The sequence below is a fragment of the Stegodyphus dumicola genome, chromosome 3 (assembly GCF_044657685.1).
Source record: "Stegodyphus dumicola isolate Sdum_Otavi_A_Nest chromosome 3, ASM4465768v1".
NCBI lineage: Eukaryota > Metazoa > Arthropoda > Arachnida > Araneae > Eresidae > Stegodyphus > Stegodyphus dumicola.
In genome coordinates, this window is record NC_140770.1 from 107,460,127 (window position 1) to 107,594,730 (window position 134,604).

Sequence of the window (134,604 nt, forward strand, 5' to 3'; positions counted from 1 at the left end):
ATTTCAAAGACTGGAAAAAAATATATTATTACAGCTCTGTGTATGTCGTCCAAATATCCAGATGCTGTTGCGGTGACAGACATTTCTTCGCAATCTGTGATTGATACTTTCTTACAGGTTTTCAGTCGTATGGGTTTCCGAAAATGATCCAAACAGATCAGGGGACCTCTTTCGTCAGTGCTTTGACGGAGGAATTTTTGGAGCGTTTCGGCATTAAACATGTAAGAAGCTCTGTGTATCATCCGCAGAGTAATCCCGTTGAGCGATTCCATAGAACGCTAAAAAGGGTGTTAAGAGTCGTATGCATAAGAGCTACTTCTGATTGGGAGAATTATCTACCATCAGTTTTTCAGAACAGTCACACACGAAAGCACTGGTTTTACACCAGCAGAATTAGTTCATGGCAAAAACCTACGAACGCCAGTCACTTTACTTTATGAGCAGTGGCTAGAACCGATTGAAGAAAGTAATAATGTTGTCAGTTACGTTTTCGAACTTATTAATCGAATGAAGAAATGCCAAGAACTTGCCGTGGAAAACATGAAAGAAGCTCAACAACGGAGGAAAACATGGTACGATCGAAACGCAGTGAAAAGAGAATTTACTAGAGGAGATTTAGTTCTTGTTTTATCAACGAATCGTCAAAGTAAACTAGAAGTACAATGGAAAGGACCTGGAAAAATAGAGCAGAAAATTTCAAAAACCAATTATATTGTAAGTTTCGAGGAACAAAACGAGCCAAATCAAGTATATCACATTAACATGCTTAAACCATATTACAAAAGACCAGAAATGATTAATATGATAACTGAAGTGGAAGGAGACTTAGAAATGGACATTCCTCATTTACCTTCCAATCCAAGTATATTAAATTTCTCGGACATCATAGAGGAGAATGAACTCGATAAAAGGTTGAAACCCGAGCAAATAGAAGATTTACGAAAGATTCTTTGGAAATATTCTGGTTGTTTTTCAAATAATCCTGGACTAACAAACTTAGTTTGTGACGATATTGAACTATTAAATAACGAACCAATACAAATAAAGCCATACAGACTGTCACCTGGACAGACTGAAATTCTCAAAAAGGAAATCCAGAAAATGCTCGATCTTAAAATTATAGAGCTGGGAGAATCGGACTATACATCTCCCATGATTTTGATAGAATCCTCATCAAAGGATCCTAGGCCTTGTATTGATTATCGTAAACTCAATGCTGTTACTAAAACTGAATACTATCCTTTGCCTAATATTGAAGAACGTATCGAAACTGTAGCAAAAGCAAAATATATTACTCTATTAGATTTATCTAGAGGCTACTGGCAAATTCCGTTAACAGAAAGAGCCCAAAGATATGCAACATTTGTAACTAGTTTTGGAAGTTTCAGGCCTCTACGTTTACCCTTTCGATTAAAAAATGCCCCATATCTTTTTAGCAAAGTTATGACTAAAGTCCTGGCTGGATGCGAAGGATTCGCTGTACCATACCTGGATGACATTGCCATTTACTCAGAAAACTGGGAAGAGCACCTTTAAAACCTAACTTCTGTTCTAGAGAGAATACAGAAAGCAAACTTACGACTAAAACCATCAAAATGTAAATTTGCACAAGATCAAGTGAGATACCTAGGCCATGTCGTGGAACAAGGACAACGAACCCCGGATGAAGTAAAGATCCTGGCTGTGAAAGAGTATCCTACACCTAAAACCAAAACAGAAGTACGTGCTTTCTTAGGACTGGTAGGGTATTATCGCCAGTACATACCGAGATTTTCAGGAATTGCTTCACCCCTCACGGACGCTTTGAAGGGGGTAACAAAAAAAGGAAATATACAATGGTCTGAAGTATGTGACAAAGCTTTTAAAAATTTAAAAGAGTTGCTATGCAGGAAACCAATTCTGTATGCTCCCGACTTTGATAAAAGGTTTATTATACAAACCGATGCCTCAGACAATGGCATGGGTATAGTACTTTGTCAATTAGATGATGAACAACATGAACATCCTATCTTGTATATAAGCAAAAAATTTACTAAGTTTGAAAAGAATTATTGTACTACTGAAAAGGAGTGCGCTGCTATCATCTACGCTATCAAGAAATTACATTTTTATCTGGATGGTCAGCAAGAATTCTTGATTCAAACTGATCATAACCCTTTGGTCTGGCTACAATCCTACGCCAAATGTAACTCTAGATTGATGCGCTGGGCACTCTCATTACAACCTTATAATTTTAAGGTCATTCATCGCAAAGGAACTTTGCACAAGAACGTAGATGTTCTGAGCAGAATTAAGTAATATAAATATATAATAAGAGTATATACTAATATAATAAGAGTATGTAACCACGTTTAGAATTTATTTTATTATTTAATGTATGCTCAACTGATGTATTTGAACGATCTCCATTTCTTTTTATTTAAATGTGGTGTAAAAGTATTTATTTAAAACTTAAAATCTTTGGCCTGAAATTTGTAAATTTATAAGAGAAATTACCTTTACTCTTTAAGCAATTGAGCAAGCCGAGCTTATAAACTTTCGAATTTTTACAGAACTTTTCCCTTCAGAAAAAGTCTCTCCGTTGGGGGAGAGGTTGTAACAGCTTTAAATAGTATTAAAATCTTGTAGTTTAAATAATTTAAATAGATGAACATTAAGGTATTTGTGAATGGCAATATTTGAAACCAGACTCGAGTGCCACGTGCGACTCTCGCACGAAGAATGTAATTTATTTTAAAATGTGAGAATATGTTCTCTCTTTTTGTTTGTATGTCGCCATTTGAGTGTTAAATAAAGTTTTCTTCTGTGTTCCATCATTGGAGTTATTTCTTGGATATCGCCAAAGAAGCATCACAGTCCACGTTACGTGCCATAAAGGCAAAATTCCTGTTATTGAGCCGAGTATAGGAAGGCATTACCAGTTGACCTATGGTACATCGCTGGTGTCCCCCATACTTTTACCCTTACCTGTTATTGAGCCGGACACGTTGTGCTGCCGCGCAATATCTCGGCATAAAATGCTCGTATCGGATCGGATCGATATGACCACCCTGTTTATTGCAGTTCTATGATGATTACTGCTCTCTGCGATAACCCCCTCTATGTAATTTCGATAAATCTTGTTTTATTTGCTTTTTCAGTGTTTATTAAATTAGTAGAGTTTTACGTCTTTCCCTGTTTCGAGAATTTTTGCCATGAAACAGGCATATAAGCGTTAAAATCCATGATGTCACTGATGCCCAGATTTGAAACAACAGTTTGTACCTTAAATACAAAAATAACAACTATGATAACTTGCTTTTTGTACTTTTTGGCCACTTTTAGATCTGTTGCCATCTTTCCGATCAGAATCAGGTTTTATTGCGCAGTGATCTATTGTTATTACTATATTTATGGTTACAATGTTTTTGGTCATATTTGACTGAAAATATAATCATGCGACTGCTAACAATATTGGATTTTAAATTAAAACTATGAAAGAGAAATTTGCAAGAACTGAATTCAACTATTTGTATATACATATAACATTTCTGCGCTGCCGCTTCTACTGTTCCTAAATATTCTGTGAATGCCCCAATACAAGCTTTTATGGGCGTGAAATGGGTTTAATTTTAGTATTCTAAACTTTTTATTTTAGTCGCAATAGAAATGGTTTATGATATTTTAGAAAATAATATTTTTATTGTTAATTTTATTCATCGTTTTGTTCGAAAAAAGTGTGTTTTAAATTTCATTTCTTGGGAAATAAATATTTCCCTCCTTTTTTTTTAAACAATTTTTGTTGAATAAAAATATACGATAAGCGAAACAACAAAACTCCCTCATTTTCAAATAATACATACTTTTCTTTTGAAGAAGTGTAGAATTATCCGGAATTTTTTAATATCCAGATTATTGTCTCAATTAGTTCGGGCATTTGGAATTCTAATGTTATTATTATTATTATTATTATTATTATTATTATTATTATAGTACCCTTTTCTTCCTATCGATTAATCTGCTCTATTTTTGAGAACAGCATCCTGTACTCATTTAAATCAGTTTTTTTCCTTACTTTTCACTTCCCTGTATGAAGTAAAGGAAGTATTTTATATCAAAGAACCATAAGATATTACTGAATTAGCAAACTTTGATTACATTATAAACAATATTTTACCTGATTCTATTCCATTCTAACTAGAAACATGTACTAGTTTTGTATCGCACATTTCAGTGCGAAAATCTCATGCTTGTTTTCCTACAAAGTCAGATAATAAAAATTCATTCCATTCTTTTCAGAAATTAGATTTCGCCACCCTCTTAACAGCTGTTCTTTTTTTTTTTTTTTTGAGGATGAGGGTAACATCAGGTTACATATCATATCAAGAATTATTCTCGTTTTGATCTTTCTCGACATAAGTCATTGGTAACACAGAAATATTTAAATTAGTCCCATTAATAGCCACGTTATGCAATACAGTTGTGTTTGTGATGTCAAACTTTATGCCTTGTTCATGATACCGCAGAGCTGTTTGTACAATAGTTTTATAGCCATCGACGACTCGTTTCAAGGAATTATCGAAGGGCTCGATATTTAGGTGCTTCTTTGCGCGTCTGAAGATGCCGTCGCGATTGCGAATAACACATTGAAATGCATTCCAAGATACATTCGCCTCCAGAAACTTGAGGAGACGAACGAGTTCTCCGGGAAGATCAACTGTTATAGCTTCGTAACGTATAATGAGTAAAGGTCCTTCAAACTGCAGCCAGTCCAGAATACTTTCCATCCAGAGTTTGGAATGAGTCACCACAAAGTTCGGCCAAGCTGTAAGAAAAAAGTCACATAAATATATTAGCTAAAGATAGGGTATTTTTGTAGAAGTTTATTGGTAAGCAAGAGAAAAGTAGAATTGAATATCTTTTTGCCATTAATCACAAAGTTAACGACAGCTACCTACGATTTACCATCCATCTAGAAATTAACGTAACTCTTACTGCTCTTTAGATTTAAAAGTTCTAATAAGATATTAAATTTTCTAAAATGTCTTATCAGCCGCCATGATTTATTTTGTGAAGTAATTTTTTGAGGACTGTTCTGGAATTTCGAGGACATTTCGGAGTTCGAGCTCTTCAGAGGTTATGTATGGGTTGCCGTTTCTCTAGAGCAAACCTCGCATTCTATACACCCTACGGAGAGATGCATGATTTCCTCAAATAGAAGTTGCAAATTATTTTCTGAGACTTCGTACGAGATAGTAGCTTTCACGGTCAAGTCCGTTATAAATTTCTATCCTTATAACTCTTACGAGATGTCCCATACAAGCCAGAATCTTGTAGGTAGGATTACCGACTAATTTTTTGTTAAAGCTCAAACTATTGTGCTGTATGTGACTTATCGTTATCTCGAAAGAAGGACCATTCGTCATGAAGTGGTTCAGTTCTGCACCCCCCCCCCTTCGCCGATTGGCTGCCTAAAAATGAGCTCGCAAAACACTTGCATAATAATCTCCATTGATAATTGTTTCTCTGTAGGCCAATCACAGTGCAGTTTCAGAGATGTTTAAAAAATAGCAACATTAACCTCTTTGAGAAATTCGAAATTTTTTGGGATAAGTTAGTTGCTGTGTTTTCGTATACAAGGCTGCTGCTTTGACTCGGGGTCATAATATATGATCCAAGCCCTTTCGATGGTTATTTTCCTATTCAAGTAGACAAGATTATTTTTCATTCGTTAAAGAAATAACTTGTAGTAAATAATAAACGCTATAGAGCTTGTGTTTTTCTTACGGTAAACGTATCACCTATTTTGTACAAACGCAAGAAATTTTCAGGTGTTTCATAATAACATCATGAGATTTTACTACGTTAATATTACGTACAGCTGATAATTCTCGAAGAGCTTAACATTAACTTCTTTCAGTGGCATTTTCGCTTTCACAGTTTTCTTGTCTTTCATAGGTGTTGATAGCTTCTCTCTTCTCGGCTCATTCTTCAAGCTGCATTTGTCTTCTTTAACATGCAGCCATCCTTTGAATATGACCAATCTGTCCATTCTTTTTATCCAAAGACTAGTGATAATTGAGACTGTTTCTTGGCTTCTTTTGCTTTGACTTAGCACAAAGTTCATTACCGATCCTTTGATAACTAACTGTATATCATTCTAGTCCACCATTATAATGTACCCTGCAGTTCAACTTTATTTCTAGTAGAAAAAACAATATTTGCACTTTGACTTCACTCATATTAACAAAGTATGACGTAGCCTGTTTTCACAAGTGACAAGTTTGCTCTTCAAAATGAATTAGCCGAATTGCGTTTTAGAGTTTACTCTGTGACCGAATTTTGAAATTTACGGCCTTTCTCATGGGCTAACTTTTCTTAGCTATTTACAGCTATTTATTTCACTATGAGTTTTTGTAATCAAATCTCAATTTCTTCCTTTTTATCTGAAGTGATTATTTAAAGAAATAGCCACGAACTCGTATTTTGAAACAATATTCAGTAGTTAATGGAGGTTTTTTCATATGAATGAATTTCATAACGGCGCAATTTGTTATTAGTTCTTAGGAGTTTGAAGATGTATTAGTATAATCTCTATCACAAAATCCCACACTTGATACTTTAAAGAAATTGAATGTTGTCCTCACGAAGGGAAGATGCACATTTTTTTAAAGCTACTTTTTTATTGAAATTAAGGCTTAAATAGGCTAAATTAAACTATTTATTAAAAATTTCATTTTCATTTAATGTACACGTAGGGGAAAAATTACTGTTGGTGTGCAATTTTCAGGTATAGAAATTTAGTTCTGGCCTTTTGAATTGATTCCATTGTAGTCTTAAATTTTCAAAAGCTTGTTTCAAAACGGATAACTTTCCCATGCCTTTTAGTGTAACTAAGAAAAGAAAAAAATGTACACGTCTAAAATTGTAACAGTGAATAAAAATCTCTAATACTTATCAATTATTTACTACTATTGTTTATTTCAAATTGTACTACAGGTATATCTCGACGTATTGCGAGTATGGACACAGTAAATATTGCAATTAATAGTCTATACGTTAGATGTGTGAAATATATAATGAAACATAATAACAATTTGAAAAATGAGAGAATACATCAAACGGATAATTTTAAAAATGGATAAAATTAGTAGTCTTTTGGAAACCGTATTAATAATTAATATGTTATACTCAGAGACTGTCGTTATGATTGATTTCTTGCAAAATTTGAATATACGTAATGATAACAACAACAACAACAATAATAAATATGCATGAAATAATGTGATCATTAACTGAAAATTATTGTATAGAAACGGAGCAAGGAATTGCAAAGCAAGTGGTAAAATATTCAATCCAGAATAACTACAAACCTACTACTTGTTGAAAAAGAAAGGAAAAAAAAAAAAAAAAAAAAAAAATCCTCACAAAACATAAGAAAATGACATAAGTATGCCTCTTAGCTATTTATTATTATTTTTTGTTTTTGCCATGGCAATCATTTATATATTTTTTAATAAGTCTGAAACTGGGATCAAATCTAAATGGCAGTTACCCAAGTATAACTTGCTGGCTCATATTATCGAAACTGAAGTGAAATTGCAGAATTTTCATGCAATTTTCTTCATTCCTGGATACCTGTAAGTTGTATATAGCAAAACGCTGTCAATAAATCTATAAACATTATTTATTGTAATATTATTAAAGTATGTTAATAATAATAATAATAATATAATATATAGTTTAGATAAGTTCTGGCAACAGTGAATGTTGTCGTCATCAGAAGATCGTGCTTCGCGATACTGTCGTTCAAAAAAAAGCTATAGTTTGTAATTCCAATAAAAGCATCGTATTTTTGCTCTGCTATTTGTTTTTTCTCTCTATTTTTAGAAATACCTTTTTAGGTTATGTATTTTTAAGATAAACATTTAAAAAAAAATAAATGATTAAATTAACAATTAAATAATGATTTAAATTAATGCATTTATTTCCTTGGCAACTCCTTAATATAACGATGATGAAATATCGAAACGTTTTCCAATATAAGAAAGATATTTATACTTTTCGTTAGAAAATATCAGAAGTGAAATAGTTATTACAAATCGTTATCTTGAATGGTAAAATAAATATCTATAATAATACGTGAATGTGCTGCTTTCAAGCTGAAGTGAGCGAGATAGATATCTACTTTAGGAAAAATTTCGATCTTGAATTTTTATTGCAACGATTTTTAAAATTCACTTTTGCCACGAAATATTTTATTGAAGTCTAGGAATCATTTTCAATCACAGACAGATTTGGGATTTTAAACTAAAAAAAAAAAAAAAAAAAAAAAAACAAGTCTAATCGAGTTCAAAACACCGAGTCCTAGTTATGAAACATTCCTAACAACTGCTTTTTGCTTTTAAGTGCATCACAAACACTACTTTTATTAAATGATTTAGTAGAAAACTGATATCTTTCCTATATATATATTAGTAAATATTTTCATTTATATTTAAGTGTTTAGTCAAATGTTACTATAAAAATTAAGCATTTAACTCAAGTCATCTATTTAATAAAAGCACGATTTGACTAGAGAATAAATTTATTAAAATTTTAAAAAGCAAAATTATATTAACAGTATTTAGAAACTCAAATGTCATAAATAATTAAAAATTAATGAAATATAGAAGGCATTATTAAAAAATCAGCTTTTAAGGAGCTTAAGATATATCGGATAATTTAGAATGTAATTCAGTGCAATTCAGGTAGGCTGCAACAGCTAATGCAATCTACGTTATAAGCTGAATTATTAATACAGTATAACATGTTCATATTGCTTTTTCAATATTTATGAATAAGACATATTTTTCCTAATCTTTAAAATTTGTTTCTGAAGGTTGTGAAGATTTTTAAGGCTTCAAGTAGCTGTTCCTTAATTTCTCTTTCAGTGGCCCACCAGCGGCCGAGCGGTAAAGACGCTGAACACTGGTAGTTCGGTCCGAGGTTCGAATCCCGCGAAAGGGCTGGCTGCATGGGCGTTTTCGTGGTTTTCCCCATGTGTAACGTGTATACGAGCCAGTTTCCCTTAGAAAGTCCTCCACGAAAGGCATCCCTCCCCTTAGGCAGATAGCCCTAGTGTGCTTTGCCATAATTAAATACACCACACCACACCTCTTTCAGTGGACGTATTTATTAGAAAGGTTTAACTCCTCTTAAATAGAATAGTGTAAGAATAATGACAAAGAGCGTCTTAGATGGCCGATTTATGTGAAGCTTCGGATTTCTCTCAACCCAAAGAGTGAAAACAGCTATATTGTATTGCCTTAAGAGTTGTAGTAAATGAAAAGAAAGCGAAATATATTAGCTAAATTTGATTGTTTTGATTAAGGCAAAGCACGCATGAGCTCTGCCTAAGTATAAAGATGCCTTCATGGAAGACTTCCTAAAGAAAACTGAGTTATACTATGACGAATTTTGTACATATGTAAATAATTTTAGTGAAATTATATATGCAATTGCACTTTTTTTGGAAACTGCAAATAATATAAATGAAATATAAATAGTATGTTTGCAGAAATGTTTCTTTGTACAATGAAAATTTAAAGAATCGAAGTTTTACCGGAAAAGTAAGAGTACAGGTGCAAGTCTATTTAACACTGAGTAACTGGCCATGTTGCTAAACTGGCCTAAAACTAAATTATCGCTAAGCTGGCGATGATCTTTGCGACTAATTTTTGTCTACAAATTTGGCAAGAAGTCAACCGAAGTCGACAAACTTGGAGACATTTGGGTCAGATCCCTGTTTAACAGTAATGGGTATTGTAAGTGAATAACTGTAATTGATGTTGCATGTAGCTGTAACCGTATCCGGCCCTCATATGCCGTCAAGTAATTTCGAGAAGTGAAGGGTACTAGAAATCTCTCGGCGGCCGCGAGAAAACTATATAAGATCGCGGATAGCATCAGTTTCATAGTAGTATTTGTTAGTTCAGGGCTGAATTCGGAGTATTGAGATATCCGTGAGAGCTTCGCTTTTTACATGCGCTTTGTATTGCGTTGAGTTTAACGCTCTTGTTAGTTTGAGGTGTAATTACTGATTGTATCGAAGTATTGTGAAGAGCTGTACGATTATTTTCGTGAAACGTTCCAGAGCTGTGAAGTATTTCTTTTGGCAAGATAAATTTTATCAAGCAGTCATCTATTCTATGTGTATTCAATCTATTACGAACCCCTACGCCCGCAACAGTATATTTGTAGAAAAGAAAAGAGATTTATTTCATTAAAGACTGCGTGCACTTAAAAGCTTGTAAATAGTGCTATCAGAATAGCATGAATAACATAAACATAAATTTACGATATTTTACTTAAAAACTATATTTTACCTATTTTATTCAAATATTTTTACGTTGAGCTGCGTAACTGAAGCAGAGAAATGAAATTTATGTGACTATTTTGTCCGTATGAAAAATGAACTTAAGTTTCAAGAGTTACGTTGGCAGAATTCAAAAAGCATTCACAGAGATTGCATTCAGGGAGCTGTAATGTCTGCTGTATCTTGTAAGTTGAATTAGCAATTTTATTGGCTGTCGGAGATCGCAGTGTAGACGAAAATTTTTTTATTACTCAGTCTAAAACATATCGATCAGTTTTATCTTCATATATAAGGCAAACGAAATCTTAAAACTATAATGTGAACTCTATTGCACTGCATAGCATAAGTTAAGTCATCATACAAAAAACAGGATCTCTTCCATTACTGGTTAACACGCCCAGACAATTTTCTTCCGAAATTTATATACGTCAATGTTTCTATTAACCGCTAATCAGAGCTTAATTTCCAAATTTAGACGTGCTCTAGAACTATTAAAGACCGTCAGGAAAGAAGAAAAAATTAAATAAATAACATAATTAATAAAATAATTACTGATTAAAATGACAAAATAGATAATAATTAAAATATTGTCAAATAAAATTCAATAAAATGTAAAAAGATAATAAAAGTTTTGTAAATTATTTAATTAATGATACATATTTAAATAATGTGTGTGTGATTATGACAAAGCCTCGAGGCTATCTGCCTAAGGGGAGGGGTACCTTCGTGGAGAACTTTCTTAGGGAAACAGGCTCGTATACACGTTACACATGGGGAAAACCACGAAAACGCCCATGCAGCCAGCCCGTTCGCGGGATTCGAACCTCAGACCGAACTACCACTATTCAGCGACTTTACCGTTCGGCCGCTGGTGGGCCCCATCTTTAAATAATGAAATAAAATATCAGAGTTTGTCTTATTAGGGCTCGGGTTAGAATTAAAAGTTTCACTTAAAACTAAGAAATAACAGAGTTGGACTCTGGTTGTATATATGCCCTTAATTACAGATAATGTCCTTCAAGTAACGACGGGAAAACAGCTCATACTTTTTCTAACACCCTAGTTACAAAGGATAATGAGAATAGAGAGAATGCTCTAAATAGTAACTGAGTAAGGAGGTAATTTTAACTGAGAATGTGTAGGCATGAATAAGAAGATAGAAGAGTGAGGTCACTCATACATTCATTTTACATCCTGGACAATAAACATTTGACCTGTGAAAGGGGCTTTTGATTCCTTAAGAGTCTTAGCTTCCGCCCTAGGATTTGTTTCCCAGGAAAAAGAGAAGCATGCATTCAGAAGTTACATTTTAATTTTAATTTTATTAATAAAATAAAATTTTTGAGATAGAAATTTTCTGCTGAAACTAAGGTTCAGTTGCATGAAAGAAATGCCAGAGACCTCTTATTTAGGGTTGCGGCGCGCTCCGGCTAGAATTAGGATTTATTTAAAAAATTAAAGAAGTACCGGAGGCGGATTAATTTAAGCTCTGCCGCTGTTAAATTATTATCTCTTGTTTTAAACGTGAGTATTGTTAAAATTAAAAAAATAAGTTTTTAAAGTAGATGGTATACTTTCTTCTTTATTTAATGAAATACCTAACTTAAGAAGTATATTTATTATGTTTAGAAAACTTTTATTTAAATGAGCTGATAGCGAAATTCTATTTTTTTTTTTTTTTTTTTTTTTTTTTTTTTTTTTTTTTTTTTTGCTCTACGTATCAAGTTGACACACATATCCTTCTAGATAATATTATTTGGCGCATATTGTTCTCTAATAGAAAAAAAATCTAAAACATGGTTATTTTGTAGATAAAGTAATAAAATTTACCGTTTCCTTTATGGAATTTTTCTGGGGAAGCATGCCCTACGTGTCCTCCAGCACGTCTATTGAATTCTGCTACTAGGGCTCCGTATGGATCTCGAATCAGCAGAACAGCCTTCTGATATTTCATCCTTGTGGCCTCTCCCCATTCGTGGGTCTTGATGAGTAAGACAGATCCGTTAGCGATATTTTCGGCTGGGAAACCATTTCTTTTCAATGAATAATCTCGGTATACGCTGCCAGTCAGGTAGCCTATAAAGGATATATAAAGCTCTTAAATACTTCTTCTCATTAGTAAAGAGTTCTTGTGCAGAAAAAAAAAATATTAAAAATAATATAACATATCCTAACTTTTTTTTTCTTGATGGTGCAAAACTTGTATAGAATTTGTGAAAAATGCTATGTGATTAATTATCTTTAATGATTGGTCATAGAGACTTGTGATTCCAGTTTAGGAAGTGATTCTGAGATTATTATACAGTTTCTGTCATGTGACATCTCTCAACAAAAAACGTACAAACGTTTAGTTTTTTATATCGCATGTTATCAAATAGGCTCCAATTATTAGGAAAACTATCGGACATCTCGATTACAATGGGCACGAAGCTTTCAGGAGTGATCAAGCGTGTAGTAATACCGACTGATAACTGGGGCTTCTCTACGCTGCTGTACACTCCTCTCCAAAAGTTAAGGAACAGCATGTTTGTGTGTGTATGTATGTATGTGTGTGTGTCTAATTTGAGAATGAAGCAACATAAGAACAAGAAATTTACAGGACATGTTCACTAAACAGTTCTTTAATGAATGCGTTATAGAATGTTCCTAAAGTCCAACACAAACATAAATTAAAAAAAAAAAAAAATTGCACTCTTGGCAGAGAAATGCAGTTTTCGAAAAACAGCATATCACAGTTTTTTGAGGAAACATGGGGCGGTAATATTAAAAAAATGGGTTCTAATAAGGAATGTGTCCACCCCTAGCTGCAATATATTGGCGGCAGCGACGTCTATGCTGTCAATTAAGTTGTCGGGTAGTGAAATGGGAAGCAACGACCAGACACGGAGGAATCCTTGTTCAAGCTCATGTAATGACCTTGGAAGAGAACTTAAAGTAGTAATCTGTCTCCCAGGGTAGTTTCAAAGATGCTCTGTCTGACTCAGGTCTAGGGATTGAGATGACCATTCCATCCACTCCATACCGTCACCCTCAAGATATCCTTCAGTAACCCGAGCTCGGTGCGGTCCCAGACCAAACCATTATTCTACCACCTCTGTAACTGTGTCTTTCCACAATGTAGGATTGGTTGTATCTGGTGGATTGTTCCCTTCAGATCAGCTGACAACCTGAATCACTCTCCAGTGTAAACCTGGACTCGTCTGTGAAGAGAATAGACGCCCATTGTTAACTGGTCCAGGAGACGTGCTCTCTTGCTCAACATAAACGGGCACCTCTGTGTCCTCGGGGCAAGGGGACACAAACTACTGGTCGTGTGTGTGTATTTAATAATGACAAAGCACGCTAGGGCTATCTGCCTAAGGGGAGGGATGCCTTCATGAAGGACTTTCTAACGGAAACTGGCTCGTATACGTTACACATGGGGAAAACCACGAACACGCCCATGCAGCCAACCTGTTCGCGGGATTCGAACCTTAATCTACTAGTCGTATTGCATACAGACCTGTATTGTGCAGGCGTCTGCGCACTGTAGTAGCTGAGATTCTTCTTCCTGTTTTCCTTAAATGATCTGCCATGAGCTGAGGCACAATAATGTTACTCCTCCTTCGGGCCGAAAGAGCTGAATAACGCAGGTGTTGTAATTGTAGGTCTGCCTGGAACATGCCTTCTAGACGCAGAATCCTCGGATTCAAACTGATTCCATAATCGGTGGACCACACTTCGAGAGACACTGAGATGTCTAGCAGCGTCAGCTTGTGACATCTCCATTTCCATCCATTCGATCGCCCGCCACCTCAACGAATCGGGTAAACGACTTCTCCTGGACATTGATAGACGGGTATTGTCCACGAAACTGTAATAACAACTGAAGATCAACACTCGAGAACAAAAATTACAATTTTTGCATTTTTTCCCCAAACTCCTATATAAGTATTCATTTCTACAAAGTAAAAGTGGTAGCTATTGTTTTTGCATATATTTTCTTAAACTTTGTTACTGTCATGCATATAAACTGTGAATTTAAGCGTTACTGACATTTTTGTAATGGTAAGCTTTGAAAAACATGCTGTTCCTTAACGTTTGGAGGGCAGTGTAATTTAATGCAGTAGAAATTTCCCGGATGAAAAAATCTGACATGCTTGTCTTTTTAGAATTTTTTATTGAAGCATAACATTTAACTGAGCAACTGAACATCCTGAGAAAAATATTATATTTTGAACTTAATTCTCTATCAGCAGACGGGGATCGCGTGTGTATTGACAAAGCATCCGTACATAACCCAGATCCGGAATATAGTTCTCTGTTTCTTAGATTCTTTCTTCCTTGGCTCCCAGGAAAACAAAAACAACAACAACAACAACAAAAAAAGTATGAAAGCTTTCAGATTTTGTATTGATTTTATATTAAGGAGCGGTTTTTTTTCTATTTACAGACACATACATGTTTCGAGAGCATTTGGGCTAAAAATATTTGAAAACAGCATATCTTTAGAATTTCCGATAGATAGACTTACGGGCTGGAGATAAAAAAAAAATTATTCCATACAGTGTTGCCACTGCTCGCTTTGAAATCGTTGAGTTTTTAATCAAAAATTCGTTAAATATTTACGAAATAGGAAATAGATAATAAAACAAACTTGAAATTAAAAATTATGCTTCCAAGTGCCCATATTCCGTTGGAGGACTACGTCATTCAAAATTTGATGGCTAGCTTTGTTTTTTCACAATGCGTGAAACATGCATACATTCATACAGATTCTTCATTATTTAATTATTTTAAATATCATACAGGGCGATAATATTTGGTGGCAACAATTTGATTCAACGCTTATAGTGATTTTACGCAAAATGCTGTTTGGAGACTAATATTCCTTTAGCGCTAACGTCTTTTTGGTTTAGAAAAAAACATGGCTAGTCGAAATCTTCCACGTCTGATATCTCCTTTTCCAGGATTTAGATTTGAAAGTGAGCATAGCCCTTCCGGGGTTAGTCTTTTTTCGCGGGAATGGAAACCATTAATTAAAAGGAATTTTGTGCTGCTAATATTATAACAATTCAACCCCGTGGCCAAGAACTTTCAAAAAATTTCATAAATGGGAAAAAGAAAGGCAGAACAATAGATATACGATTACAAATAACTGGGTTGAGCATTGTGAGTTAAAGTAACAGTTTTACATTTAGGCTAGTGTAGTACACAGTAGAACATAAACAATTTATCAAATTGGTAAAACTAGAAATATCTTCTCAATTTAAAACAATTATTACTGCCATTCTTTAATTTAAATAGAGCAGATATTACTGATTCAAAATTAACTACGCAGAGTAAACATACAATTTGTCAGCATATGAATATGAAGCATATATGTAATATACATTCATCCTGACTTAAAAACTTTGCTAATATTTATTTAGTAATTTCATTAACTGATTTCTCTGTGGAGGTTCTAAACTTTCTTTTAAATTGCTATTAACTATCATAAATATTTGCTTTAGTATCAGTATAGGGAAAATCTGTTTTCATTATCCATCTTATTAAAATCATTTCCGATACAAGATAAGTAATTAATTGCTTGGGGTCGTTTCTTATAATAAGATTTTAACGTATTGATATGGTAAATTTGGGATTTTATTTATTTCCTAGTAAGATTACTATATAATATGTTTCGGACTATTAACTTTAGATTTTACAGGTCCTTTCCAATGAACCGAAAGTTTGAATTAGAAGTGCCGAAAATTAAAGCAAGGCAGTTTTCCTTGTCCTCCTGTTTAACAGCATATGTATCGTGTACTTATTTTTTCTTTGTCTTATAAGGTATTTCTCCCACTTTCTTAACGTGTCTTCGTGGTGTAGTGGTTCTGCACGCTGGGCTGATATTCCAGAGGTCTGTGGTCGAATCCCGGCGAAGGCGATTGCTTATTTTTCATCTCTCCGGCTTTTCCAAATTACCTAATGTCTCTATAGTCTTGATTTGATGGTGTTGCATTTTTGCAACAGTTAGTTCTTGATATTTTTTAAAGTGATTTATGAGTCTGAAAATGCACGCGATTACCCGTTGTTTTCCTTTCTTTCAGTACTATGTTCTTATAATATCGTATTTGGTGCATATAAATTTTTTCCATGGATTAATTTTGTGGGTGTAAAAGCCATGCTTTCGGGCGTCATGGGTTTTAGGGGTGAAAAAGCCGAAGTTAACACTTATTCAAAACCACGAAGCGGCCTTCAGGTATAAAACTTGTAGCATTCTTTATGATACGGTGAAATCTCTATATTAACTTGGACTGCAGCTGCTGTACTAATCTATGGGTAAATTTAATAACAAAACTTTCAACAAATTCCGCTGTCGAAGAGCGAAGTCTCGTTACACTGAGTTTCTTTAGATAACCCCATTCTGCTAAAAAGATTTGATAATCAACAAGAGTAATGCGTCCACAACAGTAACTGATCTCTTCTATCGGCACAGAGTGTGGACAGTTTATAAGTAAGTGTCTGGTTATTATGTAAATTTTTTCCACTGGACGTGTTTGGTAACTGTCCGCATGTAGCTATATTTATTTTCGAAAATATTCCGGGTATCACGCGGACAGTTTTGAGAGATGCTTTTTTTCTTGTCATTGGGTTTTCCATTTTTTGGCAAGGATCATATGCTCAAATATAAGTGTTCATTTCCTGGTAACAGTTCGGCTAAAAAAAAAAAAAAAAAAAAAAAAAAAAAAAAACTGCGCGAGAATATCTTTTGATTTAGTTGCACCCAAATGTTTAGAAATTTACTCATGACGGAGCTTTAATAATTTTGTTCGGCAAGTTTCAGTAATGACCAGTAATAAATGGTTTTGGCATTTGAATAGCAGGCCATTTTCTACTGTGTAATTGTTTTTTGAGACTTTGAGAATATAAAGTTGCTGAGTCAGAATGTATCTCTAAGTCATTACTTTCTGTTTGCAAGTGAGAAGAGTGAGCCTTTTCTGTTTGAAGAAGGATAATTCGGTAACTCCTGTGTCCGTCTGAGGCAACTGAATGTTTTCAGATTCTTCTATCGAATCAGTCAATACAATTTCACTCACTCATTCCGGAGAAATTGTGTTTCTACACTGAGGCGAGTTTTCCTCTTCTGTCGTCTTCCTTCCTTCCGTGACGTTGCTTTCTTTTTTCCTTCTTTATTCAGCACTGAAATATTCTCGTTGCTTTTTGGCTCAACTCTGCACCGTTTTACCAACAAAAGGAGTAGGGATCCCCACTACTATTCTCTTTAGTTTGGCAGCCATTCGTTTTCCCTAGTAAATAGAGACTGAGTAAATAGGGATTTCCTAGTAAATAGAGACTTCATAGTAAATAGAGACTTCATAGTAAATAGAGACTTTTCCAGTAATAAATAGCTCGATGAAGCAGATAACAACCAAGGCAAATCAAATTGACACTTCATCAGATGGTTGTTTTATTCAAATAGTTTCTTTCATTTACATCGATGGAATGAGGTATTTTTTTTTTTTTTTTTCGGATAGAGACTGTTGAGTCACGTAACATGAGTAAATCGAAGTCATTAACTTTAACCATTGTTGGTGATGGTGCTAAATAATCTTCCTCATTTTCATGAATTTTATTAAAAATAGCCAGGGATCTTAAATCTGTCTGTAACTTTGAGCATTGTGGTTTTTAGTGATCTGTTGAGTCACAAGAATAGTACCGCTTGTAACATCATTGCTGGACTAACGAGCCCACAAAAGTAATTAGACTATAAAAGTTCTAAAGCTTATAAAAGAAGTCCTACTGTTTTGGATGGCAACAAACAAAGAAAAGCTGATATAAGGAAAACCACGTATACGTGCTGTAAAAATTTGCGACTAAGTGAATTGTTGTATAAACTTCAACGATTAAAGATCTGTACCAGTAAACTTCAACGATTAAAGATCTGTAGCAGTGTATTTAATATGTTTATGTAATCTAACGACGCCATAAAATTTATATTTCTTTATATTGCAGTTAATTTTAATTGCTAAAGAATTCCAGCTTTTACGGAAAATATTCGGTTTCTTTCTCTTGATTGATTATAATTTTGCCAGGCTTTGGAACTTGGTTGATATTTATTTCCCTTTCGTATAAACTATGAATCAGAGTGACTTTTTTTTTCGGTCATCGCCATATGTTTCATATTCCTCTAACAGCTTCGCTAGCTTAGTGAAGAGATTTTTTCGTGGTTTCTCTATTGTACATACGTATGTACGTATGTATATGAGGGATGGCATCGTTCATTATAATCGGATGACGCGACAAGCTGTGAGAATAAATCTTTTACTTTTCCGATGATAGAAATCAGACGATTCCGCCATTAAGACGATGATGCGACTGAAAGATATTTGCATGTAAAAGAGGTCGATACTCTTCATCTGTAAATATCATCTATTTCCTTCTACACATGTAATCATTTTGTAGTTTGTAGCAACTATTCATGTTTCATTAAATTATCGAGTTTTCCATAAATAGGACTAGTTTATTAGCCCCTAACAGCCACCTAAGGAGTAAGTTTACAGACATCATATTCTTAGACAATAAGTACCGATCCTACAGATTTCCGCGCTCAGGCCGCGATGAGCCTAGGAAGAATCATGATGAATATTACAAAAGAAAAGAAATAAGTTTGTTTCGATTATTTCCACATTGCTACTTGAATAGTGTTCTACGATACTGTGAATTAAGATGACTAACTTAAATTCTATTCCTAGAATTTGAAATTCTTTAAAGACTGGGCCTACTAAGTCAATTAAACTGTTACATTAAATTGAGCTTGGAAAGTTAGGTGATCGAAAAATAGAGCGAGATTGCGTAAATTTTGTGGTTTTCCGTCTGATTTTAATATTGAAGAAAGAAAACAAAAATTACTTAAAACTCTTATTGCAAAAGATTTTATTTCTGTGTGTAATTTATTACATCTTAATTATGATTAAAATCCTGATAAAAACTGTTTTAATATTGTTACGAAATGTACAGACGCGGGAAGATGGCTTTCCCGCAAAGCAGTTTTAGGGTTACCATACAATGGCAAGGGAAAACAGGGTTGCCGCATTTGGCTAGAAATCGTCCATTTGGCGACAAAAAAGGCGATATACTATGGACGGATGGAGAACCTTCTGGAACGAATTCTTACCAGCTCAGAATGTTCTCGAACACAAGCTGGAAGCTATATAAACCCTGCTGGTCCGCAGTCAGTTAGTGTGTGTCTCTCATCGAGTGTGTGCTTCGTCTAGCGAGCTGATAGTCAGTCACTGAGCGAGTGTCTCGAAGTCTAGCGCCGAGTTGGTCGTCGAGTGCATCGAGAGAGTCTCTTAGCGTATCGCGAATTAGTGCATCGTCGAGTTTTGTCTTAGACTGTGCTGAGTCGACAGCTATACTCTTGTATATCGTCGAGTGCATCGCGAGTTGTAGCGTAGAGAGTCTCGAGAGTACATGGAGTCCCGAGAAAGACCAAGCATAATCGGAGGCTGTACTCTGGTGCTTTGCAGTGAAGATGTCTCCACCGTTATTGCCTGACAGTGTAAAGGCTGTGTCGCTGAACGTGTCAGCGTGTTTATAACAGTTCGACGACTGTAAAAGTGATTTTGGAGCTTTCTGATTAATATTGGTAAATAAGGTGTGTTTCGATACTTCATCAAGTGTCGTCGTTATTCACTCCAAATCTACGAACCCCGTACGAACGTGAAGGAAAAAAATAACGTTACAATATTGAATAGTCTTTGTGGTTTTAAGCTTCTAAAATCCGAAAGTGATGACGATGATGAGTTATCTGAAAACGAAAATGTTTATGATTCTGATAAAAATGATAATTTTAATTCCGTTCCGTCAGAATCACCTCCCATAAATAATTCAGTGGATGAAAACATTATAATGCCTAGAAATATTTCCCTACCTTTCGTGATATCTTAGAAACTGTTTCTGAATTTAATGGCACTAACGCATATCCAGTTGAATCCTTCATTGGTGAGTTAGAAGAATCTTATAAATTATTTAAGTTATCGGAATTACAGAGAATTGTGTTTGCTAAAAAATTGCTTACTGGTTCTGCTAAAGTATTTATTCGGTCTTTAAAAGGTATAATGTCATGGAACAAATTAAAAGGAAGTCTTTTATCTGAGTTTGGTTCTAAAATAAACAGTGCATAACTTCATAATTTATTACAGAAACGACGCTTAAAACCTGGTGAATCATTTTCCGAATATTTAATTGCCATGCGTGAAACAGCCAGTCGCGGTTCTGTTGATGATTCATAAATTCTTGATTATGTAATCAGTGGGATACCAGACCAGAGTAGTAACAAAATTATTTTGTATGGGTGTAAAACTATTTATGAATTCAAAGACAAATTGAAAATTCATGAAAAGAATTCGCGTTCCAGATACGAAGAATAAGGATCATTCAAGTACTAACACACAAAATAAAGCATGCGCCTAATATGAGTAAAAGAGCCAAGGTGTTATAATTGTGGAAGTTTAGGTCATAAATCTAACTTGTGTAAAAATAAGAGTAAAGGATTTAAGTGTTTTAAACGCAATTTGTTTGGACACAAAGCCGTAGATTGTTCCAAAACATCTTCTAAAAATATCCAAGAGGCCAAAGCTGTAACTCCAATAACTCAGACTTGTCAGAAAGAAATGCATAAAACTGTTAATTTGGGTGATTTGAAAATTGATGCTTTAATAGGTACTGGCAGTCATGTAACGCTAATCCGAGAAGATATACATAAGAAGATAGGTTCTCCTGAACTTAAGTCGGCAGATCTACAGATAACGGCGTTTGGTAGTGGGAAAATTAAGCTTATAAAAAAATTTGAAGGTGAATTCGAAATTGATGGTTCTTCATTTGGATCAAATATTTGTGCTATCGCAGAAAACAAAATGTTTTTACAAGCGATCATTAGTACTGATATTATAAGGCAAGAGAAATTAACTGTAAATGAAAAAGGAGTCGAAATTAGAAAATATCAAACAGAAAACTATTTGATGTGTATTCATGATATTTATAATGACGAGGAAATTGATTTAAATCATATCAAAGACAGAGTACATCGAGATAAAATACTACACTTAGTAAGGAATTATAAGCCCAATAAAAAAAAACCATCTGCCCTAAAGATGCGAATAGTGACAGATCAACTTCCAGTTCATTGCGCGCCGCGACGCTTTTTCCTCCGCAGAGCAGCGTGAAATTGATAAACAGATTTCGGAGTGGTTAAAGTAACAAATCATTAAACCAAGCTGTTTTGATTACGGAAGTAATATCGTGCTAAGTAGAAAAAATGTGGCTCATTTAGACTATGCCTAGAATTTCGGCGCCTGAATAAAAAATAATTCGCCACCGCTTTCCTCTGCCATTAATTGATGATATTATTGATAAATTACAAGCAGAGTATTTACAACATTAGATTTGAAGAACGGTTTTTTTTTCATGCTGAAGTAGACGAAGAAAGTAGAAAATACACATCTTTCGTAACACAAAACGGACAATATGAATTTTTGAAAGATCCGTTTGGTCTTGCTAACAGCCCAAGTATTTTCCAAAGATACGTCTAGGATATATTTCGTGATCTTCTAAAGGACAATACTGTTGTAATCTATATGGACGACATCATTATTCCTTCCGAAAATGAAGCTCAAGGAATTCAAAAATTGAAAAAGCATATTACATACAGACTGCATCGGAACATGAACTAGAACTAAACATTAAGAAATGTCAATTTTTGAAGAGCGAAATCGAATTCTTAGGACACAAAATTAAAGATGGGAAATTATATCCTTCTTCTAAAACGAAAGCAGTAATTAACTTTCCAGAACCTAAATGTGTAAAAGATGTTCAAAGTTATTTAGGTTTAACTGGTTACTTCAGAAAATTTATACCTAATTATTCATTGATTGAAAACCGCTTAGTGATTTACTGAAGAAAGATTCCAAATTTAAATTCGAAACTAAAGAACTGTATGCTTTTAACGAATTGAAACGCATCTTGACATCTGAACCTGTTTTGTATATTTATAATCCGAAATACACACTGATGCTAGTGCTGATGGTTATGGTGCGGTTCTGTTACAGAAATCCTTATTTGATAATCAGATGCACACGGTTTATTATATGAGTAGGAAGACGACAGACGTTGAACGTAAATATTCGAGCTACGAATTAAAGGTTAAAGCAGTCGTAGAAGCTCTTAAAAAATTCAGAGTGTACGTAGTATTAGGCATACCGTTTAAAATCGTGACAGATGGTAATGCATTCAAGCAAACTATGAGCAAGAAAGACATTTGTACTAAAATATCTGGATGGGCATTAATGTTACAAGATTATGATTACACAATCGAACACAGATCTGATACGCGTTAGAGACATGTGGATGCTCTTAGTCGAAATCCTGTATGTATGGTAATTCAAGATGGTATAACATTTAAGATAATTCAAGCTCAAGAAACTCGTGAAAATATAAAAGTTATAAAAGAAGTTTTGAAGTCTAAGCCATATGGAGATTTTTGTTTGCAAAATGACGTGCTGAGATGAGATTACTTGGGGTCACGTGATACGAACTGGCGAATCAGGATATTGAAGCATGAAAGCATAGTAAATTCTTAAACTAATGTTATTTTACAAATTTATTATTCTTATTTATTGGCTTTTTACAAAATTTTAAACGATATTAAAATGTTTATGCCTTCAAAATAAAAAATTCTTAGAACTAACATTTTTTATGCGTATATTGTATGCTGTCGCCAATAAAGTCTGCTTGGCGAGATTTGCGTCTGCGAAACAGAAAAGTACCATTTAAATAATTTAATTTAAAGTTTGATAAAAATATTAATTTATTTTTCGAAAAAATTTTAAAAATAAAAAAAAAAATTGAATTGAAACATTTTTTGGAAAATAATTTATTGAAGAAATTTTTTGAATTTAACTAAATTTATTAAAACTGAAGTTAACAATAGTCAAATCAAAACTAAATACTGCCCAAAGGTAAGGAAAATTAGAAAAAGATAAAAATCTTCACTCAATTCAGGCTATAATTGAGACCTTTGAAAAGAGCTGGCCCGTTATTAATAAAAGGAAAGGATCCAATATTGATTAAGAGAAATGTACATATTTACAAGAATTAATTAATTATTAAATATTTACAAGAATTAACTTTTTCATATCTCCCATTACCCTCCAATTAAGGTTTAAGGTAATGTTATCATACCGTAAAGAGTCAAAAAATTAAATTGGTAAGTTAATGCCTGCCTTTTTAATATAGAAATTAATAAATTGCTCTGGGACCTGGTTATTTACTTGAATATTAATTAACTTTATTATTTCTTTTTTTTTAAGTCTTCTATTTCAGTACATATACTTTTTATTCTAATTATTTGGCTATAAAATGTGTTACCTATTACTGTTTTAGAAATATTAGAGTTCCGATTAATTAGTTTGATAGTCTCAAATTGGAAATCCATCCTTTTATCATATAATTTAATTTTGCTGTGTTTAATTATTAGCAGGTCAAGGCATTCAATATTATCTTGATTCGTATTAGTTCTATTAAGTATTAAACTATCTGGGTAAATTTTGAATTGCTCAATAGCAGAATCATAGTTATGATTTCATCAGTGTATCTAAAAGTATTTGCAAATAAGTTTAATTCATTATTAATCAAATCTAGTAAATAATGCATAATGCAGGTATGTTTTCCATTCATCAATTCAGAGATGCGAAGCATGTCAGGAAAAAGTTGTGGTAGTTGCATTAAACTAGTAAAATTTTCATCCAATGGAAGAGAAGTATAAAGGTTTTATACTAGTAAAGTCATAGTAGTTAATGTTCTTGATTTCTAAGCTTTTAAATTTATTGAGGACTGGATCGTTATTATAAATAATCCAACAACAGTTGTGTTGCTTGTTGTAACTAGTTGATGAATTAAAATATAGATTTTTTTCAAGTTTAATTGCAAAGATGTAATCTATATTTTTTTATAATTATTTGTACCATTTGCAATAAATCTAAATTTGAGCGGTGATGATCTATTAATTTAGGTAGAGCATAAAGATTTGCTAATCTATTGTAGTTAGATGGTTGTATAATTTGTATTTATTTATGAATTGCTTTAAGTTTTTTTGCTCTGATATATTCTTGTGTTTTGGTATGTTTGTAAGTAATGGCATTATTCAGATAAGTTTCAATTAGTGAGACATAAAAAAATTTCAAATAATGCTGAAATTATTACTGGCTTTGCTAATTTTGGTGATTACGAATTTTTGTTTCAGGTTTTACATTAGAGAATTGAGAAAATTCCATGGTAAAGTGCTGTTAAATTCAATCTTTCAAATTCTTTGCTTCATTTCTTCTAGCACTTGAGCTTTCCAAGCCATAAAAGGCAGAATTTGGAATATTTAATTTGCAACTAGTTTTAACTATGAACTCGTCGAGATTTTTATCGAAACTTCTAAAACTGTGATTTTTGCCAATTTTCAGTACTGGTCTAAATTTTGTGCCTTTTTTCATTAAATTTCTTAAATGCAGATTTTGAACTATTGTTAAATTGCCAGTAATAATATGTTTATGAAATTCGTCTACGTAATCTTTATATTGAGGTTCCTTGCAGTATCAATGGGTAAGTAGAAGCTAGATTATGGTGGTTAATTAGTAAGTTGCTAAGAGTTATTTGATACTTAAAAGCTGCGTGACTTGTGCTTTAGTAGCAGGAAATTGTTGATGACATTTTCTGAATTTCAGAATTTAATTTAATATATTGGTTGAATGTATTTAGTCCATATGGATAAAGTATTTTGAATTTAAGCATGTAGAGTGACTCTTGAAATAATCTTTCTCAGTATTCAAGAACAATATCCAAAATCTGAATACTAATCTTGCTGAAATCATGTAATTGAAAACGTTCTAATTCTGCTGTATTAGTCGTGATAAAATTAGCAGTAGCGAATTTTTTAATATGTGCTCTGTGGTTGTTAATTCTAATATTAAGACTGCTTTTGGTTTGCCATACATGTTTAAGATTACAAGTGTTACATGTGATAAGATATATGCAATTAGTTCGCAGCAATAATTAATCTTTTATTCGTATACAATTGAATTTTTATAATTTAAAATTTAAATTTAAATTAGATTTATATGAATGAGAGAATATTTCTTAAATTTAAATATATATATCCACTCTTACTCGGTTCAGTAAGCTCAGTTTCTTTATTCTTATATATTTGTAAATTGTGCATTTTTTTGCTTTAAAAATGATTGAATTATGTTGTTCTTATCTTCCAGTTAAGGTTTTTATGTTTTTAGTTAACCTGCGTGTTATAGATGTAGAATTATCAACAATTTAAAAGTGGTTTAAGTGCGGCTAAGCCTAATTTGTTTGCTATAGCACCATATTTGCTCACATTTGAAACTTAACAGGATAGTGGATTTGTTGCCAAGCTAGAGAAACTAAGCTTCGCAACAAAAAAGTGACGTCTTCTTTTATTACCGCGAATTAAATTACGCTTAATTCATTCTGAAATTATCATTTAATTATTAAATCATCCCATATATTGACTCAGTATAGCGTCCACAACGAATTAAGGGAGTTTCTATGCCTTCAATGTCTTTTTGCCGAGTGAGACCAAAAGTAAACTTTCAGTTTTGTGCACCGAAAAATATGCCTTTTTGCCCGTTGGCCGAACTGCTCGTTTTTGCGTAGATGTAAAAAATTGTTTAAACTGTATCTTGTGTTTTATATTTTTCTATATCTTTCAGTTTTTAATATAGATATTTTGAGTTTTTATGTATTTTTGCCTTTTCGCGAAGGGAGAACTGAATTAATTGAATGAGAAATATATCTCTAATGAGATTCGAGGAAATAATTTTAAAGGAAAGGCTGGAAAAAATGCGCATAATTTAATATTCCGTACAAGCAAGTCATGTGGTGTACAGATCAGATTTTTTTAAATTATCTCTTATGAATCCAAACGAATTTTTTAATCACTCTTCCTTCACTTCCGGCCATTATTAGATAGTTTCTGTTAGCGGTCTCAATTTTTATTTGGTTATTTTGAATTATTTTTCTTCTTTTCTAATGTTATCCTATTTCTCTTCTTCTCTTCTGAGTTTATAAGCTATTTTTTACCCTCTTAAGTCTCATTTAAGTGATAGTTTCCGAGAGATTTTTACAAGTTCCTCTTTGTAGATTTTGTTACCCGTAATCAGATGTCTTAGATCCATTAGCCTAAACTCATGTTCGACATTTTCACTTAACGCTTCAGCCAAGGTTTGAAGAGTCTCTTTTTTGGTTTTTGCTAAGAATGCCATGATATACTAACTGCATTCAATCAAAATTCAACAACTTAAAAATAAAATAACAAATTCCAAACGGCAAGAATAAAAATTAACTATTCCCTAAAAATTTCACAGCAAATTTAAATTAATTTAAATCAAAATATGAGGACAATTTACACATAATAGTGTAAATTGTATATATACAATTGTAAATGATTTAAACTTGAAGATTTATGACAGTACAATAACACTTTACCTTTAAAGTATTTATCGTTTTTTATTTTTACTTCCTTGTACAAAGTAAAAAGGGAGTATTGTAATCGCGAAAAGTTTCAGGCAGCATATTTCAACGAAAATATCCATTTTGACCACTATCGAATGCAATTTAACGATGTTTTTGCGTGATATCTGTACGTAAGGACAGAATAAAAGACTCGTTTCCTCCAAAAAATTATAAAACTGCTTTAAAATGAATTCTGAAAGAATTTTTCGTGGCCTCGCATAACTCAAAACCGAGTAGCCTCAGAACGTTGAAATTTTGTATATAGGTCTGCTATAACATGTAGATCTGCACCTCGTATTTTGATTGCAATCGGCCTCACCAAACGTATATAAATATATTTATATATACTATATCCACTCTGTTACCCGGCTCAGTGATCTCAGTTTTTTTACTCTTATATGTTTGCAAATTGTACATTTTTTGCTTTAAAAATGATTGAAATATGTTGTTTTTATCTTCCGGTTAAGGTTTTTATGCTTTTAGTAAATCTGTATACAATATTTTTAGAATTATCAACAATTTTAAAGTTGTTTAAGTGCCGCTAAGCCATTTTTTTGATGGCGGCCATTGATTGTTTACATTTGAAACAGCAGACTAGTGGATTTGTTGCCAATCTAGAGAAACTTAGCTTCGCAACAACAAAGACAACGCCTTCATTTATTATTGCCAATTAAATCATGCTTAATCCTTTCTGGAATTTTTTCGAGGAAATAAGTGTTTAAGATTTACTTCGTAATTTTTAATATAGATATTTTGAGTTTTTATGTATTTTTGCCTTCTCGCGATGTGAGAACTGAATTAATTGAATGAGAAATACTCAATCGTCTGTGAAAAACTGTTTCTTTTTTGTTTTGTTTACTTAATTTCTTTTATACATCATTCTAGCTTATAGTATAGTATTTGAATAGAACATGTGGCAACGATTAGATAATCCTATTCTTTAAATGATATAAATTTTGTGCATTATGAGTTATAATATGAACGAAATATAATACTGTTAAGTGAATCTAGCGCCAGAGTGTCGCTATGGTAAACATACTAGAGTGAATTATAAAGAATGCATTTATTCTATTATGGTTTATGCGCTGTCGGCGAAGTAGATTTAATTCAATCCAATAAGGTTAAATGAAATGCAAGAAAAAATGCGTATAATTTAATATTCCGTACAAGGAAGTCATGTGGTGTGCACATCAAATTTTTTTAATGTTTGCATCGAAAGGTAAAATTTTTAAATCATCATAGATAATTACAAAAATAAAAACAATTTAAAAATAAAATACAGTTTAATCACATTTAACCGGCAGCAACGGGACCGCGCAGATTCCGTATAGGAGGGAATTTTTTCCCGGAAAATTGAGTATATATTTCTAGAACTTACGAACGAACGAATCTACAAACTACGCACACCTCGCTTTAATAAATTAACATAACAACAATAAATTTCAAAGAATACCATGTACACAGCATCCTGTTTAAACTTAAGAAAAATCTACCAATTGCACAATCTAGGCAACCAAGAAATCTACGAACTACGCACACCTCGCTTTAATAAATTAACATAACAACAATAAATTTCAAAGAATAACATGTACACAGTGTTCTGTTTCAACTTAAAAAAACATCTACGAATTGCACAATCTAGGCACTACGCACTAATCAACAAAATAAATTAAAATAAATTTCAAACAACTAAAAAAAAAACAATAACGACATAAATTCATACTAAAAGAGCAATGAACATAACGTTCTACAAAATAAGAACAAGGATAAAATAAAATGCACTTACCATGAATGAATGCTTTTTTGAACAGCAGAAATACCAATTTCATACCTCCTTTAACATGCCGCCACGTAATCACTATCCTATTCATATGATAGCCAGACACACTATCCAGAAAATTCATACTATGGTTCACAAAATAAATGTTCAAAACCTTCTTTTCCTAAATCCTTGTAAGATTACCATCCATCCGAAAAAGTAGTTGTACCAGGCTCAATTCACTCTTTAATACACTGCATCAGTGTTTCCCTACTTCTATCATACACAGCCACTAAAAATAATCTCCCAGACCCTCTTTCCACACCTCCAAATACCCCTTGCCCCTCAACAGGATGGACACGATGATATTTCCTTTTGCCGAACTTTGATTCATCAACTTCCACCACTTTATCTTTCCCCCTACTTTCTCAGATACAGAGCATTATGCAGAGCAGACTCGTTAACAACTCAAACATCGTACCTTTTAATACTAAATTTCCTTTGCACAATCTAAAATACGCGACTGAAATCTTCCCACCACGTCTCTCATTGCAACATAGGTCATTTCAAAACACGCACAATACAAACCAACGAGCAATTAAACTACTCCAGCAAAATATCTTTCAACGTCAACAGGGTTGCCATACAACACGCAATCGCGCCAAAAACCAGCGCAGAGCACATATCGCCACATTTGGTGATATTAGGGCGCATATAAGAGTAAAGCTCGAAATGTAGACAAAATATTTAGATAGTAATATAGCATCGTGGAGCTTCTCGCCAAATATTTTTGGCGAGAAATTTGTCACCAAGAGAGGGCGTATATAAGAGTAGTTCCGATCTTCTGAGGTACGATCTCCAATAGAGTCTCTGTTGTGGGTCTTTCACAGCGAAGAAAACAGTATTTATATCACTAGACATACATCTTTGTGGAAGAGAGAGGACAATGATAAAATTTAGAACCAGCTAGCTAATGAAAACCAGTGATCAATTAATGGCAGTTAAATTCTGATAATTTGCAATATGGTCAAAATTTAAAATACGGGATTTTAAGTGCGTGATACATGTACTACGAATCATGTAGACTCCGATCAGTAAACTAAGAAGATCCATTGAGATTAACCTTAAAAACTACATTGGAACTTAAAAAAAAAAAAAAAAAAAAAAAAAAAAAAAAATTGCCATAACAACTAGGGAAATAGAATCGATTTTGGGTTACTAGACAACTGGTTCTAACATCGATATTTGGCCCTAGTTCAAGAGACGCCCCGGTTTTACACTAAAACTTGTTAATTCTTAAAGCAAAAATGTATATATAAGAAATTTGGGTCATTTTTGTTATGGACTACTTGCATCAAACAATTTCTAATATTTTTCTGTTAATCGTGTTCTGTTTAATGTTAGACATAAACATTGATGCGTAATGTAACTACATAGGCTACTTACACACTTTTAGAACGATTTTCATGAAGAGTTTTGAAAATGTCTCTTGTAAACAAGCTATGAATTGAAGGTTGTGTTTTTGCATTTTCCAAAGAGAAATATTCCATAAAATTTCTGAGTGAAAAGTGAACAACTTTTTTGATTAAAAAAGCAAAAGCCGTTAGTCATTATGTCTACATGGAAGAAAGACTCCAAACGAATAACTGAAAAACATACTTTTTTTTTTCTTTTCTTCTAAAAGTTAAATTTTTGGTAACGAGAGAAAATCTGCCGATGCAAGAATCATAACTACATCTGTGACAAAAATAAATAATAAACCAAGATTAAAAACTTTAAAAAAGTAATCCATAACAAAAGCGATAGGTTACAAATTATTGTTACAAATTTTGCAAATTGCGTAAATTATTTTAGTGATTTTTTTTAAAAATAATGTAACAAATGTAACATGAAAATCGTAACATGCGAAGTTCATCGGTAGTGTTTTTGATCTATGGACCATAATTAAATAGATAATATCTAAAATCGTGCAGATTATTTGAAATTAAAACACATAAGATGATTTTATATTTCAGAAAAAAATTAAACAACATTTAAAATTAACATATTTATTATCGCATGAAAGATACGAATTCCTTAATATGATGGAATATAACTTCGAAAGTCTTCCTGCTTTCAGGATAGTCGCAGTAATTTTAGAAATTCGGTTTATATGCAATGAAGCTTTATTCGTCAGCTTTCTTCCACGTTACTTTCTTGCTCTAGGTAAAAAAATCACCTTTATTTTTCATTCTCCCCCTCCTCATCATCATTTTTCTCCTTTCCCAGTACATTGTGGGGATTTATTTAATTTACTCAACAGTTGATTTTATTTTGAAGCAACCTTTCCTATCTCTCTTGCTTTCGACTCACGCTTTCTTGCCAGAATATAAATGAATTGGCGCACGTGTATTCAAATGAGGTAGAAAGAAGTTGGTATTTAAGGGAAGGTTTTGGAAGGTGAATTTAGAGCGTGTTATGTCTGCCCATAAGCCATGTTGCTATATTTGATTTAATAGCGATTAAACCTCTGCAGCGTTGAGCGCTTCTTGTGATTAGGCTTGTTTACGCCGATTTTTACGAGTCAGAGGCAGGCTGTGCGTTAAGTAACTGTTAGGCTAAACTTAACTTCATTTAAATTTTATGCTACCTTTTTGAGTTAAGCCAAAAGTGTTGTCTTTTGTAAGCACGAGTCGGTGCCATTTGTGAATTTTAATTTGAGTAATAAAGGGCCCATTGTACTCTTCTCCGGACTTTATCGTACTTAAGATTTATGGATAATTCGCGACCCTTTCTTTCTAACATGTAGTTAGATTTTTTTGGTTATATATAAAGTATACGAGACGCTACACCCGAACAACAAAGAGAACTATGTTACAGAAAACTTCACAGTTTAGTCAAAGAATCTCTAAGGAGAAAAATGAAAGCTTCCATAGACGCAATGTAAACCTGTTTCGCCTCTGCGCCGCTGTACCGAAGAGCCACGGCTATGCAGTGAAACACCAGCGCAGGGTGGAATTTAAACAGCGCAGTTCGAGGAGATAGTAAATTTTTTACTTTGAAATAACTCATGTTTTATTTTCATACATTTCTGGAGTTTTATGAGCAAAAAGATGCTAGTTGGAATTTTGGGCGAATTATAGAAATCCTGTCCAATTTTTACTTTCAATTTAAACAGCGAGCCATACGAAGACAAAATTTAAATGAAATAAATTTCTTAATTCTTTTCTTCTGTAAACTTAAAAAGGGGGGAAACAAATGCCATACAAAACGTAATAAATTTTTATGAATCCATAGTTAAAATTTTACAGTGAAATTTTAAAAGCAAAATTTGCAATAACTAAATGAAACAGAAAAAATAATTAAAGACAATTAAAGGCACCCCTAAATAAATTGAAAACACTGAAATACATTATAATTATCCGACAACAACTTTAAAAACAAATTACCATGAAAACTTTTAGACACTTATTTGGAATGACCATTGTGAAAACTAAGAGCAAAGTTTTCACCCAATAGCCAAAACCATTTCATTTAACAGCATTACAATTAAAAAGTCTTTAAAAGAATTTCACATAACTAAAACCAAGTACCTCTGACTACAATAACGAAGAACCTTTTTGAACAACGTGGTAAAAGATTGCTAATATGGCCGACGGCATGCTGCTTTGTTGCCTCCTGATGTTATTTCGCACATGCGCAGTGAGGTACGGAGGGTGACTAGCTTTGGGATGGTTTGCCCCTTTAAAGTAAGCTTCGGGGATATACATAATGTGTCTCTTCGGTCTGACGGAGCCACATTTGCCTCGGGGAACCTTTACTTCTCCTTAGAGATTCTTTGGTTTAGTGTGCTCCTCCTCAACGTCAAGGTTCACCGACCGCAGTTAATCCCGTGCAGGGATTTTAAATCTATTGTCGAGACCTGAAGGGCTGCTATGAAACCAGCAGTAATTTTTGATGGGAAAACCTCAGTTCTAAATTTTATCGAATAGTTAAATTCCCATTTTTTACTGCATCTAGTGCCAGTGGAATAAAAAGTTACGACTGCTACGTCCGCAGAGGCCAAGCTTCTATGTGGTATCAGTCCATGGAAAATTCGTGTTTGATGGAGCCTGGGAGCGAAAACTACAGCTTCGAAAATTTAAAAATGCGCTCATTAAAGCGGTACCTATTGTCAAGGATAGGGCCAAATTCGAGTCAGAGCTATTTAGTAAATTCCAGTATAAAGTCGAGGACTTTATGGACTTCATTCTAAAGAAAGTACAAATTTTTAATCTATTATACGGATCAAGAAGTCGGATGAAGAAATAATTGAAATAATTTTGCCGCGACTACTACCCCGAGCGCAGGACTACTTTGAGCTCCGAAATCCAACAACGTAGGAAAGCTTATTCGAATTAGCCACTAAGTTCCAAAACAGATGCGTGGCAGAAGAAAACCGAATATAGTTCGGTGAGAGGTCAAAGGAGCCTCAACGAAAAAGGTAGTCTGTACTAACGAAAACTATTGTCTTAAACTAAAGCCTCAACGAAAACTGTAGTCTGGACCGAAGAAACAACTTGAAAAAAGAGAGAAAAATTTAATCGGGAGTAGCGGGGCCAAAAAGAGCTAATTCTTAAAAATGTTGTTTAATTAAAATAACGTGAAGAAAAAAACAAAACCTTCTCACTTCTGTTTACTATTTTTAATACTCGAACCTTGCTGATATTAGAAATTAGAATCTTCTCGGTTGTTGGATCATCACGTTACGTAAGCTATCAGTTTAAAATCCCCGTAACTATTCTAAGAAAAGCAAGTTCTTTAATTAAATAACCAACGCGACTTAGCAAGTGTTGAGTTCTCTAAGTGTTACCATTTTATAAAAACAGCATAATATCTTTGATTTTCAAATTAGTAATTGCTCATCAAAAAGATAAATTTAAAAACAAATGGCTTTTAAAATTTTATATTAAAATTATTGTGGAAATGATATAATATAATATAAGGTACATTTAACTGATATAATTATGATAATATCTAATTGATAGTTCTTAGAAATATTTTCATGATTATTGAAGTGAGTAGATAGAAAATACCACTTTGGGCCTATGTGGCGCTGTGGCGCTCACAGACGACGAACAGTGAGGGGGGAGGAAATTTACGGAGGAGTCAGGGTGGGTTGCTACGTCATCAACTACGGATGCGTTGCATCCTGTTCGTGACGTCATCACGCTTTATCAGCTCGGATTATCTTGCTACGTCAGCCACATGTTTCATCCTGTTTGTGTTTTCATGTCCTCACTTATCCATTGACGTAGAACTCCCCACTGCTTTGATGTCATACTAAATCCGCAACCTGATTGTAGCATGTTAGAATTTCTAGAACATTCATTTTAGTTCAGCAACGACCGCTAGAGGGCAGTAGTCGTATCCATAGCGCTTTCTGATTGGTTCTCGTGGATCCTGAACAAGTTATTAACCATTATTTTTAATTGATTATACTATTTGACTTAATAATAAATATATTTAATGAAAAAAGTTCATCTATTTACCTGTAAATGTCAATTATTTGTCCATCTGTGGCATGGTAAACCTGGACGATAACAAAAGCCGTGCTTTTATCTCATGAATCATATTATTTGATCTTATCTATCCGATCGTATCTATCCTCTTTGTTCATCTTTGTGCAGCGGAAACCAGCATGAGGCTGATGGATTGCACATAGGGAATTCTGTTCCATCTTGCTCAGACCTTTGACCATCCTCGATAATGAATGAATTCATAACTTTAAATTTATTTTGTTTCTATTTTAGGTTAAGATATTTTAAATTTCTCATTTCTTTATCTTACAAACATAATTTAAGTATTTTTCTTTTCTTCTCGCCGTTAAATTAAATGTACTAATTTTCACTCCATATGTTTTATATACAAACATAAGATTTTCTTTTTTTTCTCCCATTTTTAAGTTTTACATTCTTTTCCCCTGCGTTTAACTTGCAAAAGTAATAGATTTTATAAAAGTAATATGTTTTCAAAATTTTAATTTTTTTTCTCTTTTTATTTTACAAAAGGTTTTTCCTCTTCAGTTTAATCTTTCCTTTCCGTGTTTTACATTCTTCATTTTATTTGTTTTTCAAAAGCTGTACTTATTTTCATACGATTTGTTCTTTCTTTTTTACGAACTCGGTCTTTTTTCCTATATTTTACTTCAAGAAGTAATTTAAAATTTTTCTTTTATATAAAAGTATTTTTTTTTAATTCTTTGAAGAATTTTCTTCTCCCATTTCTTTTTTCTTTCTTTTATTTTCCTCTTAAGGTTTTTCTTAATGTTTTAAATACTTATTGATGTCAACACCTCCATTTCTCGAAGCGGAAAGTTACATATATATTTCTCTGTCTATGAAATTTAACCTGGAACTTACACGAATATAATTTCCTTCTAGAGGCTTTCATGGATAATAATTTCTGCAAATTTAAACCAATAAGTACGATGTTCCTTCCATATAGCTTACTTAGCATATTATATATTTTTTTATTTTTTTTACGCTACTAATACTTAAGATATACAAAACTTTCTCTTCTAACGTATTATACTAACTTTTTGAAACACTATACTAAAACGTCGCGAATTCTCTTTTACACATCTCATTCTTGTTCAAAGGATTCACGAAATGTGTCAAAAAATGTAAATTTTTAACTTTCTATTTTCCATTTAGACATTTTGCCTTACATTTAACCTTTATCATGTTTCTAAAACATATCCCTATTAATATTTCTGATTCTTTTTTTTCCTAAAAATAAATACAGACTTATACGGAATTTTTAAAGGTCTACTGACTTTGAATTAAACCTTATAATTCAGAAATAGTAAATTTTCACAACATAAAATCTAGTTGAACTAATATATGGACATCTCTAGCCAATTTAGTTCAAATACATACGAAACAATATGAAATTTCTTATTATTGTCTACCCAAGTTTAATACGTACCAACAGCATTTCATTTCTTATTATTTTACACTACAGACATTTACATGAATATATTCAGAACACTCCTTTTTATTGAGCAGTAGGTTTCAGATATATTACTTACACAGATTGACTCTTTGAAATATTTTACAAAAATATCTTGGATTTTCTTGTACACATTGTATTTAAATCACCGAACATACGTTAAATTTAGATTTCTATCACGTGAAAACTTCACTCGGATTCTTAATGTGATCCCACCATTTACCGCAGACCTTCATAAACACTGTTATATTTGAACTTAACACAGCCTTATTTTTTTAACAAGCTACAGAATTTTTAACTACAGAGAAGAATATCCACATTGTAATGTAATATTTTAAATTCACTATAGAGCCATATTTGTGTAAATCATCTAAAACGAAAGGATGTCTGGACATGGAATTAATGTTCAGTCACGGAAGTGAAAATTTGTCATCTTTTTCCCTACTTAAAATATAAAAATTTCTCAGCTCGGAATATTTTTTTTCAAAGAGTATGATCATTATTTTTACAAGTTTCAAAGCTCTTTAATATATTCCTTCTAACTTAAGATATGCATTTCAAATTGACAAACACTGAACTCTTATAGCTTTTTGAGGATGATTTTTAAGTTATGATACATAGCAAATAAAATCCTACATAACAGGGAATATTGAGATGAATTTCCAAATAATAATACAACGTAACTTCAATATATTCATTTTAACTGAAGATATACGCATTTCAAACTGACATTACTTTACTTAAGCTCTTTAAGTACATCCGATATTTAATTTTTCACAGATATGAGAAACATTTTTGAATAAATACCATACAAAACATATAATATTGACATAAACTCCATATTATGGTTAAACATTGGTAACTTAAATGAACCTTTAATACATTTTAGTGTGAATTAATCTTAAAAAAAATAAAGTGAAACTTTTTCCACCTAAAAAAATCTAAATGAATTTTTTTCGACTTTTCAAAATCAAAGTGTAAATTTTTCCCCTTACATTTTGAATTTTACAAGGGTTTTCCCATAGACAAAATAAAAGTGGAGATTTTTCTCCCTAAAAAAATTAAAGTGAAAATTTTTCGACCTAAAAAAATCTAAGCGAATTTTTTTCGACTTTTCAAAATCAAAGTGGAGATTTTTCTCCCTAAAAAAAATTAAAGTGAAAATTTTTCGACCTAAAAAAATCTAATTGTATTTTTTTCGACTTTTTAAAACCAAAGTGTAACTTTTCCCTCTTACATTTTGAATTTAACATGGGTTTTCCCATAGACAAAATAAAAGTGGAGATTTTTCCCCCTAAAAAAATTAAAGTGAAAATTTTTCGACCTAAAAAAATCTAAATGAACTTTTTTCGACTTTTTAAAATTAAAGTGTAACTTTTTCCTCCTTACATTTTAAAATGAACATGGGTTTTACCACAGGCGAAATAACAGTGGCGATGTTTCGTCTTAAAAATTTAAAGTGAAATTTTTCCAATTCAGAAAAGCAAACTGCTTCATTTGAGCCCTAACGGAAACTGCAGTGAACATTCTTCGCCTTAAAAAAACAAACACATTCAGATATTATCATCAAGATATTCTACTTAGATATATTTTTCTGCTTTTTATGCCATTACATTTCCAATGAAATTTCATTCATTGCCAGATAGTTAAATGGTTTTTTTTTTTTTTTTTTTTTTTTTTTTTTTTCCCGCATCCGAATGCATTTCGTGTCTCGCATATGCTCATTACAACCAAGTTAGAAGTTAAGTGAATACTTCCTGAAATACTGTACATTTCATTCCGGAAAGTATCTGCATTTTGAATCCTCTAATGTTTCTTTTTTCTTGCATTCCAAGTAAATTTTGTGCATAAAGTGTTCAGTTCGATGGAAATTATTTGAGGATGACTATGATGTTATCGTGTTTCCATAAACCTTTTGAAAACTTTGAGTATTACCAATTTTTAACGTTACGGCCACTGAAAATCATTAGATTTTCAAATATTTTCTTATTTATCGTTTACAATGCCTCCTAAAGTCTTGAAAACAAATTTTTATTAAATAGTTATATTATTTGATTTAATAACGTTTTGCACGTTTGGAAGATTTAACTTCAATAACACTACCACACCGAATCAGAAATTAAGAAAAGAACTAGAAATTTTATCTTAGTACACTATGGGAATAGAGACTGTTAACCCAGCTCATACTGAATATTTGCTCGAAGTTACCAAGAATCACTGACTTGCATTGTCATAGATTTTTCTCATGAAGTCCATTTCTTTCTTAAAAGAAGTTTATATAGTAATTTCATTAGAAACATGTCTAAGAAAATATCTGACATTCATGAGAAGCATCAGCGCTTTGATTTAGATTAGTATTAAAATAATAACCATCGTTTTGTAAATATGTTTCTCTTTGACTCAAAAGCTTCGAAATGAATAATTAATTGTACATAACTAATATATTGTATTGATGAACTAAAGTTATATTTTCACTTACTGCATTACATTTCAAGTGAACGTGTATATTGCATCTTTGAATAAAATCTCAAAGGCTGAAATGAGTGATTCATTACCAAATTTGTACTCTCCGACTTCATTCTACTGAAACGAAAATATTCATAAGTTATTGGGAAGAAACATTTGTACATGTTGTACTTTTTGATTAATTTTTATACCACTTGATTATCTTTGAAAATTTGTTTCCTAGTCTAGTGCTAATATATTGCTAATTTTTGCTTTTTCAGTGCCTTTCGTATGTGACAAAAAACTCAGTTTACAACCTTTTCTTACTTAACACCTTACATTGTATTGCTGAACCGGGGCCATGATTTCATTTTTATTACATATTATGCGAATGCTATAAAAAAGGCAAATTTTTTCCTTCTGTTAGCACAATTTGAACAAGCATTTTACTATTACAGAGACTTCTTGCGTAAAATCTCAACGTTAAACTGAACGTTTCATTACTAAATTTGAAGATTCTGGATATATCCTACTTAAACGTTCATAACTGGTTAGCAAAATAGTTTATACGTGTACTCCGTTGGTTAATTTTAATTTGCTTTTCATCTATAGCACTTGATTTCTAATGAAGTATCGAAATGATTATAAACTATCTGCTTTTTGCAAAGAATTTCGTAGACACATTTGTTGAATACAGAAAAATTTTCTAACTTATCAGTATTATTACCAAAATAGAATGCTAAATTTCCCTAAAAATGTATACATTTATTTATTTAAAAACACGTACAGAATACCCACATTTAATAATTTAATGAGTATTTTCCTGTATCAGAACGAAAATTTTTAAATAATGTCATGTTCCATAAAATTTATGAATTTGTGATGTTAATGCCTTTTTGCAAACGCTTTGAGAGAGTGTGCTTTCGGTACTCTTTTAAACACCTCGAAACTGTTTTCTCTTTGCTATTGGAAACTATTTTATCTTTGCTGTTGAAATATGCTAAGGAATTCTCGATACTTTTTCTCTTGGTTTATCTTCAGCTTAGGAGTTATTTAATTACTTAAAAATATATTTGTAGATCATTTAGGTTGATACTTGTGATAGATTTCTTGGATGTGTTTTTGGAAAATGTATTTATTTTATTCACGTGAATGAAACTGATGTTTTCTTAAAGTTTTATTGTTCAGAGTATTACTCAATTATGACAGAATGCCGGATTTGTTCCCAGTATTGAACATTCATATGAACTTTGGTATTCTAAATCTCTCACGTAACTTTAATTTTTCCTATCAATAATAAGAAGACGAATGGAATAAATGCAGGTTATGCAGACATAAGGTAAAAATCTGAAAGTAAAAGAAATTCTTCAGATCTAGGCAATTCAGTAGAATGTGCAAATATTCATCCTATTCGAAGCTTATTTTTGGAATTACATAGCATAAAAATGTCAATTTACTGAAAACAGATGTAATGAAGATCAAGTATTCTGCAAAATCTGGGCGATAATTATACAAAACTAGTTGTATGGAAAGTTTCCCATAAAAGTAGTTCCAGCGAAGAAAACATGCCAGCAATCTCCTGAAACTCTAAGTGGGCCTTTGATCTTCGCTCTTACGTAGAATCTACAATTCTACTTAACTTTTGTAAGAGCAAATATCAGGTGCTCACTTAAAGTTTTAGGAGACTGCTGGCGTGTTTCCTTCGCTGGAACTACTTTTATGGGAAACTTTCCATACAACTAGTTTTGTATAATTATCGCCCAGATTTTGCAGAATACTTGATCTTCATTACATCTGTTTTCAGTAAATTTACATTTTTATGCTATGTAATTCCAAAAATAAGCTTCGAATAGGATGAATCACTACAAATGTCCGTTTCACTTTTCAAACTGTTGCCACCAAATGTTAGAGTCCTGCATTATATTCGAAGAAATTAAATAATGAAAAATCTGCATAAATATATGCATATTTCTCGCATTGTGATAAAACAACGGTACATAGAGCCATCGAATTTTGAATGACGTAATCCTCCTGCGAATATGGGCATCTGGAAGCCCAAATTTGAAATTTGTTTTATTATCTATTTCATATTTTGTAAAACTTTAACGAATTTTTGATTAACAAACTCAACGATTTAAAAGCGAGGAATGGCAACACTATACGAAAAAAAAAAAAAAAAAAATTATCTCCAGCGCGCGGAACTGTGTATCGGAAATTCTTCTAAAGATATGCTGTTTTTAAAATTCTTTTGCGACATTGCTATTTAAATGAATTTTATGGTTTAAGTGCAAAGAACATAATAATAAAGGTAGCACACAAAACGTTAAAAAAAAAACGCCCTCTTTGGACGTAGTTTAAAACCTGAAACCTTTGTTTGTTATTAATTTTTTTTTTTTTTTTTTTTAAATATGAATGATGGTCCCTCAGCCGACTTCGACTTGACCAGAAGCAGTTGTCACTTTATTATGCAGTCACCTAATAGGTGGGCCACCTTTGCCTCCTATGAAAGGACGGACAATTAGAACTATGCATTCCCCTGGATTCGAACCCAAGCCGTTAGGTATCGCAGTTGGCGACCCTAACCACTACACCGTCTGGGCGGCATTTATCATTAGTTAGTTTATAGAATATTATATTCTATACTAATTAATATAGTTATTTTAAAATAATTAGCTAAACCGGCTTGGCTAGTTTTTCCCCCGCCAAATACTTACTTATTCGAGGAAATAACTTAATTATACGCTTTAACGGTAACATATATTTTACACTATATTTATTTTATATTAAAATTTTTCCTATATATAAATAGATACGGCCATACACGCAATCGAATCGGCTTAATGTACTTTCATTTATAGAATAATGCACTTCAGAATGTGAACAGTGAACTTTCTTCTGGTGATTATCTTCCTATGATGATCAGTATTTCTGAGAACTTGGACATCGGTGCTGAGAGCTATTTCTCTAATTCGCAAAAGCCCAAAATCTTATGAACCTGAGGTCATCTTAGAAAGGGTTTACTGTACTTTCTGTCCCTAACTGAGGCAATTTATAGGTATGAAAAAATTTCTTGTAGTAGAATATAATCCAATCATGCAAACCCTGTTATAAGAATAATTTAATAAAGAAGCAAAATTATCATTTTATTCAAAATTGCATTTTTCGAGCGAGGTAGTAAGGAGTTCTGACTTTCTTATCGGTTAAATGTTGCTATTTCCGATTTTTAACTTGCTAATTTAACATTTATTTATTTATTTATTTTAGCCCAAAGGGGCGTTAGCCCCAAAACGACATTTTGCGTGGTTTCACTTTCTGCGTTGATTCACTTTTCAAACTGTTGCTACAAAATATTATTGCCATGCATTATATTTAAAGAAACTAAATAATGAAGATTCTGCATAAATGCATGAATGTTTCCGCATTTTCAAAAAACAACAGTACCTAGAGTCATCCAATTTTGAATAACGTAGTACTCCAACCAAACATGAGCACTTAAAATTCCGAATTTGGAATTTGTTTTATTAGCTATTCCCAATTTTGTAAAACTTTAACGAATTTTTTAATTAACAAACTCATCGATTTAAAAGCGTGCTACGGGGACACTGTACAAAAAAAGAAATGTATCTCCAGCGCCCGAAACTGTGTATTGGAAGTTCTTAAATTTTGCGCTTTTTAAATATTTTGTGATATTGCTGTGGAATTGAATTTTATGGTAAAGTGCGAAGAACATTATATTTAATAAACAAAGGTACCACACAAAACGTTAAAAAAATCCTTTTGGGCGCAATATGAAATATGAAATATGAAAGCTTTCAGATTTTCCTTTAAATAATGAAAAATCTGCATAAATGTACGTATATTTCTCGCATTGTGATAAAACAACGGTACATAGAACCATCAAATTTTGAATGACGTAATCCTCCTACGAATATGGGCATGTGGAAGACCAAATTTGAAATTTAGGATTTGATTTATTATCGATTTTATATTTTGCAAAACTTTAACGAATTTTTGAGTAACAAACTCAGCGAATTAAAAGGGAGCAATGGCAACACTCTTACGGCTGGGAAAACACCTTTTTGTCTCCAGCGCGCGGAACTGTGTATCGGAAATTCTGAAGATATGCTACGGCATTGCTATTGAATTGAATTTTATGGTTTAAGTGCAATGAACATGATATTTAATAAATAAAGGTAACACACAAAACATTAAAAAAACGCCCTTTGGACGTAATTGAAAATCTGAAAACTCAGATATTTTTTTTTTCCCCCAGTGGCGTGGTAAAATGAATCATTAAAAACGAAGCTGAACTTCTTAATTACATTTTGAAGCTTTAGAAGGATATCGCTAATTTGATTATCCAGAACTCGAAATATTGAATAAATTTGAGTTAAATAAAATTCAAAATTAATGCGAAAGAATTTGTTTTAGCAAATTTCGTGAGATGGATTATGTTCTGCTGTTCTGTAATTTTTAATTAGGACCCTAAAAGAAATGTTTCTTGACGAAGAGGTGAAAACTGTTGAAAACAGTCAATTTCCTATTTATGAGAAAACTTTATTATGACTTTGGAGATTAAAAAGTACATATAAATATTATACTTCTAATTTTTCATGTTTAAATAATTAGTAAGAAATATGGGTTCTAATGCAGCAATTGTAGTGTAATTCTAAATGAACTATTTATAACATTTGTTATCAATGAAGCAACAATCGTATAATTAAAAAAAAATGAATGAAAAATTCTATTCTTATTGTTTTGAGCTCAAGTTCTATGTTTCAAGAGCTTTTGTTTCAAAATATTCTAAGATCTATAAATCGACATCAATCACTTTTAAAATGTAACTTTTAATATGTACAATATTTACAGATCATAGATCAAAACATGGTGGTTCAGTTGACAAATAAATCTATATGCTTTCATAATCGAAAATCGAAATCTTTTAAATAGGAACCGAAGTGTTCCTAATCAAATAGTGTGCGAACCATCAGACATCCATTTATCGAGCTGCCGGTGGAGCGTCTATGGAAATTCAGAAGGCACGTTGCGTCGCATTAACACGCAACGCTAGTGCCATCTATCAATTAAGCAAAATAATTTCCACACACTCCCCACCTGAACTCTGTCAAGAGTTCACATTAATCTAACAACAATCAAATTTATATCAATAAGTATTTTAACATATAATTTTAAAACAATTGATAAGTATACTAATGAATAGAAAATATATTCAAATTATAATCACTATACTAAATTCTAAAAAAAGATATGTTAATCATCAAATACAATTTGACACTACTTCAGTAAATCTAAACTATTCTTAATCTAAGCATATGAAATTAAACTAGTGAAATAAACAATTGCATAAAAACATATTCAATCTTATTCATATTATTAAACAATAAAAAAAATGTTTTTAAAGTTCCAAAGGATATAATAATTGAACTGGTCGTTTTATTATTGTTCCATCAGCAGTTTTTAGTTCACAAGAACGAACTTTGTTATCATGACCACGGAAAACGTTTACCACTCTACCACAATTCCACAAAAGTTTGCACTTATTGTTGCCTTCAATTAATACAAGATCATCAACTTTTAGATCATCATAAACGTTAGGATTTTTTTAATTGATGAGCTGTCCGAAGATCCATCAAATATTGTTTTTCCCATTTAGTCCACAATTGCTTAACCAATAAATCTTGATAAATCTTTCTTTTGGTCAGAGAGGACTTGGTAGAGCCATCTTTAACAATGGAATTAAAGTTGATAAGTAATGTAGAACCTTTGTTTTCAAAAATCAAAAAATTGACTGGCTTCAGTGGCAACGGTTCCTTGTGCTCACTGTATACATATGTTAAAGGACGAGAATTCAAAACAGCTTCCACTTGTGCTAAAACCGTTGACAATTCTTCAAACGTTAGTAAAGCTTTACCGAGAATTTTTCTTAAGCACTCTTTTACTGATTTTACTAATCTCTTGTAGAAGCCTCCCCACCAAGCCCCTCTTTCTATTATAAACTTCCAACTGATTCTTTCATTCGACAGAAAATCTTGGAATTTCTCATTCGACAATAGTTTAGAGAAATGTTCGAGTTCCTTTTTCCCCTTTTTAAAAGTTTTTGCATTGTCCGAATAAATTACTTGACAATTGCCTCTCCTAGATGTGAATCTTTTGAATGCCATCAAGAAAGAATCTGTAGAGGGATTCGGTACAAGTTCCAGATGTATGGCTCATAGCAAGTAGTGATAGCGCAAGTAAATAATGTTACATAGACTTTTTGACTTCCTTCGATGTTTTTTACGTAAATCGGTCCAGCAAAATCGATGCCAGACACGTAAAATGGTGGTGTCTCACTGATTCTGTCTTCTGGAAGTTGAGAAGTGGTCTGGTCAGCAGATTTCAATGAATATCTTTTACAAATAAGACAGTTGTTTATTATTTTCTTGATAAATTGACGTCTTTTTGGGATCCAAAAGCGACTTCGAATTTCAGCTAAGGTCGTTGCTACTCCTCCATGCATCATTTTAACATGTGCACTTTCTACTATCAAATTCGTTAGCCAGGAGTCTTTTGAAAGAATTGCCGGATGTTTTTCATCATGTGACAAACTAGAATGTTCTAATCTTCCACCTGCTCTCAGTATCCCGTTCTGGTCTAAAAATGGGTTAAAAAGATATAAGGATGATTTCTTTTCGACTTTATTCGCTTTCTTCAGAGACTCAATTTCTTTGGTATAAAAATGTTCTTGTTCAGATCGAATCCAATAGTTTTCGGCATCTTCTATTTCTTCAGTTGTTAATGGACCTGTCAAATGGTTTATTTTCCTAATTTTAGCGATGAATCTCTTTATCCAACCAGTTATTCTGAAAAATTTTCTTAAATTACTATATTTTGAGATGTCTATAAGCCTTTCTTCAACTGCTGTACACACAAATTCATAAATATCATTAATGTTCTTACGGTATTCTAATTCTTTTTCAGTGACAGGTTTCTCTTCATTCTGTCGAGGCCACAACTCAGATGACATTCTAAGCCATTCTGGTTCTTGAAACCAGATAGGATTGTTTTTCAACTCATTAAGTTTAGCTCCTCTCGAAGCCAAATCAACGGGATTACATTTACCGGGGCAATAATGGCAATTTTCTGGGGATGTCAAATTTTGTATTTCCTGAATACGATTTTTAACGAAAAGCTTAAATTTCTTTGCACAGTTTTTTATCCAGAAAAGTGTGATTTTTGAATCAGTCCCCCCCCCCCCAAAAAAAAAAAAAAAAAAAAAAAAAAAAAAACCAAGAAAGTTGTAACTTCAAAACTTTAGTGATGCTAGTGCCTAATTTGGCTGACAAAAGAGCTCCCATTAGTTCCGACCTAGGTAAGGTGAGCGGTTTTAAAGGCGCTACTCTAGTCTTTGAAGCAAAAAAAGCCGTAAATATTTGTTCATTGGTAGAAATTATACGCAGATACGCTACTGTACCATACGCCTTTTTGCTAGCGTCAGAAAAACAGTGCAGTTCAATCCTTTTCACATCACTATTACCGATTGCAGAAAAATGATATCGTGGAATACCGATTTCGTCCAAATTGGAAACTTCTTTGCACCATGTTTTCCATACAGAACATAAATTTTCTGGTAGTTCATCATCCCAATCTAAAGCAAGTGTCCAAATTTGCTGCAATATGATTTTGACTCTAAGTACAAACGGTGATAATAGACCAATATGATCAAAAATTCGTCCTATTGCTTGTAGGACAAAACGTTTAGTATTAATTTGTTTTGATAGAAATGTTATCAAATTTTTTACATCAAAGTAAATTATGTCACTTTGATTGTCCCAAGCGACTCCTAACACTTTCAATGGATTTCTAGCTTCCGAAACATGACTAGATTCCTCAGATTCAATACCTTCTTTAACCCATAATTCGCGCAGTTCTTGAGAATTGGTGTGCCATTTATGTAGAATCATACTAGCATCTCTAAAAATGTTAACGCATTCTAAACTGGTATTGAAAGCAAGTTCAACGTTTTGGTGTCCTCCAATGATGTCATCTACATAAATGTGATCATTTAGAAATTCGCAAGTGGCAGGGTAGGTTTTCTCATATTGTTTCAAATGGTGTTTAATGGTTGCAGCCAGTAAAAATGGACTGCTATTTACGCCAAATAACACACGTGTGAAACGATAAGTTATAAAATTTTGTGGATCATCGAATGGGTTTTTAGTAAACAGAAAACGCGTTACATCTTCTCATCTACTTCTATCTGAATAAAAGCCTGCTTTATGTCACTTGTAAATGCTACAGGATGAAGCCTGAAGGCTAATAGAAGTTCAAAAATGTCAGGGTACAAATTTGGACCAATATGCAAGCAGTCATTTAACGAGATTTCACCAGGTCCATGTGAAGACGCGTCGAATGCGATACGTAGTTTACTAGTAGTTCGATCACTACGAACGATTTCTCTGTGAGGCAAATAAAATGTGATTTGAGATTCACTATTAACAGTGTCTGGAACTGGTTCAATGATGTTTTGTTCTAAATAATCTTGTAGAACTTTTTGGTACGAGTAAAAGAGTTCAGGGTTATTCTGAAATCGCTTTACAAGTTTCTCAAATCGTTTCAGCGCAATCGCTTTATTGTCATGTAACTCATATTGTCTATCAGACTTCCATGGCAGCCTAACCTTATAACCAGAATTTCTGTATAAAATTTCCGATTCGAATTTTTCCATTATGGTATTGTCTAATGGGTCGGATGATTCATTTTCAGGTTTTATACCTAAACTTTCAAGCTCCCAAAATTTCTTTATCTGATCAGATATTATATCTTCCTCAACTATGATATTAAAGGCTGTGGACGTGTGTGTTGTACCTTTAGTGTAACCTAACAGAGACCAACCGAATAACGTTTCAGCAGCTACTAAATGTTTGTTTAAACGTTTAAGTTTCACAGTCACTATATCATAATAATGATCAGCTCCTATTAAAAGAGTAATTTTTTCTTTGCAATCCCAAGAATCTGCGAGTTGTAAACCTTCTAACTGTTTGCCTAAAATGTGTCTATCAAGATTAGGAGGTGGTAAATCAGAACTTGAAATTTGTTCAGTCACGAGAGCTTCAATTTCGATTTTCAAAATCACTGGATTTGGTTACTGGGGTAAGATTCAGGAGTTTTTGCATGTGTGAGTTTATAATTATATCTTTTCTGCCAAACCTGTTTTTAAGTATTTCGACAACTTCATCGTAATTTGGCTCCGAAATGCAAAAACCTTCCATCGCGTTTGCAGCATTGCCGCATAAGTGCGATTTTAAATAATTAAATTTTTCGATCTTTGTTAAAGATTCATTATCGTGGATTACTACCTTGAAAGAGTTCCAAAAATTTGTCCACTGGGTGTAATCTCCATAGAATTTAGCGATGGTTAATTTTGGCAGACGCGTACATTTATTGCTTTCGATTTTAGAATTGGTTTCGTTAAGAGAGTTTTCATTATCCGAATTTGTTACTTTATTTAATTCTTTCAATTTTTTATTTGCTCTGAATTGCCATAACTGAATTTTCTCTTCGTATTCGATACAAGATAGAATTTCTGTTTCAAACTCTTCCGCCTCTGATTTCAAGTCACGCTTTTTCTGTGAATCTAAATCACTCAGAGCTTTCGATTTCGTGATTAATTGGTCTAAATTTTCTTCTAATGTACTTGTATCAATTTCTTCTTTATTCAACTCCGATTCGATTTTTTTTTAGAATCTTTGACACAGTGGTCCTGATAACTTTTCTTTTCGATTTTAATTTAACAACAGACTCTTCCGCCATAGTTACTCTACAAATCAGAAAATTTAGCCTTACCTTTTGCTGACTTCGCACACTTGCAACGTGCTAAATCCAATTCTTGACGGCCTAATGCACCAGCTGTTCCAAAATATTCTAAGATCTATAAATCGACATCAATCACTTTTAAAATGTAACTTTTAATATGTACAATATTTACAGATCATAGATCAAAACATGGTGGTTCAGTTGACAAATAAATCTATATGCTTTCATAATCGAAAATCAAAATCTTTTAAATAGGAACCGAAGTGTTCCTAATCAAATAGTGTGCGAACCATCAGACATCCATTTATCGAGCTGCCGGTGAAGCGTCTATGGAAATTCAGAAGGCACGTTGCGTCGCATTAACACGCAACGCTAGCGCCATCTATCAATTAATCAAAATAATTTCCACAGCTTTCAAGTCTGAATTAATTAATTTTCAGACTTAAAATTGCAGTATAACTTTTGTATTTAAAATTTTGTTAGCAGTTTCTTAGCAGTTCTAAAGCAAATATCATGCAGAATTTTAGCAGTATTAGGAAAGGACTCAAAAAGAGCTGACAAGGAAACTTCCTATCTTTTGGCTTTTTTAATTGTTGAAGTGTATGGAGTCAAAATTAAAGCTACTAACAACCAGTTTTTAAGGTTGTTATTTATTAAAACATCTGTAATTTTTAATAAGCATCATGTTTATGAGGAAATGACAATTCAGATAATAAGTTTTATCAGAATTATCGTTTCCTAGTCATTCCTAGTATCATCAGGGCCAGTGCCAGAGCATATGCAATCGGTGCGGCCGCACCGGGCGGCAGAATTGAGAGAACGCAAAATTTTAGAACTTTGGAAAGAGCTGGGCGGCAGAATTTTGAAGTTGTAAAGCAGGCACCGTGCGGCAAAACGTCTAGCGCGGCCTTGAGCATCATTCCAAGTCTTAGTAAATCAGCTTAGAATAATTAGAACTGATTTATAGGAATTTAGCAAAACTGCGCTACAGTAACATATCATTGATAAAAGTATATCCCAGGAGAAAATATTCTTATTATTATACTATAATGTTCCCTTAAAAAGAATGTAATATTTAGCAATCATACTTAGTATTGCCGATATTTCAAGAAACACAAAATTCACAAGGTTTTACAAGCGAGTACACCATTCAATACTTTACAAATGAGTCGCACTCGATCAAACAAACCATAGGCTTATACACAACCGTCCAGGAGTAATTTAGTCAGGTATTTTTTTAAATGTTAATATGCAAAATATAGAATTAATACTAAATATGCATAAATTTTAGACTTGAGCCTTCTTGACGTGCTTTCGTGGTGTAGTGGTCTGCACGCTGGGCGCGTATTCCAGAGATCCGCGGTTCGATTCCTGGAGAGGGGGTTGCTCATTTTTCAAGTCTCCTGCTTCCATAAAATATCGAATGTCTCTGCAATCTAAGTGAAGAAATATTCGACATAACAGACATTTAACTTTTTCTTATAATATAAATTTTGCGTGGGAACAGGTTTACATTGAGCTGAAAATAAGTTCATGTATTCTGCAGTAAAAATTTACATTCATTCAATTATTTATTTATGTGTACTGAAAATTGTTTTTTCATTTTATGTAAAATTTATCTGGCGAAATTGAATTTAGAAATTTTCTGCATTGGATATAATTTTCTTCCTTCTGCAGAGATTGGTATATACGTAAACGAGACATATTTTGTCGAATGCCGTAACAGCATTGCCGTATCCTTTTTTGTTAATATATTCAAAAATTTTAAATGCTATTACTTAAATTACAGCATTATATGTTACATGAAGGGGATTAAATTGAATCCAAATTCAAAATATTTACATGTCTTTTCACTCATATTTCTAACAATTTTATTTTCATAGGGAAAGTTACCAAACACTGATGATATAATAAAATTGACATTAATTTGTGTTCTATATTCTTAAGCAGAATACATAATGCAGCTCATCAGCGCTCCAGCGGTCGCCAGGGCCGTAGCCAGAAGGGGGCAAGGGGGCATCTGTCCCCGGGCGCAGAATCCAAGGGGCGCCAAACTGATGTTACGACATTGTAGAATTAAATGTTTTCCATCCTTGGCAAGCAGTAAAGGACAAGCAGTAATCTTCAGTTGTCCCTGGGCGCTCCTTGGCAAGCAGTAATCTTCAGTTGTCCCTGGGCGCTGAAAACCCTAGCTACGACTCTGGCGGTCGCTTAACACTGATAGTTCGACAGGGGCTCAAATCCCAGCAAACAAGCTGGTTGCGAGATAATTTAGTTATTTCTTCATGTGTAAGCTAAATACAATCAAATTTCCCTTTCTCATAGTTCGTTAAGTCCTCCACGAAGGCATCCCTTCTCTTAGACAGACAGTTCCCGTGCTTTGCCATGATTCAAATAACCACCAAAGAAGAAATGAGGAGAAAATGCAGTAGATACTAGCTATTCAAGGGATAGAACAATTATTAATAGATGTAGAAGAGCATTTTTGAAATCATTTCTTGAGTAACAATTCCGGAGAGTTCTAAATCACCGAGAGTTCTTAAATGTTAAATAACTTCAGTGCCTTTAATTGAGTCTGAAAATTGGATTGATGGAGTTGAATTTTTTGAATTTTAAAATTTGCAATTTGCTAGAAAACACGAAATTTCTGCTCAAGTGCTTGCAACAATATTGAAAATTCAAAATTTGCGACTCTATGGGCGACGTGCGTCATTAATTAGATCAAATGCTTCTAATAACTATTTTAGAGTTTGACATAAAAACTCTAAAATTGCAGGGACTGTAAATAATTTAAAGATATTTAGAAATACAACAAGATTTGACAGTTGAGTAAAATTGAAAAATACACTAATTATCATAAAAGATGAACTGAAAATAATTATAATGTAAGAAAGAAAAATTTTCTCCTTTCTTTTTGTTTATTTCCACAATTTAAAAAAATGATATAAATCTAAAATTTGGTTACTTAGGGAAATTGCTATAAATTAAGCATAAAACAAATCAGTGCAAGAATGGTTTTGCATACGAGCTGCGACTGCAACACATTTCAACCAGTTTTAACCAGCTTCAGATGTTAAAAAGTTCCAGAATTAAGATCTTCTTATAGTAAATGCACAAAGTTTAAATCTTGGCATAAAATTAAATAACTTGGGCATTTAAAGCCCGAATATTTGAAAATATCATAATTAAGAATTTTTAAATTTTTGCAATAGCATACGTACAAAATAATGATCAACAATTGATTCAAGGCTTTCATACGAATACAATAATCCGAATGGAATGTAAAAGATTATTACTATTCTAATTTATATTGAAAGTTGTTACACGACCTTGAAAAATCAATATTATAATTTATAAGGCAGACAACTGAAATTATTAAATGCCAGAAAAATGCAAATATAATGAGACTTTTCTAATGCGACCTCTAACGGCGGCTTCAAGCGATTTTTAGGCCACTTATATAGATGGTTGCATTAGAGAGGCATTATGTTGTAGGAAACACTTTTAGAGTTCGCCGTCATGAGACTCTCTGTACTTATATGTAAAACAGTTACAAATAATACGTCTTACTGAAACGATCTGACATATTTAGGCTTCTAAAATGATGTCAAAAATTTCAAAAAGGAAATCTAACAGAAAAAAATCCTGATTTGGTTAATTTAAAGCAGTTAACACAGTTTATGATAAATAAAACATTAATTAAAGCATCACAGGCTTCAGTATGAGAAAAAATTAGCATGATCATCCAATCAGATTATTTAGGTTATGGCAAAGTACCATAAGATTATCTCCCGAAGTGAATATGGATGCCTTCACGGAGGACTGTTTATAGCGAGTAGTTGACAAAAATTATTTCATACGTCTGATAGAAACTGACTCGTATTTATGTTACACATGGAGAAAAACACGAAAATTTCCTGGTAAGCAGCACATCCGCCATGGTTTGAACGCCAGTCGAACTACCAATATTCAACGATTTTTACCTCTCGGCTGCTAGTGGTCAAAGGTCATTTAAGTTATTCTCTGAATTTCAAAGTTATCGGTCTATGCTTTATTACACAATTATTCATGCTCAGATTTTTGGAAACAAGAGATAAATTAAAAACTGGAATTCTAGATAACCAAGTTAAATAATTAAATTTATTTAATTTTCCGTTTTGATACATTTTACGTTATGAATACGAAAAGCTCCCACGTATGACTTATTTGGAGCTCAATTTGGAGAGTAGAATGAATAAGCTTCTTTAATTTGGTTTGATTTATTTGACTATAACAAATCGCACGAAAGGCCTAAGAGAATGGTTGCCTTCGTGGAGGGCTTTCTAAGGAAAACTAGCTCGTAACCACGTTATATAAGGGAAAAACCACGAAAAGCTGCTTTGCTAGGAATCGAACCCAGATCTAACAACCAGGGTATTCAGCAACTTAACCGCTCGGCCGCTTTTAAGTTTCCATAAGCTTTACACGTAATTGTAATTAATATAACTACTATAAGTAAAAATCCTTTCTAAGATATCCATCAGATTTCGGCCTATCAGCGGCCGAGCGGTAAAGACGCTGAACACTGGTAGTTCGGTCGAGATTCCAATACCGCGAATGGGCTGGCTGCATGGGCACTTTCGTGGTTTTCCCCATGTGTAATATGTATACGAGCCAGTTTCCCTTAGAAAGTTCTCCACGAAGGCATCCCTCCCTTTAAATAGATAGCCCTCGTGCGCTTTGCCATAATTGAATAATCCTAATCCATCCATGTTTCTAGTTGATTTTTGGTATTCTGTGAAGATCACCACCCTAGAAAGATGATATTCAGTGCAAGTGTTTGTTTATACCTATAGAAATGCCTGTCAGCTTTGGAAGTGATCGTCTTAAGGAGATGGTCGCCAATCGTTTATGGGCTACTAGATGGTCCGGCTCTGAGTAAGTTACGCATTGGTGCATTGTAAAATGCATTAAATCCTCTCTAATACGATCATCTACGTTTCTAATTATTTTGGTCTTTGGTGGAAGTGGTCGTCTTAAAGAGATAATGCTCGGTACAAGTGTTATTTTCTACTCTGAGAAATTATTTTGGAAGAGGTCGCCATAAGAGGGTTCATTGCATATTAAATGTTTAAATTCAGATCGCGTGGTTATAGGATCCATTTTAATTAGATTTTAAAATTTTAGTAAAATAAAAAATCTGAAAGGCTTCAGATTTTAAATTACGTCGAAAGGGGCCTTTTTTTTAACATTTTGTGTGTTACCTTTATTTATTAAATATCATATTCTTCGCACTTAAGCCATAAAATTCAGTTCAAGAGCAGTATCGCAAAATAATTTTAAATTGAGCATATTTTTAGAATTTCCGATTCACAGTCTCACGCGCTGGAGATAAAAATGTTTTTTCTGTACAACATTGCCATGGCTCGCTTTGAAATTCTTGAGTTTGTTAATCAAAAATTCGTTACAAAATATAAAATTGATAATAAAACAAATTCCAAATTTCAAATTTGGGCTTCCAGTTGCCCATATTCGCAGTAGGATTACGTCATTCGAAACTCGATGGCTCTAGGTACCGTTGTTTTATCACAATATTTGGTGGCAACAGTTTGAAAAGTGAAACGGACATTCAGAGTGATTCGACGCAAAATCGCAAAATGAAAACATTAGTCATTCAGGGACTAATAATTTTGGACTAATAATTTTGAAATAAACCTCTTAATTTTAATAACTGTGGTATTCTTAAGACACAATAACACGCCGATCCTAATTCCAATCCAAATTTGCCTTCGGCTTTTAGAGAAATTATGTTTTAGTTCTGGTTTCACCAACAGATGGCGCCACTTGCTTATTCTTGTCCAGGCTTTCTTATCTTATCTAATCATTATTTCCTATCTTGTTCATTTGCGGTTTTGCAGCTGAAGATGATGGTTCGGTAATACCATCGAAACTAGTCCTGTGAAAATTTTGTAGGTATAACGCTGATTTTTGTTGTTTGACTTCTGAATGTGGTATTCTTGTTTTCAAACTTAAGTGCAAAATTAAACAATTGTTTCCTGTGCAGATGCGTTACTTTTAATTAAAATCAAATGAGAAAAAAAATATGCGAAAATTAATTAGGTAAAAAATTTACTATTCTTATCGCAAACCGTAACTTGAAATTGCATCTACAACTGTTTCTTATACCAAAGCTCAGGATGAATTAGTTTTCTGTTGTGCGTCAATAAATGTTTCACTAAACCGCAGCTTAAGGCTATAACTACATGCGGTGCGAGGAGAGTAATTACTAAAGACCTGACAATGACCGACGCTGGAAACCCGCCTTCCCCCCTGGCTTCCATCGCAAAAGCTTTCCCCTCTAAACAATTTATTTTTAACCTTAACGAAGAAACCATGGAGGTAGGCTCCATGGAAGAAACAAGCAGCCAACACATCTTCTTGCTTCTACTCGCACATGTTTCCGGTCATCCGAAGTTACGGTTGTTGAGATAAAACTTTTATCACCCAGCTTGGCGATCTTTCTAAACATGCCTTATATTTCCCATTGCAAACGAAGGGTGACATTTATTCCGTTCCTTATTCTCCGGGGACATTCTTTCCGTTTCCTTTTTTCCCGGGTGACATTTTTTCCTACAACCCATATAATAGTTTGGATTTAAGTTCTAAAATTTTAATATGAAAGTTATTCATTTTTCGATTCTAGACGTATTTATTATTAAAAATTTTCCCCCCAGTTATAAAGCTTCTTTTCTTTTTTCGCAGAAAGTAAACATTTAAATGTAGCAAGAAACTATTTTTCTATTTAAGAACAAAGGCGTGTGAACGAATAGAAAGGACGCAGTTGCGAGAATGACCATAGAAGGCGCAATCAGCCTTAGGGATAAAGGGAGCAGGAGGGGTGCAACCAACTTGACCCGAGAATGAGAAAGTGAACAGTAAGGATCTAACATCTTTGAAAGATACTTTGAAAGTTTTCATAAAAATTTACTTGTGTGTTGCAAAAATAATGTTTTAATTTGTAATGAGTTACTATAAAAAATTTAATATGGGACGTCCTAAATAAAAGTAATTAGAAAAAAAAAAAAAAAAAAACATTTGATGAGTGTCCTCTAAGAAATTCTACATTTTCTAAATGAATTCTACACAGTGCACTTCTGTTTTGGAATAGGTAAGCAATTCCCCCTTTTTTGAAAGTTATTGATATTATATAACTTATTTATAATGAGAAAAAATAACTTTTTATGTCATTAAACATTCATGCAATATAAAAATTCATGCAGTTGTGTATTTAAATGTGTTTACCTAAGCTGAAAATTTCTATTAATGGTAATTTGTTCAATTATTAATTATCTGATTAAGAATTGCACTTGAAACTTTTTTTTTTCTTTTGCAATTATCTCAATTTTATTAAATATGCTATTCAGTGATGCTATTACACAGATTATTATTCAGTGATGCTATTACACAGATTATTAGAGTTATTGATTCCTCGTTGTGGAGTTAAAAAAAATCATTGTCTTAACAAAATTGTTCCTTTAATGTATGATATTAATGAGAGGATAGTTATTTTAATTCTTATGTAAAAATTTTTCTTCGAAGAGTAGCTGATCACAAATGATTGATTGAATTAAGATTTGCTAATAATGCCTGAATACTGATTTTATAGAGCTGTAGAGGGATAATATCTTATACTTATCTATATGCCGAAACATTTTCATTGTTCCCATATACAGGAATTGAAGTGCTTGAAACTGTTATGCTGTATTAAAAATTCTAAGAAATGTGAGAAACACTGAGTTAGTGATGTGGGAAAAAGAATAAAGCCCCCTTTCTAATTCCTTAACAGTGCAGAATTAACTGTAAACAAGTTATAATCTTTGCTGCTTCTATCAATTAAAAAGAATTAATGTAATTTGACTTTTCACTTACGAAAGAGTTAAAGTGTAATTGAGCATATTTAAAGTATTATAGAATCTATCGCAAAATTCTAATTCATAAATTAGTAAACTCAGAATTAAAATAAAAGTTTAGAAATAATTTTAACTTAAATTATAATCTCTGATTTAAAAGTAAGTTAATAAAAACTATATTATTTTTTAATTTTTTTCATGTTTAATAAAAACAATAAAAGGCAAACAGTTTTACTTCTTTGAACGAAAGAAAAAAGGATATATTGTAATCACGAAGAATTTCGGGTATCGTATTTCAATACAAATATTCATTTTGACCTTTCGCGAATCAATTCGGACAATTTTTTTGTATGACGTCTGTACGTACGGACAAAATAAAGAATTATTTTTTTCCAAAACGGATTTAAAATATACTCAAAAGGTTTTTTTTTTTTTTTTTTTTTTTTTTTTTTTTTTTTTTTGTGACGTCTGTACGCCGTACATATGTATCTCACATTAACTCAAAAATGATTAGCTGTAGAACTTGAAATTTTGTACATGGAACTGCTGTAGCAGTAACTGTGTATACACACATATATATAATAGATTTTAAGAGAGTTTATTTTGTTTTATTAATTATATATTGTTGGTCTTTTTCATATATTTTCTAATTATAGTTGTGTTTTAAATGAAGAAAATATTCACCTCTTATCAAAAAAAGTATTAAATAAATAAAATAAAATAAAAGATAATTTTCGTCGAGTATTGAAATCAAACTTTTATTGCGATCTCCCGGTTTCTATACTCGTATTTGATAAAGTTTTATATTTGTTAAAAAAAAAATATATATATATATAAGAAGTTTGGCTTCCGTACGATAAAAATTGACAAAAATATTTTATTTCAAAACTTGAAATTTTTGATATCATCTTCAACTTGATTGAGGGATTGGTTAATTAAGTTAGAATAATTCGATGAAATAAGTTTAAATAAACTATAAAAAAAATGTGTATAATTTAATAGGTCGTATAATGTTTGCCGCTATATATCCACGTATTAAAAACTATTTATCAAGACAAAATGTACGTTTTTAAATAATATAAATAAAACACTTAAATTGTACATTAAAATTAATAAATTCTTATAAATCGTTTAAATGAAAATTGCTAAGTGAAAAATTATAAATCATTCAGGGTTATTACCTGATAGATGGCCGCCATTACCTCCTATGAAGGTACGGACCTCATAATATCGGAGAAGGCACCAATGCCTTCTCCGATATTCAAACCTGGGCCCTTCGATGTGCTACCTTAATCATTATACCGTCTGGGAAAAGTTAAAAAACGCAAAATCGCGTTTGATAGCTTAACAGTTATTCGGTTTGCAGATAAAGTCTTTCCTAAAATCCAGTTTTATTTGAAATACCATTATTTATATTGAGGTAAAAAATGTGAAGTGAAACTATTATACGATAAGTTTTAAATAGTGTTTTCAGACCTTTCTTATGTTCCTCAATGCAACAAAAAATTATTAATTGGGCCTTCTTTTAAGTAAGTTTTCTTTTGAGTAAATTGAGCTAGGTCCAAATATAAGACTATACATTATTATAACTTACATTTTGGTGGCTAACAAATTTGCATTCTTGATTACACTAAATTCATAAGATCACGTCATTCACTAAAGCAAGACATTTTATTTCGTAGATAATTTTTAGTTATTTATAATTGAAAACTGCAAAAAACATTGTAGAGATTGCTCTATTATGCAATTGCTTCATTATGCACGGTGATTTATAAATAAAATAAATATTTAAAATCATTTAAAGAATTATGTCTGATAATAATAATTTAAGTAATCTGACTTTAAATGTGTTTTGTAAAGTATTTTAAAAAGTACATGAGAGATTTATTTTTTGAAATTCTTAAATTAAATAGTACAGAAAACCTAGTAGCTATATATTCAAAATGACAGAAAATTCGAAACTTTCAAAAACACATAAATTTTCATATTGAACAGGGTTCTAAATGGGCTATTATTTAATAATTGCTAAGTTATAAAATATTTAAAGAAGCGACAAACAGTGCAGAAGTTGAGAGTATTCCGTCAATAATTAATGCACAGGCGCAGAAGAAATATCGAAAAAATTAATAAATGTTTGTTTAACAAACACATTATGTGATTTAGTTATATAAAACATGTAACCTCTGTTTTCTATTACGTACCACATTTTATTTTGGATTATATAATAAAAACAGAGTTTCAAAGCTTTACGCATTCTATCTCCTATTATAAATGCTTATATGCTCATAAATAAAACCGCTGAACACTAGTAGCTTGATCCAGGTTAAATTTCCAGGAACAAGATGACTGAGGCAGAGGCATTTTGTGGTTTGTTAAAGATTTTTAACGCTCTCGCTGAATTTTTAGGCTGCTCTTACACTCCCATCTAACGCCTGCTAACTCATATAACTCCCGTCCCTCCTGCTAACCCACTTTTATTTGTCTTTTTAGCTGTATTATTAAGCATCGCTTTCATGTACTTAGCCACATACAATTCACCACCAAAATCAAAATTTTTTTAAAAGCAGCATATTTTTAGAATTCCCGATGCAGTGTTAAATGTTGCCATATATTTTTATATTTTATTCAGTCTTTTCTCATTTCATATTATCAATGCTCAATATTAGTAAAAGATGGCTTACAAAACTTGTTTCCTGCCTTTTCATTACTAACTTTGTGTATGTTAACTTTATTTATTAAATATAAACTTTCATTACATAAAATTCAATTCAGCAACAAAATCACAAAATATTTGATATTGAAAGATAAATATGCTACATTTTTCAAGGCACAAGAGGATCAAGCACAAGAGTAGAACACAAAAAAGGTAAAGCGACAACCTTGTATTTGGTGTAGATATGTAAATTCTCAATCGATGAAAAGGGACCCGTTTGCCTTCGATTGAGAATTTACAAAATCTAAGCTAAAATCAAGGTTGTCGTTTCACCTGTTTCTTCTTACATTTTTCCCGAATTGCAGCTGCCCCCCGAGTTGGAGATAAAAATGTTAATGTTAAAATCGAACAGTGTTGCCACTGCTCGCTTTCAAACTTTGATATTGTTAATTAAAAATTAAAGTTTTAAAAAATAGGAAAAAATAATAAAACAAATTCTAAATTCAAAGTTCGCGCTTTTAGGTGAAGGATTGAGCGGTCGAGCGGTAAAGTCGCTGATCACTGGTAGTTCGGTCAGAGGTTCGAATCCCGCGAACGGGATGGCAGCGTGGGGGTTTTCGTGGTTTTACCCATGTGTAACGTGTATACTAGCCAGTTTTCCTTGGAAAGTCCTCCATGAAGGCATACCTCCCCTTAGGCAGATAGCCCTCGAGACTTTGCCGTAATTAAATAACCTAACCTAAACGTAACCAGGAGAAGGATTACATTATTCAAAATTTAATGGCTCTACGTACCATCGTTTTTTTACAATACATGCAGGTTCTTCATTATTTAATTTCTTTAAATATAATACAGAGCGATAACATATTTAGTGGCAACAATCTAAAAAGTTACTCAGACATTTAAGTGTTTCCGATGCAAAATCCCGAAACGAGACTAATAGCGCTTATATGTTTTTTACCTGTAAAAATTTAGCACAAAACACACAATTAATTTAACACAAATACAAAATATACGAATTAACAAAAAAATTATGAAAATATATCAATGGAGCAGCACTAAGCATCTTCGTTTATTGGTGAACTTAATGATGCAGGTCCGGCGCTTGTCACTCGGGGCAAGCTCCGCAAATCCAAAATTCTGCCGCCCGTTTCGTTCCTAAATCTAAAATTTTTGCAGCTCCAAAATTCTGCCGCACAGCGCGGTCAAACGCTATGTTGCCGGCCTTGTAATTATGACTTCCAAATGAGAGCTGATTTATTTATGTATTGCTTTTATTTATAAACAGAATTTTCAATGATTTTTAATAACATAAAAAGCCTAGCAGTGGGCAAATAAATAAGAGCGTTGAATACTTTTATTCAACGTGGGTTCGAATCAAGACAAGTAAGCTGCTTGCATTAATGTTTTAAATTTCCACAAAGTGTAACGTAGGTATTAGTTCTCTTAGAAAGCCCTCATAGCCCTTGTGTGATTCGTTACATTTAAACAAATAATTATAACTGAAGCTTTTTTGCTAAATATCTTCATTAGGATGTATTTACATGGCTTGTATGTACTGCTGGTACATTTCTCTAGGGTTTCAGGTAACTTTTCTCGGAGCAAAGCATGAACTTTGTTGGAATAATCATTCCTGAGAAACTTAAGTTTTCACTTTTAGAGCTACGCAAATGAATTGCGCTTTTTAACGCAAAATCGTGGCTTCTCAGTTTCAAAAAGTAAGATAAATTATCATAAAAGTTTATCTTTCTTTCACAAATATTCCAAATACGTTATTATATTTTAATTTTATCCATTTATTTTGTTCATAATTTAAGTGTTCGAACAAAGTTTATTTTTTCAGAAATAATTATAGTTTCTTCATAAAAACTGTTATCAATTTAACGAAAATCACCGCATGAAATAGCGATAGTAAAATATTGTTTCCAGCATGAATAACTTTATGCAGATTTAAATACTTCAGATTCATTTAAATAATTCACCTAAAATACTTCAGTAAAATTTTATATGAAGGGAGGGTACGCTTGTGTAGAATTTTTTGCATCCTTTGTAAATAAAATGTGAAATTTATAAGATTAATTCGCTTCTCATATGCGTAGATAAAAGATAAACCGAGAAAATTCTAGAGAACAATTCTAATTCTACTTCATTTTCGTCATAACATTCCAATTCTCAACAGAAATTATCTCTTCTTTCTGTTCCTTCATATGCTTTGGACATCAGCACTATATTCCTTCAAAACAAACTACCATTTATTAGCGAAGACACCTAATTCGCATTCTTCACAAATAAGTTTCAGCCTCCATACTTTTATGTATTTCCAAAAGCAAAAATGTCTGGATGAAAAATAATTCAGTTTCTAACTTGAGTGGCTTTGATAGCTTACAGTTAAAGTATGGTGCATACTGCTCATCATGCTCCCTTTTCCGTTTATTGTACAGTCGAGAACAGAAAGGAAATGTTTTTCCAGCCTTTCAAAAACTAGACGAAGTAAAGGATCTTAACTTTTGAGTTTTTTTGTTCCTCTTCGATTCTGGAATACAGTACTTGCCAAGATTGACAGGGTTCCGAAAAGGCTTCAAGACCCCACTATGAATTTCCACAATGCTGCTCGAGATATTCAGGCTTTACAAGACTATCTTCTACAAAACAGAGATGAGATATGCATGAAATCTCTTGGAGACGCCAAGGAACTGTGTAATGCTTGTGATGTCCAAGCTGAAAGACGACAGAGAAAGAAGAAAATGCCTGGAGAAATTGCAGAAGATGTAGAACTCACAGCAGAAAATGAAATGTTGCGATTGATGAAAATTATGCTGGACAAAATACACATAGAAATGGCAGACAGATTCATCAGCTTAAAGAAAGTAGACTCTAATTTTGGATTTCTTTTAGATATAAACGGACTAATGGCTACATGCAACGAAAGTAGCTTGAAACAGTGCTGCATTTCCATGGAAAACGTTTATGATACAGACTTGGATGGCCTGGAGATGTATACTGAAATAATGGACTGCCGAATGCTACTCAAGACATGAGCTGATGTTAAGCTTTCGACGCCAGAGGACCTGGTTCGCTTTATTGTACAGTACGGAGAAGATGTATTTCCCAATCTGAGAGTTGGTCTTCAGATTTTACTGACTATTGGAACCTCCATCGCCAGCTGTGAAAGATCTTTCAGTAAACTAAAACTTATCTTGTCCTACCTGAGATTATCCATGGCACAGGAAAGATTGTCTGCCTTAGCTTTGCTCAGTGTGGAACAGCAGGTTGCCCAGAGTATAAATTTTGATGAACTAATCGATAAATTTCCAGCAGCTAAAGCTAGGAAAATTACACTTTGAAATTAGTGATTACTTTTGAAGCATTATGCATGAAACTGTCATTATACATTTTCAAGTTATTATATTATTATATCCAATATGATGTTTAAGTTTTCGGAATTTATATTTGAATAATATTTTAAAATAATAATATTTTCGAACTATCATTATTGTCTTAATTATTTTACTACGTTCTAAGTTAGTGACTGTAGAGAAACTTTTAAAATATACGCTTAAAAGTACTTTAAAAATTAAAATATTTAATAATTTAAACTTTTTAAAATTAAAAATATTTCATATTTTTGCAAATTATTATTATTTTAAACAATTAAAATGTTATTATTTTTAAAGTTTTCTTTTCGTTCCCCACTACATTTTGGCAGATGGGGGGGGGCAAAATCTTCACTTGTCTCCGGGCGCTGATAACCCTAGCTACGCCTCTGCTTTAAATCTTTTCATAAAATAGAAACCAGCAGATAGCGGCAGGTTAACGTTAACAGTCGTCTTAGAGAATTATTATGCTTAAAATAAAAAAAAACTATTTTATAACTTTATTTATCATTTCGTTATGATATCGTGCCATGGTGTCCCAAAATATACTAAATTGTTATAAAATTTCAAACATACAGTGGCGGACAAAAGTTTTCGGACGCTTACAAGTTTCAGTAAAATATTGCTTTATTCATTAATAAAAATTAATATTTTAGAATTAAAATCTTTTAATAATGTCTATCAATTTCTCTTAGCAAAACTACATTAATTATTTTATGAACATAATAAAACCTTTTTTTTTTTTGGAAAATCAATAATGTACCTCACAGAAGTCTTCGTATGCTTTAAAGAAATCTGCATATATTAGTAAATATTGTAGTATGTCTGAGAGTTAATATTTTGTAGTATATCCTGCAGTATTTATGACAGCTTCCAAACGTTTGGGCATAGAGTTAACCATTTTTTTTGGTAACATCTGCATCAATGTTTTTCCATTCTTCCATCATTACTGTTTTTAGTTCATTTTTTGTTTTAATGCTGTGTCTTCGTGCTCTAACCTCTAATTTTTTTCCAAATGTGTTCCAAATGTATGGGTTTAAGTCTGGTTACTGAGGTGGTGCTTCAGAACCTGTGTACAATTATAGACACCTAAAAGGCGAACGTTGAGGGCCGTATACTTAGGATCGTTACCCTGATAAAAAATAAAGTTGATTCCAGTATCCAAATTTTGGACAGATAATTTTAAATTATGTTTTAAAATATTTAAATAAAGAGCATAGTTCATTGTGCCATCAATAAGTACTAAATTATTTAATCCTTATGCTGTTATGCACCCTCACATTAGAACACCTCCATCGCCATGCGTTACTATTCCAATCAATATCTTGGGATAACCTTTTCATTTTTTTTCTTCATATAATTATGCGCCCATAGAAACCAAAAATGTTAAATTTGCTTTCATCTGTAAATAAAATATGATTCCAATTTGCTTCGAGCTTATTTAACATTGGTTTTAAGGAGAGGAGCCTAAGCTTTCTATTTTTTGCACTTCCAAAAAATTTCCTTCAAGCAGAGTGCCCGCGTAATTCAGATAATCTGAGCATTCGTCGAACAATTTTAAGTGAAATTGAAGTAGACGATTTTTCAGTAAATTCTGTAGAAATCTTTACAACTCTCAGGCGTGGATTTTTCACAGATTTTCTAACAATAAATCTCTGATTACATTGAGTCACGTCGAATCCTCTTTGCCGGACAATCTTTTCTTACTTTAATTTGGGTACGATTTTCTTCTTTAGAGTATTTTTAAATACTGCACGGTGGAATAGGATAAATTTACTAATTCAGCGATATCCTGAATCGAATTTCCATCCATATGATAAAAAAGTGATCAATTTTCGAATACTGTGTGGTGTTGCCCCAACCTACACGCAACAATAGTAGTGACTGCTATGAACTGAAAAGTACACAAAACTCTTAAGGGTTTAACTCCCTTTTTATTCTACTTTAGAAGTTACAGATGCGTGCACTTGACGCTCACAAACTACGCCGACCCGGCGGTAAAATAAAAATAAGAAACTAAAAATGAATAATAACAAGTTACTACCTACGAGGCTCTCTAAACGTAACTAACCTAACCGCGTTCTAAGATACAGCTGATATTTCAGCAAACTTTCTGAATATTAAGTTGAAAGATTCAACTATCTGCCGAGGCAAGCACACAGGACGAAACGCGCGGTTCTTCAATTTCTACCTAGCAACCTTCACGCTCGTGAAGCAAGAAAGCACACCTACAAACTCGTTTCCCTTCTATTTAACTCAAATTACTTCCGCTGACAATTTGAATACTTGAGCGTTCTACTAAAAATTTACATACTCTGGCATTGGCAATTCCAGGGGAAAGTAAGGCTTGTCAGGAAAGATAGTTTAAACTTAAAATAAATGTTAGTTAAAATAAATATAAACCCTACATTTGCCGCTGTCAGAATTTGGTAACTTGGAAGCAGGTCCTAGAAACGACCTGTTGAAAAGTTTCCATATTCTGAACTAAAATTCAAGAGCCTCGTTTACATAAAACAAAATGTTTTCTCACAAATTAGAATGAATTTCTGTAGATAATCATTTTACCCTCTCTTCTTACAGCAACCTTTCCTGGACTTCAGCAATCAATCTGTTCTCTTCCTTCCAGCATCTGGAAGGAATAAGTATCAGTTTCTTTCTAAATACATTATAATTTACACTTTAACACTGGATAAAGTTTTTGTTTTTGATCGTTTTATTTTCCTTAATTACTGCTTAATTCACATTCATTCAAGTATTCAAACATGAATTTAACTTTACCCTGGCTCTCCACCATATGTGGTGTCAAACGGGAATATTCGTGTTTTAGTATTGCAACACTTCCCCTAACCACAATGATTTGTTAGAATTCAACGACCAAATAGACACACCTTACTCGACATTCTAAAACTCGATGAGCTATTTTAACATTCTTAAAATTCAAGTGTAGGTGGAGAACCCTACAAAACACATTCATTCTAAATTCCCCCTCATTCATCTTTAGACATGCAGGCTTTCGCTCTAAAGCATGATTTTATCTACAGTTTAATACTTAAATTTGAATTCATTTCTTTCGAGTATTTACTTTTAGCATCTAAAATTTTATGCTTCTAGACTAAATTCTACTTTTACATAACTTTCAAGTATTTATGTATATTTACAAAATTCTAATACATATGATTTTCACAAATTACCGTAAAATGAATAAGAGAAAAATAAATTTTTACTTCACGCATTCTTCGCCAAGCTGGCGGCACGGAAACTAAATTTCTCATTAATACAAGAATACTAAGTTATTTTACTTTTGGCCAAATTTTAGCTTTAACATAACAGAATTAGTCCTTCGACCAACAGGAACTGCTTGTTCTTAGATTTCATACTTAAAGAAAATAATACTTTTTGCCTTAGCTAATTAAAGTAAAACAAACCTAAGTCTCAACCGAGACAAATTGACTTCCGTCAAAACATAGAACTTCGTATTTACGCATAAATTTTCGGAACAAAAGAAAAAAAAATTATAGAAGATTTTAACTTATCTTTGAGTTTTCGATGATTGGAACTCCGACATCCTCTTCTGGCAGAACTGCTCCCACGTTATGGAATTCATCGAAGTCAGTCGTCTCCTTTGTGTTTTTCGAGTTTCGTCCATGTAGATTTTTCTATTTCGCCCTCTGTATGCAGGTCTCTTGGAGTGGTAGTCGTCGGGTTGCTGTCTTTTCCGTTTTGCCACTGGACGGCTGATCTTGGCGTCCTCCGGTCTGGAATCGTGCTTGAATTTCTTCTGTTGGTGGTGGTCTTTTCGTTCCTCCTGCTGTCCTTTCGTTCTCGTGAACGGCGGCCTTGTTTGCTCCTGACTATCTGGCCCTGAAAGTGTTTTCCTCGATGCAGAATTTCTACTGCGATACGTTGTAACTGATCTTTTCCTCTTTACCAAAGATTCTTTACACGCCGGCGTTGCTTTCTTGTATTTCCTAAATGCTGGAGTCTGAACGTTTCCCTTTCTTCTTTTCGGTACCGTCGTATGACTTGTAGAAGGGCTAGGTTTCTCTTCAGTTCTCTGCTTCTTGGGTTGGGGAGCGGTGACGTTACTTCTGGACCTTCCACTTCTTTTACGCTTGAGTCCTGCAAGAAACTTTTAAGGATTTCAAAATCATTTTGACTATAATATTTTTTCACCTGGTTGGGAATTGCTTTACAGATTTCCCCTCTCTCGTTCTTAAGGAACAATACGACTCCCTTGATTTCCTGAATTACATAGGGGCCTTCAAATTTTGGAGCTAACTTTGCAGTAAAATTGTCTGGGGCACTTGATAAAGAAAATTTCCGCTTCAACACTTTATCCCCAACTTTAAAATCTGCTTCACGGCGTTTTCTATCACAGTATAATTTCTGTCTGTTTTTTGCCGTATCCGAGCTTTTAACCGCCTGGTCAATGATTTTTTGCACATCTTTTTATTTGAATTCTTGCTCTCTTTGTTGCACAAAGAATAATTTAACTAATGGCGTAATTAACTTCCGTCCTAAAAATAATTCTGCTGGAGTTTTCCCCGTAGTATCGTGATTTGCTGTTCTTAAAGCATAAGCTAGCTCATTTATGTAGCCATCCCAGCGCTTGTGATGTGGGCTAACATAACTTCGAATTATTTTTACAAAATTTTTATTAACTCTTTCTGCTATGTTTCCCTATGGTCTATACGGAACCATTTTGATATGGCGTATGCCAAGTCCAGCGCAAATGTTTTCAAATATTTGGCTAACGAATTGTTTACCGTTATCGCTAATGACTTATCGGTGCACCGTATTTTAAAATGTATCTGTGTAAGAATGCATCTGCGACTATTTTGGCTGACGCGCGTTTAAGTGGAACAATTTCTGTCCATTTTGAAAAATGATCTACAATTACTAAAAGAAAAAGATTTTTTATTTAAATCACTCTGGGGGAAATGACCAAGAAGATCTATGCTTAAAATTTCATTCGGAAATGTAGCGCGAATGCTATTTAAGTACACGGCGGGGCTGTAATTAATATCATTTATTAACTGACATTGATTGCAGGACCTGACATACCCAGTTACTATTTTGTATAATTGCGGGAAATATACCGCCTCGCGTACCCTTTTTAAAAGTCTTTCTGACCCCTAAATGAGCCGCTGTTTTCGCGTCGTGTAATTCCTTCAAAATGCTTAATCGAAGCGAGGCTGGGATGACTGGTTTGTATTCGAAATTTTCGTTTGTTGTTTTCGTATAAAATAATAAATTATCTATTATTTCATAGTTTTCTGCTCTATTTCTTATTGAATCGATATCTGCGTGTTCAAAGTTTTCGGGGTCTTTCAAGTACGCATAGATACTTCCAAATTCAGGATCAGCTTTCAATTCAACAATAATTGTTTCTCTAGAATCTAACATTTTTGAAGTCAACACAGCGCATTTGAGTTCATTTCCTTCATCGTCCAGTTTTATACGAGAGAGTGCGTCAGCTACATTGTTTTTCTTACCCGGTTTATATTCAATTATGAGGTTATACTCTTGAAGATTTAAGGCCCATCTTATTAACCTGGGCGTTAGGTTTTTCCCCGAGTAAATTCTACCAACGTCCGCATGATCCGAAAAGACTGTTACTGGCGCTTTGCCGAAATAAACTCAAAATTTGTGTACAGCCATTAATACGCCTAATGTTTCTCTCTCTGTAGCTGTATAATTCCTTTGCGTAGGGTTCAAAGTTTTACTAAAAAATGCCAAAGGATGGCCATTTTGCATGAGAACAGCACCTACAGCATAGTCCGACGCATCTGCTGCAATTTTCAAGTTTTCGTCCCCCTCCAGGAATTTCAAAACAGGGGCATTGATGAGCGCTTCTTATAACCTTTCAAATGCAGTATTTGCTTCTGCTGTCCACGTGAATTTACTTTTCTTTCTTTTAATTACTAATAAGGGTTCAACAATATTAGCAAAATCTTTTATGAACGACCGATAATAAGAACATAACCCAAGGAAAGAAGAAAGTTTCTTGGCGGTGTTGGGAGGTGGGAAATTCTTGATGGCTTTTATTTTTGAATCCTGAGTTTCTATACCCTTTTGCGAAATTTTATAACCCAGATATTTAAGTTCTTTAGTTGCGAACTTGCATTTTGATGCATTAATTGTAAGACCGGCCTCTTTTAATAATTTAAAAACTTCTAAGTCTTTAATATGTTGTTCCAACGTACTACTCGTTATAATTATATCATCTAGATAGATTAAAGTCGATTTTCCTAGGGCAGGCTTTAGAACAATGTCCATAGCTCTCTGGAATGTTGATGGGGCCCCACACAACCCAAAGGGCATGCGTAAAAATGCATAAGTGCCCGATTTTGTTATAAACGCGGTTTAATGTATGTCTTCGGGTCTCATAGCTATTTGATAGTAGCCAGACGTTAAGTCCAACGTAGTCATGTATCTCGTAGACTTAATCTTTCTAATAATTTCCTCTATAACCGGCAAAGGATAAACTGGAAACTTAGTAACACTATTAAGCTTTCTGTAATCGATAGCAAACCTCCAAGCCCTTTTATCCGAAGGAGGAAACTCATTCTTTTTCCTACATAGTACGACTGGACTCGCGTACTCACTATTTATAGGCGTTATTATTTGGTTCTTTAACATTTCCTGAATGTGTTCTTCGATGATTTGCTCTTTCTGTTTATCATAGCGGTAAGGTTTAGTCCTACAGGGTTTGTCGGCAGTTAACTGTATATCATGCGTAACAATTTGAGAGTTACCAGGCTGTTCTAAAAACAAATTCGAAAAAGTACTCACCACTTGCTGGATGGCTTGACTTTCATGGTCATTCAAATGGCTAAGGTCTACTTGCGGTTGTTACACTGGCTCCACCACCCTCCTATCTCTCTTCAGCATAATAGAACTTTCCTGAAAATTCAGTTTGGCCTTCGCGGCCTTTAAAAACTCCATACCTAAAATAAGTGGACTTTGCAAATTTTTGACTACAAAAATTAATACTTTAAGGCTTTCGTTTTTAACCTGTATTTGTAATGATAATTTGCCAATACATTGACAAGTTTGTCCTTGCGCTGCTATGATTTCTGTGTTTTTATTTTTAAATATTCGTAACCTATTAAAATTCTTCTTAAAAAAAGTATCACTCATAAAATTACCTTCTGCTCCTGTATCAATGAGGGCTTCTACTGGTACATCGCCAACCAGAACTTGTATAATCGGTAATTGTGAGTTTTTTACGACGACCGTATTTAAGTATCTTCTTGAGGGTTTTTTTCGAAACATTCGGGGTCTGGACCCTCGCTTTTACAGGCCCTCGTTTAAAGCTTTCCTTTCAACTTCTGCCTTCTGGGTACGCGGACAGTTGTTTTCAAATTTCCTTTTTGGGCCTTGACCTTCGAGCTTCGATGAGTTAGCTTGATAGCTCTTTCCCCCATAAGAGCGATTTGCGTTTTTGGTCTGCTCATTTGAATATTGCCTTCGGAGACCTTGAGAATACGATGTCCCTCTAGCTTTTTCCGCTATTCTACGATTTTGGAACTTGACCGCCAACTCGAAGAGTTCCTGAAATATGCTTGGGTTTCTAATTTCGAAGTAATCTTGAACAGCAGGTAGCAGTCTTGGTAAGATTATTTCAATAATCTCCGCGTCGGGTTTCTTCCCATACAGCATATCCGTCAGTTTAATTTTTTGCAGAATAAAGTCCGTCAACTCTTCTATATTCCGTTGATAAAAACTATACAGTTCGGCTTCTAGTTTTGCTCGGTCTTTCACTATGGGGAAGGCCTTTAATAATGATTTTTTGAAATTTTCAAAGGTATATGTTTGGCCTCCGAATTCCCTTAATAAAAATTTACCTATATTCTTCTACCATAGCGAGGCCTGTCCTCTTAGTGCAGATGTGGCAATGGCAACGTTTTGTCTTTCAGGCATAGGGTAGAGCTGGAAATGGTTTTCGAGACCTTCTAAGAATATTGCCACCCAATTTTTTCCGTCGAAATTGACGTTTGGCTTGATTGATGCTCTCATCGTCTGGACCAGGTATCCAAATCCTTCCATTTGGCTTGCCATTTCTTGCTGTTGGACTTGTCCAGAAGCTTCCATCCAGTTTTCGGCTATTTCAGTTCGACAAGTGTTCGGGCGCCAATGTGGTATTGCGCGGCAACCTACACGCAACAATAGTAGTGACTGCTATGAACTGGAAAGTACACAAAACTCTTAAGAAGGGTTTAACTCCCTTTTTATTCTACTTTAGAAGTTACAGATGCGTGCACTTGACGCTCACAAACTACGCCGACCCGGCGGTAAAATAAAAATAAGAAACTAAAAATGAATAATAACAAGTTACTACCTACGAGGCTCTCTAAACGCAACTAACCTAACCGCGTTCTAAGATACAGATGATATTTCAGCAAACTTTCTGAATATTAAGTTGAAAGTTCAACTATCTGCCGAGGCAAGCACACAGGCCGAAACGCGCGGTTCTTCAATTTCTAGCTAGCAACCTTCACGCTCGTGAAGCAAGAAAGCACACCTACAAACTCGTTTCCCTTCTATTTAACTCAAATTACTTCCGCTGACAATTTGAATACTTGCGCGTTCTACTAAAAATTTACATACTCTGGCATTGGCAATTCCAGGGGAAAGTAAGGCTTGACAGGAAAGATAGTTTAAACTTAAAATAAATGTTAGTTAAAATAAATATAAACCCTACAACTGTTCGTTGCTTCCTTACGACTACGAAACATTTTTAAATATTAAATAAAATATAACGAAGTAAGCAAGCAAAAAATAAAACCAAATAGTTTTTAAACGTCATCAAAATGCAAAAAGGAAAAAAAAAAGTGGTAGAGGATAATTTTATTTATGAAATTTTACGAAAATGTTTCGGTGTACGATCTTCTTTTGTAGCCTGTTTTATCTATGCCTCCTTACATTTTAAACTTTAGAAAAAGAAAATAAGTCAGTATTAAAATTAAAAAGTTTGGTTTTATTCAAAATCACATGGAGCTAATATAAAAAAGATTGGGCTTTATATTCAAATTCAGTTCCGGGTTACAGCGCTTTTTCTGCAAATTCTTGAAATGTCCGAACATTTTTGTGAGATCCTGTAAATTCAAATGATATTTAAAAGATTGCCATAATTTCAAAACAAAAGCACATAGCAAAGACTTTTATTAAATCCTAATTACTTTAAGAAAATAATCTTAAGACTTTTGAGAAATTTTCTTTCGCATTTCTAAATTCATTTATGTTTAAAAATAATTTTAAATTATAAGTTATGATTGGGTAGCTATACAATTTTATAACGAATAAAATAAAGGTATGTATAAAAATACAATTAAAGAAATTCTAATTTAATCTGTGTATGCTTCTATTTTCACTGAAATGTTGAAAAGTATTCTATCACTAATATTTTTAGGAGGCAATCTACAATACAGCGTTCGAATACTTTGCTATAAATGTTTGCCAAATTCACTTTTACCCATTACATTTAAAAACTTATCTCTTTGCAGTAGCATTAATTTTATGCAAGATATATTGGCAGTCCAAAATACCAGTCAGCTGTTTAATATTCAAAATGCAATTATTTCATTCGTCGTTTAAAGCATAAATAGGATGAGATGCGTTTCTGTACTAATGAAATAACAAAACTTGTTTCGTTTTGCGTTGATACTAATAGAAAGTAATCTTCCCATTTTAGCTGTAATTTTTGAAGCACATCGTTAAAACATCCATCATTCTGTTGTGAATGTGAGCTTCGATGTTATTAACTTCTATATTTAGAGGTTCAGACTTTTTTTCCATCAAGTGAGAATTCAAATTAACTGTGTACCTAGTAGCCCGCGAAATGAATTCTTTCAGGCTATTAGAGGAAAGACGGAAGGTTTCGCTTCATTTATATGAGAAAGGAATTTTAATAGTTCACATAGTTTTGAAAGAAAATAACTGCAGAAGAATTTGAAGGCAATAAGCCGTCCTTTATAAGCAGCATAACCCAGTTTCAGACTGGCAATATACAGTTTAAAGAAGTCTGTATTGCCAGTCTTCTTCGAATTCTGTATTGCTAGTCTGTAAAATGGCCTCCGGAAACCTTAAAAATAAAACTAAAGTTTAAAAAAAAATCTGAAAGCTTCTGAATTTCATATTACGGCCAAAGGGACGTTTTTTTTTTACTTATATACACATGCAAGTTTTGAGAGCATTTGGGCTAAAAATATTAAACAGGCTATCGTTAGAATTTCCGATAGACAGTCTCGCACGTTAGAGATAAAAATGTTTTTTTTTTCGGCACAGTGCTGCCATTCCTCGCTTTAAAATCATTCAGTTTGTTAATCAAGAATTCTATAAAGCTTTACAAAATTTGAAATACACAATAAAATATGTCAAAACAGCATATCTTTAGAATTGCCGATTAACTACGTTGTGAAATATTTATGTTAATTAACTAGTTATTTTATGTTACGAATTTTAACCGTCACTTCTCCCTTTCCATTTTCGTGCCAGAATGCTCGCATATATTTAAACGAGGTTTGAGGTTGTTTTAGTTAGAGTGTGTTCAGATTTCTAAACGCCATGGTAGCCTACGGCGCTGCTTTATTCTTGAAGATTGTGCTTCACGCCGGTGTAGGTTAGAGCCAATTCGCGCGTTTAAATATCTCTGCATAGCCTTTGGCTAAATAAGACTTCAATTTAATTTTTATTTAAAACTCTATTTTTTGTTCACACCGTAGTTACTGGCTGCTTTGTAAGCACCAGAAGTGCTTTCTGTTTATCTTATCTGAGTTCTTAATAAAAGGGTCTTTGACATCCTTACCACGTTATCCTATTTTTATTATCCTTACCACGTTCCACTATTTTTAGCTAGTTTCTATTTGCTTAGCTAACAATATTTCCTGTAAAAATTTCTTTTGCCGTATTTCGCTTTGGAGCCCTGTAAACACGTGCTTATAATGCTTGATAATTATTCCAGCTTTGACAAAAATCATCATCATTCGAAAAATCTTTTTAGCTTTTCATTTCCCCCCCTCAAACTGTTGTAAATCATGGAGTATAGTCAGAGTTTTTTTTTCGTTATGGCATAACTAATGTTTAAAAGCTCTAGTTATGCCGCAGGTTACTGTAATTTTCAGGTTCTAAAAGTAAAAAACGGCTACACGAAACTTGTTAATATACGAAATACACTCATTACCATAAAAATTTACTCACCAATAAAGCGTTGTCAGAATAAAACGAAATTTTACATATGTAACTTTACTACTTTGATATAAGTAAGTGATTAGAAAATCAAAGAAAAATGTATCATTTATTGCAGAAAAAAGTACACATGAACGGAAGTTTTAGTACTCTGTTGAACCATTTCTAGCGCGAATGCACGATGCGATACGAGTGGGCATTGAGGCATACAAGTTCCATATGGTGTCCTGAGACATCTCGTTCCATAGTTGCTGTAAACGCGCCTCTAGTTCGGCTAATCTCGTAGGCTCTCCAACTTGCCGTCCCAAATGATTCCAGATATGGTCGATTGGTGACAACCTGGCCTGCTCGATCAGACCAGGTAAAGGTGTTAATGTGGCGGAGGCAGTCTTCTGAGATCCGTGCGTTTGTGGCCGAGCATTGTCTTGTTGAAAAAAAACTCCTGGGAACCCTGCCATGAGTGGCAACACATGTGGCTGAAGGATGTCATGGACTTACTGCTGGCCTGTCATTATGCCATGGATAAATATTAGGGGTGACCGTGTATCGTAAGCAATCACACATCATACGATCACATCAACTGTAGGAACGGTGTGTCGCTGTAAAGCGAAGGTGGGATTGAGGGGTTCACCACACGAACACGATTTTCATCACTGGTCAAATTGAATCTAGATTCGTCGCTGAAGACGACCTGGTTTCATTCCGTTAAAATCCAATCCTGTCGTGCGCAACACCACTCCAAACGGAGGCATCGGTGGGTGGGTGTCATTGGCAGCACATGTAATGGGCGCCGCGATACCAGATGCCCTTCAACCAGGCGCCTTGCGATGGTTCGGGAGGGCACAGAAGCCCGTAATGAAGCTGCTGCCTGTGTCTGGATAGCTGCCAATGAGGCAATTGGCTCTACGCGTGCGTGTCGTATCATGTGACGGTCTTCTCGACGACTGGTCTGTCGAGAGGTCCTGAGTCTGGTCGCCGTGTAAATGACTTCTCTTCTGTCTACTGGTTCCAACACCTCCTCACAGTAAAATCAGAACGGCCTACCTGACGAGCTACTCGCCGAGCTGACCACTCAGCTTCCATCATCCCGATGATTCTTCGCCTCTCGAATTCTGACAGCTGCTGATATTGGCTTCGATGGCGGCGTAACGGCATGTCTACCTCAGCGTTTCCTTAGCAAAAGATGAAGTACACTCAAACAAGCTCTGCTTACTTGTTTTATACTCCAAGAAGAACGAAGTTCAACGCTTTCTAGTGGCATTACGCAATACGCAATCATGCTGCATTTCTAATTATTTGCATATCTACCCGGCATGTACCTTCATGCAAAATTTCGTTACGATCCCACAATTATTTCTTGGTGCTCAAATTTTTATGGCAATGAGTGTATATTATGCATAAGTACTTGCAATTTTCATTTCTGAAATGAAATGACTAATGGTAATAAATTTTGAGTCCATTTAAAGGATCGTTGAGGGGTCCTCATATCTCAATTTGCGGGAGGTCCCCGAAATTATTTAAATCGGATCTGACTGTGTGCCTGCACGAGAGAGTATATTTCTAATTATGTTGAAGAAAACTCACTTTAAAAATTAAAACCATGTTTTGAATTTTAAAGCGATTTTAATTTTCACGTCTCAAAATTACTAATTTATGAGGTATTATTTTAGGTACTAAATGGAGTCTGAAAAATCATACTACGAGATTTTTAGGGCTATTTTACATGTTGGGTAACATCCTCTGTAAAAAATTAGAATATCATATGGATTTAATTTAGTACTGTTACTCATCTATATGTTTGAACAAACAATTATATTGCATAGATAACAGGAAACTATACTTTTAATGAGAAACAAAATTTAGAAATGCTAAAAAGAAAAATAATGCGTACAAGGTAATATTATCGCTAACCTTGTACTGTCGAAGAATTGAGTCCGCAAAACATTAAGATTTGTCAGTATCGGTGAATGTCATTTTTTATCTTATTATAGGAAAATTAATCTTACTTGACTGCATTAGAAGGCAAATTGATGAAAATATAAATAAATTGTAAATCCATTCTCCCACAATGTCCTCTTATTTTGCTTAATGGGGCATCATTATATACCACTGACAATATAACTGATAATGGAATAAACCCATTGATAATCTTTTCAGAATTTTATTTCCACTCAGCACATTTAAAGATTTTGGTATAATAATAGAGAGATACGAAAGCTTTTCAGCTTTCCGTTTAAAGTAATGCTAATCATTTCTCACTTAAGAACTTGGAAAAAGGGTTCAAAGCTATTAGGATCGATTGGTTTTGTGATGGCAGTTTTATTTTATTTTATTTATTTATTTATTTTGGAGAAAACACCGATAATGAAGTTCCATAGCTTCAGATTTTCAGAAGAAAAATATGGCATTTTAGAAATCTGTTTCTGTGGTCAATAATATAACTTGATTTTTATTTACTTCATACTGTCTTTGATTATTGAGGAAAGTTATTGATATGACTGATGAAAGATCACAACTTCTTGAAAATTTCATTTCCTTTATTCATTCATTCATTGCCTGTATGTGCATGGAAAATTCATTGCCTTTAGGTGGATGGAAGCATTTCTTCCGCCACGTTCCTCAACCTTAGTAACATCAAATGGCATCAATGCCTTCCCATTATAGAATTAAATTTGAGAAGAATTTTATGCCAAATGCTATAACTTGTTAACTACTATAATCGGTCAAACTAAAACAGCGTTAAAGTTTCGCATCAAGGAACAAAATCTTGTGTTCAAGAAGGAAAAATAAACAAATTTTCGATTTTGACATTTAATCTCAATTATGAATCTGATTCTGCAAAACTGATTCTGAATCTCATTCTGATTCTTCAAATGGTAATGGTGAATAAATAAATCCCTAAAAATCAATAGAGCTTTAGTTGGTAATTTGGATTTCGTTGAAACTTTCACACTGACAAAAATATTTTTTTTTTGGTTCATAACATTAATTCTAATCCCTTCTTCCCTACCGTTTACATAATTTTTATTTTTTAGTTTCTCACGTTTCACTCCTATTTTCCTTGATAGATGGCATTATGTTCGCTTTCGCTTTCTCACGCGCATTGCTTTTAGCGTAAAAACCGTTAATTTAGAAGTCAAACAACAAAAATCAGAGTTATATTTTCATATTTCTCAGGACTAGTTTCGATGATTTTACCGAACCATCATCCTCAGCTGCAAAAGCGCAAATGAACGAGATAAGATATAATGATAAGATAAAGAAACCTGAACAGGAGATAAGCTACTGGCGCCATCTGTTGATGAAACCAGATCTAATACATAATTTCTTTAAAGGCTGAAGGCAAAGATGGATTGGAATTAGGGTCGTTAACTAGAACAGAAAGATTTTCTTGAATGTAAAATACCTCTAGAAAATCCAGTTCATCAATGGAAGATGATTTTTGAATAATTTTGGCAGCAGAAAAAATTGAAAGTGGGATTTTCGGACCAACAATGTTGGGCATATTTTTTCATAACATACAGACATATTTTTTCTAACATATGCTTCATGTTCCTTAACGCGAAATTTTAAGTCTCTCTTAGTTTGGCCAATGTAAATTAAACTACACTGGCAAAGTATCCTATAAATACCCCAGGAATTCATATCCGGAATGGGGTCCTTGAGCATGGAACTCGGAATTTTATTGATGGGAGAATAAACGACCCGAAAGTTAAATCTCTCTGCAAAATACGTGTAACTTTATAGCTAATTGATGGAAAGAAGGGAATGACGACAGAATTTTTATAATCTCCTAAAACAATAGTGTACCTTTTGGGTGTGTTGAAATGAGAATTTTTAACTGCTTGATGATGTCCTGTGAATTTTGAATATATAACGCTGATTTTCGTTGTTTGACTTCCAAATTAATATTTGTTCGGCGTTTTATTGTATCTTAATTATAAAAACGGTTGTTGCTCCTCCCATTTTGTAATTTTTTTTTCCTACTGGAGGAAAAGGACCTATGTCTGATAGGGTTTTATTCGTAAACTACGCCAAATTAAGGTCGCATTTTTGCATTTTGCATAATTTTAAACTGGTGTCAAATTTTATTCTTTTGACATCTGATTTTTTTTCTTTTTACTTGTTGTATAAAAAATTAAAAAGTAATTGCCAGAAATTAATAAATATTGATTAACAAAAATAAATTACCATGAAAATTTAATAAACTTAGTGAAAAATTTATCTTTCTTTTCCAACAATAAATAATTTTACTTTGAATATAAAGCTTTGCACTAGAAATTTCGAGACCTAATTCTGGGATGTCTTCTATGTTTGTTTTTTACTACATTGTTCTTACTTCGGAAGTAAAGAAGTAGTTTCACATGTAATCACAAACAGTTTTGTATAAATCATAACAGTTTGAGATTCGAGTTTTTACTGTTATCGATGAGAATGATGACTAATTTGTTATTGCTATCCCTGGGGGATCTGCAACTAATGTACAGATTTCTAAAACGTTGGCTAAAAAAAGGCAACAGAGAGAGAAGATAATATTCGAATAGAAATTGAATAATTATTGATTGAAGGTTAGAAAATGATTAATAATTTTAAGCACCGTTCAAGTAAGTTAAGAGAGTTGTGATTAATGCAAATGACGGGAGAAAGTTCTTGTAATGTGTAACTAGAACTCAGTATAAAATATAAGTATTTAAAAACAATTGGATACAGGAAATAACCGAGGTTTTTCAAAAAGCAGTATCGCTCTTGGAAGAAGCTCCTCAGCTGGTACCTTCTACCAGAAGTATTCTGCAAATAAATCCTAAAAATGTTGTGCAACTACGTATTTCCTTTCTGTGAAGAAGAAATCATTAGCTCAAATTTTACAACGCATTTTCCGAGAATACTATTTAAGGAATATACAGAGGGAGTTTAACATATTTCTAGAAGGAATTCGATAAAGAATTTTTAAAAAAAGGAAAATATTTCCGAATAAAAATTTCTGGCAACAGCATATTATTTGAAATAAAAAAATCGTTTGCTACTTTAAAATTTATTCTCCTTTCAAAATATCGCATATAAACAAGCTGTGGATTGAGGGATATGTTTGACACTTTTCGAAGACAAATATTCCTATTCCATAATTCAAAAAAATTGTGAAAAGTATGGTATTAAAATTTCTAAATACATTAAATAAATAACATTTCTAAATACATTAAACTAGCCAACATTATTAATCGGAAAGGGAAACACAGTCAGAAATTATGTCTACGTGGAAAGAAGACTCCAAACGAATACCCGAAAAAGGTATGTACTGTTTCTAATATTTCTAAAATTAATGGTAACAAGAAGAAATTCTCCAACGTAGAAATCAATTGAAAATTCTTTAAATGCATCTGTAGCAACAACAAATAAAATAATAAACAAGATTTACAACTTGAAATATCTGAAAAACATAACGTTCATCAGCTTTTGCCGAGGTATGTGGCTCAACGCGCAACAACCTATTACATAACCCTGTACGAAAACTATTTGCATTGTGGTCCTTGATGAAGCATGACTTCATCTAAATGACTGCTACAAAAAAAGTCTATTTATTATCGGAAACGAAGAGAAAAAATGTACAAACCTAGTACAATGTACTAGTTGCGTCAATGCAAAGAAAGTTTCAGTAAGGGGTTTACGCTTGTTGCAGGATTCTCTTACAATGGAAAATTAAAACTAAGAAAAGTAGAAAAAATGTTAAAATCAATTCAACATATTATCAAAAGAGAATTTTACGTCCGATATTTACAGAAAAAATTCTATTTCTTTATCCCAAAGACTTTCAGAGACTGAAACTTCATCAAGACAAAGCAACAGATCAGACTTCGAAAAATACCATTGCATCCCTTGGAAAATTTGAAGCTTGATACAAATATTGCATATACACTTTCTCAACGTATTCCCGCTAAGTCATCAGACGTTTCATCTATGAACTGTTGTTAAAAAGAGCTCTTTCTGAGAGCAAACACACAGCGATTGATGGAAAACAGTGGAAGAGGAAGGGAACAGATGCAGATTCTTACTACAGAAATAAAACTAGCAGATTGAATATTTAAAAAAATATTTTTTTCATTTTAAGCATTAATTGAACGGCCTCGAGTCGGTCTAAAAGTGTGTAAAGAACCTATAGCTCATTTTAGCTAAAAAACCGAGAACAAAACAACATTAGTTCCTATCAAAAATCACTATGAACACTGAATGATTGACATACTTTGTCTTTCACAACTCCATGCTTAATGGCTGAGAAATTCATGTAGTAAGAACAGCAAATTTAGCAATAATTTATAGCAAAGATTTCAACAGTATTATCTTTTATGAAACGGAAACACTTATTGCTGGAGTCTGTTTAATTATTTTCTCTTTGTTCGAAGATGTTGTTGTAACACATCTTTATAAAACTTTTAAAGTCTAAAGTAGCAAACAGATGCTTTTAGTACATTTAAGACACTAAGATGCAAAAACAGCGACTAGTGGATAATCGACACAAACGAGTGCCAAGAAGTTGAAGTGGGGCAGAAAAACCGTCTAGATGGGAGGGGGGAATATAATAAGATTGGAACATTATCCATTCAACATGAAAATGCGTCTTTGAAAAATTTCTATTTTGGGTTAAAGGTAAATATTGCGTATTTTATGAAAATTTTAAGTGTGAGTTTGCTATAATCACGCAAATCACTATTCTTTTCATTACATTTGGAGAAACAAAACTATAATAAAGCTTTCAAATGAAGATCCAGTATTCGATGTCGTTAACAAAGATAATTCAAAGAAACAGAAAAAAAATCCCTTAGCAACAAGTGAAACAAAACGCAATAAACTTATTGAAAGAAAAAGATTTAATGACACATACTAAAAAAAATTAAACAAATAATAAAAAAATAAAAAATTCAAAAATAAATAAATATAGTCGAAAGATAAACTAATGGTAAACTTATTAAACTTATTGTCCTATCTCTGTCGTCGTTAGTTCGTCGTAAATTTATAACTGATAGATCTGATTCTTTATTCTATAACATAACAGTGGGAAATTTTCATGTCCCGCAACTCCGACGATTTGATAACGATGCTGGCACCTTTATACAAATCAGCGACTATTCACTTTGACTTTCCCATTGGTATTCTGGCATCTTGATGAAGGTTGGATTCTTCGTGGTATAAACTATGGGTGCTTTGCACTTTTTGTGACTTGGCGAACAATGGTCAACTTGTAAAAAAGGTACCGGCACCTTTATGCGAGACGGTTACGTCGGTCGGTCAAGCCTCATCCGCTTCTGGCTGACTCTATGTTAGAGCATTTAGATCATCGGTAATATGGTGAAGGGTATTTTAGGGTTCTAATAGCGAGATAAATTCCTCATGCACGCGATGGTAAATTTATGCACCAGCGGGTAAAAAGGATTCATTTGTCAAGCTAATCTTATCTTTAGTTACAAATGTTTGAAAAGGGTAAAAAAATCTCGGAGGAAAAGAGCCTATCCAACTTCCACATTTAGGTACACATTAGTACATTAGGTTTCTACATTAGGTACTACAAACCATGCAGAGGTTTTTATCAGGATGGGAAAAAAATATCTTGCTTTGTTATACATCAGAAGGTAGTTCGCCCCTTATGAAAACAATTTTCTATTTAAATTTTCTGGTTGGCGTTTTGAGATAAAGATTGTCCGTTCCCCGCATAATCATCTGCTACTGTTGTGTTTGGTTTAGAAAGTAAGAGGAAAGGGATTTACTTTGGATTTAGCACTTAAAACAGACAGATGGCTGGAATTTTACATAAATGCACTTTTTGAGGAAAAATATTCGTATTATTGTAAGATGATGTAAAAGTCAAGGTTATTGCATTTTAAAGAATACTTTTGATATTTTATATCTGAAAGGAAAAAATGCCTCTAGCCGGGGGGAAAAAATGGGCGCAGAGCCTCATCCTAAGACTGTTCGAACGCGGATAAATAAAAGATGAAAGAAAATCAACCAATTCAGAGATCCACTGCATAATCAGTCATAAAGATCGGAAGTTAAAAAATCTAATGTATACACCACATAACGTCCTTGTACGCCCTATGAAATTATACGCATTTTTTTTCTGCATTTTGTTTAAACTTTTTCTCTCGAATTAAATTAGACATATATTTCTCATTCAATTGATTCAGTTTTCACTTCGTGGAAAGTCGAAAATGTATAAAAACTCAAAACATCTTCATTAAGAATTGTAAAATACAGAAAAACATAAAACACTAATATAGTTAAAAACAGATTAAAATTTTTTTTAGAATAAAAAATTAGAGTTTCTACCCCAAAACAAGCAATTCAGCCAGCAGATTCTTCAGATTACATGCAGATTCTTTATTAGCTAATTTCTTTAAAGATATAGCAACAATTGGAGAAGTGATTCGCCATTTATAGAGGATGACGCAAAATCTCGTTTCGAGACTAAAAGCCCATTGGAATTAATAAATTAATAGCCTTTTGGGTTAAAAAAATAAAAAGGGAAAAGGGGGGAAGTAAATCCAACAACAAGTTTTAAAATTAAAGATAATTGAATTATTCTTATTATTAAGGGTGTTGTTATCTAAATAAATATATTACGATAATTTTTTATAAATAATTTTAGTTATTTGTTTGAAATTTAGGTTTTATGTATTTTCGTAACTTGCTGTTTTTATTTATTTTATGCATTTTGTGTAACACTTTTATTGTTTATTTTTGTTTAATCTAATTTAAAACCACTTATTGTGTTTAGATGGGCTTGTTTCGTCTTGTATCGCAGATTTTTTAATTCTGAATTTGTCAAGGTTTTAATTGCGAAGATTGCTAATGTAGAAAAAGAGAAATTGGCAAATTACCCTCTTGACAGGCCTAAACGACAATATCGTTTGCCAAGTTGGCGCCTTTTGGAAACTTCTCGATATTTTAGATTTCTCGATATTTCAGAAAAAAACATTTTAAATGGTCTTTCATTTTTGAATCCCTAGATGCAATTTTTACTCAAATCTTCCAGAAATGCTTGAACAACCTTATAAATATAGACTTGTATAAAATAAATAAAAACAGCAAGTTACGAAAATACATAAAATTATGAGTCAATCAGTTCAGTTCAGTTCAGGACAGAGCGACTGTTTTGAATTCCTGCTTAGTGTTTCATGCTTTAGAGTTTGCTCTGATGGCATGCGATTTTCCTTGCGTGTTAAATAGTCTTGAGCTATAGAGTGTGTCAAAAATGTTTTACGACTCAATTTCCACAAAATCAAAAGTTGAAGAAAATCACATTTTTACTTATATATACAAGTCCTGAAATACACGCAACACTTATCACTTTCATACATGCTTGATTCATTTGCAAAAATCGTCTTTTGAAATACTGTTTAAATTTGTGGTTACGGTTTTCTGAATCATTTTAATGCTACAGTACCTCGTATTTGTTTTCTGACACTTCTATTTTTGAAATTCATTTGCATATATCTTGCACTAAATATTGAAACAAATACTTAAATGTTTTTAGTGTATTATTTTTCTCTATTTTAAACTTTGCTTGTTGTAGTAAAAATATCATAAAATATTCCTTGTAACAAATAATTTATTCAAAATATGCTAATCAGTAACTAACATAGTAATTTGGAATCTCCGAAATTCTTTTGAAATGTTTTAGTAGATAATATTTTTGTTATAATTTTTTTTATTTTAAATGAAAATGCATCACAAGAATTATCGTCTGCATTTGGAAATTATTACTTTTTAAGCAAAATATATTGCAGTTCAATATCTGAAAGGAACATGGCAAGATGCTACAAACTGACGACAAGTTCTGTTCGAAATTTTACTATTTACAATTTTAAAGTTGGTAAAAAGAGTTCAAAATATTTAAAATTGTCTTGTTGTAAAGCATTTAACTATTTTTCATGTAATAAAACGATAGAAATTAGTGTGGAAGTGTTGAAAATCCTTTAAACCACATCCCAAGCTAACACTAAAGAGTCTCAGATTTATTCTATGAAAAATCATATGCGATACAAAAATCAGTACTGTAAAATGCTCAGAAATTAAAAGAGCGGTTTGAAACAAAAGTTAACCTTAAAGCCTTTAGAAAATCAATGCAGGACACATGGATAAAATGGTCTATCAAGCAAGAATAAATTCTTCGTCAACAAGAAAGCATAGAAAAACACCAGATGTTTCGCAAAATCTACGGTAAACAAACTTTTATCACATTAAAACAATATTATATTTGAGAACAATATAATATTTGTAAAAAATCAAAATTTATCACATTTGAGTCTGACAGAGTAATTAATAGACAAAATTCGAATTAAAAATTGAATTTGAAAAACCTTTTGCCTAATGTTGCTCACGCGTGTTAGAGGCATAATTGAGATGTTTCGTTGTCGTTAGGAAACAAAATTTAGTTTTTATCGGAAATAAAATGGATTAGTATAAATATATAAATATTCTGATTGAAAATCTGAAAGCATCTGCAAGAAAACTATGCTAGTTTTATGAGGATAACGATCCTAAACATACAGCTCTAAATATTCGATCGCATTTATTGTACAACTGTATTGAAGTTATCAGAACTTCTCCATATTCTCCGAACTTGAATCCTGTGGAACAAGAATGGAATGAGTTGGAGAAAAGAATGAAGAAGCATGATACTTCTTCGAAATCTTTACTAAAAGCAGTTCTTAAATAGAAATGGAACAAAGGGAACATTCTTATGGGGAACAACTGTGTTAAAAACTAGCAGGTTTTAAAACAGATAATTAATAACATATGTGAAAGAAAAATAAAAATCATTTGCTAATCCATAGTAACTGATACTTGCAAATAAAACTGAAAAGCACAAGTGGCCGAAAGTAAATGTGAACCATTTTATTAAAATAATAACCTTTGAAATGAGAAGAGAATTTTTTTCTGGAAGAGAAAATAATATGCATATGCCAAATCTAGTTAATAAGGGATGCTGATGAGAGCTGTTACTTTTCTTTGCTTGACGAAAAACGTTTTTCTAGAAACTGCTTGATGAGTATGGAAATGTGTGATTATTTATGCAGCTGAAACCAGCTTTTTCATTCAGTCTTTTTAGGCCTAACGCACTAAATTATGTTCAGAAGTCTACATTTTTATAAAATATGGACATTATAAAATATGGTATTGCTCTCCATTTTTATAATATATGGATTTCATCATCCGTCCCTCAGAAAAAAATTGTGTTGTGAATTTTTCTTGAATCTAAAAAGATTTTCAACTAGGGCTTTTTGAGATTTCTGAAATCCACATTTTGGTGCCGTGTGATCTTTCCGCAGCCCAAGCAGATGATTGCGATTTTATCTTAGGATCATAAGCAAAGCACCATATTTTATGTCAAATCTCAATTTGTTTACAATTACCATGATTCAAGTTTGTCACGTGGATCAAATCATGGCAAGTAGACATTGGATCTTTTTGGTTTATTGTAGTTAGTGTGTAACGTTGCGCGCCTCCAACTTGCACGCAACCAAGAGGTGACTGTGGAAACTGGATAAAATACAGAGTCTTGTGAAGGGTTTAAGTCCCTTTTTATTCAACGTAAAAATTACAATTGCGTGCTCTTGACGCTCACAGACTGCGCCAACTCGGCGGTCAAATAAAAATAATAACCTGAAAAGAAACTAAAGACAAGACTCTAACTACGAGGCTCTCTAAAAATAACTAACTCACCGCGTTTTACAATACCGCTGCTAATTCAGGAGACTTGAACGATTAACACTACTTCCCGCCAAGCACATAGGCCGAAACGCGGGGTTCTTCAATTTCTCGCTAACTACCTCCGCGCTCGTGAAGTAAGAATATCACACACCGAACTCGTTTCCTTCCTATTTAAATCATAATACTTCCGCTGATAATTTGAATCCTTGCGCGTTCTACTAAAATTTACATATTCTGGCATTGGCAGTTCCGGGGGAAAGTAAGGCTTGACAGGAAAGATAGTTTAAACTTAAAATAAATGTTAGTTAAAATAAATATAAACCCTACATTTGCCGCTGCCAGAATTTGGAAATCTTGGAAGCAGGTCCTACAAATGACCTGTTGTAAGTTTCTCTAATTCTGAACTAGCTGGCGAGAACCTCGTTTACACAAAAAAAAAAAATCTTATGTAACAAATTGTATACTAAAATTCTGTTGATCGTTATAAAGCTCTCTTCTTACAGCAACGTTTCCTGGACTTCATCAATCAATCTTGGTCTTTCCTTCCAGCATCTGGAAGGAATAAGTATCAGTATCTTTCTAAATACATTATAATTTACACTTTCTTGACACAATAAATTTTTGTTTTTAAACGATTCGTTTTTCTTAGTTATTGCTTACTTCACATTCATTCAATTTTTCAAGCATTAATTTAACTTTACCCTGGCTCTCCACCGTGTGTGGTGTCAAACGGGAATATTCGTGTTTTAGTCTTACAACACTTCCCCTAACCACCATGATTTGTTAGAATTCAACGACCAAATAGACACACCTTACTCGACATTCTACAACTCCATGAGCTACTTTAATAGTCTTAAAAATTCAAATGTAGGTGGAGAACCCTACAAAACACATTAATTCTAACTTCCCCCTCATTCATCTTTAAACATGCAGGCTTTCGCTCTAAAGCATGACTTTATCTACAATTTACTACTTAAATTTTGACTTCATTGCTTTTAAGCATTCACTTTTAGCATCTACAATTTTATGCTTCTAGACTAAATTCTACTGTTACATAACATTCAAGTATTTACGTACATTTACAAAATTTTAATACATATGATTTTTACAATTTACCATAAAATGAATAAGAGAAAATAAATTTTTACTTTACTCATTCTTCGCCAAGCTGGCGGCACTGAAACTAAAATTCTTATTAATACAAGAATACGAAGTTATTTTTATCTTCGCCCAAATTTTGGCTTTAACATAACAGAATTAGTCTTTCGACCAACAGAAAATGCTTGTTTTTAACTTTTACACTTAAAGAAAATAATACTTTTGCCTTAGCTAAATAAAGTAAAACAAACCTAAGTCTCAACCGAGACATATTGACTTTCGTCAAAACATAGAACTTCGTACTTATGCATAACATTTCGGAACAAAAGAGAAAAAAAATTTATAGAAGGTTTTAACTTATCTTTGAATTTTCGATGCTTGAAACTCCGTCATTCGTTTTTGGCAAAATTGGTCCCAAGTTAGAGGTTTCATGGATGTTAATCTTCTCCTTACTGCCCTCCGAGTGTCGTCCACATTACTTTTTCTTTTGCGTCCTCTACATGCTGGCCTCTTGGCGGAGTAATCGTCTGGTGGTTGGCATTTCCGTTTTTCCCTGGGACAGCTGGTCTTGACGTCCTCCGGTCTGGAGTCCTTCTTGAATTTCTTCTGTTCCTCGTATTTTTGTGCCTCCTGTTGCCGTTTCAGTTTCCGGAACGGCGGCCTTGCTGGCACCTGACTCTGTGGCCGTGTGCGCGTTCTCCTTGATGTATAATTTTTCCTGCAATCCTTTGTAGGTGGTGTTTTTCTCTTTACCACGGTTTCTTTACCCGGTGCATCTGTATTTTTGTTTTTCTTAAACGCTGGAGTTTGAAAATTATATTTTCTTTTTGATACCGACGTCCGGGTTGTAGAAGGGCTAGGTCTCTCTTCAGTTCTCTGTTTCTTGGGTGGTGGAATAGTTGTTATCTCTGGACCTTCTATTTCGTTTAGACTTGAGTCCTGCAAGAAACTTTTAAGGATTTCAAAATCATTTGGATTATAGTATTTTTTCACCTGGTCGGGACTTGCTTTACAGATTTCCCCTCTCTCGTTCTTAAGGTATAATACTACTCCTTTGATTTCCTGAATTACATAGGGGCCTTCAAACTTTGGAGCTAGCTTTGCCGTAAAATTGTCTGGGGCACTTGATAAAGAAAATTTCCGCTTCAATACTTTATCCCCAACTTTAAAATCTGCTTCACGGCGTTTTCTACCATAATATATTTTCTGCCTATTTCTTGCCGTATCCGAGCTTTTAAGCGCCTGATCAATCAGCTTTTGCACATCTTTTTGTTTAAATTCCTGCTCTCTTTGTTGCACAAAAAATAATTTATCTAAAGGCGTAATTAACTTTCTGCCTAAAAATAATTCTGCTGGAGTTTTTCCCGTAGTATCATGATTTGCCGTTCTTAAAGCATAAGCTAATTCATTTATGTAGCCATCCCAGCGCTTGTGATGTGTGATCACGTAACTGCGAATTATTTTTACTATGTTTTTATTAACTCTTTCTGCTATGTCAGCCTGTAGTCTATACGGAACCATTTTGATATGGCGTATGCCAAGTCCATTGCATATGTTTTCAAATATTTGACTAATGAATTGTTTTCCGTCATCGCTAATGACTTTTATCGGTGCACCGTATTTTAAAATGTATCTGTGTAAGAATGCATCTGCGACTGTTTTGGCTGACGCGCGTTTAAGTGGAACAATTTCTGTCCATTTTGAAAAATGATCTACTATTACTAAAAGAAAACGATTTTTATTTAACTCGCTCTGGGGGAAGGGACCAAGAAGATCTATGCCTAAAATTTCATTCGGAAATGTAGCGCGAATGCTATTTAAGTACCCGGCCGGGCTGTAATTAATATCATTTATTAACTGACATTGATTGCAGGACCTGACATACGCCGTTACTATTTTGTATAATTGCGGGAAATATACCGCCTCGCGTACCCTTTTTAAAGTCTTTCTGACCCCTAGATGGCCCGCTGTTTTTGCTTCGTGCAACTCCTTCAAAATGCTTAATCGAAGCGAGGCTGGGATGACTGGTTTATACTCAAGATTTTCATTTGTTGTTTTCGCATAGAATAATATATTATCTATTATTTCACAGTTTTTTGCTCTATTTCTTATCGCATCGATATCTGTGTGCTCAAAGCTTTCGGGGTCTTTCAAATAAGCATAGATATTTCCAAATTCAGGATCAGCTTTCAGTTCAGTAATAACCGTATCTCTAGAATCTAAAATTTTTGAAGTCAACACAGCGCATTTAAGTTCATTTCCTTCATCGTCCAGTTTTATACGAGAAAGTGCGTCAGCTACATTGTTTTCCTTACCCGGTTTATATTTTATTGTGATATTATATTCTTGGAGTTTTAAAGCCCATCTTGTTAACCTGGGCGTTAGGTTTTTCCCCGAGTAAAGTCTACCAACAGCCGCATGATCCGAAAAGACTGTTACTGGCGATTTGCCGGAATAAACTCGAAATTTGTGTACAGCCATTAATACGGCTAATGTTTCTCTTTCTGTAGCTGTATAATTCCTTTGTGTCTGATTCAACGTTTTACTAAAAAATGCCAGAGGATGGTTATTTTGCATAAGAACCGCAACCACCGCATAGTCTGACGCATCTGCTGCAATTTCCAGGTCTTCGTCCCCCTCCGGGAATTTTAAAACAGGGGCATTAATAAGCGCTTCTTTTAATCTTTCAAAAGCTGTGTTAGCTTCCGCTGTCCACGTAAATTTACCCCTTTTTCTTTTGATTAGTGGTTCAACAATATTAGCGAAATCTTTTATGAAAGATCGATAGTAAGAACATAACCCAAGGAAGGAAGAAAGTTTCTTGGCGGTGTTGGGCGGTGGGAAATTCTTAATAGCTTTTATTTTTGAATCTTGCGTTTCTATACCCTTTTGCGAAATTTTATAACCGAGATATTTAAGTTCTTTAGTTGCGAACTTGCATTTTGAGGCGTTAATTGTAAGACCGGCCTCTTTTAATAATTTAAAAACTTGTTCTAGATCATTAATGTGTTGTTCCAACGTACTACTCGTTATAATTATATCATCTAGATAAATTAAAGTTGACTTTCCTAGGACAGGCTTTAGAACAATGTCCATAGCTCTCTGGAATGTTGATGGGGCCCCACACAACCCAAAAGGCATGCGTAAAAATGCATAAGTGCCCGATTTTGTTATAAACGCGGTTTTATGTATATCTTCGGGTCTCATAGCTATTTGATAGTAGCCAGACGTTAAGTCCAAAGTAGACATATATCTTGTCGATTTGATCTGTCTAATGATCTCGTCTATAACCGGCAAAGGGTAAACTGGAAATTTGGTAATACTATTTAGTTTTCTGTACTCAATAGCAAACCTCCAAGCCCTTTTATCCGAAGGAGGAAACTCGTTCTTTTTCCTACATAGTACGACTGGACTCGCGTACTCACTATTTATGGGCGTTATTATTTTATTCTTTAACATCTCCTGAATATGTTCTTCGATGATTACGTCTTTTTGTTTGTCATACCGATAAGGTTTAGTCCTACAAGGTTTTTCGGCATTTAATTGAATCTTGTGCGTCACTATTTGGCAGTTTCCTGGTTTTTCTGAAAACAAATGAGAAAAATTACTCACCACTTGCTGTATTGCTTTCCTTTCATGGTCATTCAAATGGCTAAGGTCCACTTGAGGTGTCTCCACAGGTTCCACCACCCTCTGGTCCATCTCCAACACCACGGAACTATCTTGAAAATTTAATTTGGCCCTCGCGGCCCTTAAAAACTCCATACCTAAAATAAGAGAGTTTTGCAGATCTTTCACCACAAAAATTAATACTTTGAGACTTTCCTCTTTTACCTGTAAGTTTAATGATAATTTCCCGATGCAGTGACATGTTTTTCCTTGCGCCGCTATAATTTCCGTATTTTTGGTTTTAAATAATCGTACCCTATAAAAATTCTTTTTGAAGAAATTTTCACTCATAAAATTTCCTTCTGTTCCTGTATCGATGAGGGCTTCTACTGCTACATCGCCAACCAGGACTTGTATAATTGGTAGCTGTGAGTTTTTTACGATGACCGTATTTAAATGTCTATTTGAGGGTTTTTTTAAAACTTCCGGGGTCTGGACCCTCCCTTTTACAGGCCCCTCTACTCGTTTAAAGCTTTCCTTTCAATCTGTGTCTTCTGGGTACGCGGATGTTTATTTTCAAATTTTCTTTTCGGGCCTTGACCTTCGAGTTTCGATGCGTTAGCTTGATAGCTCTTTCCCCCATAAGAGCGATTTCCATTTCTGGTTTCCTCATTTGAAAATTTCCTTCGGGTACTTTGAGAATATGTTTCCCCTCTCGCTTTTTCCGCTATTCTGCGATTTTGAAACTTCACCGCCAATTCGAAGAGTTCCTGCAATGTGCTTGGGTTTCTAATTTCAAAGTAGTCTTGAACAGCGTGTAACAATCTTGGTAATATTATTTCAATAATCTCCGCATCGGGTTTCTTTCCATACAGCATATCCGTTAGCTTGATTTTTCGTAGAATAAAGTCCGTCAATTCTGCTATATCCCGTTGATAGAAACTATATAGTTCGGCTTCCAGCCGTGCGCGATCTTTCACTATGGGGAAGGCCTTTACTAACGATTTTTTGAAATTTTCAAATGTATATGTCTGGCTTCCAAATTCCCCTAATAAAAATTTGCCTATATTTTTCCACCATAGCGCGGCCTGTCCTCTTAGTGCTGATGTGGCGATGGCAACTTTTTGTCTTTCAGGAACAGGGTAGAGCTGAAAGTGCTTTTCTAGACCTTCTAGAAATACCGCCACCGAATTTTTTCCGTCGAAATGGACGTTTGGCTTGATTGACGCTCTCAAAGTCTGGACCAGGTATCCAAATCCTTCTAACTGGCTTGTCATTTCTTGGTGTTGTCCAGCGGTTTCCATCCAATTTTCGGCCATTTCAGTTCGATAAGTTTTCGGGCGCCAATGTAACGTTGCGCGCCTCCAACTTGCACGCAACCAAGAGGTGACTGTGGAAACTGGATAAAATACAGAGTCTTGTGAAGGGTTTAAGTCCCTTTTTATTCAACGTAAAAATTACAATTGCGTGCTCTTGACGCTCACAGATTGCGCCAACTCGGCGGTCAAATAAAAATAATAACCTGAAAAGAAACTAAAGACAAGACTCTAACTACGAGGCTCTCTAAAAATAACTAACTCACCGCGTTTTACAATACCGCTGCTAATTCAGGAGACTTGAACGATTAACACTACTTCCCGCCAAGCACATAGGCCGAAACGCGGGGTTCTTCAATTTCTCGCTAACTACCTCCGCGCTCGTGAAGTAAGAATATCACACACCGAACTCGTTTCCTTCCTATTTAAATCATAATACTTCCGCTTATAATTTGAATCCTTGCGCGTTCTACTAAAATTTACATATTCTGGCATTGGCAGTTCCGGGGGAAAGTAAGGCTTGACAGGAAAGATAGTTTAAACTTAAAATAAATGTTAGTTAAAATAAATATAAACCCTACAAGTGTGAAGGGGGTCAAAATGAGAATAATTTTTTATTTGTTAAAGAGCTTTTAATTTTGTGAGCAATGTTTTTGCTGATGTGAAGCAGCATTTGCAGCTGTAATTTGAAGGTACAGGTCACGGTTTTTCAATCGCTGTTGAATCTTTGCAATACTCTTATCCATTCGAAGAGCACCATCGTGTACTCACCATCTGTACTACTTCACGCCATCACGAAATCGTTTATATAAACGAAGATTGTGTTAACGTTTAATCCTCGAACACTTTATACAATATTTTAAATGTTTCTAATGCTGTTTCTTTCCTTTTACAATAAAATTTTATTATTTTTTCCGCAGCTTTCGAATTCATAACAATAGATCTTCACTGGATCAAAGCAAACGATTAACTACGCAAAAAGTTATATCCGTAAGCAAAATCTTATTAAAAGAAAATTTTGAGTGGTCATAGTAATAAATACTGTCAGTGATCATTTGGTAGGTTTTCTGAAATTTGTTAAAGAAATTAGGTTTAAAACTTTGTAACCGCAATGTATGTTTATAGCCGTTTACCTTGCTGTATGAGGTACTTCTTTAAAGCATCAGTTATGTTTTGTTCACTTGCATGATTATTAAAATCTCATTGAATCTATAGTATGCAACTATATTAACAAAAATGTCTACTGTTATTTAAATCGATGTTATTGTAAGTATATGGCTGTGAAATTATTTTATTATTTTCTTCCTACGCTTATCGTTTAAAGAAATAAAAATTTGACTCATTACTGACATCGTAAATAATATTTACAGAAAATTTTATTCGCCTGTTTTCGCTGCATATAACGAAAATAGTCAATATCAAGGCTAGAGAACAAACTTTCTTAACACTGTATTTGCTTGAAAGAGGTTTTTAGTGTATTTTGGAAGTGTTTATTTTCTATTGTATTTAAAATTATTAACAGTTACCTGAAAATTTATGGTGATTTTTTGCCACGAGATTATGGATAAAAGCATAAAAGTGATGTTCTGCATATGACTTTCATTTTTTGCGCATAAGATGACGTGATTTTTATACGAGTCGCCGCATTTGCTTTAAGAAGCTACTGCCTTCAAATTATTATTATTTTTTTTTATTAGTGTAACTGCTAGTGCATTATGTTCCATGTTCTTTTTGGCTGCAATCTTCATATAACTAGCATTTTATTAGAGTCTATAAATAAATCTTGGAGATAATAGGGTATATGCTGGAAAAGAAATTTTTTTCTTATCTTTACCCTGTTCTTCAAGTACTTTTCTTGGATTGGCTTTTATCGATCAGAAGCTTTTATGTAACACATAAATGGATGTTTTTCTAGACATAATCCAATGAAAAACTAATTTTCTCCTCAGAATGTACAATGCCTCACAGATCAAACTTCTTTGATTTCCAGAAATAAAATAAAAACTTTTAAAATGTATTAAACTAGTGGAATGAGGTTTTTTTCATCTTTTATATTTATGTTCTTTCCCAGTTATCACAGAAATAAAATATTGGGCTTAAAAATTAGTATTTTCTTTTTTTTAGGTTGTAAAATCCTATCCTGAAAGTAATCCAACAAAAGTAAAATATAAATTTATTAAACTTTTCCTAACAGTTTTTTTTATTAATATTAGGTTTCTAAAAGATTTTTGTCTTGTTAGCAGAGTATTCTAGTAGATGTTTTATTATTTATAGCCTAAATTTTTCCACTGGTTTTTCATTGCTAATTTAAATTGTTATTTTGAAGAACCATTTTGTTTTCTAATTTTATTAGCCCAAGGGCTATTAGCCTCGAAACTCCATTTTGCTCCGAATCACTAAAGCGTTGAATTACTTTCCAAATTGTTGCCTCCAAATATTATCGCCCTGTATTATATTTAAAGAAATTAAATAATGAAGAATCTGCATGAATGTACGTATGTTTCTTGCATTGTTAAGAAACAACAGTATTTAGAGCCATCAAATTCTGAATAACATAGTCCTCCACCCAAATATGGGCATCTGGAAGCCCGAATCTTGAATTTCGTATTTGTTTTATTATCTAGTTCGTACTTTTTCAAACTTTAACGAATTAAGAAACTCAACGATTTCAAAGCGAGCAGTGGCAACGCACTGCTCGGGATAAAATATTTTTATCTCCAGCGCGAGAGACTGTCTATCGGAAATTCTAAAGATATGCTGTTTTTAAATATTTTAAATATTTTTTTAATGGGACGTTAGCGCAAATGCTTTCAAAACATGTATGTGTATGTAAAGGAAGAAAACGCCCCTTTGGGCATAATATAAAATCTGAAAGCTTTCAGATTTGTTTTGTTACGTTGTTTTCTTCCTTCACGTTCGTACGGGGTTCGTGTGGATTTGGAGTGAATAACGACGACACTTGATGTACCGAAACACACTTTATATCGCCAATATTAACCAGGACTGCTCCAAAGTCACTTTTTACAGTCGTCGAAGATAAACACGCTGGAACAATCAGTGACACAGCCTTCACACTGTCAGGCAATAACGGAGACAGCTGCACTGCAAAGCACCAGAGTACAATAGTACAGCTCCCAACTCTGCTCGGTCGTTCTCGGAACTCCACGTACTCTCGAGACTCTCCACGCTGCAACTCGCGATGCACTCGACGACATACAGAGCACAGCTCCCGACTCTTCGGTTCAGTCGTTCCCGGAGCTTAACACACTCTCTCGACGATGCACTAACCGCGATACACTAAGAGACTTCGATGCACTCAACGACCCATTCGGCACTCGCTGGCAAGCTGTCAACTCGATCGTCTCCGCACGGACTAACTAGATGAGACACACTAAATCGTACTGCGGACCAGCAGGGTTTATATAGCTTTCGGCTTGTGTTCGAGAACATTCTGTGCTAGACCGATAAGAATTCGTTTTAGAAGGTCTTTTGGCGACAGAATTGGCGATATGCCATGAACGGATGTCATCGCCAATTTTATCGCCAAACGAGCGATTTCTCGCCAAATTTGGCAACCCTGCCGGCCTTGCTATTTTATGGCAACCCTAAAACTACTTTTCAGGGAAGTCATCTTACCGCTCCTGTACATTTCGTAACAGTTTATTCCCTTTCCGCAAATAATATATTGAATATGGTTTAAATCTGGATGTTGAGGATGTAGTTTGAACAGTTCCAACATTATTGAGCAGCAGCCTGAATCTCATATTTATAGCAATATGCTTGATGCTACTTGAAATTATTTTGCAGGCCAAACTTTTGCGCCAATGAAGCCAACTTTTTCTTTAATATCAATTCTACATAATCCTTTATCGTACCAATCACAATTTTAAATAGCGACATACAACCCTCTGCCATTTTTTAGTGTTGAAATTAATTTCACTTTTCGAAATTATTCTTCGATTCTTCTTCCTGGTCAATTCAAAGAAAGATATTAAATTAGTTCCTGCAATAAAATATTATTTTATTTCAGCGTTCAGAGTTCATTTTTCTTGCATGCTAGTATTAATTTAGTTTCTTTTGTCAAATGTTATCTTATGTCGGTATTCAGCATTCATATTTCTCATAAATTTTGTGGAAGAAAAATTTTCTGTTCTAGTAATGCAGAATTTTTAACTTGGCACTCGACCATTATACCTAGCATATCGAATTATTATTTTAAGAGCCTTTCAATCGAAGAATACTCTATATAATTAGTAAAGTTCTTCTTCGTGTTTGCGATTACCCAGGTTTCGATTATATTAATTATTTGACATAATATTGTGTTTTATTTCACAAAGCATCATACATGGTCTCTAGGGTTACCTAAAATTTTGAATTATGCCATACATTTTGTAATGTCACTTTATAATAGCATTTTATAATGCCAAAAATTGATATGTTCTTTAAAGGAACTATTTCAGCAATTCGATCTCACTTTTATTAGGGGCAAATGATGAAACAACTGACGAAGTTTCATGAAATGTTAAAATAGTACGAATATTTTTAAAAAATGTTTTCAAAGAATTTAAGAAAAACAATTTTGCAGATATTGTCTGTTGTGTTTTGATACAAAATAATTCCGTAAATTCACATATTATATTTATTACAGATGACTTGACTTACAGTCTAAATGAGTATCCGAATACTTTTATGACATAATCTTCTCACTTTGAACATAAATTGTTAATTTTTAAGCTCGATATTTTATTTTTGAGAAACATATCTAGAATTTAAGGAATGTTAAATAAATGTACACTTCAAAGAAAACCATGTTCTAATTTCAGTTTGATGCATTTAAATATTTTGACATTATTTTCAGAAGCTAAGTGTCTTATTACTTTTGTCAAATACTGTAGAGTATATCTTGGAAGCAAATAAAGGGCTTCTAACACTGTAATGTAAGCACACATTTGAAAATTGGATGTGCAATCGGCGTCTCTGTTCCTATAAATTTATTTTAATAAATTCATATAAACAAATGTGTCGCGCAACTTCAGTAAGATTATTTTAATGAGTTGATGTAAATAGTACATTAGCAATAAATAGTGTGCATTACGGCGATTCTATTACTAGCATTACGGCCATTTCGGCCTAATATGCTTACGGTGAACGGTCATATGACCGCAACTTAGTTGATGGAAAAAATTATTTAATTTTTTAAAATAAAATAATTTACTTTATTAAATGTATTTTGGTTTTACGGTTAAAAAATTTCAATTTTTTTATTATTTTATTTTATTTTACGGAAAAAACAATTTTTCTTTTAAAACATAAATAATTAATATTCATTAAAAAAAATTTTTTTTGCACGATTGGCTGTGCCAGCTCAACATTACTCCTTAAATTTTTATTAATTTAAAGAAGTAAAGAAATTGCTTGCAGCAACATGTTACGGTCAATTTCTTTGCTTCCCCCGCAAAAATTTCTTCAACTAATCTGCTTTCTTCTTTTCTTAAATAAGGATGTCCATTTACAAAGTATTTTGTTTTACACCAGCTAAAACCAAAATTTTAAGCCGAATTTTTCGGAGTTTTCGGCATATATTATGAATAAAGTGTTATCTTGTCTTTGTAGGAACAAATGTTAAAACAGTTCTCAGTAAAGGTATTCCACACCTCTGAAGGAAGAGCAAATGGATCAGTTAGCAATATTTGCGATCTAATTGACTTAGGGTCATAGCGCAAATATTTCATTATTTCCAACAATCTGTTCCCAGGCATTACTTTGCTAATGTAACAGAACAATAAAAGCGTCTAGCACATCAAAAGCCCAGTTCCAGTTTAGATTTCCTGGCTTTTGAAAAGCCTCCGCTTCAATGCATTGCTATATGTGATACAATATTTTTTCATTGATAAAAATCTCCATGCAACTGTTTGTGCTCCCATCAATTACTTTTAGCAAAAGTATTTGGCTCATTCGCTTCTCGCGAAACATTTTGAACAGGAAGTCTTCCGAGTAAATTTCCTGAAAAGCCATCTTTGTTATTTCATCCCCCCTTTTTTGCTATTGGTGGGCACTTGGCCGACTTGGGCTTGGCCACTAACTAAGGCCGGAAGTGGTAGCCACTTTATTGGGAAATCACCTAATAAGTGAGCACAGTTACCTTCTATGAATGGACTGACAGTTACAGCCATGCTTTATCTGGGATTCGAATTCAGACCTTTCGGAAACGCAGTAGGTTCCCCTAACCACAGTACTGTCTGGTCGGCTTTACAGTTTGTTTAATTCCCTTCCTTTTTCAAAATACCAAATTTGTCTTCATTTTCTTATTGGAGTGTGAATTGTTCAAAACTTGGAGTCTTATTGGACCATGGTTTGTCGTCATTTTGGACCATCTACTTCCTTGTCCTCCACTAAATTCTTGATCAAGGCTAAGTCCTTAACCTGTGCAACTTCCTTTTGCTAGGATTTTATTTATGAAATCTATAAAATATGTGTAAATGATGGAGGAATGTCTTGTACTTACTCCAGAGCTGATGATGAACAAATCTTCATCAGATAAGCCAGAACAAATTCCTGTATTATATTCTTCACGGGGAGTAAATTTTGAACCCGATTTGTCATTGAATAATTCGTGTAACAGTTTTACTAATTTATCTTCTGACAGATATTATCTTTTAGTGGTTCTTCACGACATGTTTCATAGAAAAAAGCATTTTCAGGTAAAAAGTAATGGTCAGAATTGAATACGCGTGGAGCATGCTTCCAGCTACACCAGCAAGGCATGCGGAAAAGGAGGGAGAAAATACCTTATAATTTTGTCAGGCTTAATGGATAAATGCTGAATTCTCATTTCAGGTTCGGCATCAAATCTTTTGGGGTATTTAGTTTTGTCGACACAGAAGTTGAGAACATTATTTCGTACATCCATGCATTTGCACATGGTAAAAGTGCCAATACGGCCTTTTATGATAACTGAGGATATTCATCTTTTAAACTGCACCAGAATTCTACTAAAGGATAAATTTTAATTTTTTTTGCGTCGATGAGTTATTTCATCGAAAGTTTCGAATTTTTCTGCTAACATGGTCGAAATGAAGATCCACTGACAATAAAGAAGTTTTTAATCCACAACTCATTTTGATATTTAGTTTGCTGTTCGTTTTAAAAACGTTGATTAAAAGCTTCACTCAAACTTTTCAGTTGCTGAATAATTTCTTCAATAAATGTCTCCACTACTTAGAGCCCTTTCTCTTCAGAAAAGCCTTTCATTGCTGGAAAGTAATCAAAATCGTTGAAGCGCACACAAATTGTCCGAAATTCTGTCTTTTTCTTAAAGCCAAGAATTGTTTTCATAAGGCGCAACTACATTTACTTGTTTGGCTTAAAGGGTTAATAATTAAGTTGAATAATCTTTATAAAATTGTCACTTAAATAGGCAATTAAGCAGCTAGTTTGTATAAAATAATCGACTATTCAATTCAAATCTGTATTTTATAAAAGATCATACACCTTGTTCCATACTAAAAAAAATGCGATTAGTATCTTCTTTCCTGGAGATAACCATCTGACTTCAGTATACAACTGAAGAGATGTATAAACACTTCCCATCTCTTCCCATAATATTTTGAATAAATAATTATTTAGAGATCGAAATTTTATGAACTTAATGATTTTGATGACCTCATCAAGGGCAGTCTATAACTAAGGAATATATATATATATTACAGCAAGTGTCTGCCTTATATGCCGCAGTGGGTATTAGAATAGACTTCGGTGATATTTTTAATAAGTTATACGGCCTCATTAATTATGTCATTATTACAGACAGCCTTTACTCCATTGGTACAGATATCAATGCAGTCATTTAATGGTATATTATTTTCTCCAAGAAAAGAACTTAGGACCAAAGATTTTTACTCTAGTAAGTAGTACGTGTTGGTAGAGATGTGCATAATAGAATATTCTTCAGAATGCGTTCTCATGCTGATACATAATAATGACAATTAATATTGCAAGAACAGTTACATTGGTAAGATTCATGGAGTGTTTTATGGAGGCTTCGTAAGAGAAAAACTACTCAGGAATAATCATTAATTGAACAAAATAAAAGAATATAGAAAGGATATGCATGTATGTAGTGACTACATCCAGTTTTGTTATTAGTATATACTCTCAGATTACAGGAATATTTATATTTGAAACCCTAGTGAAAACGGTATAATATTATTTGATATTTAGCTATTCTTTGATGACTGTTATTAATATAATAACTATTCCTTGGTGATCATAAGACTAAAAATTTCACATGATGCACTTTTAAAAAAGAAGGTATCATGAAGACCATTACGCAAAATCATAAATTATTAATCTTAAGATTTTTGTCGATTTCAACGAATAATATTATATCGATGTCAGGTTGTAACGTCAAGATTGTAGAGTCACTGGGTATTTTTTGGAGCAGGAGACGTGAAAAATGTGCAATGTCTTCACCGGGACTCGAAGCTGGCCTCTTTGTGGTGCAACGGTGTGTAACCGTTACACCACGAAGGAATGCTGGAAGGAGGGATAAAATACCCTATATATTCCTCCATGTAAAGAGCGGCTGGGGATTAGAGGACCCAGTCGCCAAATCCTCACGGTGACGAATTATTGTCTACCACCGTTTTCAGTTCGGGAGCCGCTGAAGACTCATTAGGTTATTTTGAAGCATGAGACAAGAAAAATGAACAATGCCCTCGCCGGGACTTAAACCTGGACCTCTCGAATACGCCCTGAGTGTGTTACCATTAAACCACAAAGGCTTGCTGGAAAAAGGGAAAAAATACCTCATAAGATTATTATTGCAATAATAGTACTATTTTTTATGCTTAAACCACCTAAAATTTTTTGTTATTATTCTTGTCGAAGTATTAGCAAGACCACTGAATGGACATATTTTATTCATTTTGTTAAGTCTTAAAAGTTAACTTTGATCACTTATGAAGAGCTGAAAGTAAGAAAGAAAGCTGCGATTTAGAAAGTTACTCCACAATCAAATCCTTCGGAGTGTTTACCGTTCAATTTTCCAAATTAAAGGGAAATTTTTAAAAATTAAAAGATAAATTTGTAGGAAACATGAGAACAAATGTTTCTTATTAATTAAGGCATAAACAGAATCTTCACTTTTTCACATTAGAAGTTCAATGATTAAATTTTTGTTATCTTAAATATTCTCTATTTAAGTGATAATTTTAATTTCATTAAACTAATTTTTGTACGACTAATAATTTCGTTTCATTTATACATGTTAGCATATTTAAAAAATAATATTAAAATTCTTTTTGTAATATTCAGCGGCGTCATCTGTTTGCATGAGAAAGGAAAAAAATCATGCTAACCGCATGAGAACTTTTACGACGTCTTAAAGCCGTTCGTCCGATGTTTCATGTTCAATGTTTTATCCCTCCCAGGCATCACAAGGATCGTCATACCTTCCAAAGACAATAAGTAACAAACTTCTCCTTTTAAAACAAATTAAGGGATTCAATTCTACTTTTCAAAGCCAAATTCTAGCCGAAGTGAGTAAAAGAAAGAGGTCTAAATCGCATACATTCGTGCATCAAATTTTATTCAGCAGAAATTCTATGGGCCCAACAGCGGCCGAGCGGTAAAGTCGCTGAACACTGGTAGCTCGGTCCGAGGTTCGAATCCCGCGAACGGGCTGGCTGCATGTGTGTTTTCGTGGCTTTCCCCATGTGTAACGTGTATACGAGCCAGTTTCCCTTAGAAAGTCCTCCACGAAGGCATCCCTCCCCTTAGGCAGATAGCCGTAGTGTGTTTTGCCATAATTAAATACACCAACACCATCAGCAGAAATTCTGTTTTCATTGATAATTGATCATTGATCACATGGTGTACTGAGCATATTACTAACACACATTTTTGGTAATTATGCCCTAAGGCATTGCCAATAATAAGATAAAATTGTTTTAAAATTTATATCTGAATACCTCTTATTCTTCAGCATATAACATTTACCCAAATCGAGAAGATAAATAAAAAAAAAAAAAAAAAAAAAAAAAAAAAAAAAAAAAAATTCCAACTGAGATAATATTTGAATAGCTTACTTTTCAAGATGGTAATGAAATTTGATTATTTGTACCTTTTAATCAGTATGTAATTTTTATTTGTTTATTTATTTTTTGTTATTTAGCCAAAATCTTTCCATTCTTACGTTTTAATGCATCGTTAATTGTTTTTAGTTGATATGTGTACGTTACATTTTTTGATGCATTCGCGTGTTTCAATATGACTTTTTCTGATGTCATACTATTTCATTCTTTTGTCTAAACGTCGCAGAAGGTTTTCTAAAAAGATTTTAGTAAAAAAAATCCAGTAATTAATAAATTAAATAATAAATAATAAAAAAATATCACCAGGTATTAAAGGCAGGGTAGTAATTCTGTCATTTGGAGAAAAGACAAAACTAAATTCATGGGAGGATCAATGAGCTAAATAGAAGAAATTCCTTATTACAGGGTCTCCCGACCTTAAGGTTAGGCAAAGATCAGTGGCGTAGCGAGGGAAAGAGCAAAGGGTTTATCGTGCTCCAGGCGCCGCTCGCAAAGGGGCGCCAAATGATCCCGAAGGCAAATGATTTTACGGAAAATTTAAGTTTTTATTTTGGTCGTTTTCTGTAAAATATATTTTAAATTAATTGTAATAAAATGAATTCTTTGCTTTCTTGATCTGTCTGATAAAATATGCTGTAAATATTTATCTTTGCCGTAACACAATCAAATATCTCCGTACGCAAAACGTTCCTTCGTCTTCCTTTCTGAACACTTTATTTTTATAAAATAGTGATAAATTTTTGTTTTTTAAACGAAATGCATGAATCACGCTTATTATTTTGAAACGAACACAATACACTATTTTAAGCCCTTCGACCTTGAACTATTACTAATTCAGCGGCCTAACTACAACTGTAGATATCTTTGATTATGCATTTTACTTTTTAACATCTACTCCACAATTTTATTATTCAGTAAACAGTATAAGAGTGAAATTGTTAACATTGAAGTAAAGTAATTGAAGAGATAGATAATATTCAGTACTTGTTTGCATTTTGCAATAAAGGAAGTTCTTCTTTTTATATTTTATTTACTGTTATTGTGTTGTTCTAAAATAATGTGTTAATTAATGTAATCAAAATCAATTTTTCATTTAGACAATGTCAATGCCAAGAAGAAAACTTAGTGGTTCTCAAAATAGGAAAAGAAAACTAGAGTAAGAGAAAGAACCTCAAAACTCCAGAATAAGAATAGACTCAAATTTAGTAAAAAAAAATCGCAAAAGAAAAAAACCAGAAAATAAGAGGGATAAAGTAAAATTAGAGTCAGAATCAGATTCAGGTTGTACTCCTAACTGCTGTTACGCGATAGCACATCACAACAAATACAAGACTCTGAAGATGATGAAGATGGGGACCCAAGTACATCAAAAGTTTCAAATCCATGTCCATATCTAATAAAATGCACAGAAAATGCAACAGAAACACTCACTCTAATTCCGGACGTTCTGGAGTTCAAAGATATTGTTTACTTAAAATTCATTAATAATCTTCCAGTAATATTGAACCAACTTCGCACAGAAATGGTTATTTGTGAATTCTGTATATTTCAAAACAAATCCAGTCTATAAATGCAGTAACAATATCAGCTAATGGTCTAAATTTTTATTTTATCGATGGGATGATAATGAAGAAGTATTAAAATGATATTAATCGATCTCGTTTATTATATTTACCAAAAAATAATGCAGGAGACTGCTTTTATTGCTTACTATTTATTACATCAAATTCCGCTACGCAGTCATCTTTTGTAACAGCAGCTGGCTTTAATAAATGGAAGAAAAGAAGATAAATTGATTAGCCAAGTCCAAATCTGCGAAAATCATTTACAACTTAGAAAGAAGATTTATTAATAAAAGGAAAAAAAAATTTAAATTAATTTAATTTTTAAAAAATGAATCATTAGAAGCAAATATACAGTCCGAAAAAGAACGGTGGCGGAATATATTGCAACGAATATTAGCTTGCATGAAGTATCTGATTATACATATTCTTCCTATATGTGTCCATGTTGAAAATCTAGCTCTTCAAGTTGGTACAAATTTCGGAAACATATTATCTTTACCTAAACTTGTAGCTCAGTTTGATCTACTACTATAGCTAATCATTTTAAAAACGCCATGAAAAAGCCAAGAACTGTCTCATGCCTATCAACACAAATTCAGAATGAATTTATTCATCTTGTGGCATCCCTACTTCGAAATGAACTAATACGTGACATCAAAAGAAATAAATCTTACCAACTTTCATTTGATTCGACTCCTGATATCGCTCACCGAGAACAAATGTCGCAAGTCTTTATGTGGATATTGATTTTACCAACAGAAAAGTTTCTATTAAAGAATCTTTCTTGGGATTTACTGAAATAGATGCTAAAGATGCAGCCTCAGTTGAAAATACAGTTTTAGAAAAATTAAATTCCGATCAGTTTTCTTAAACAAATTGTAGATCACAATGTTATGATAATGTTTTGGTGGTGTTAAGTCATATATCTGGCGTTCAAAAAAGAATTATGGGAAAAAATAATAACACATTATTTGTAAGTTGTGATACATAGTTATTAAATTTAGTAGGAGTTACTGCAGCTAAGTAAGATCCAGTCATTGCAACATATCTCGGAATAGTTGAAAACATATATCTCTTTTTCTTAAGTTCGACAGTGCGATGAGGAAAATTAAAAAAGGCTTTAAAGAAAACTAAAAAACGTGCATCTAGCATACGATGGAGAGCCAGAGTACAAGGGGTTGACGTTATTGTGGATGGGCTGGAAGAATTAGCAGAACTATTCGAGAATTAGCAGAGGACAGTACTACTCCAAGTGACACTAGATGTGAAGCTACAGTTTTATTGCAGAATACGCTTCTTTTAATTTCATAACTTTATTCCGTTTTGGGGATAAAATTTGAGGAGAACTGATATTGTGCAGCAGAGTTACAAAATTCTAAAATGAATTTTAGAGAAACATTCCATGATCTTGAATCATTAGCGACTCAAATTGCAGAAATTCGAGACGAGATCTGTGAAGAGGCCATAGGAAAGGCTAAGTCTATTTGTGAAAAAGGGGGGTATTGATACAACAAATCCGTGTTAGAAGACACCGAAAATTGCCCGAAGAAGTGGTTAGAGGTGTTGGCCTTTCCACAGAAAGTGAAATTTCACGCCTTATGAAAAGCGTTCTTGATCTCTACAGCAGAAAATAATAGATGATTTACATGACTAAGTGATCTTAATTCCAAATTTGGCTTTTTATTGGAGTTTGAAAATTTATTAAACAAGGATAATGTCGATAACTATCTTGAAAAGAATTGTAAAAATTTGGGTGAATTTTATAATACAGATTTTAATGGAACAGAACTCTACGTAAAAATATGTAACTGCAAAATGTTACTCCACAGTAGAAAAGAAATTGAATCTGAAACTCTATTTCCTAGCTTTATAATCTCGCATGTAGAAGGTGTTTTCTCGAAAACTGAGAGCCGCACTTCAAGTACTCCTTACTATTTCGGTATCAATAGCTAGCTGTGAACTTTCGTTCAGCAAATTAAAATTGATTTTGACATATTTACAATCAGCAATGAGTCCAGATCGCCTAGTTGACCTAGCATTTTAAGTGTAGAGAGAGGAAAATTTGAAATGATCGACTTTGATGAAGTAATTTATAAATTTACTTCATCAAAGACAAGAAAAATATATACAAAGTATTTAATTGTATTAATGGGCTGGTTTGGTTTATTTGATTACGGCAAAGTACTCCAGAGATATCTGCCTAAGGGAAGGGTTGCCTTAAGGAAGACTTTCTAAGGGGAACTGGCTCGTATACACGTCACACATGGAGTAAACAAACGAAAGCGCCCATGAAACCAACTCCTTTGAGGAATTGGAACCTCGGACCAAACTACAAGTATTCAGCGACTTTACCGCTCGCCCGCTTGTGAACTTAATTTTGTTATCATTATTATTATTTACTTATACGTGAATGTTTTTTATTGTTTAAAAACTGTATTTTTTAAAAACAATTATATAAATATGTAAAATAAATAATATCTTTTTAACTAATTCTAGATGACAGTATGTCCGATTTTTCCACTGAAAAAGATACATTTCCGAATCCAATCCTAGTTTTGACTTTTTTAAATAGATTCTTTATCTCAGATTTAAAGTCCAGCCTGATCCTGTGTCCCTGTTTGTTCCGAAAAACGGTATAGTATTTTATAGAAGTGTAGTTAGGTAGTGACTATTCGTAATATGTTTCAGAGTATTTTAAGGTAAATAGTGTATTTCTTATTATTTGTATTATATTCTTATTAGAGCATATACTATATATTATATTACTATATTTTTGGGGAGGGCTCCAAAAAGGTATTGTACCAAAGGCTCCAGTTATGCACGCTACGCCAAAGGCCAAGATCGCAGTTATCATTTGCCAAGCTCGTGAAGCGCGAATATAAGATTAAACGACACAATATATATATATATCAGAATAACAATAATACTCACATATTGTTTTCTAAGAATATTTTTAATGTTCATTATCCAAATTTGCGTGTGTGTGATGACTTCCCTTAAATAAGAATGAGTCTAAAATTTTCAAAGCCAATTTTAACATATCGTTATCTTCCTCCATGTGAATGGGAAATATGCTAATGCCAGAGGGTTATGAACGCATCGCTGGGGGGGGGGGAACTTTTATGTGGAAAACTTTCTGAAAGTCTATAAAATTCAGTAATAGCTCAAAGCATATCACCGTTCGCTTCTTATATGCTTCGCGACATTTTAGCAACTTTCTTCAAAAAAGTGTTTTATGTATACCGTTTCGGGAAAATTTTTAAAAAGCTTTCCTAAAGAAGCTCTTAGGGAATTTTCAGTCTTTCGAAATGAGAAAGCCTTAGAAAACATTTAACTCTATAAAATAGATAAAATAATCATAATAAACAAGATTTTGCCAATAGATTTATTAGTTCACTATCATAATAAATATTTTTGCTCATTTTCTAGACTGTCGTTAAATCAGAAGTATTATAAAATGTATACGTCTCTTTAAATAATATAAAGAATTATACTTTTTAAAGATTAGAAAAAATAAAAAGTTTGAAAGCATTCAGATTTTATATTACGGCCAAAGGGGCGATTTTAACGTTTTGTATGTTTATTACCTTTATTTATTAAATATCATGCTCTTTGCACTTAAACCATAAAATTCAATTCAACAGCAATATTGCAAAATAATTTAAAAAGAGCATATCTTTAAAATTTCTGATACATAGTCTCCCGCACTGGAGATAAATTTTTTTTTAATCCCCGTAGAGTGTTGCCATTGCTCATTTTGAAATCGTTGTGTTTGTTAATAAAAAATTCTTTAATGTTTCACAAAATATGAAATAGATAATAAAACAAATTTTAGATTCTAAATTTGGGCTTCCAGATGTTCACACTTGAATGGAAAACTACGTTATTCAAAATTTGATGTCTCTAGGTACCGTTGTTTTTTCACAGTGGGAGAAACATTCATACATTCATGCATATTCTTCATTATTTAATTTCTTTGCCTATAATAGAGGGCTGTAATATTTGGTAGCAACAATTTGAAAAGTGAAAAGTTTTTACTTTTTTTTTTTTCTCTCAGCATTTTAGATAGGATAATAAGAAAATGTATAGGGAAACGCCACAGAGTTCCAAAATGAAATCAATAACCCTTCTGGGCTAACGCTCTTTGGGCTAAAAATAAAGCGATAAAAAGTATACTAGACACTATACTACATAGTTTTTCTAATTGAAAAAACTTACATCGCAAACCAGTAAATATGTTTCAGAAACCTGTTCAATATGCTATCTTAAATTAAAATTACCATTAATGAGGAAAATGGTGTTATACATCATACTGTACATAGACAGATTTGTTTTTTAAGTATCACATTTTTAAATTAAAAAGAAGTATCACTCAGCACGAAAGTTATTTGTCAGCACTGACAGACAACGGAGAGCGACTTCATGTTAACTCTGGGAAATGACTTTTTTCTCGTATTTCTGAAGTCTAGAACAAAACCGAAGGTAATTCAATGTTAAAAATTCTGATTTCGACTTTGCGACAGACTATTTTTGTGTATTTTATGCTTAAATTCTAATTAGAAATAGTATCAAAATAATTTAAATGTGAAAAATAATCTACCAATTGTAATAGATATTTCATAACCCTCACCCCCAAATTCGGAAATAATCACGGAAATTCCCACCTTTGTAAACTTACTACCGTTGTTATAGATAATAGGGTTTTAGGTATGTCAAATATTTTTCTAAAAATGGGTTACATTTTGAAATGTTATTGACTTAGCATATATAAAAAAGCAGATTTCTTTGAAAAAAAATTGAAAGAGTCAGAATTTCAATAACTCGTGAATTTAAACATTCTTAACAAATTAAGAACGAGCTTATATTAATTTTGCTAATCTATTTTGTGATATGTTTTGACTTTTTTTTCTCTCAGCGATTTAGATAGGATAATAAGAAAAGTTTAAATGGTGATAAGAGGTATACTGCCCTCAAATAAAATTTTCATAGCGATTTCAGTGAAAAGTTTGAACTTCGTGTAAATTAAAAAACATTTTTTAAAATGAACTAAATTTATATTAAGTTCAAATACTATATACATCATTATAAAACTACTCATATTAAACTGGCCTTAAAAACTACTCATATTTCATTCGAAATCATTGAATTTTAATTTAAATTATCATATTATTTGAGACCCCCCCCCTCCCTTTTAAATTTTATAAATTTATTATTGAAATTTCGAAAATAAGTTTAGACATATTTAAAGTTGCAAAACAGTACAGTCTAATACCTGAAGAGTTTACCATTAAAATTTTATTGGTAAATTCCTCAGGAAATAAATTAAGAAATATTGAAATATTAAAAGATATAAAAATGTAACTGAAGCTTAATCTTGGTTCGTAGAGTTTAGTTTAACACTTGAAATGGTTCTAAACTGAGCAGTTACGATAGACCTACTTACTCCTGAATTAATCTGCTAGAAATTAAAGATATAAAATTTTATATTAAATCGAAATGTTCAAAACAGCAGAAGATTGCTGAAAAATTGTGATATATTCAGCCGTGCACTAACTCTACGTTGATACCTGTGCACTTATTTAATAAAGAAAAGACGTAACCATTCAGGACATAGCTGTGCACTTATTTCGCTGGATTTATTTGTGCAAGAGTCTTGCAACAATTACTTCCAATGGCAGTACTTTCTATTTTTCCAGGACAAAGAAATCCGGCATGCCTATACTTTCGTCCAATATTTTGAGAATTTTATATAATAATAACATTGGCATTGTTTCGGTTGTTGCCTAGTACCTGATTTTAGACAGTTCATCTGTTCGGACGAAGACAGGTCCTGCCAGAATCATCGTCATATTCAGGAGCAATTCATATCAATAGTATCGCTAAGTGAAGTTATGAAAAGTTGACTTCAGAAACGAAGCAGTAGAATACCTGTTCATTGGGGGGAGGGAAGGTCATGTGTTTGAATTCCGGAGTTAACATTAAGGTTAACATTCGAAGAGCTCAGCTTTCAGATGTAATTAAAGAACTGCATTTCACTTCACTTCATTGTTGTTTTCTGATTATTGTATTCTATTATATGGTTTTTCTCAGTTAATGAAGAAAGGCTCCTGAGTGATGATAATGCTTAATAAAATGATAAAATAATTTAACTCTTTTAATGTTGGGCAGCTTTAGTTTTCAGTAGAATATTTTTATGAGGATATCAATGCAGCCATTACAGTTTATTGATTTCTGAAAGTTGATGTTGGTCCTCTTTTTTTAAATTTTTAGTTTAATTTAATTAAAAATATTACGTATAATTTTATGTGTTTGTGAAAAAATCTCGTCATTAAGATCCCGCTGAAAGAAATAGTAATATCTCAAGTAAACCTAGTTTGAAAACAACGTGTTTAGGAGAAAGAACAATCTCAAATATGAAATAATTCAGAATATTTTCCTCCTTTGCACGTCGGTTGGTCGGAAATACTTCACATAATTCAAAGACTGCTTTTAATTCCGATTTTAAAAGCTACCAAAATCTTAAAACGACATATGTTACAAACAAATATATGCTTTTTTGTTCATTTAATTTACTGATAAAACTATGCATGCTTGTAACTTTGCCTCAAATATGTTTTAGAATATAAGAATTGGTAAATTCGATCAAAAAATTAAAACGAGTTACCTAATATTTCATTATTTTGTGATCTAGGATTTAAAGAAATTATATGCATTGTAATGTATTATGTAAAACTACTGTATAGTATGTAAAAAACTGAACGCAGTTTAGGGTGTCATTAGCTTCACAGCCAAAATATGAAATCAACAAACAGCTATTTTTTTATTTTCGAAAGACAGTTTTTTTATTAACCAATGAAGTATACTATCAAGTGATGTTTGCAATTCTAGTTGTTATAAAACCAATTTTTTATAATCTTTCATTTATTTGATTTTTATTTATGTCCTTTCTATATATATAACTTTCAAAAAGATACTTAATATTTACAATGGAAGTGACACATTCTAATGAAAGAACTATCAAAGAATTTTGCGAAGAATCCGTGCATTCGAATTTTTTTCTGTTCTTTTCCTCTTTTACGAACTTTTCATTTGGGGCTAGGTTTTATAAACATGCTCAGTAATTTAGAATCAGAAGTAATATAATTTCCTAATTTTAAAGTCATATTAAGCAATAAAGGACAATTTTTTAGGGAAATTTACCGCTTCTTTCCATTCATATATGGCTACAATTTCGATGCGAGTACTAAAATGATTTACGACGCACGGCTGAATATAGCGCTTAGGTTGCTTCTTCACAAAATGCCACATCAAATACAGAAACAAGCGCAGGATATGAAGCCTAATAGAATAGGCGTTCATAGGAGTTAAAAATATTTTCATATGATTTCCTTGCTGCATGTCCCTCCCCCTCCCAATAAGCAAACATTTTACCTAAAATTATAGAATAACGAAATTCATTTAAATTTATGACATATCTAAAAACGAACTAATTTTAAAATTATTTTTTAGACATAATCTTTAAACAAAGCGACCTAAAATTACTTTTACTCGGACTTTTACTTTACCTATGTATGCGAAATAAGTTGATATTAACTTGTAAAGTATTTGTCAATTAAGATTCCACATGGGATGGAAAATCACATAAAATATTTTCGAACATTCTGTCATTAGTTATTTGTTGCTTAAATGCCTCATTGAGAGTATAATACAGCTAACTGCTTTAATTTTAGCAGACCTGTGCTTAAAATGGCATTATTATGACCTAATATAATTAAGCTAGACACATAATTAGAAATTATTATGATGAAATAAAACTAGCTCTATGCGTATTAAAATATTTGCGAAGACATTTATGCAGTCACAATGTAACTTACCTGTAGCTTGTTGCACCAGAAATCTGATCCACGTGTTACCGGATCCTGGAAAAGATGCTAGGGCTATCATGGGCCCAGGCGGTTTACGGAATCTCGGTTGTGTACAGATATGAATTCTTCTCCTGGAATATGGTACACGGACGTCGTTCGTGGCCAGCACTCTCGACACTGCCGCCCATCTTTCATGGAACCTCTCTATACCCAACAAACTCGGGCCAAGACCTCCCACTAGTCCCACCGGTCGCATTCGGCGGCCGTCGGCTTTACTGTCTTCTGCCACCGCACGTCGAAGTTCATCTTGAGCGCTTTGGTCAATATGTCTTGATATTACAAGTATGAAAAGCACCACATATGACGACAGAACCACACCTATAGCTCCATATAGAACGCGACGGAATTGTTTGGCTGTCGAGCTCATAGGAACCGATCGCCTATCTACAGGCCTCCTTTTCAATTCCATGTTGAAATACCAATGAACATCTGCTTGATTTTTCCTGAATATGTCAGAGGCACAAACACTTTGACATGGTTTATGGATAATGTCTATGAGGAAAAGGTTTCCATCAAGAATCTATTTCTTTCCAGTTACATAGTATTGAACCTTTAGATAGCAGGATATAGGCACGAAATACTATTTTACATTCAGATGTTCTGCTAAGAGTGGATGGCATATTTACAAGATCAAGGAAAGTACAAAAGTGCTGTAAGCTTGACTACTTTGATACAGCCCTTTAATGCACAGGGCTAATTTCTTAGAATGCATAGGTACTTTGTTTCCATATGCCTCAAAAAAGTTCGCAAAAATACTTAGAATTTATTTGCAACAAAACGTTACTTTGAGCTAAAACTGCTTAACATTATGGCCTGGTAAATTGTAGAAAATGTTTTTTACCTTAATCAAACAGAAAAAAATTACATTCTTAAGTAGAAAAATTTAATAAATTAGAGTTTCTCTTTTTTGGTTTAACTAAAGAAAGAGCCTTGGGTTTGATATACATTCTCAATGCTTTAGAAACTATGAATTATTGAAAAACTAATGAACCGACACTAAAACTTATGACTATGAACACAACATTAGGAATCCTCCACGAAACGTAAATTAAGCTTTTAATTACGTTTTATATTGAATGAATTAAACCAGCTGTTAAATTTAATTTTAAATACATATACTAAAAGAGAAACTAAAATAAACTACCTTTTTCATATATAACTGTTCTATATTTGCAACGCAATTTCATTTCCTCAAGGTTAAATAGATTAAAATTACATGCTTATTTAGGAAAAAAAAAATTCGAATTGTCTGTTTTCTTTTTTCCTTTTCCCTCCTTTTTTTTCTACATTAAGAAACAATGTCGATTTCCACTTATCCAGAATAATGGAAAAATTATTTTTGGAAAAGGAAAAATTATTTTTTTCTAAAGATATTTATCCGTATTATTTAATTTATCATTATTATTCAATTACAATAGATCAGAATTATACGTGTATTTATCTGTGCTCATATTTTCCGAATTATGTAAATTTTTCAAGCTTTACATCAGTTAAACAGCAAAATTTTCAATTTCAAGAAAAATGAAGTGTTTGATTTAAAGAGTAAAAAATACTGTTGAGGTACTAAGAAAACAGAAAATTTTTGTTCATGTCCACACCTTAACAATTTCACCTCACATTTCTGGACATCTGTTTTTCGTCTCCGGAGAGTGAGAAAGTTACTATAGATCTCTCATCATCGTAAAACGGCATGTAATCCTTTCTTGCCGGAAGAGAATCAGAATCGGTTGAAAGATTTGGTAAAGCGTGAGATGACAGAAGAAACATAAAAGGCGAAAATATCACGACAGGGAGATAATACCTGGTGCGAAAAAGCAAACGGTATACTCAGCAGATGATCGAACAAACGCCATTGCTCTTATTTGATAGGATGCCAAGAGGACAGAGAAACTCTACGTGTAGAATGGTCGTAGCTATTGACGCCGAGGTATGAAGTGCTGGGAGCAGGATTGAAGGAGGATGGGGAACAACAGCGCCCCCGTACGATGGGTGCAAGCGTTAATTCATAAGAACTACTGGCGAATTCTGACCGCTAACGAATAGAGGCTGCGGTTCGTAAAACTTTCAGAAATTCCTTTAGGGATTAAGTTTTGTCATCTTTTTTATGTATCATTATTATTTTTTCATATAAAATGGAGCGGAGTATGCATAATTTATTGCATCTGACTAAAAGATGCAACGCGTAAAATTTTCTGAATTTCCAGGCGAATCATATTTTGAGATAATTTATATGATCGTTACACTATGCAGCATGTTGCTATATGTAATACTATGTAGGAACGATTCTTTCTTTATTTCCGTTAGTGTTATAAAGAATGGATATTTCTTTTTTGAAGTAGTTGCAAAAAATCGAATTGATGAAAAGAAAAAATGTTTCCTAAGTACCTCGATAAACTCGATAAATGTAAATAAAAATCTGAAGATTGTATGAAAGAATGGTCCTTGGAATGCTTTCTTTCTGATTAAAATATTGCAAATCTTTTTGTTATCAGAGTAATTTAAAATAAGGAAGATAGTGAGAAAGTAAAAAGAGCATGTGCAAATATCTGTCCATATAAGCTAGAAGTCTTGCAAACTTTCTCTGCTTCTTTTCCATGTTGAAAATTTACTTTTTTGTTAGGAGATTTGGTGCGGTAATAGTGACGATATATTCATACAACAGAAATTTTTACAATTTTACTTTTTGCAGACTCAAGAAAACTTTGCTTAAAGTAATTTTTTTTTGATAAATATGTCTAAAGCTCAAGATAGCGCTCCAGCTTTCATCATATTAGCGATATTCGTTCACGCAATATGTGCTTAGTTCTTCCTAGAAAGGAAAGAACACGAAAAGTAAAATGTATAGGACAAAGTGAGGTATGTATGTAAATGCAACGGTCTGAAACTAGCGGCTTGCAAATACGTTTCCCATGAAATAAGTATAATTATTATGACGAGAATTCAAAGAAAAATTTTAAGATTTTAGTGGCCTGGTGTCCACTTTCACATGATTTTCATTGCCAAAAACAAGCGTGAGTAATTCTCTGGAAGATTTAGAATTGGAACTAATTGTAATTTACACTGTGATACAAATCTTATTCAAAGATTTGAATATGTAAATTTGCTTATTATTAGTACTTGTTAAAAGATAAATAATACTGTCATAGTTAAGAATCTTTGCAATAATCGCTTTGTTTGGGAATGCATTCACATGCGAATAGTTTTTGTTTTCTTATTTGAATATTAATAAGTCTACGAGAAGAATCAGATAGCCGATGAGTATCTACAATTTCTGATTAAGATAGTTTCCACTAACTTTCCTCCAATATTACAAACTTTACGAAAATCGAAATGAAGTGTTTCAGCTGAAAGATGTAATACAAAACAAAGAAATTTATAATTATTTACAAACATCGTTTTTTCTGTATGAGTCATAGAAAAATCTTAAGAGAATAAGTTGTCATTATTTGTTCTCAAGTTATGTTTCTCTTGGGGATTTTTCTTTCACTTTCCAGTTTAAATTAAAAGTAAGTTATTTTGGTGGTTATTTCAATTCATTATAATTGTTTTAATACATATGAGTCTAAAAATTTTATTATGAGCTGTGAATGCGTGGGAATTACAGATTGCAACGAACAGAAATTTCTGGTATATACCAACTTTTAGATTTCAGGCAGAAATAAGTATAAATTTGAATTTTTCTTCGACTTATTTTCATTTGTGTTTCAAAAAACATGTAGTAGAAATGTTTTTTAATTTATTTAAAAAAATCTTTTTGTTACCTACAACAACAACAACAGCAACTTAAAAAAAATCTTCGTATCCTTTTTTCCCCTATACTTATTTACATCTTTCGGCCTATTCATCTAATTGTGCATTTGGCCCTTCATCTTTCAGATCGTGCATTTGGCCGTCGTGTAATTTGAGTATGAGACCATTGCGTTAAAGTATATAATTTATGAAAAGGTTACCCGACCATGGTTTCAATGTTGACTATTCAGACTTGTTTACTGCGAAGTTTTACTTTCCACGAATAATTTTTCTTTATGAACATGAACCAAAAAGGGCCTCACAATTAATTAAACGTGGAACAATAGAAAAATATATTTTCTATGTTTCACGCAAATTTGGAAATATTTCGAATAAAAGTGTTTGGACTTAAAAAAAAAAAAAAAAAAAAAAAAAAAAAACATTGATTTTTCTCATTTTCAAAAATTCATTTACTATGCAAAGGATGATCAACTTCTATTCACATCACGGCTAATTTAATACACATTCTGGCTCCGCGAAGCACACAATATAGTTCATTTAGACAATCTTTAAAAAATATTTTGTTACGATAAATAGTGGTTAATTTTAGCTGTTTTGCAGATTGACAAATATTAGGGCCATTTGAAAAATTTCATACATAAAATATTCAAAATGCCGCTTCAAGTACACTCTTACTTGCGTAAGGGTTCATAATGGATTGAACGCACTCAGAACCGATCATGAAATTCATTTTCTCAAAAAGAATCACTTTGCAGTTCTGGAACTTTTCACAAAAGTACTCGTACAACTCTTCTGAGCAGACAATCACTAATTACCTATTCAAATTCTGCACTTCATATTATTCATGATTCAATTATTGCATAAAGAAAATACTGAGAAAATCTACTAATTTAAAGAATTTCTGTTATTCTCAATCAGTGTGAAAATATATATCGCCAAAACCTAAGCCCCACAATGTTATAATTGTTCAGAGGTGAAACCACTTTTTCGAACTACTTCCAGCTGTGTTGCGTTAAATGCTCTTTACTTCATAAAAGAATGGTTTTCGCACAAAAAGGAAAATGAGAAAACCTCAAACTCAGTAATTTCCAATCTTAGAGTAATACAAATAATTGCATAATAGCAGTAATTGCATAATAATTAGTAATAGCAGAACTATCACCCTGCATCCTATCTTGGATGCTCTAAATTTACCAAAAAATAAACCAAATACTAATAAACTCAACAAGCCAGGTTTCACTTACTCCTTAGCTTCAAAAACCAGACTACCAGCCCTAACTAAATATTACGGATAAGAAGCAAAATATTCCTACCTTTAGGAAGTTAAAATCAGTTCTATTAAATTCACCTTTAGGAAGGAAAAACTCCAAAACACATCTAGCAATAATAAAAACGCATATCAAGATTTAAGGAACTATCTAATTGTATGAAAAAAATCAGTGACATGATAGAGAAAAACAAACTCATTTTTATGACATAAATCATTAAAAAAAACTTAGGAGTTATGAGGCCCGGCAGATAGAACGGACATCCCATTTGAAATTATGTAAATGTTTTGTTATCGAGACCCGATTCAGAAATGTGTGTATATATACATGTAAGGTAAGAATGTATGTGTTAGTTTATGCATACAATTTACGTACGTACATATACGCAGATTGATCCACACATACAAACATATTATACAATCATATATTACATTTCTGAATCCGGTCCGATAACAGATGGGTGCCAATTTATGAACGAAATTTGTGAATACTCTGAATGAACATTAAACTATTAAAATATGCTGTTGCTATGAACAAAATAAGCTATAAATCAAATTAACTATGCAGTATATAAAATATGTCCCGTAAAATATGCTTATGTGCTATTTGTAATTTAATTTAATATTTAGTTACTGAATAACTTTTGAATTTTATGCTACTGTGTATGTTTATAATTTCCGTAAAAATTTTTTTTTCGTTGTTAGTTTTAGTCCCTGAAAGTTTTGGTCCCACTAGTTAAAAGTTGTCTAGTTGACTAGTTGGTCCCACATCTGTGAGATAATGCTAGAACACATGTTGCACGTCGTGTTCTCGATACACAGAGTATTCAATTACTGCCATGGCCTGCACGATCTCCAGATCTGTCACCCACTGAAGACATCTGGTCATGGGTTGCTGTGAGACTGACCCGATACCTCTCTCCAGTTAATACGGTTGATGAAGTATGACATGTACTTGAAGAAGCAAGGAATGAGTTGCCCATTTCTGTTATCCAAACCCAGTTTGACTCCATGCCTAATGGAGTAAGGGCCGTTTCAGCTGCCAGGAGTGTCAACTGTTTCTGCTAATTTCTCACCCCTGTAAATCTACAAAATGCTTACAAATTTAATCATTTTGCCTTCATTCCATACTGTTTACGTGCAATAAATATATGTTTTGTATTTGCTTTCCTTCATGGTGTTGCAATTTTAATGGCCAGCAGTGAATAATAATGCGGAATCAAATTTTAGGGTATTTATTCGCTGAACTTGGGCTGATTCGCTGAGTGGCTGTCGCTTCTTTGAAGAAGACTCAATTTCCCTTTTCCAGAGAGTGGTTTTCTGAGCCCTTTTCCATATGATTTCAGTTTGATGACATTGTAAATTAATTAGTAATCCATAAACATATATGAGAATTAAGAAAAATTATAGCACTAATTAAATGTGCTCTAACTTCTTGATTACTAGAAATAGTGACATTAAATATTATCAGTAGTTAGTATTCATGGAAAACACAAAACTTAGAAACGTAGAAACGAAATTAAAAAAAGGAAAATCTTCAAAATTTGATCCAATTATTTTTATGGGTACCAAATTTAACTCCGCTATTTTGTACTAATTTAAAAACTTTACTTTGTATTTTTTATCTATAAGTATATTATTTATTTATATATATAATATCTTCCGCAAATAAAAAGTGCATTTATTAGAGCATAATGAATATACTTGCCGACCAATACGATTGAAACAACATGTAATCTTTGGCACTTTGCTACGCTCATAAATAAATAGAATTCATTTCGCGCTTTCAAAAAAAAAAAAATTATTTTTAAAGAATTTTTGTAATTTTTGAAATTTTGTTTGTAGATGCAAATATTTATCTCATTATTCACCGTAAATCTCTGATTTTTAATAAAATTGACTAGAGCAATTTAGCGACACTTAGAATACACATCTTGTTCCGAGTTACGGGATCGTTGATGCCTCTTTAAATAGTCAGTTAAGCAGGAAGTAAAGAATAATTTATTAGGAAATTAAGCACAATCACTAGCACACACAGTACGATAATAGCTGGAAATAACTAAAGGAGAACGCGACAAGTTAGCAATTCTTCCTTAACACACGAAATAAATCGTGAACGTCTTCAAACCACTCTCAAAGGTAAACCCTAACTCGTGATTCAGCTAACTGCTTAATGTCGCAGTTGATTCACAACTAAATTCCCTAATTCTTCAGCCTGTATTTATACTCTGTAGCACGTGTTCTCGAAACTTCTAGAAGAATCAGTCGTAGGGTTTCGAAAATAGGTTATCACAAATCTTCCAAAATGTAGACGTTTTGGCGAAATATTTTGCCCACTTGGCGACAAAAATTGTTGCCAAAGCTTTTTAGGAACGAAACCGCCTGTATGTCGCATTCTAATTGAGATATTTTTATAATTATTTAATAATTCTATGCAACAAATAAACATTCACAAAAGAATATGGCTACAAATTAAAAAAACATGAAATAAATCATAAAATTACCATTCAAAAAACAATAAACAGATAAATAAATAAAACAATACAAAATATTACAGAACTACAGAAAATAAAAAAATCAACAAGAATTAAAATACTTATAAATACTTACAACATCATATATAAAATGTGAGAATGTGCAACCTACACAGCAAAGCTACCACAATATCGGTTACGTTGCAACACATTCCTCATCATTTTATACTGCTATATTTAAAACTATGTTTCTAAAATGGCATCATTTTGATTACTGAACTGCTTGTTTTCTGAAATCCTGTTTCCTAATAATTACTTACCTCAATTTTAAAAAAAGGTCCATATGAAATGAAATTGTAGCGCACTAAAGCCCTAATTGCATCAAAATCAACCAGTTTTTTAATTTCGTGTACTGTTTAATTAAATGTAATACTATTCAACGTCAGGCAATTTTATTCTAAAACTTTTATTCAAGTAAAGATTAAGAAATTACAAGCTCTTATTTAAGTTTCTAACCAGTTATTTAATGTTAATATTCTCTCTTACCGATTTCATTTCTTTTTCCCTGCCAGAATGTATATTTCTAGCTTGAGCGATATTCATACGAAGTAAAAAAGAAGGTACTTCAAAGGGAGGCTTTAGAATCAGAATGTGTTCTGCCTGCTTCAAGACCACGTTGTTAAATTCGACTTTCTTGCGATTAGTATTCTGTGGCTTTGAGTTATTCTTGCTATTAGACGCGTTTATGCGACCTTTGGTCAGAGCAGCTTGCACTCTATTTTCAACTGTGAAGCCGCTAGGCTAACTTTATAAGCTGTTTCCCTTCTTTCCGCATGTTTTCGGGGTGTAATTGGATGCATACTCGACGCGTATTCGAGAGGTCCAGGTTTCGCGTTCCAGCGAGGCCAATGCACATTTTTATTCCTCCCATTAAAAAACTAAATAAATAAATAAATAAATAAAATAAAAATAAAAATAAAAAAAAAAAACTGAAAGTTTTTAGATTTTAAATTACCTTCAAAGAGGCGTTTTTTTAACTTTTTTGTGTTATCTTTATTTATTAAATGTCATGTTCTTCGCACTTAAACCATAAACTTCAGTTAGACAGCAATATCGCAGAATAGTTTTAAAATGAGCATAATAAATAAAAATGTTTTTTTCTGTACAACGTTGCCATTTCTCGCTTTGAAATCCTTGAGCTTGTTAATCAAAAATTCGTTAAAGTTTTACAAAATATGAAATTGATAATAAAACAAATTTCAAATTTCGGCTTCCACATGCCCATATTTGTAGGAAGATTACGTCATTCAAAATTCGCTGGCTCTATGTACCGTTGCTTTATTACAGTGCGAAAAATATACATACATTTATGCAGATTTTTCATTATTTAATTTCTTCAAACATAATGCAGGACTCTAACATTTGGTGGCAACAGTTTGAAAAGTGAAACGGAAATTTATAGTGCTTCAACGCCAAATCGCAAAACGAAAGCAAATGTCCTTCAGGGACAAAGCCACTTTGGACTAAAAATCCTAATCACTCTACAAGTGGCTCCCGTACTAAAAAACAAATGTGGTAAATGATTATTTGTCACCACCAAGATAGGAAAACTAGGTCCCTTAATCAATCGCCCTTTAGAAGTATTTTCTCCCTTATTTCCGCATGCCTTCGCAGTGTAATGGGAGGCATACTACTCGACTCGTATTCAAGAGAACCAAGGCTCCAGTCTCAGCGACGTCACTGCGCATTTTTCACCTCTCCTCCTTCAAGAAAGCCTAATAGCGCTACAACTTATTTTCAATAGTTCATCCAATATCTTTAATTTAATCTATAATTGTTGGCTTCTGTAAGCACGAGTTGATGTCGACTGTTAAACCTTTATTTGAATCAATTAAAAGGTCCTTCGCACTCTTTCCCTGTCTCTTTAGTACTTACAAGTGATAGTAATAATTCACAGATTATCTTTTAGTGTTTTGGATCTAGTTATATTACCTAAGAATAACAAACTCTTTGATATGGTGTTTGAACTAGCTACCTAAAGTTTATAGTAAAAAAATTACGAGCATTAAGAATTTTGCACTGTTATTATATGCTTTGGAAAGATTGTTGAATAAACTAATTTTTCTGTTGGTAAATAGTAATACAGAGGCTGTTCGCACATTTTTAGACGATTTTGGTAAGCGGTAATAAAATATCGTTTGCTGCAAAAAAAGTAATTGCAATTGTACTATGTTTCAAAAAGTCAAAATTATCGTCTGTGGCTTGAAAGTTTTGTTTTTATTAAAAATGGCAAATTTAACAAAGCAGTGGTTCGAAGATTACATTTACGTTTTTTCCGAAGAGAAATATGCATACTCCGTTATCCAAAAACGATGTGAGAGTCATGGTTTTGTGATATCTAACGCGTCGATAGGTAATGTCATCAACAAGAAAGTAAAAAAAAAAAAAAAAAAAAAAAAAAAAAAAAAAAAAAAACCCATTGAATTGGAGCCTCAAGTGGTACAGAAATTCCAAGCAAGTATCCAAGGAAAAAACGGACATCTTCGACTATTGCAAAGGTACGTTGTTTAATGTTAAAAGAAAATCCCTTTACTCAAAGGACAGTTGCAAAATCATTAAAATGTTCGGTGTCCACTGTAAACAAAATGATAAACGTTGATTTAAATCTTAAGAAAGCTAAAAAACGCAATGTGCATCGTCTTCTTCCAAAGCATATCGCTCAATGCAGGACACGCTGCAGAATTCTATATGAGATACACTTATCCAAAGAAAAATGGAAAACAATTGTCACAATAGATGAAGCATGGGTGTATTTAAATGAATGTAACAAAAAAAAAAAAAAAAAAGTACATGGCTCAAAGAAAGAATCGAAAGAATATTTTTCTAAGGGATTCATGATTGTTGCTGGTGTTTCTTATAATGGCAAGTTAAAAATAAAAAGAGTGCAAAAAAATGTCAAGATTAATTCCAAATACTATCAGGAACATATTTTATCGCCCATTTTTCTGAACGAAATATTATCGCTTTGCCCACAGTGCCATCAATCTATGAGACTCCATCAGGACGAAGCTAGCAGTCACACATCAAATCCAGTGTAAAAAGAAATGGAACAAAAAACTGGTATCAAGGCTACCCTTCACTGATATCCCTACTAAATCTCCCGATGTGTCACTTATGGATTTTTGTGCTTTCGGACTTTTAAAAAGTGCATTATCCAAACGTTGTCCCAGAACCCTAACACGACTCTGGAAAGCTGTTCGGGAGGAATGGGATAGAATACCTCTTCTGCCACTTCAAAAGGCATTATTATCCTGGCAATTGCGGTGTCGAAAGATAGTTCAGAATAAGGGATGTCAAATAGAACATTTAAAACACAAGAATTTTATGTAATTTAGTTTTGTGAATACAATATACATCGTCTAAAAAATGTGTAAACAGCCTCTGTAGCCTCTGTATAAAACTGTTTTCTTAACATGAAAATTCAATTTAAAATAAAATTTCCATTTTCTCTCAGTAAACAGCCTCTAAAAAGTGCCTCTCTTTATTTTTTTTATTTATTTATTTTTTTTTTTTTTTTTTTTTTGTGTGTGTGTGTGTGTGTGTGTGTGTGTGTGTAGTTTTGCTCAAAGGGCCTCAAATGATATTATTGGGAATAAACAGTTTCAGGCTAGGGTGATCATTTTTTTCGCTAGCCATTCCGAGACATTGATGCCCGTCCCCATCAACCCTTCAACAATATTTCAAAATATAAATAAATGAAAACAAAACATACAAATGTAGTAAAAAAACGATTCAAAGTGTAAGTAATTCGTACAAATGATTAGTTGTATTTTAAAATGGAATAAATCTTTAACTAGTTCATCGCAATTTTCAACCGGCTCTTGAAACTCTTCGCAAGGATTGCTCTCGAAATCGCACTTGGTTATAATCATTAACTTTGCGGTATCAACGTTCAAATGCGATTCGATTCCTCTGCTGTCCGTAAAATATTATAATAGGAAACACACTTTTAGTAGCTGCATTGGTACCAGGTAAATAAAGCGCGAATTCTATAGCTTTTGTGAGATGCACATAAACAAAGGCCATTATATTAACAGTTGCAAAAAAATTAAGAGTATAACTTATGAATGAAATTGCTTTGAAATTGAATCCTGAATCACAAAAATAGAGAATTTAAATAAACCGAAAGGATTTTTATGTCTATCAAGGTGCTGTCATGTAAAACGAGTCATTCTTGAGTTTGAAACCAGCGTGAAAAAGAAAGAACTGTCACAAAGAAAAAAAATGGCAGACATATCTTTTTTTTTTTTTTGCTTAGTAATGCAACTCTGCAATTTTCTTTAACTAACTAAAATTAAGAACATGTATGTGCTTTTCGGTAAAATCCTTCATAAAGGTCTCGGTGACTTTACACATAAACACACACTTATCTTTGTTATTCATATCTGGATAACAAAACGGCAGTGTCATTCATATAAGTATGTCACAGCATGCAATGTGTGTCAATAATGTCTTAATTTTTATATTTCTTCTTTTCTAGTTAGTACTCTGAACTGATTAAGTATTTTCCAAAATTCTTTGTGTTTCACAAGTAAGGTGGGAATTTTGCCCACAAAGCCTTCCTTACCCCTTAAAGGAACATGAGAATAAGGAATCGTTTTATTCTTTCAAACAGAATTTTCTAACAATAAGGAAACTAACATGAAAAAGAATTGAACTAACTGAAAACATTTATATGTCAGCAAAATTTATTTAATTAAATTTGGAAATAGGGCTATCACTTTCATTATGTGAAAACTCGCGACTTCGCGTTCTGTCAATACGAGGTGAAAGCCATTTTAGTCGACCTCTTCTTAATCAGAATGTAACATTTTTCAACACACGTGAATCAATAGGAATTAATGTCGATCTACACAACGTTATTTACATAGTTTTTTTTTAATTTTTTTTTTTTTAATTTTTTTTTCCGAATTTGGATGTTTTAGAAGCTAACAAAATTTTTCTTCGCAGTAGCTTTGTGAATGATACGTAGCTTCTGTTGCCGTTGTTGCTGACTGATGCTCACTTGTCTGACCTATACTTAGCCCAAGCCCACGAAATTCATCCTGGTAAGGAGCGTTGGCAGCAGACTTGAGCCTCTTACAAGTGACAGTGTGACTTAGCTCAATTCCGCCCCCCCCATTCTGAAGGACAGCACCGCGGGGAGCACGGTTCCAAAGGTTTCTCTCTCCTCTTTCCCTACTACAACCTCTCGAGGGGAGTTTTGGCTCGCTGCATATTTAGTGCTCCCATGCCGCACGAACATTACATATTTACAAACATCCATGCATTCTCCGAGATTCGAACTGGGGTTCTTCGATACCATTTGGGCTGCCACATAGCTTCTAATCCTTGCTTTGGAGGCCAGAAAGACCTGTTCCGAGCCCCATCTTAACTGTTTTCGACAAAATTCTCCAGAAATTATGTGGAGCCCTAAATTTTCTTTTACAAGCGTTAGAAGTAACAACAAAGTTTTTATAAATTGTACTAAGTTCTGATGAATCTAAAGTCAGCGGTAAGGTTTAAGTTTATTTCTTCTAATTTTTACGCTGATTTTCTTTTCTTGTTAACTATGTATATACCCTAAAGTTATTTGCCTTGTAATAATCATCTCTCTTTATTTTCTGTGCCAAAGCTTAAATTGTAAAATTAGAAATGTCGGAACCCTTGGAAAGAACATGAGGAAAGGTGAAACCTTCAAAATAAGTTTAAATAAATAAATAAAACAATTAATAATTACAGTGAAATAAAATAATAATTAAATTAAATATAATATGAAAATTAATTAAATTAAATTAATGATAACAAATTAATTCATAAATTAAAATACCCCAGCTCCTCTTTTTGGGATTCCAGGATTTCATTTAAAATTACGATTTCGCTTAAAAACTGAGAAGTACTGGAAACGGGCTCCGGCTGAACTTAAATTGTTCCATTTGTTAAAACGTCTCGCTCAATAACATAACAAAGTGAATTATTTAAAAACTACTTTTATCTATAGTTCTGAACAGCGCTCCTCAACAAATGTTGCCTAACACAATTGGTATTTTAAATAAAATATATTTCTATGTATAGTAATATATAGACTGCAAAACTTTATGTCTGGTTTAGGTGTAGAAATAGCAAAAGAATATAATAAAATATAGATCGCAGCCTTCTGTTTTTTTTTCCTTCTCTCTCTCTCTCTCTCATTTTTAATTTTGTTCAAGCGGTAATCATTTTCAAACAAAATATGCAATTTAAAATTTTGATTTCCTTCTATTTACAATGTTTTACGCTTTAACAAATGTAGGAACAAATGCTGTAATATTCATTGTTGAAATTCTTTTTCGAATTGAGTGTTAATTATATTTAATAGTGAAAAATGAGTTTTATCAGATGCGATTAATAATTATTATTAATCGTCCACAGTATATTTTTTTTATTTAATGATATAGTTTTCTCTGAAACATTAGCGTTTAAACTATCAGAATGCAACTTCCGTCGTTTCCCCACGTTTCATAATATTAAACTTCAGTGTTAATTTAATATACATATGTAGTATACATATGTAGTATACATATATGCGTGCACGAGTAATTATTTTTCATTATTTTTGAAAATCGATTTTAATTTTTTGATCGAATGTTTCTACTTAAAAAAAAAATGAAGGTCGTTGTATTTTTGAAAAGAAAAAAACACTTTACATTCAACATCCAATACCACTTTTAAAAAACCCATTAAAAAGAGTAAAAGTAATGATCGAACTCACATGCCTTTTTTTTTTTTTGGGGGGGGGGACGGGGGAATAAATTTCCTCATAAAAATTCATACATTTTTAGGAGACACATTTTCTTTTCGTATCATTACTAAAAATTATGCTTAGGCAGATAGCCTTAGCTGTGTTTTGTCATAATTATACAGTTCAATCCAATCCAATCTATTACTAAAAATTACCGAACTTGATCAACTAAGCCTCAAGTGTCATATTCAATTCAACAAATTTGAAAAATTTTGTCAATATTAATTTTATGAATCGGAAGGGAAGTACTTACTTGTTTTAAAACGAAAGAAGTCATACAGATTGCTTGACTGACACTCTGTATTCTACCGCATAATTATGCGGTTTTCGGCTTATAGGAAATAACCGAAAACCTCTCTTAATATGAAGCAAAAGCATGTTGACAAACCTAAGGTTTGTCAACCTAAGGTTCCTACGGTAGGTTACAACTGAAAAATCGCGGCTAAAATACTGTGGACGAAAATGTCACGGAGAAAGCAAGGCAAGGGAAAAATGCCGTCGTCTGAAACATCATGGGGGGGGGGGAAGAAAGCAAGCAGAAAACATCTTAGTTAAAAATCATTGTGGTAGAAAAAAATGGTGCAAAATCTTCGCAGTTTTAAAACATCACAGTACAAAATATCGTTGGAAACAAATAAAACACTCACAAGTCATCGCAAGATAACTTAATTGCATTTACTGACGGAAGAACTTTTGAGCGAATTTTTGTTTAATAATTTGTGAGAATAAGAAAACAATAAGTAATATTTTTGCTTCTATATTTCATACTTTTGCATTAACTAATAAATTTTTACTCAAGAATCAAGAAGAAACCTTGAAAATTCAAAATATGGAAAAGTAGTAAAAATTAATGCTACTTATAGCAGTTAATAGAATTATACATTTATGTAAATTCTTCCTTTCCAGTCTTCTTTATATTGCATTTTTCCCCATGAAAATCTACTAATACGCCTTTTATAAAACAGATTAATTATGTAACGACTGTTAGTAGTAATCAACGTATGTTTACAATTCTGTTAACTGTTGTATGTTAGGTTACTGCTTAATAATTTCCAAGTTTTGAATGCATAAGTCTCCATCTTGCTTTCGCAGTAAGCATTTATTAATACAAGAGTATGAGGCACAGAGGTTAAAAAAATACTTACTTCTTTACTTACTTCTTCTTGTGGTGATAAATCATTGGGCGAAAATTCACTTAGCATTTTTATTGTCAGAAAATGTACGTCTGCGATGTTATCATCATGAGACGATTATGGGTGTTTTATTTTTTATATTTTGTGCAATAATGTTTTAAAAACTGTAAAGTTTTTTATTCGCTTTGCGTTCTACCTCGATGTTTTAAGGGCCGTTCCCACTGGGGCTGGACTTATCTGAGCTAACGGAGTCAGTTCCCTGTGTCGACTAGTTCCGCTATGCCTGCAGTTCAGATTTTTCAACTTGCTGCCCTATGGGAAAAAACTGGTTTAGGAGATGGGTCGGCTACGTTAGTTGTCGCCGTTAGCTCAGATAAATCCCAGTGGGAACGAGCCTTTAGAGTTAAGATGTTTTCTTCTTTTCTATTCTAGAATGTTTTGTAAGACGAAGTTTTCATCTTGTGTGGTTTTTCCCCGACGTATTCGTCCGCAGTGTTTTTGGCGGAGATCCTCACGCCGGCTGGCCAGGTATCACTATGGAAAAAAATTACCAAATTCGATGAACCTACTACGGAGTCTGATAAGCCCAGGAAATTAAACGTGCAGATGTCCAATTTAAAAGCCAAATTTTTAGTCACAGTTTAAAATCTCAACAGTCCAGCAAAAAATCGCCCTGAATCCCGTTTCAAATTTATTCAGTGCAGCTACTCTATGTATGTATATTTGGTATAACTGCAGTTGCTCTACGTATGTATATTTGATAACTGAAGTTGTTTGCTTAGTTAGCATTTGCCCTAAACTCTTCGCGTATCCGGATTATTAATATGTGCCTGCAACAATTTTCTCCTGCGTATTGTTTTTACGAGCTTGACTTCATATATGTCTGACCAACTCAGTAGCTTATCATATATTTTCGACATTTCGGCATACGTTTTGAGCGAGACTGGGGTGTCAAGATTCATCAAAAATTAATTTGCTGCTAAATTACATGGATTGCTGTAAGCATGTAATGATACTTCTTATTAATGTAATGATACTTCTTATTCATAAATTCATAAGAACTATTTTTTCGATGGAGGCAGACTTCAACAGCCATGTACTCTAGTGATGCACCATTCCATTTATCACATCAAAATACACAGCCTGACAGAGAGAAAATGCAATACCAGAACGGCATACTCAGGTAGAATGTAATGAAAGTTGGCAGAGAGACAAAGAATGCATATACAAATAATTGGTTTTAATTTTAGAATGATAATACAATGCAATAATCGTATATATAGGGTGATATGTGGAAATAGGAACACGTTTTGTAGAAAATGGGGAAGCAACCTTTACATTCGAATAAAATTAGAGTGCATAGTATATTAAGGGATGGGTAGAAAATTGATTTTAAGCAGCCTCCCCAGCTCAAGCAAACGACTGCTATTCACATCCCACAAATGCTGTATAAGTCTGAGATCGTATTCTAGAGTCTTTTCAGAATTTTTCAAAGCAAGGAAACCCAAGAAAACCGCAATGCCGGGGTTCGAACTCCGAATACTCGTCGAGCAAGCTTTCAGTTACACCACGAAGGCATGCGGAAAGGAGAGAGAAAATACCTTAAAGTATGAAGAATTTTTGTGAGACGAAACATAGCATATCCGAATGTAAATGTTTTATAATCGTTTAATATCTTCTCTGGATTTGATAAAATTCATAATTTTTATAGCGTCATCAAAAACCTCCTTTTATGTATTCAATATTCATTTCACCACGAGAAGACATTAACGAGAACTTTCAATACGCAGGGCAGTTGTAATAATTTGAGACATATGCCATTTATTAGAATCCAACACTTTTATTGCGCCTGTTCGAATATGCTGACATATTTCCCAAGTAGGGATATACGTTGGAATAGTGTATCCACAGCAGGCCATACACTGGGTAGATTGAAAATTAATTTTCAGAGACAGTAAGACAATAAAGCAATATTAACCTTATAATGTATTTCTCCCGCGTTCCTGGCGTGCCTTCGGGGTGTAGTGGTTCTGCACGTTAGGGGCCGGTATTCCAGAGGTCCATGGTTCCATTACCGGCGAAGGCGATTGCTCATTTTTCATCTGGCCTGCTTCAAAAAAAAAAAAAAAAAAAAAAAAAAAAAAAAAAAAAAAAAAAAATACCTAATGTCTCTACAACCTGCTAGCTTTAAGCTGAAAGCTTGTTTTTTAGATATTTTGGCTCATTCTTATTACTTTTCTTTAGAGTAAAATACTCATTCACTATTTTTCCCCTCAAAGTTTTATCTTTAATTGTACCACTTTATACTAAAATGTCATATTTCTACTTAACTGTACTCCTGCTATTTTGTATATTATGTTTAAAAGGCATAAAATATTTTATTAATTTTGAGAAAAGGTTTCTTCTGGATTATTGTTTTCCAAATTGCCCTATTAGTGGGCTACTTGATTCACTGTTGGAGCTACTTGAATGTATGTTACTCCTGAATTGATGTATGTTACTCCTGAAACTACGTATGTACTTGAAAGTACATATATGAATGCATACTACAAATATTCTTGAATGTGTCGTACTCTTGAAAAATCTTACCTGTATTTTATAGTTTATTCTCTCTTTCTTATGCAACCTAGTTCAGTTTTATGACAATCAGAAGCAGAAGTAGGATGTGTACTCCCCCGCCCTTAACCTGGTACTCTAGTTGCCATTACGAGAACAAATTTTAGTCTTACCAATGTATTTATTACATTTTATTGTAAGACAATGGATGTAATGGAAGCAAAGAAAAAAATTAGGTAGAAAAATAATTAAAAAAGAACAGTAAAAGAAGTTGAGGCTATTGCTACCCATTCAGTGTCTAAGCTATAAAATATTACTCGTATAATTTGCGTTCAGAGGACCGAGGAAGTAGCATTGCACTGTTAATTATCCTATTTCGAAAGAAACCTTTATACAGAGTGTAACGAAATGGTAAAAGAAACTTTATAAGAATTTTTATTTCTTAGTACTAACTACTTAAATTTAAACTCTTACCTCTAATTGTTAGCTAAAAGCTATGATGTGAGTTATCACTGGTAGTTTAATTAAATTGTGAAAACACAATATGTCAAAAGATAAATTTTAATTTAACTTTATTCTCTTTCACCGCTTTGAGGTTTATTAAAATATTACAAAATGAATGATAAATTCCGCCTTGAGGAAATTCAAATATTTCAAAAGAAAATATCAGTTTCCTGGACTTCGCAAGGAAACAAAGCTGGAACGTGAAAGGCTCTTGAATAAAAATCTAAGTATTTCCTATCAAAGTTATTAACTCTGGCTGGAACAACTAGAATAAAGCTTTTGTCTTACCTTGGCTAACGTCTGGTAATTTTAATTCTCTAGAACAGCGGCGTTCGGTAAAGAGGAGACAAGCGCAACATGCATTTTTCACAACCAAACGTTGATCTAGTTGAACTCATACGGTTACGAGTTCTTTAAACTAAATCGCTTGCCAATCAAATTTGCGTTATTGTATGGACTAAGCGTGTAAGATCTAGTTCTCTTCGCTATCATAAAGTTAAAATGATTTTACTAGCAAACCTGGCGACTTCTCGCACAGGCGGGAAGAGTACCAGCACAGAAGAAGGGTAATAATAAACCCTTTATTATTAGTCAAACTAACAGCAGAAAGGACAAAGTATAAACGTGCGCTGGCTAGCGAAATCACGCTCTGAATAAACTACTAGAGTTTCGTATGTTTTTATACTCTCTTCACTTGCCTTTAAATTTTCATCCTGGGAAGGAAATGTAAGGGGGAGTTGACAAGTTCAGAAAAGACACCAAAAAACAAAAAACAACAAAAAAAAAAAAAAGAAAAAAGAAAAGAAAAAAAAAGAAAACTGAATAATTGGTTAATTGAACTAAAGGAAGCCCTACAAGCGAATCTATATTATTCTCTGGACATTTTCTAAGAGAGTAGTCATGAAATGAAGTATAAAGGAATGATGCAAATTAAACTGATAATAATGAAACTGAATATTAAACTGAGTTAAAAATGTCACAAGTTCATTTTCAGAAGAAAAAAGCATTGCAGGAAGAAAATAATCCTAGACATTTTTTATAGTTCATCCTTGTATTAGACTGTAGAGAAGCCAAAATGTAACTTCACCTGTAATGAAAACACTTTTCTTCTTTCTTAACTGTCACTTCAGAAAAATTCATAATGAAAGAAGATAGAAAAAGAACTTACCTCTGTAGAAGTTCATGAAAAGTTAAATTTTATTGTTCTTTTATTAGCAAGTGCAAGTAGCGAACGTGTGCCAGCACTATGATTTCTACTACTGATTACGTAAGCCTAAAATTGATTATTACTGTTTAAATAAGCCTAAAATTGCGAAGCTCTAATTCAGTAAACTTAGAATATTAAATGCTTCTTTAACCTATATATATCCCCCCCCCCCAAAAAAAGGCAGTTGAACCTATTGAACGAGACTACTGCGAATATTTTGAATCTCTTGAGGTGGATTAACTATGCAAGTCGGACCATTTAAGTTAAAAACACGGAGCACCAATATCATTTATGACCACTGATGAACCATCCAAAAATATACCATCTTCTTTCAAGTGGGTTGTTTTCGGGGCAAACGCATAAGCTGATTCTGTAAAGAAAGAGAAAAAACGATAGAAACTTTATACAATTGTGATTTATAGTAAAACACTTCGCGTATTAAAAAAAAAAAAAAAAAAAAAAAAAAAAAAAAAAAAAGGACGTTTTGAAAAGGTTAAAGCTACAGTTAAGAGAAGATAAACAAAAGCTGAAAGAGAAAGAACTATAACGGGAAAGAGAAAGAAGAAGGAATCAGAAGAGTTTCGTCCGCGTGTTTCTTCTTTCTCATTCAAAGCTTCTACCTTTGGAAGATTCATTAGGGATTAGGGGATGAAACTGTTGAAGCAGAGGAATGTTGTATTTTGAAGAAGCGGTGAAATAGAAAAGGGACCAATTTTAATTGCGTCACTCTTTAGGAGGGAAAGGAAAGAACAATAATATGGTATGTGATTCAAGATATTAAAAATTAATATTATTTGCATATTCAAGATAATCAATGAAAAATATTGTTTCTTGTTATCATAGAAAATGGGGTTTTCCGTAAAACTATAAGGTTCAGTCCTCCTCCTTACTTGCTTTGGGAGCATTAAATGACCTGACTCGGAACAGGGAGTTTACTAAAGCTATGTTTAATAAATGTGGGAAGTAGACAAGATACACAGGAAGGGTATACGAAACCCTTTATTTTTCTCTCTTTACAGTGATTTCCGGACTTCGGAATACAGAGACCAACCACTTGTGGTCTGAACGTAAGAATATAAAAATATTAACTAAATTCTAACTAAACTAACTTTGGATTAATAAACAAGTGTCTACTTGAAGATTGGCCGTATACTAACAGAAAGGCCGTATGTAGTACAGAGAACTGTTAACACTACGATACGTTTAAAATTATCAAGAGGATTTAACCTCTGGCCTTGAACGCAACCAGCAACCGAGTAAAACTGCTATGGCAAGCGGCCTGCTCCTAATCACTCCTTCCTCTCTCTTGCTTGGCAAAAAGCCACAACTTAAGTACTTGGCGTTCGCAAGACAAATTTGCATAAATAAGTTAAAGCTTTTAATTCTGGCCGGAAGTAGAAAATAAGAAGTGATAGTAAAGATTTAAAATAAAATAAACGTTAGTAAAACTTAAGATCCTTACATACTTCCCGCCAGAGTTAATTAGTTTGAAACTGAGGTCTAAAATGACCTTGTTGAAAACTTTTAGCTCTAGAATCTAACGCGAGGCCAATCTTTTACAAACATTTCTCACTAGAAACTAGAAATTAAAAAATAATCGTTTTTTACATTATCAACTCCATGGACAATTACTTTTCATCTGTACTGCATCTAAACAGGAGCTTTTAGTTGAAATCTGGTTCCTTCCAGAGATTTGGAAGGAAAACTAGTTTAATGAAATGTTACACAATTAAATGGCAAGTAACATGAATATTTATATTTCTCTTAACATTCTTATTTCAATCATGACTTTATTTAATTCTCTCCCCGTGCTCTCTGACATGTGTTGTAAAAGAAAACACCAAACACGAATGTGTTTATGTACAAGTGTTCAACACTACCGCCTGCAATCAAAATACTAACGTGTTAAAATTCAACATAACAAGACCTCATAACACACCTTATATTCATCTCTAAACCCTGAGGTACTATTCTGAAAATGGCTAACTCTGAAGAGTAGCGTCAGAGAGCCTAACTACATTCATTCAATCTTTAACACATATTCACAATAATTTTCTCTTTTTACAGTCACACGAATAAGTTAAAAATTTTTGGCATTACTTTCACTTTTAACATATCACAGTATTTCTTAATACAATGTGAACTGTTATTAAAATAACAGTTCACATTGTATATAAGAACATATTAACATGCCGTTAATTTTACGCATTTTAAAACATACATTAGTAGTACATTGTTAACTTCTATTCTTTTCCAAGCAAGTGCCAATTCTTCTCCATTGAAATACTACATTTCAAAAGTCTTTCAGACTAAAACTTCTTTCTTGCCAGAATCTTTTAAATAAAATTTTATACAATAACTTTTACAATATTCAAGTATTTACACATTCCTATTATATATTAATTTTAGTTTTACTCGCGAGTAATTGAAAAACATAATACCAAAATAGGTAACAACTCATTTCTCGCCTTTTTGGCGATAAAGGTAGACCTCACATGAGGTAAAACGTCTTGAATTCTGCCACTTGCAGTAATAATGAAAGATTAACTTAAGGTTGCAAAGTAACATAAAGTTTTACTTATCTTTGTGATATTCGGACATTCTTTTTTCTGCCCAGTCCTGGAAGGTAGCGAAGATTAGCGTTTGGTTTATCTTCCATCTTGTGCGGGCTCGCCCTTCAGTTCCTTCCTCTATGAGCTTTCTTTTCCTTCCAGTTCGGTCACCCTTGAAGACCTTCTTTTTCGCCTCTGCCTGTGGTCTTGGCCGTTTGATGGCAGCTGGTCTTGGCGGAACCGGGACACTTCTCTCTCGTTCCTGCTTGGATCTCGTTGCTGGCTGTTCAAAATTTCCTTGTTTCTTTGCCTCCGCAGCTGGTGTTCCTTCCGCAATTCGTCGACATTTGCTGCGTAGACTCCTGTCCGATGGGTAGATCTTCCGTTTGAGAGCCGGGTTATAGTTGCCGTTATTTCTCCTGGCTCTCTTTGCATTCGTCGTACTTCTCCCTTCTTCATTCTGGGGGTGGTCGTGCGCTCTCTTTTCTGGTCGGTGGAACGGCTTCTTTTTCTTGTTACCTTCAATTTTCCAACGGGGAAACTTTCTTTTCAATTGCTCCTGCCTCCTAATGGCTTGCCCTTGTGATTGTCGTTGTTCCACCTCTGGAGCTTGTGCCTGCAGTGTCTGCCGTGCCGGATCCTGCAAAAGATCTTTAAATATTTGCATTTTATTACGGTCATAGAATGATTTTATCTGGTCAATGTTTGCGGAGCATGTTTCACCATTCCTGGCTTTTAACACCACTACAGCCTGAGTTATTTTTTCTATGACATATGGTCCTTCAAATCGTGGAAAAAATTTGGCGGTTTTATCTTCTGGTGCTGAAGAAAGTGAATGCTTAATTTTTAATACTTCATTTCAAATCGTAACAAAGTTTCTGTTTTCTCTGTGCTACTTCAGTGTTCTTTTTTGCTTCTTTAATTAATTTTTCTATATCACCCATTTTAAATTCTGGGGCTCTTTGTTGAACATAAAATAATTTATCTAACGGCATTATAATCTTTCTGCCTAAAAATAACTCAGCAGGAGTTTTGCCCGTTGTATCATGTTTTGCGGTCCTAAGGGCGAAAGCCAATTCATTGACATACTAGTTATCCCAGCTTTTATGAAAATTTTTAACATAACTACGGATAACTTTCACTACATTTCTATTGACCCGTTCCGCTATATTTGATTGCGGCCGATACGGGACCATTTTTAAATGACGTATGCCCAGTTTTTGGCACATGTCTTCAAATATATTACTTACAAATTGAGGACCATTATCCGATATAACGTTTAGGGGCGCCCCGTATTTTAAAATATATTTATTTAAAATAGAATCAGTAACTAATTTCGCGGAGGCTCGTTTTAAGGGAACAGTTTCGGTCACTTACTAAAATGATCAACCATAACAAGGAGATACCGACTTTTATTTAACTGACTTTTTGGGAAAGGGCCCAATAAATCGATGCCAATTATTTCATTTGAAAATTCGGATTTAATGCTATTTAGAAACCCGGCCGGGCGGAAATTAATATAATTAACTGCTTGACATGTTGGGCAGGACTGGACATACGCCCTTGTTAACTTTTGCAGTTCAGAAAAATAGACTGCTTCGCGTACGCGTTGGATAGTTTTTCGAATACCAGCATGAGAAGCTAAAGGGCAGTCATGTAACTCCTGCAGTATATTTAATCTAAGACTAGCTGGGATAACAGGTCGAAATTCGTTGTTGGAATTTGTAGTTTTTGTATAAAATAATAGACCATCTATTAGTTCGTAATGGGCCGCCCTATTTCTTATCGCCACAATATCTTGGTGGCTAAAATTTTCAGGATCCTTTAAATACTCATAAATGTTTCTAAATTCAGGATCCTTACCCAGTTCGGTTATTACAGTTTCTCGGGAATTTATTGTACATGCTGTGAGCATTGCCACCTTTATCTATATTTCTATTTCTTCATCTAATTTTATTCTGGATAGGGCATCTGCTACGATATTTTCCTTTCCGGGGGTGTGCTTGATTACCAGATTATACTCTTGTAACTTGAGTGCCCATCTTA

General features: G+C 33.1%; 1 protein-coding gene across 1 annotated transcript; it reads right to left on the reverse strand.

The window, feature by feature from the left end:
• Positions 1-4,268: 4,268 nt before the first annotated feature.
• LOC118199429 (WSCD family member GA21586) lies at positions 4,269-112,216 on the reverse strand. Its single transcript, XM_085813145.1, has 3 exons — positions 110,245-112,216; positions 12,167-12,412; positions 4,269-4,804 (listed from the first exon to the last, which is right to left on the reverse strand). Exons 1-3 carry the CDS (start codon positions 110,702-110,704, stop codon positions 4,362-4,364), a joined length of 1,149 nt encoding a protein of 382 aa, XP_085669271.1. The 5' UTR covers positions 110,705-112,216; the 3' UTR covers positions 4,269-4,361.
• Between the last annotated feature and the right edge of the window lie 22,388 nt (positions 112,217-134,604).

What these genes read in the sequence shown, in the direction of transcription:
- LOC118199429 (XM_085813145.1), bottom strand. Translation starts at nt 110,704, where the DNA reads ATGGAATTGAAAAGGAGGCCTGTAGATAGGCGATCGGTTCCTATGAGC. An exon ending in TCTGGTGCAACAAGCTACAG is followed by an intron (nt 12,413 to 110,244) that starts GTAAGTTACATT and finishes TATCCTTTATAG; the next exon opens with GCTACCTGACTGGCAGCGTA. An exon ending in AAAATTCCATAAAGGAAACG is followed by an intron (nt 4,805 to 12,166) that starts GTAAATTTTATT and finishes TTTTTCTTACAG; the next exon opens with CTTGGCCGAACTTTGTGGTG.